The 144,179-nt window shown below is 36.3% G+C and overlaps 1 protein-coding gene, 2 long non-coding RNA genes and 1 pseudogene across 3 annotated transcripts; 2 read left to right on the top strand and 2 right to left on the bottom strand.

Annotated features, from left to right (window-relative positions):
• Positions 1-36,270: 36,270 nt before the first annotated feature.
• LOC119001767 (kynureninase-like) lies at positions 36,271-133,342 on the bottom strand. Its single transcript, XM_037067272.1, is given in 15 exon segments — positions 36,271-36,951; positions 39,638-39,868; positions 49,434-49,519; positions 51,348-51,400; positions 67,907-68,001; positions 68,775-68,873; positions 83,242-83,388; positions 85,940-86,018; positions 87,198-87,240; positions 87,243-87,264; positions 89,399-89,460; positions 99,738-99,820; positions 112,509-112,559; positions 112,561-112,627; positions 133,174-133,342. Coding segments are annotated over 15 exon segments (1,422 nt in total). The 3' UTR covers positions 36,271-36,816.
• LOC119001769 (uncharacterized) lies at positions 106,400-119,540 on the top strand. Its single transcript, XR_005069634.1, has 3 exons — positions 106,400-106,410; positions 111,825-111,829; positions 119,337-119,540. It is a non-coding gene; the product is annotated as an uncharacterized LOC119001769 (long non-coding RNA).
• LOC119001768 (uncharacterized) lies at positions 107,545-108,646 on the top strand. The gene is made up of 2 exons (XR_005069633.1): positions 107,545-107,760; positions 108,272-108,646. It is a non-coding gene; the product is annotated as an uncharacterized LOC119001768 (long non-coding RNA).
• LOC119001766 (putative RNA polymerase II subunit B1 CTD phosphatase RPAP2) lies at positions 127,189-129,433 on the bottom strand (annotated as a pseudogene).
• Positions 133,343-144,179: the final 10,837 nt, after the last annotated feature.

The raw sequence follows: 144,179 nt of genomic DNA, 5'->3' as shown, positions 1-144,179 counted from the left end.
CCAGTGATGTTGAGATCGCCCCAAATTCTCCGGGCTTTCATACATGTTCCACTACTTCTCTTTTAAAGGCTAGAATTATAACCAGGCTTAATGTTGATGCAAACACCTCTGTTTGCCAGTCTATAGTGTCACTTCTGCATTTTTCTTGAAGACTCTAATAGCTAAAGTCAAGTTAGGATAATTTATCTGGGAGGATTCTGGGACTGCTGAAGTGCCAAAATACTGTAGGACCTACTCAGGATTATAGGCAGGACCCTGGAAAACATGTATGGCATTGGATCTGAGGATGCTAGATCAGGGACCACAGACTACAAAGTTATATGAGGGAGAGTTTATTAATATGGACATAGCTCCCCATGACAAAATTTAACAATTTGATGATGTCTTTGGGAGACGATGTCAATGTGCAACTGGGTGGCTTGTGAGAGGTTGGAAAAGGCTTGCCTTCCCTGAATAGAGGAATTCAGGGATATCCTGGAAAACAGTGGGGGAAAGGTAAAATGCTGACAAATGTGGACAGTTAAAGTGAATATAGTGCATAAATCTTTTGCTCCTATGGCAACCCTGAATACAACTCATTAAGCAAGGTGTGTTAATGAGGGGTGCTCCACCATTGTAAATGTCTGTGATAGCTATCCTCTGTAGGCCAGAAATGACTTTAAAGGGTGATGTGATTTGATTGAAAAGGGGGTGATAGAATGTCAAATTAATAGAGGCCAAGTGGCAGAGCTTAATTGTCAGGAAGAAAATGAGTGAAATTACTGAAATATGTGTCAAAGTCAGAGTAGAAGCTGGATACCAGACCAACTATCACTGGTGATTATTAATGAACACAGTGCTTCTGGGCAAAAGCTGCATGATCAGCCAACAACTATTCTGCTTGATATATAAAATAAAACCAAGAGAATCCATGGTGGTTGAGCAGGGAGTCTAGAGAAGCAGCCCTAATAAAAACCCAGTTTTGAGTCGGTTTACAGACCAAGAACCCACAGACCAAATGGGAGACTGGGTTTCTCGCACCCTATAATATCACAGGAAATATGTAAAGCAAGTATTTCCCTTAGTCTTTTCCTTTGCAGAAAAAGTGATTTTTCAACCACTATGCAGCAAAAATCTTTAAAACATGCAGTAGCTGACTATTTATTCAGGGGCACTAACCTCTTTTCCCTTAGATCATTCAATTTTTAAAAAAAATGACAGCAGCCAACACAACAATAGCTGTCTTGTGTGAATGAATAAAAATTATACCTATACTTTTGGTCAGGTCAGAAATATATGTGTATATTTGGCAGGTGATGGAACTTCAGTAATTAGCTTGTGTGTGTGGCATGAGATGAAAAAGGTTGAAAATCACTGCACTAAAGAATCTATGAATATTTCCTCAGTAATCATGCTCTTGGGGAATGTGGCAGTGAGATAATTAAGGGAGATAATGAATAGATAATAAATGGACCTGGCCCAGGTTCATATCACTCTGGTTCCATATCACTCTAGTTTCACAGTTACACCTGTTAGTAATTTCCCAAGTCGCCTAACATGTAACTGAAATACACATTTTTACCTCTTAGTATAATCCTCTCTATGTTCTGGTTACTACTGTATGTAACAATTACCCCAAAGTTTAGTGGCTTAAAATAAACATTTTATTTTTTCTCTTGTTTAGTGAGTCAGGAATTCAGGAAGAGCTTGATTATCTTTAACATTTCTCATGCTGCTACAGGTGTATGTTGGCTAAGGAAACAGTCATCTGAACACTCAGCTGGAGTAGACAGATGCCCAAGATGGTGCTCTCATCTGGATAGCTGCTCATGCTGGCTGTGTGGTAAGAGCTCAGCTGAGGGAGTCACCCACAGCAGTGCATACTGACTCTCTATCATTCTGTTCTTTGGGGATTGGATTCTTCTGCAGCAGATACTTTCTCCCACAGCAATATTCCATAGGGAGGGAGCAGGTAAACAGTGCATGATCTCCTCTGACCTGGCCTGAAAGACAGGATCAGTTTCACTGCATCCTGTTGGTCAAATCACTCATGAACTACCATAATTTAAAAGAGGGAGCACTGAAGGAGTATGAAAGAATTTAAGAGCTCATTAGATCATTAAAATGACCATACTCCCCTATTGATTCATGTGCAGTAAAAGTTATCGTGGGAAGGGCCGAAGGAGGTACCTGGAACAGTCCCTTTGATAACTTGGTCAAGATAGTAAATCAAAATCTAGAATCATGTCCTGGAAAGAATGGCAGAGATAAGTGTCACCCTTGGAGTCTTAAAGGATGCAGGAATGATACTCTCTCTTATATTCCTATTTGATTTATTAGTGTACTCCCTACAAAAGCCAGATGAATCTTAAAGTTTTACCATGGACTATCAGAAATTAACTAAAGTGTAGACTCAGTTGCTCTCTTTGTGGTGAAAGTTGATAGATAACTAGGTATGTGATATATAGTTATAATCTGAAGAAAACACTCGTTTTCATTCTATCAGGATGATGCATCAGAGCCAGTTGACATTCACATGGAATAAATAGTAGTTCATATCTGTGATCCCACTCTAGTGCATACTGTCATACTATACTCAAAGGTACTAGGAACCTATGGATATTATGTACATTACCAAATGATTGGCATCGTGCTATTTGGGCTTGATAAGTGAGAAACAGCATGTTGGCAACTTCAATAAAAATTATGTAGTCAAGAAAGTAGGAATTTAAAACCTATGAAGATTGAGGAGATACCCATATTAGTGAAGTATTTATGACTCCCATGGTCTGGAATATACCAAAATACACCATCCATAGCCAAGGACAAATTATTCCAGCTGTACCTCTCAACACTGAGAAGGAAGCACAGCCTTTATTTGGATTATTGGGGTTATGGAGATGGTGTTATGCTATACTTGGGAATACTGCTGTAACTTATTTAGTTGGTGATACAAAAGCCAGCTTTGCATAAGGAACCATGAAAGGAAGAGCTTGTAGCAGGTCCAAGCTGAAGTGTGTACTGTTCAACAGTGTCCAAGGCATTATGGATGAGATACGAGACAAATTCACACAGACTACCGAGTCCTGTGGTGAAAAAGGGACCCCATGGCTACTCCCTCAAGGGGAGAATGTCCTGGAGTGGCCCGGCCACTCTCTCAAGAGGAGAGCTCCGAGTGCCCTTGCCTAGACAAGCTTTTATTGGATTTAATTTGCACAGGGATACAGATAAAGCTCATTAATCATTGTCAGGCAGTAAGAATCAAACAATAGATAGCATACAGAGAACTACTAGGCCTTATTCTGAGTCAGGGTCCGTTAGTTAAAGGGCTATAAAACTTCGGGAAACAAACTCATTTCTTGCTTGGACCTTTATCATTTAATCAAGAACATTCTTTGCAAAGCAGGTTTCACTGGATTTTATATATTCTTTCTTAGGCCTGATCACCTAGGGAACCCACCCTTTCTAGCACAGGGCTGCACTGCCCTCTGTCATTGTTTCAGGCTTAAGTCAGGCAGGGAAGTAAGGCAGCCAAGAGATTACGAGACTACTTGCAGATAGAAAGAGGACTCAGGCTATGTCAAAGCCAAGGGGTGAGGGTCCATCACCCCCTTTCTCCATAGGCCCCCAAGTCATGCCCTGGGGCCTACATGTGGTCATGCCTGTCTTCAGTCATTTCCCACTTGGGGAATCTTACCTGTGAATGGCTGACCCACCAAGCATTGGGGGCCAGTTACGGATGAAGTAAAAGGAGCAGAAAAGCAGCTCTCCTGCCAGGGGGATAAGCTTTGTCTCCTTAGTGGCTTAAGGTCCAAAGGTCGCCCACTCAGCCTTAGCCATGAGGGGGTTACACCTTCTGAAACCAGGCAGGGAGGTTCCCCACATCAAGGTATCAAAGAATCTACAGGCCAGAGGCTTGCACCATACAACTCAGCAAACTGAAACCATGATCTTCAGGCCAAATCTAGCCAACTCTGTGTTTTTGTCTGTAAAGTTTTGTTGGAACACAGTAGGTCCATATAGGTAGAGGTTGTCTATGACTGCTTTCACACACTGCAGTGGCAGGGTTGAGTAGAGGCAGCTCTTGCTTTGCATGGCTCTGATGTGTACAAATCTGTTACCGCAGTTTAGTTAGGTAACACCAAACATGTGATTCAAGTTTCACTCATCATGGTTTTTATTAATTGCAATTATATAAAGCACAGCATTTGCTGCTAGCACTGCAGTCCCCAAATCACTATGTAAATAACAGATGTATTTTATAATCAGTGACCAATCAGCAAATGATCCCTGAGCACGGACTATTCAGTTCACACACAGATGGAAAAGGATGTTATTGTGCTGCCTCACTGTTTTCTGGTGATAAATTGATGTGACATTTTAAAAAATGAATAATTGAAAGAAGAGTCTTGGCAAAAAAAGATGAAGGTACATCCAAGAAGCAAAATGTAATAATGTTGGAAGTGAAATTTGAGTATAACATATGTAGAGCTAGAGAAGTAATAGCTGACCGTGAAAATGTTAACACTGCTGCTACTAAAAGACTAGATATACAGCCAGAGGAATGTGATGAAGAGGAACTTATCATTGATTGAGTAAAGTGGTTGTGATGAGAAAGATGAATATGTCTCAGAGGAAGTGCCTCTGGCAAAAACTTCACAATAAGGAAAGTGTTGGAGATATTTTATGACACCGAAAGAACAAAGGATAAAATATTGGAAGCTGATACAAACTTACAAAAAAACATGGCAATTCACCAAGGCACAGGAAAGATGCCCACTCCATATATTTTGTTATACATCTAGAAGAAAGCAAGCATTGTTCAAACTAGTCCTAAAATTTGTAATCAATCTTTTTTTCTTTATTGTGAGGTAAGTGTTAATTCACATGCATTGCCACCTCTAGAGAGTGCTGAACTGGCATTCAACTGTAAGGCAAAATTAAGACTGTTAAGGGCTGAATTGCATCTTCCTCAAATTTGAATGTTGAAGTCCTATTCCTACCATGTCAGAATGTAACAGTATTTGAAGATAAGCCCTTTAAAGTAAAATAAGGTCATGTGGTTGAGACATAATCCAACTTGTCTGGTGCCTTTATGAGAAGAGGTGATTAGGACAACAGACACACATGGGGAAATAAATACCTTATGAAAACATGTGGAGAATATGGCCATCTATGAGAGGGTGCCCTCCCCCAAAATGGAATTTATTTATAGAAAATTGTGTGTTTATTCTTGCATATTTAAACTTTAGTCACCTTTAAAGTACTCTCCATTTGATGCAACACACCTACCCAGAGACATTTTTTCTATTGCTCAAAACAGTTGTTGTACTCATTAGTTCTGATGCTTTTTAGTGCTTCTGCCATTTTTTGTTTCACCTCTTCACGTTTTGCATTGGCAAAACATTTCCTTTTGAGAACTTTTTCATCTGGGGAAACAAGTTACTGGAGATGAGATCAGTTGAGTAGGGAGGGTGGGGAAGGAGGGTCATACTATTTTTGGTCAAAAACTGCTGAAAACTCAGCACAGTGTGAGAAGGTACTCTAGCAGATCACCTGTCATGAAATGCAAAAATGCGTTGAACAAGTCTTCAAAAAAATGTCACTGAAGCTGAAGACAGCCTATCGCAACAATACTAGGTGGTACACTAATACAGATGGTTTTCTAGAACACTCATCTAGCAGGGGAATCCTGTACTACAAGGGGCCCACTCTGCAGAATATAATTCCATTTTGGGGGGTCACCTCCTTGTACAAGCCAAGGAGAGAAGCTTCAAATAAAACCGACCCTGCTGACACCTTGATCTTGGACTTTTAGCATCTAGAATTAGAGAAAATAACATTTTTGTTGTTTAAGCCAAAAAAAAGAAATAATGCAAAGAAATCCCATGTGCCCTTTATGCAATTATAGCATCTTCCAAAATTATAGTACACTATCACAACAGGAATGATAAACTTTATACAAAGAAATAAATTATTTTAATTTTCAATGTCTTCAGTGTTTACAATCACACTCTACTAAAAATATTAGTTTTAATCTTTTCTTCATTTTTCTATATATTTGCAACTATTTAATAACTGGACAAAATGTTAAAGTTTATGAAAAAATTTATAATTTTACTCATTAATAAATTTTTTTCATGCTTTTAACTTAAAATTAATAATTTTTTTCATGCTTTTAACTTAAGTTCAAAAGATAATTTTTCTGATCTATATCTGCCTCCTGTGCAAAGTAAGAACTTCTTGAAGTTGTGACAGAGCCTATAAGATGCACAGAACCTAAATTATTTCCTATTGGGCTCCTCACAAGAAGTTTGTCAACCCTTGGTCAATAGTAGGGTTAATAGGTTCCTTATATACTCTGAAATCTTCATATCTACTAGGCTTTATCATTTGACAGGATTCTAAACCTTTTGTAGAAATTCTATAAGAACAGCCCAGAAATCCTCAGCTTGAATAATAAAACAACTACTTCAAGTTAAAGGTATTTGATGTCATAAAACCTCTAGCATTAGAAAACATTATAGCATTTCATTAAAACAGGATAGATTCTATTGAGTGGTTTAATTAATTTCATCTCTTCTTGCCCCACATACCTAATCTAGAATATGTCTGGACATATTCTGTTTTTGCTCTTTCTGTCATGGGGGTTGGGTAAGATTTGAATTGCCTGGTTCTGAGACTTTAGGACAGTTCTCTTAGACTTAGGTTATTGTCAATCTGTCCAGTTTAAGTAAAGCAATTCCATTTTACTTGTATGAATGTTCTGGGATCAAAATATTGAGAGAATCACCATGTGGCTTTAGCAGAGAACTACCGCTCGGCTTTGGCAGAGTGGCAACTCCCTCCTCCCTGCAGCATTGGAGGAGAAAAGAAATCCACACAGTTTGGCCAGTGTGTAGACCTCTGCAGCTCTGGTGGAGAGAAGAAACATGAGATTTTGGCCAGAGTGGGGACCCCTGCATCTTTGGTAGAAGAGGACCACGTGGCTTTGGGGTGCTCCCTTTGGCCACGTGTCCTGGGAAGCAGGAGAGACTTTGCCTGGAAGAAGGGTGAAAGAACATTTGCCAGTGGACCATGAGAAGGTGCCACATGGCTTTGGATTAGAGACCCTGCCTGGACGGTGACACAGCTAATGCTGCCAGCAGCCTGAAACATGACGTGTGCTTCTTTTCCAGAGTTATGATACCCCAAATTAAGGCGGGAGAATAAGGAAGCACTNAGAGAAGAAACATGAGATTTTGGCCAGAGTGGGGACCCCTGCATCTTTGGTAGAAGAGGACCACGTGGCTTTGGGGTGCTCCCTTTGGCCACGTGTCCTGGGAAGCAGGAGAGACTTTGCCTGGAAGAAAGGTGAAAGAACATTTGCCAGTGGACCATGAGAAGGTGCCACATGGCTTTGGATTAGAGATCCTGCCTGGACGGTGACACAGCTAATGCTGCCAGCAGCCTGAAACATGATGTGTGCTTCTTTTCCAGAGTTATGATACCCCAAATTAAGGCAGGAGAATAAGGAAGCACTGTGGGTATCTGTGGGTATCGAAAAAGGACTTTGATATTTTAATGAAAACATTAGGTCACTACTTTAAGTCCATATACCTTTAAATAAATATTTCCTTTCCTTTTTGCAAATCTCTGCATTGAGAGACATCTTTCCTGTCTGGAGGCAGACAGTCAAGCCCAGCAGGGTGTTCTTTTGGTATACCGTGACCCCCCTTGGCCCTGTATGTGTGTGTGTGTGTGTGTGCCTTTGTTCTGTAACACTCCTACATTTTAGATATTAGCCAATTGACACTTTGAAGGTAGCAATGGCCAGTCAAATCTCTGACCTAAAAATTCTGCTACAATGGAGAAAGAGCTTGTATTTGCCAGCCCTGATGATCTGGTTAAAAAAAAAGAAAGGAGAAATTTTTTTTTCTTTCAGGTCCTCCTTTGCTAACATTGCTTGAAATTATACCACCTAGAGAGGGCACTAGTCCCTTGTTTTTCATCTGTGATCACATATTTTCTTACCAACTTCACTTCCCAATCTACAATTTTCCTCTTTTATTCTGGGCCTGACACTTTTTTATTATTAGAATATGCAGGCACCAATTTGATAAAATATGAAAGGTTATTCACTTGGCTATTTCAGAAAGCAGCTTATGCTCAATAGGCAAAGTGACTCCTAACTGCTTACTACATCAATGGCCTCTGAATTATGTATTGCATCATATTATATTTAGCTCTCTTTTCCAAACTGACTGCTGGCTGAACTCAGAGCTCATTCAAAGGATATAATAACTATCAGAGCACTTTTTGCCAAGCTTGTCTTAAGCATTTCATAAGCAATATTTCTTTTTATTCTCAAGATAATGTTTGAGGTAAATACTAACATTCCTCCATTTTACTAATGAAAAAACTGCTGATTAAAGGTGTTAAGTACTTTGCCCAAAGTCACACAACAAGGCGGAAATAAATAAAAGTAAAAGTCTCAGTAGGGCTTTTAGGGGTATGAAAAGTGTTTTGGCAGAATCTCTCCTCTTCATCTTCATCATTTTCTTGCAGGCCATACTCAATATTCATATTGTTCAAGAAGGGTTGCCTAAATAACACTTTCTGATGATTAATTTGTATTCTGTGCTTTTCCCAGCACTGAGATTTTGATAGTGACAATGAATTATCATTCACAGAAGGGAGCACACAGATGATGAGACAAACTCAGTCTCTCCTGTCCTTCTACAACTCTAATTTCCATTTTTAAAACTAGAAAAACTATTTAATACAATGTCCTTATTTGCGATATTCTTTAAAATTCTAAAATCATGTGATGTTGCATAAAATTAACTATCCCTACAAACACAAAAAGAGCTAATAAAAATATCTGCTCTGAGAAGAGAATTGTCTTCTACTTTTAAAATTAGTTCCAGTGCCATATTATGTTAAATGTATAAAATGATGTCTGTGTTAAAGTTATATAGGAAAAAAAACAGGAAAACATAAACAGAGTGGGCCCCCACTCTGTCAGAAGCATGTGTCTCTCCCTGCATCACCATATTTCTGACTCCTCCCACAATTGGCTACACTTGCCAGCACTCCGTAGTGAGTGTGGGCAGGTGTGGCCCATGTCATGGAGCCAATCTTCTCCAAGCTCTCACACAGGACCTGCCCATTAAGTTACATCTTGGGGGGAGTGACTTCCATCCCCCTGGCTCCAAGCATGGCCAAAGCTATTTAACATATCCAAGTGACCCACTAAAGGCTATAGATATGTTTAAATGACCATGCCATGGACTAGCTGCAGAGCTGTGGTTGTACAAAACAGCCCTGCATGTTCCTGCTCCATGTGTCCCTTCCTCCAACTCACACCTGTGGGGGAAGGGGTGAGGACATCTTATATGTCTCTCCAATGTTTCCTAGAAACCTTGAGTTCTGGACCCCATTCCAAATCCCTTTTTGGAGCCTCTCACTTGGCTGCACCCTGTATCAGGAGGTTGAAAAGAATGAATAATTATCAGGTACTGATTTGGACCCTGGCTCGTGGGGTCTGTGATACTGTGGATGGGGGAGAGACATTCACAAGGACTATTGAGTTCTATGGAGGAGAAGGGTGAGCATGGCTTTTCTCTTAAAGGGAACAAAAGCTAAGGCCCTTGCTGTGACCGGCCTTTATTGGGTTTCTCCATGCATTACATGATGGTCCTCATTTACTATGCACAGATTGCTTTAGGTGGTTACCTTTTACAGAAGACAAAGAAGCCACATCACAGAAGAGGGATATTTGCCAAATATGAAAAGGGCAAAGTGATTGAACTGGTTACACTCATCCTTGGAAGGTTTAGCATGGATATCAGGAAGTTTTCTGCAGTGTTTGCCATAAATCCAAGTGGGAGAGTTTTTAGCAAAAGCAAGATTCAAAGCAGCTTAGGCACATTGTAGGTCTGATTCCCTATGGGAGAACCTATCCATGGGTGTGGGTCCTGTGCATCTCCAAGTGGGGGCTGGGCCCATGCCACATAGAATGGTCTCCTACAAGGTACCAGGGTTTAGGATGCATCAATTAGCATGAAACAACATAAAAAAATATGCCCTGGACCAGATGGTTTTACAGGAGAATTTTACAAAGCATTCAAGGAAGAGCTAACCCCTATTCTTCACAAACTATTCCAAAAAATCCAAAAGGAGGGAAAGCTCCCCAACTCTTTTTATGAAGCCAGCATCATCCTAATTCCAAAGCCAGACAGAGACACAACAAAGAAAGAAAACTTCAGGTCAATATCGCTGATGAACATAGATGCTAAAATCCTCAATAAAATATTGGCAAATCGCATCCAACAATACATCAGAAAGATCATATACCATGACCAAGTGGGATTCATCCCAGAGATGCAAGGATGGTTCAATATTCGTAAATCAGTAAATGTAATACATCACATAAACGAAAGCAAAGGCAAAAACTACATGATCATTTCAATACATGCTGAGAAAGTTTTTGATAAGGTACAACACCCATTTATGATAAAAACACTCAGCAAAGTGGGAATAGAGGGGGCATTCCTCAATATAATAAAGACCATATATGAACGACCTACAGCCAACACCATACTCACTGGGCAAAAACTAAAATCTTTTGCACTAAGATCAGGAACAAGACAAGGTTGTCCACTTTCACCACTTCTATTCAATATAGTATTGGAAGTTTTAGCCACAGTTATCAGACAAGAAAAGGATATAAAAGGCAACCAAATTGGAAAGGAGAAAACAAAACTGTCATTGTTCGCAGATGATATGATAGTGTACATGGAAAATACTATAGACACTACCCAAAAACTGCTCAAACTAAAAAATGAATTTGGCAAAACAGCGGGTTACAAAGTCAATATCCAGAAATCAAAGGCATTTTTGTATGCTAACAAATTCTTGTTATTGCAGACATTTATTCTTCTCAGTTAAACATTAGTATCATTTTACATAGTGTCTTTCACTAACACCTTATTCCCAGATATTGTGGAAATTTGAATTGGTCTATAATTTTTATATGTTATATAATTTTCAATTTAAAAAAACGATAAATATTTGTTAAAATTGTGGCACTTGTGAGTTTTAAACACATTTATCTATACAATGTGATTGCAAGTTAGTCTTTAACTCCTTTTTACCTTTTTGCAGTACTAGTGTTACAACAAGTTACCTGGAGAGTATGTACTAGAGTACCTATTTGTGCATTTCCTTAAACCTAATTTCCTACATTCTGTAAGTGATTTCAAAGCATACAAGCATTTTTTCAAATGTTCAAACTATTTATTTAATTATGTATTTTATGAGATAAACTTTTTCCTATTTTGAATCAGTGAATATGCTAGAATGTTTGTCAAGTGTCAACTCCTCAAATGTAGAATCTTTATTAGTTTGCACAACCTCTAAATTAAGCTAAAAACTGCATATTTTTCTCATTGCTTTGATCCTTTTCCCATTCAGGATACTTGAGGTTTTCTGAATCAATATTAGCTAGGTTTCCTCGCAACAAACTCAGTTCTTCTCTGAAAGAGTTGCTTTCAGATACCAGTGAAAGGATGGGACTTTTCTGCAATTAAAAAAATGTATGCACATATATTTATTAAAAAAAATTTAGACTGAGTGAGGTCTGTGACTTATTCATTTATTTGTTTTTGAAAAAAAAGATTTAGGGATAACAGAAATTCTTCAAAGTAAAGGCATAAGTCAGCATAAAATAATATCATAACTACGTATATATTTTCATTTTAAAATATGTAACTGGTAAATTATTATTTTCATTTGGAACTTTGTTACAAGCATTCATCACACCATACACAAGAGATTTAGACAAGTCAATAAATGTAAACAAGTAGTTAGCTTAGCATAGTTAAGACCTCAGACTTTTGGAGTAAAACAGACCTACCTTTTGGATATAATTCTGCCATTTATATGCCTGTAACTTTTAACCACTTACCTTAAACTTGCAATTCATAGTTTTATTATCTTTAAAATGTACTTGAACAAGAATTAAATTAAAAAATTATATTAAAAAAAGAGAGAAAATACGAAATAAATAAATAAATAAATAAATAAAATGTCGTTAACATCATCTACCAAATTAAGTTGTTGGAGTACACAAAACAGAGTTTAAAGTCATTGAACAATGCTTGACAGAGTAAAAGCTCAAAAATAGTAATTAAAAATAAGCTGACATAAAGTTATGTATTTTTTATCATACAGCTGAAGTTTCAACACTCATAAATTTGAGTATTAAGTATTCTATATAAAACTCGATTGACTATAGGATAGTTTAAGTGGAAAATGTCCAGAGAATGCTGCCTTATTCATCAAAAGTAATGCCTTCTACAAGAACAAAAACACCCATACCATTAGTTAAATACCCATTTTTCAATTTAAGTTTTTAATATATTTTATTGATTATGCCATTTCCATTACAGTTGTCCTATTTCCCCCCTTCATTTACTTCCACCCTGAACACCCCTCCCCCCACATTCTCCCACTTTAGTTATTGTGTCATAAGTTCTTTAGCTTTTACATTTCCCACACTACTCTTGCCCTCCCCCTGTTTATTTTCTCCCTAATGTCTATGCTACTTGTTCTCTGTACCTTCTCCTCCCTTCTCTCCTCCCACTCCCCTGTTGCTAACCCTCCATGTGTTCTTCATTTCTATGGTTCCACTACTGATCTAGCTGTCCTCTTAGTTTGCTTTTGTTTTAGGTGTGGTTGTTAATAATTGTGAGTTTGTCATCCTTTCACTGTTCATATTTTTTAATCTTCTTTTTCTTAGATAAGCCCCTTTAACATTTCATATAATAAGGGCTTGGTAATGATGAAATCCTTGAACTTGACCTTATCTGGTAAGCACTTTATCTGCCCTTCCATTCTAAATGAAAGCTTTTCTGGATAGAGCAATCTTGGATGTAGGTCCTTGCATTCATGAGTTGAAATACTTCTTTCCAGCCCCTTCTTGCCTGTAAGGTCTCTTTTGAGAAATCAGCTGACAGTCTGATTGGAACTCCTCTATAGATGACTGTCCCCTTATCTCTTGCTGCTTCTAGAATTCTCTGCTTCATTTTAATCTTGGCTAATGTAATTATGATGTACCTTGGTGTATTCCTCCTTGGGTCCACCTTCTTTGGGACTCTGTGCTTCCTGGACTTCCTAGAAGTCTATTTATTTTGCCAGATTGGGGAAGTTCTCCTTTATTAATTGTTCAAATAAGTTTTCCACTCATGGCTGTTCCTTTTCACTTTCTGGTACCCCTAAAATTTGATGTTGGAATGTTTAATGATGTCTTGGAGGTTCCTAAGTCTCTCATTTTTTTTTTTGAATTCTTGTTTCTTCATTCTTTTCTGCTTGGTTGTTCATTTCTTCCTTCTGGTCCACCCCCTTGATTTGAGTCCCAGTTTTCTTTCCATCCTTATTGGTTCCCTGTGCATTTTCCTTCATTTCACTTAGCGTAGTCTTCATTTTTTCATCTAATTTGTGACCAAAATCAAGCAGTTCTGTGAGCATCCTGATCATTAGTATTTTGAACTGTGCATCTGATAAGTTGGTTCTCTTGGTCACATAAAAGTATTGGCTCTAGGGCTTTGATTTGTTCTTCCGTTTGAGCCATATTTTTTTGTCTGGTTGCACCTGTTATGTTTGAGGAGTGGAGCCTTAGGTGTTCACCAGGGCGGGGCAATCCCATTGCTGAATTGTGATGCTGTATGTGGGGAAGGGGGTGGAGAAGGAATAATGGCACTTGCTCCACTCTGTCTCAGATTTCAGTCCTTTCTCCTTATTCCCACAAGCAAATTGGGCCCTTTTGGTGTTTGTTCCTAGGTGGGTGGGCTTGTGTATGTTCTAGGGACCACTGGGTCTCTCCAATGAACTTTCATGTGAGGCTGGGAGCCTCTTCCAGCACCTCAACCCCCAGAAGTGTTTTCAATTGGTGCTTTTAGGCTTTATCTCCTGGCCCTGGGGCCCTGGGTTGCACGGTCTGTCTTGCTGCCAGTTTTTTCCTGTTTTATCTGTGCTGGAATATGTGTCTGCAATCAGCCAACCACTTTGTGAGCCTCATTGGGTCTGCTAATTTCCCCCTGGGTCTGAGTCTGCCAACCAATGCTTTTTGCTGCCTGGACCCCTCTCCGCTGGCCGCCAACTTTGCCCCTCTTACAGATTAGGATGAATGGTGGTCAGACTTCCATTCAGTTCAGTTTTCTGTCTTTTCTGGTTGTGTTTTTGCTTTTTGTTTTTGTTGTTGTTGTTGTTTTATTTTCTTATTTTTAAATGTATTTAATTATTTTTCAAGTAAAGTTTTCTATTACTCCCATCCCATCCCACCCCCCATGCTCCCCCCTCCCTCCCATTTCCACCCTTCTCAGTTGTTGTCCATGTATCCTTTATACATGTTCCTCTAAATCCCTCCCCTCTCCCCTCTGGTCACTGTCAGCCTCTTCTATATTTCAAGCTCCTACCTTTTGCAACAACATGGATAGAACTAGAAAGCATTCTGCTGAGTGAAATAAGCCAGGTGTTGAAGGACAACTACTGTATGATCTCACCTTTAACAGGAAGCTAAACAACAAAACAAACAAACAAGCAAAATATAACCAAAGACTCTGGTTGTGTTTTTGGTTCTAAATCTTTGTTGTCCTTAAATTGAATTGTGCAAGGAGGCAGAGTGTTTCCACCTACACATCCATCTTAGCTGGAAGAATGCAATTTAAATTTAAATAAACATTTTCGAGGCATACAGTGCATGTTCATTCAACTTAAGGTAAAGATGGTTTTTTTCTCTCTGCCTTAACGTCTAAGAATGCCTGTTGCTGTGCTTTGGAGAGTTGAAGGAGCTTTGAAAGTTAAGGATAGACGCACAAATATTTAAGACAAAAAAATTGCTGATAATTGCAGGCTCTATTAAATCTTTAATTAAAAAGCACTGGGAAAATGAATGAGCACATCTAAGATTTTAATCTAACTAATATTTCAACCAGTTTATTAACTGACTCCAGGGTTAGTCTGCAATGTACACTGTTAAGATGTATGTTTGTGATCTGAAAATCCTATGACTATAGCTCACTATTCTTATCTCAGAAACAAACAAAATGAATTATGCAATTAAAAGTGATCTCCTATTTGAACAGCTACATGCAAAAAAATGAAACTCAACCACAAACTTACACCATACACAAAAACAAACTCTAGATGGATAAAAAACTTAAATATAAGTTGTGATAGTATAAAAGTCCTAGAGGAGAACATAGGTAGAACATATGAGAGAACATAAATTTCAGATATTCTAAGCAGCAATATTTTCACTGATATGTCTCCTAGAACAAAGGATATAAAGGAAAGAATAAACAAATGGGACTATACAAATTAAAAAAGTTTCTGTATAGAAACTTAAGAATGACTATATAGTTCCAGGCTATCCTCCTCATATTACTGGTGTATTTGAGTTGGTTTTGCATGTCATTGGCAATCCAGCATCCTTGGAAATGGGTCATCCCACCCTGATATTATTGTGACCATTCTTTCTCTGCATCCAGTCTGTTGTATCTCCTAGAAGGTCTGTTACTCGGGTTTGTACCCAAGTGAAGCCAATGATTCCTGATGGGATAGTCAAGGGGTGCCAGAATCTTATAAGCTGGGATATGGAAAACAGTGAGGACTGCCTGAGGCTCTGGCAGGTGAACCCAAATGTTTTCCCATGTATAATGACACCATAAGGGCTTATTCCTGATGATCCACACCTTAGCTTCCCAGTCGCCAAGTCATGGGAATAATCTCTTTAGAACAGGTCCACAGTCAATGCAAAGGGTTAACCGCCAGGTCTCTTGAGTGGTCACAAAGCAAACTGCTCTGAGTTCAGGCAGCTATTTTGGTTCATTCCTGTTTCCATCCAGATGGCTGAATAACGACTGTAGTCCATATGGGTGAGTTGCCCCAACTAGATCCAGGCATCAGTGGGAATTATTTTTAGTCCTTTCTCATAGGTCACAGGGAATGTCACAGGAATAGGGGCACAGGCATTTGGAGGATCTACATACCCTACAGAGCTAGTAGGACCTGCATTTCTAGGGACTACTGACAGTCAGGGTGCTCCTCTGCTGCAAATAAGCATGCTTCTTAGCCAGCATGGGGGTTTGGGCCATGGTAGAAGTGGGTCAATGGGACATACTCTTGGCTCACACTTGACAGGTAGGAAAGTTTGTACCAAAATACCCTTTCTTTGTGAGAGCTTCACCTGGAAGAGCATTGCATATATTACCAGGAGCAATGGCTCTTCAGAAGCACATAGGGTTTCTGCCTGCTTCCAGACCTGGGGCAAAAATCCTAATGGCACTCTTTCCTGTTATCTATGCCATAGTGCCTAATCCATACCTTCCGGGGCCACAGACACATCTAATCCAAATGGCAGCCCTGTTTGTGAGAATCTCAGAGCTTTAATATTCTTCACTAGTATTCTTGCTGTTCTGACCCCCAGCCTTACATGTGCTCTTTCTTTACCAGGCAGCCTAAGGGACAGAGACACTGTGCCATGTGGGAATGAGAGTCCCCCCAAATCCCCAAATAACTAGAGAGGCTACTATCTCTTTCATGCTCTTAGGTTTGCATCTTATCAATCACAGCTTCTGAGAAAAGTGTACCTTTTTAAAAAATTTTATGTATTGATTTGAGAGAGAGAGAGAAGAAAACATTAATTTGTTGTTCCACCCATCTATGCATTGATTGGTTGATTCTTGTATGTGCCCTGACCAGGGGTCAAACCCATAATCTTGGACAACACTCCAACTAACTGAGCAACCAAGGCAGGATGACAACTTGTATCTTACCTGCCCCAACAAGTTCCCAAAGCTACAGCAGTGAATTTTCTGTGAGTTAGGCCTGAGTTGTCTCTCACAAATGTTCCAGTAAAATCTACAGGGTATCCTGTAACAGAAGCAAGTCTTTACATGTTAACATTATCTGGTCAAAATAATGGGACCATTTTACTGCTGTGGGGAAGGCAAACATGGACAGATCTTAGGCTAACATCTCATGCTATATTGTGGGGCAGGTGGCCTTGGAGAAGCAAGTGGAAAGTTCATTGTTGCCCATTCCCATGTGAGGGCAATTTTATCTTGTCACTCAGTGGCCAGGGATATACTGAAAAAATTGTTTCCTAAGTCCTAGTACATTCCAAGGTATCTAAAATCATGGCAGCATGGGACACAGATGAGAGGCATTACCTCCCAAGTTGCAGTTACCTGCCATGAGCCACCTGGCTTTTCTACCACCACACCTGGCTGCTGAAAGCACCACAGGGAGGGTATAAAACACCCACCCAGTGCAGTTCTTGGATAGTTTCTCTTATTTTCTTATGCCCTTTCCTCACAGACAATTTATATTGTTGGACAGTTACGGTTCTTCATGCAGGTGGTAGATTTACTGGTCCAGCTGGCATTTCCCCTTAGCACTAGTTTGATGACTCTAACCCAGAGATGGAATTCAGTAATAGAGATTTGCACTTTGGCTTTGTAGGATATTAATGCTCAGTGTATTATCTGATATTGAAGAGAGAAAAGATTGTATTCTTGTGTGGGGGAACACCCAATTTGTAGTGTTATATGACCTTCTCGAACATAACCATTTACCCTCTGTAATCACCTGTGGTGCTGAAAGGGCCAGAAAACTTCTGAGATTTACCATGATTAGAACACATTTGGCTCCAGTGTCAACCAGGACCCTCACCTTTTGTTTGTTTCTAGGGGGGCACTGAAAAGTGAGTAATCATAAAGCGTTCAAGTGTCCCCAGTGATTTGGGGAAGATCTTGGCCAGGGTTTATACCCTGGGGCACAGGAAACACCTATGCCTAATTGAACTGTATCCCTGAGGCCTTTGCTGGGTCAGGCATGGCCTCAGGGATGGTCGGCACAGGTCTGTACTGTTGTTTATGTTTTAAAGCTTTCCAAAGTCTAGAGAGTACAATGTTGGGTTGCTAGTCTACCTTTCTAGGTGGACACCTGGCAGCAAGAATGTCAAACCATATTTGTTTGGGGGCTACTTTTATGAACACCTTAAGGCTGAATGGGATGGTCTTTCTGCTTTCCCAGCTCCCTCTCTGCTATGGGCCTTTCCCACAGTCTGTACCTATTCCTGGGACTTGTTCTTTTCACCCAGATCAGCAATGGATTGCCCAACATCATAGATGCTTTGTTCCAGAGCTGGGGCCAGCATGGATGTCAGTGCCCCATTCCAGGTCCTGGGCTTGGACTGGAATAGTTTGCCTTTAATTTCTGCAACAAACATGGCCATATTAGGGTCTTAAAATCAAGAGCCTAGATTGCTCATCTTATTTCCAACTCCCTAACAAGTTGCCCTTTATATATTTCCAGGGCCCCTTGTGCCCAGGGCAATGCCTCTCATTGGGTCTAGCCTCCCTGCAGGCTAGAAAATCCAATCTCTAAGAGGGTTGAGTACCTTGAATCCCTTAAACACCAAGCAGATGTTGCCAGGAGGCAGGGTGTGGGATGACATTGCTCATTTCTTCTGTTACCTGCCCAGTCAAAGAAAGGCCATGCCCCCCTCTATTTTATAGCAATGATGACCATGCCTGAAAGCTTTCTTTGGCGGTTTGTTAGGACATGGGAAGCTATATCAATAAGCTTAGCAAGACTATATTCTTTCCTCACAAACATTTCCTGAATTGGGTGCTGCCCTGCTTTCTGAGATTATTGCTGCTGTGCTCCTGTTTTCCTATGTATTATACAGGTTCCAACTTCACAGGGCATTTTGTCCACTTTACTGCCAATCACAACATCTTGCCCTTCTTCTCTTCATTTTCCCTGGGACTTCACCCTTAGTGTCCCAGTTTGGCTTTGTCAAAAGTTCTCAAACCTTAAGTTACATCAACTTGTGCCCTCCTAGGTTTCAAAACCATCATGCAAAGGTCTCTAACTTATTATCTTGTTTACCCACCTTGCCTGCAAGTCTCAAAACTAGTAGAGTTAGATAAGCATACATCTTTTTCTAACCTCAACTCTTCTTCCAACTTTCTAACTCAAGTTTTAGCCTCAAGTTGGGCATTAATGGTCAGCCGAAGTGTGTAAAGTAGGGGCCAGCTCACTATGGTGAGGGTTGTTTTTCTGTCTGTCACAGCGTGCTTTTCACAGTTGCTCAAACAAGAGCATTAGCCCAGCTGGCATTTTGAGGCTGTCTCCATATTCAGACAGTACCTGAAATACAGGCCACCCCTTCCCACATAGAAATCAGTGGCCAACTCAGGATTTCCTCTGAGAAGGCCTCTTTCCCAAGGCTCACTTCCTTGGTCTTCTGGCTGGCTTGCCAATTTTTGGTTCACAAACTCAGGGATTTCCCAGTTAAAATCTGAATTAGCTACCACACATAAAGAGCAATCAGAGACCAAGAAATAGGGAGGTCATTGCAGATTAGTAGGTAGCAGATTTCATAAGCAAGGGAACGAGGCTTGTCTTGGGTGAGTGTCAAGGAGTGGATCTTCACACCTACCTACGAGTATCTTAAAAGTTTATGTGGAGGCCTTACCTGGGTTTACTCAGGTAGACCATCCAGATGGTCTCAACAATACTGAAGAAATAAAAAAAGAGTGTCAGAATAAACAGAAATAGGTTATGTTCATAGATAAGAAAACTAACAGTGGAAATGCATCGGTATCCCCAAGTAAATCAATAAATGTGTTCAATAAAATTCCATAATTGCAACTGAACTTTTAAGGAATGCAAAAAGCTGTCTCCAAAATTTGAGTAGAAGAACAAATGTCAAAAAATGCCTAAGTTTATTTTGAAGCAGAAAAGCAAAGCTTGATGACTTGCCCTGGCAAATACTTACATAGTCCAAAACTGCAATATTAAAAAAAATATTTCAGTTCTGGTTCAGGAGCAGCTCAGGGGAAAAAAAGACAACTATTTGGGAACTTGATACATAACCAAGATGACATAATAAGGTAAGCAAAAAAGGAACAGATCGTTTAGTAGATAATGTTACCAAGACAAACTCACTAAACCAAGGAAATAGAGTTGGGCTCCTATATTAAACCACATGCAAAGATAAACCCCACATGGATTAAAACTTACTTTTTGAGTTAAAATCATGATACTGATAAAATAAAATAAAATAGTTTTGCAAAATGAAACTGTTTTAAAATTGATATTTAGATTTTTAATTTTAAATCTTAAAATTACAAATTTTAAAATTAACATTTATTTAAAAACTTCAAAAACATTTATATGTTATTGTGTTAGTTTCAGGTGTATAAGAGAGTGGTTAGATACAAAAACAGAACTTTTAAACAGTATCCATGAGTTAAAAGAAGGGTAAAAATGTATGGGTATACAATAAAGAAGGATTTTTATTATTAATAAAATACTATGGATGAAGCTATAGAACTGTAAAAAAACTAGTAGAAAATACCTTGACTCACAAAAAATGTGTGAGTTAATAAGAAAACAATAAGCAATCCAATTATAAAATAAGTAATTTGAATAAATAACTCACATAAAAGAATGCACTAATATCTGCTCAACAAGTAAAAAGATACACAAACTCCCCAGTAATCACAGTAAAAACAGGTTAAATAAGCTCTTATTGAAATGACAAATATTTGAGTGGTGACCTATAGAGAAAACAACTCTATATATTATTGGTAGAGTCTAAACTGGACTGTTCTGATAAACAATCTGGAAAAATAGCAAAATAAAATGTATGTGAGTACTATTTCTTAGCAACCCAACTCTGGTATGAATATCAGATCCAGGCAAATTTCTCACCAAGAGCTCTTTTCTTCCTTTATCACAAAAATTTGACTGATTTTGGTCTTGGTTCTTGTGGCTCAGGTGATGTCTACATGTACTGTCTTTGTGTTTGTGTATTATCGAGGGGAAAACAAGAAGTTTCTGTGCTTCTGTAGAGATGCTGTGAGTTGGACACTACTGGAGAGTAAGAAATAGCAGAAAAACCTAAGTTAGACTGAGAAAGAGTTAGATTCCTTGTTACTAGGGTGAGAAAGAGATGGTTCCCTCACCAGAGGAGAGCTATGCTCCACTCCCAAGCAGAGGGCCAGCCATGGTGAATACATTAATCTGGAAGCAACATCTATTCATTTATTGAACACTTACTGTATGCCTAGCAATGTAGGAGGCTTTAGGTATGCTGTATATTAACTAGACAGCATAAATAAATAATTAAAATATATAATATATTAGATGAGATCATTGATAAGGAGAATAAAAGAAGGTTGTGACATTGTTACTGGAGAAATTCATTTCTTCTTGCTGATGCAGTAAAGAACTACAGATCAGCAAGTCTATTAGCATGCAAGCAGGGTTTATTAGTGATAGGTCCTCATGGAAGAGAATGGGCCTTTCTGAGGTGGGGGAGAAAGGCATAGGTTCAACACATGGCAAGTTAAGGGCAGCAAGAGACAAGGGCAAGTGTGGTGAGAGTATCAGGTCCTTTATTCTGTAGTCTGACATAGTTGGTGGGATAGGGGTGAAGGTTACACATTGGTTGATGAGTAAAATAGCCCCCCTGAAGGGTTGTAGTACATGTTAACTTTGAGATGCTTATTTGTCAACTCATTGGCCAACATGCAATTAGACATAAATGTTGGGAGGTCAAAGAAGGACCCAGGTTATATATAAATTTGGGAGCCATCAGCATAAAATAGCATTTAATACCATGAGACTACATGTGATAGCCTATATAGTGAGGGTATATAGAAAAAGAAAAGTTTCAAAGACCAATCCCAGTGCTCCATTTAAAGATCAAGAGAGAAATGAATAGGAAAGGAGAATTAAAACGGGCAGCCAAGAAGGAAGAAAGAAAAATTAGGTGAGTTTGATGTCCTAATAACCAAATGAAAACATTTTTTTAAGGAGAGATGTATAAAATGTCAGATGTTGCTAACACATAAAATGAAGATGGCAAAATTACTTTTAGTATAGCAACACAGAGTCACTGCAATCTTAATGAAAGTAGTTTTAATGAAATATGAGTGAGTAAATATTATTTTAATAGATTAAAGACAGCAGGTACAGACATCTATTAGAAGTTTACTCTCTAGGAAAGAACAGAAGTGGAAGAAATAGTGTAGCTTCTTGAGGGAGAGATTGAGGCAGAGAAATTTGGTTCTGTTCTCTGTTATTAAATGAAAGAATAGTGGTCATAATGTCATTATAATATTGAAGGAATGACCTTATAAAAGGAAAACTTAATAGTACTAGATACAAAGGTAAGTGTTGTAGGACATTGTTCTCAAGCGTAGAAGAGGGCATGTACCTTGGGCACAAATATCATCGTTGGCCTTGGCTTTGGCGAGAGCCATGTGCAGCTTATTCATGGTGACAGGCATGAAACTGTAGCACACAATCAGGGTGCAAATATACAAGTAAGTGGCGGTGTTTGAGTCTGCAGAAGCTCTCTTCTGATTACAACAATTTTGTTAGTAAATAAGAATATGGAAATGAGAATTAGAATGAAGAAAATGGTTGAAAAATTAAAGGCTTTAGGAAAGAGAAGATGTGAAACAGTCCAAATCTGTGGGGATTCTGAAGCAGAGGGTGAACAGATCTCCATACACCACATTTTGCCATCTAAATCACATATTTTAAATTATGCCCCTGAACTTGGACAAAAATATTGAGACATTCATAATTGCTGTGGACCTTCCCTGAGGACCAGAGCAGCAACTGTGAATCCTACACAGTTTAAAGGACTGAAAGTTTGATGTAGAATTGAAGGGCAAAGTGTGATGGAAGTTTAATTTCTCATGAAAAAAGTGGTTGAAGACAAGACCAAATTTGTATTATTTGCAAGGCTAGAAATAAAGGATTTGTGACATTTTTGTCACAATGGTATAACTTATACTGTTATAGAAAAAAAAATGTATGCACTTGCTCTCTGTTACTCATTCAGCAAATATATGTGGAACATTTGTTTTATTCTACACACAGCATCAAGTTCCAAAACATTTCTATGAAATGTTTAATGTCATTGCTTGTGGTGAAACAAATAATAAACAAAATAAGATTATAAAGCACAATAATAAATTCGTTCAAGAGCAGTCAGAGCTTAGAGAAAGTAAGGCATGAGCAGCAAATCGTAAGTACATACTACTCTTCCCCCAAATTGTAATATAAAAGGAAGTTAGATATGTATTGGATATGCAGTGCCTTGAGGTGCAAGAGGTGAGTAATGTTTTGGTTTTGTTTTTCAGATGAGAAAATAATAGCTCGATTCTGCACTAATTGGAATGATGTAGTAAAGAAGAAAATGTTGATGTAACACACAAAAAGGGATGCTCACTGAAGCGATGGCCCTGAGTAGGTGAAAGGAGGCCTTGACATCAAGTCATATATAATGATTGGCACAGGATAAAAAGGAGAGTATCCAGATAAAAATAAATAGGTATGGGGTTTTAATAAATATGATGGAAAGAATAAGAGATAAGAGAGGCAGAATGCATCTCCAAGGAATCCCAGAGGAAGGGATAAAGAAAGTTAGGGGAGAGCAAAGAGATAAAGCCTGAGGATTTCCTTGAGTTGATGAGACTTGAAGATGTTATGGGAACAAATAGAATAGAGAATGGTGGATTGTGATGAGAGTTGGTTTAGTTATGATTTCCATGAGTTCATATTTTGTTGATCTGAGTTTTGAAAAAACATGCTGTATTAGGATGCATTTGTATATACATGGAGGAAAATAATGATAGATAGAGCTATGTCACCTATTTTATTAAATACAGTTACTTATAAATACCATATTCACAAAAGAAGACTGTGCTTATTCTCTCTGTGGTGACCTGTTTCACATTATTTCGTTTTATAAATAAATTTTATTTTGCCAACCAGAAACCAAACTGTAGCTTTCCCTTTTTCCAATTACTTATATATTACAAATGAAATGTATAAGTAATTAAATGATGAAGCTATCTAGTGGTATGCTAAAGCAGGCTCAAATCAACTTTCAAGAGCCAAATGTGGACATACCTTCTCAATCCTTTGTTCAATGATGTTGTGTTGGTGACTTAAAATTGGCTGTGATGGGGGTATTTACACCACAGAAATAGGTAAATGCTACAACTTGAAGCTCTAGTTTTCAGGATCAGTTAATAATTTTTATATCTTTATTGCCACTAAAGATATTCTTTCTTGGTGGAATAAAGCAACACCAAATCTCAAAGCAGCAATAAAAGTTTGCCTTACAAAATATTTTTGTAACTAAAAACTCAAAACATTTTACATTACTTACCAGAAATAGAAGTGGGGTTATTATTTTAATATTTTGTATAACAATTAATCACTACTGTGATTCATCCTGAAACATAATAGAAGACTTGTTTGGTTTAAATGCACTGTTACACTCTCTGGAAACAACACAGGAAGGCTGCTGACACACTTTGTTTTTTGTTCATCATCCAAAATGGGAATGGTTAGAACATGGGGAAAATTTAAATAGCAGTTTAAAGCTGCTAGACATGGCAAACTCCACGATGCTATATTTTCCTCTAAAAGAGTGACAAAATAAGAATAAACAAAATAATTAGATTCTTTAAAATCACTTTCAAGACATGTCTAATAAAAGTACTCAAAAATTTCTTCAAAACTACATGTTTATATTAATAAATTCATCATGGGTCATATATTACTGTTTTTTTATAAACTGACCAAGACTTGTGTGGTTGCTTTCTCATGAGTGACCCAGCAGAACAGACTTTTTAAAAGATTATGTGAAAAATGAGTCATGCCATGATCTTTTGGTCTAGTGAAAAGGCCTACTAAGACAGGGCTAGTAAAGTGGTACAATGTTGTTGCGGGAATGCTAGTTGAAGCTGCTGAACTTTCTACAGCCTCTTGGGAGACAATTCTCCAAGGGCCTCTTGCATTTCTTACCATCTGTGAGCCACAGGCATTAATGGTGTTTTTCTGGGGTTGTTTCTCAAGGATTTGCTTTTAGTAACAGTCTTGGAAAGTATAGTGTCTTCTCCAGGAACAGAGGAGAGTTTTGTTCACTGTTCAGAGGAATGAAAATTATGTCTCTCTTTGGGTCAAAGGTTAGTTGACCACATTTGTTCTTGCACATGATCAGAGTTTTCTAATTTCAAGGTTCCTTGACAGTGACGCAAGGAACCCACTGTGTGCAGCTTGTCCACCTGAACCCACCTCCGCCTTGCCTCCACAGGACCTGTGGAGCAAGCTGATTTGGACATGTAGAATATGTTGCCTGCTGTGCTGTGAGTAAAGTCCTTCGTCTCTGTCCCAGGAATCTTCTATCTTCTGCTACCATCTATGAAATTGCATGGCCAATTTGTTAGCTTGTAAACAGTGCAATCTCAGACCTTTGACAGTTCTCGACACATCCAATCCTTCCAGTTTTGACTTTTCTTCCTTGTACTATTTATCACTTAATTCCTGGTCGTTTCATGGTTTTCTCTTTAATGCTAGTCTATATCACCTTATTTTTTGCTATTCTTTATTTACTAAACATGATCTCATTTTCTGTTTATGAACACAGCACCTAGTTCAGAAATTGGCACATAGTATATATTTTTTGAGAATCCAATACATTTAAAATTTTCGATCTCTAAGGAGCATTTCTCCTTTGGCTTAATATTGACAACTTGAATTATATGTACTTAATGTCAGTCAATTCAGTGTTGAGCTTCTAAACACTGCTAGAAGGAAATTACTAATTTCCTTCTAAATTGTAGGATATTAAATTAATTGAAGCAATTTTATGAATTTTATTTTTCAAGAGTTTGCTGCACTATTTTCCTCTGTCTAGGAGACTTTTTCCTCTTTCTCTCTCCCTTTTGATGTATAGGGCCATTTAATTCCTCCGTGCATTTCTGGAAAACTAAAACCCCAAATCTAAGCCTTTTGAACCTCTAGTCACATGAGTATTTGAAAGAACGGTACTTAAGGGAAATAGAAAATGACACTTTTCCCCTCATCTTTTGAAGACAAAACAACCCACTCCACTTCAGTTCTACCAAAAGAGATCCCCAGCTCATTTTCCTTAGCAAAAGCTTTAAAGTGTAAAAAGCTCATCAAACATCTTTTCCTCTGAGACAATGTCATCGGAGTTCAAAGGATGTACACAGCTCTGCAAAACTGCTGTCTTGTTTCAGTGATGAGGGTTTGGCTTTCATTTCATGTTTGACTCCAAGGAAATCAAATATGTTTTTATGTACACTATGCCTATAACTAAGTCAGGAAATTAGGAGAAATGGTCTATTTCTGCAGACAGCTGAGGGAAGTGTGAAGGTAGAAGTTTCCAGTTAAAAAAGTAATCCTGAAATGACTTCTTAACTAGGTTATGTTTTCACTCAAGATATGCTTGTTTATTAAATCAGAAAATATATATTTACCCCTCCACAAAATGCACAAATCCTATACTGTTGTTCTTAGAACTATTGTTGTATTCCCATGGTTAGCTCTTTAGAAAACCTTTACTGGCTGACTAGAAGGATATGGGTAATGCTTGTTTTCTTGCATATTTTTCTCCAAATATGTTCAAAACTTTTGCACCACAATGATTAGCAATTTTTTGTTAAAGAAAATTTTTAGTTTCATCCAAGGACCTGCTAAATTGGAGTTTCTGGACATGAACACAGAAAATCTTCACTGAAAAAATCCTATGACATGCACTTTTATTTCAGAATGGTTAATTCTTTCAATATAGTAATACTCAATACATTATACTTAAGCTATAATACATTAGTTTTCATATGCATTCAAAAACAACCTGCAGATAATATGAAATAAACTATATCTTTGTGATAGAAGATGAAGGACTAATAACCTCCTCACTCAAATTCAGTTATAACCATTTAGCATGGCTATTGGGCAAATTCATTTACTTTTCCAGAATAAAAATGTACTTGTAAATATTTTTTCTCTGTAAGTTCACACACAGTATGCATAAAATAAAAATGTTAAGATAATGTTACCTGTAAGCCCTACAGGTAAAAGTATTCCCCAAAATGACATATTAGGAGTAACTTTGTTTTTATATGAGCTATTTATTCATTTTAACCTCAAATATTATATTATACTAATGTTTAGAAGAATTAACTCTTTATATGTTCTGATCAAACATAAGTACATAGTTTTAGAATGATGAGGGTTGACTCCCTGACCGTTCAATACATTTTATTAAAATTCTTTTAGTATCAGATGAGGTCTGACCAGGCATAAAGCAAAGTGAAGAAAATATCAAAATTTGACTTGATTACTTATGCTAGTCTAATGACTTTCAGTTTAATTTGTAATGTCTAAGTTTTGTGAACACTCTCAAGTAAACTAATATTAACACTATTTTAAAAAGGTAATTTGAGCACCTTGAAGAATGTTATAAGTTTAAGAATCTATCAGTGTGATCGAGGGACTATTCTATTGGTGTCTATTTGCTACATTTTAGTTTATAATAAGGAGAGTATTGTCAGTAAACAATAAATTACAGATTAAAGTCTAAAAAATAAGTTATTCAGAATTTAAATTTTTTGTATAGACCTAATTAGCATTGATTAATTATACTGATAAAATTATTTCACAGTACATATAACATATATTTGTTTTGTTTTTAAGATTTATTTATTTATTTATCTTTAGAGGGGAAGGGAAGGAGAGAAGGAGAGAAGTATTAATGTACTTCTCGTGGTTGCCTCTCGTGAGTCCCCTGCTGGGAACTGGCCTGCAGCCCAGGCATGTGCCCTGACTGGGAATAATAAATATTTGTTTATCAACAAATTTTTTAGCATTATGACAAATAGATACATTTTTCTTTGCGCATTACTTTGTGTCCACTGATCTTCTTCCATGTCCTTGAGTGTGCTGTTATTTCCTTCTAGAGGCCTTTATTCTAGCTGTCTGCTCAGCCTCAGAGACTCTGCATCCACCCTTCACTCAGCTCCCACGATTCCCATAGTTATTCCCAACAGCATTGAGTCTTTCTCTAGTTTCCCAGAATTGCATGCAGCTGCCCTTTACAGTTGTTAGATAATTCTGCTGCCCAAGCTCAATCTTGCTGTTTTGTCTTTTTTGGGGAACTGCTCTGCCTGGTTTCAGGAGTTGTAACTGCCCCCATAGATAAGGCTGAGTGAACAACCTCCCAACTGTGAGCCACTAAGAAGACAAAGGCAGCAGCGCTGTTTCTGCTTCTGCTTCATCCCCTGCTCCCAATGCTTGGTCAGTTAGTCAGAGATGGGTAAGACCCCTCAGAGGCAGGGCAACCTAAGCCGGACACTATCACTTGGGAGGCCTTTAAAAAAGGACTTGGGGCTGTAGCAAAGAGGGAGTGATGAACCCTCACCCCCCAGCTATTCTGACATAGCCTGAGTCCCCATTTCTGTCTGGGAGAAGCACTTCCCGGCTCTAATCCACTTAAGCCTAAAAACCTATGACTGAGAAGATGGTGCAGCTCTTTGCTAGCTAGAGCAGGTTCCAGGTGATCAGGCCTAAGGAAGAATATGTAAAATCCTGTGAAACCTGCTTTGTTTAGAATGTTCTCATTTAAATAGGATCCAAGCAAGAAGTTTGATCCTCAAAGTTTTATGGCTCTTTAGCTATCTGACCCTAACTGAGAATAAGCCTTCATAGTTCTTTGAATACTATCTATTGTTTGATCCTTACCTGTATTCTTGTGCAAAATGAATCCAATAAAAGCCTATTGAGGAAAAAGCTCTTGGTCCTTCTCCTGTGAGAGGTTGGCCACCTTTCCTCCCCAAGAAGATCATGTCTTGGCAGTTTTATTTCTATTCATGGTGGACAGGGCACTTGCGGGCAAAGTTGCCCCCACAGTCTATCTCTTATTATGCAAAACTTGTTTGTTTGCTTTACGGATTGACTGCTGTCTCCATCTCTTTTCCTTCTCATTTTATTTATTTGTAGAGCAAAATCTAAGTCAAGGTAAATGGGATCCAAAGAATAACAAATCATGTGAAAAATAGGCTTGTACTACAGTGAAATTAACGACAGGGGTTATCCTGTCTATCCTGTCATTCACCCAGCTAGAAGTTCTGAAACACTCATCTACCAACTGAATCCAAATCAGTGTTGGTGTCATCTGTGGTTTGGTGCCACCTCATGGCACTTGGTTACTTCAGCTTATAGATGGGTGGCATTATGGGTTTTGTGGCTGCCTAAACTTCCTGTTTAGTAGTGGTAAGTTCAGAAGTCTTGTAGTTACTCTCTAGTTAGTTGGGAGCTGGGTTATTTCCATCAGCCTGATCTAGTAAGAATTGGACAGAAAACTACTGGGAATGTAGAACACACCCTGTCTCCTGACTCAGGGTTGCTTCTGCTTGTCCACTGCCTGATCTCCCCTAAAAAGAAGAAAGAATGTTTACTCTCTAATGAGAGGTTGAATTGTGAAGAACCATAAAATACTATTCTATTTATATCTGATTCTGATTTGTTGCAAGGTTTTACTATACTTAAACTACATTTCTCATTTTCTGCTATACAACTTATTTAAGATTATATTTTAGGTAATTTATTTGGCCCAAAGACTATGAACAAATCCAAAAGGCAAAGAGAATTTTCAAAATATTTAACGAATAGTAAGGCGCACACATTGACAAAGTGATTATTCATAGTAATAGGTATTGCCCGTAAATGGCAAGTACAGCCTTGCCTCCATACTGGCTGAGGGCTAGTCATGCCCCCAAAGCAATGCTGCACACTCAAATTGACAGAACAATGTAAGGCCAACAGCTCACTTCTCAGATTCTCTTCTTGAATCATAGTGTTCCTTGAGTTAAGGAACTCTGGTCTGAATGGTCTCAGGATATTAACAACTATAGTCATGATGAACAGTTATTACTGAAATACTTCAAATGTTATGAAGAATTACAGGAAACTAAAAGACATCTGGGTTTATTTTCTTCCTTTGTTTTATGTTTTACATGTAATTTAATTAACTAGTCTTGCAAGATTAGTGTTTCCTTTTCAATAGTATATCAACTTAGTGTAAACTAAACAGGATTTTGCTGCCCCATCTGACAATGAAATTCCAAGTTTCAATCACATTACAAATTGATCTCTAAAATACAAAGCGGTGACCTCATTTATTTCAGAAGTAGGGGGCCCTATCAACCCTACCGAAAGACTACTATCATTGACCATTCACATATTAGTATGTATGCCCTCAGCTTCCTTGTTCTCTAACATGGAACTGAGACTACAAGAGTCCTTACCTGGAGATGAAGCCCACATATTAGAGGTCCTTGGTATGGTTTTATCCCAGCAGTACTCTTCCTTGAGAGTGACAAGTCCACAGGACCGGGAACATATACCCAACTGAAGTTGTTTCTGTGGCCTCCTAGACATATACAAGCACCGAAGACTTGGGAATTTCCTGCCCAAAGAGCCCTGAGCCTGCTTACAGTTATTATTGAAGCTTCTTCACTACTTCATCTTTCCAAGGGTTGACCACACTGCCAGGTGCATGCATCACTAGACCCTGGGCTTAGCTGAGGAGGAGCTGTTTGGGGGAGAGAGTTAGGTGAGGCTAGAGATGAATGCCATGAGGTTCCTCCAGCTATGGGATGGAAGGGAGAGAGAGCAAGGCTCAAATTGAAGACCAAGGTAAGGGGTTTGGCTCTCCTGCACCCTTATTTCAGAGTGGACTCCAAGGAGTGCAAGAATTCACACTTTGAATTTGGTTTGCAAGGTTATTGTAGAAAAATAGAACTAGGTAGTATTTAATAATTTGTTAACGATTTGTTTTATGACTTGTGAATATTGAGTAACATAATATGTGAAATCTGTTTGTACCTTTGCCATGGATACAGCAAATGGAAGAAGGTTTGGTAAAAGGATCATTATTTTGGTGCCAGAGCTCTGAGGTCAATGTGGTATTTCAGTGGAGGGTTTTGGAGCTATAAAGGCCTGTGCACCATAGTTAAAAGATAGATAAGAAAAGTGTCCAGAACTTATTCATTGGGTTCATTAAACATAATGTGAATATATCATGGGATTGACATTTTCCTAGATCTGTGATACAGATATCATCTTGTTCATTAGGGCACAGACATAGGCAAATGAACTTTGATATATTTCCAAACAGTTCCTCTTTATCTTCTTTCTTGCAATTTTAGACAATACCAACTGCTGTCTACTTCTACTCCTAAGTGCCTGCTCTTTTTTTTAAAAGAAAGAAGCTCAAGAGAGAAGTTGGCAAATGGAGATTTGAGTCACAATAGATTGAGGCACAAAAAATAAATTGAGGCACATAACTAGAATTAATTGATCAATATGATGAAGGTTGACCAAGTCCAATCCAAAGATAAAATGCACAGGAGGTCTCTGCAACTCAGGCAGAAACCTGAAACTATGGAAGAGGAACAGAATGGGAATAGATGAAATGGAACATAAAAAATATTTTCTGAAGTTAAGTAATAGTCAATCAAGTTGTATGCATGTAGATTTCATCATGGTGTGTTTATAAAATACTTTTCCTTGCACTGTAGACTGATTCTCTGATGCAAAAGACCTTGTGATCTCTTTAGCAGTCTGCAACATAAGGAGAGACTTGACTCGCCAATCTGACTGCCTCCCTAGAGCCCAAATGACATACAGCATCTGAGTAATTAAACAACATTAAGATGTAAGCAAGCAAACTTTTAGTGTTTAAACATTTTTTACTAACATTAAAAACATCTAGGCAGTCAAATAAATATTAGATGTTTTGGTGGACTCTGAGGTGTTTTGCGCCTATTATTAAGATATTTTACAGAAGAAATATCTAATGATGTTCTTCCTATTAGACTAGAAACTGTTATTTGTTAGGTTTTCTAATTTCACAAACTTTAGAGTTAGCACAAAGTATAATTTTATGACAAAATTTTATTCCATATAATTGTATTTTTAAAGAATGATATTAGGAAACAAACAAAAATGGCCCAAATGAAAGAACAGTTCAAAGCTCCAGAAAAAAAAATGCAAATAAGCAACGCAGAGATACCCAACCTATCAGATGTACAGTTCAAAACACCGGTTATCTGCCCTGGCTGGCGTAGCTCAGTGGATTGAGCGCGGGCCTGTGAACCAGACGATTGCGGTTCGATTCTCAGTCAGGGAACATGCCTGGGTTGCATGCCGGTTCCTTGCAGGCTAACTACCAGCAGGGGACACACAAAAGGCAACCATACATTGATGTTTCTCTCCCTCTCTCCTTCCCCTCTAAAGATAAATAAATAAATAAAATCTTAAAAAAAAAAAAAAAAAAAACACCGGTTATCAGGATGCTTCAGGAACTCACTGGGTACTTAAACAGCATAAAAAAGACCCAGGCAGCAATAAAGATTGCATTATGTGAAATTTAAAAAAATCTATAGGGAACCAACAGTGATGGGGAGGAAACCAGGGCTTAAATAAATGGTTAGGATGAGAAAGAAGAATTAAACATCCAACCACAGAATGAAGAAACAAGAATTCAGAAAAAATAAAGAGAGACTTAGGAACCTCCAGGACATCTTTAAATGTTCCAACATCCAAATCATAGGGGTCCCAGAAAGAGAAGAGAAAGACCAAGAAATTTAAAACTTGTTTGAAACAATAATGAATGAAAATTTCCCCAATATGGCAAAGGAGATAGACTTTTAGGAATTCCAGGAAGCTCAGAGAGTTCCAAAGAAGTTGGACCCAAGGAAGAACACACCAAGGTGCATCATAATTACATTAGCCAAGATTAAAGATAAGGAGAGAATCTAAAAAGCAGCAAGAGAAAAGGAGAGAGTTACCTATAAAGGACCATGAGACTATGAGTTGATTTCTCAAAAGAAACCTTACAGGCAAGAAAGGGCTGGAAAGAAGTATTCCAAGTCATAAAATGACAAGGCAAGGACCTACATCCAAAATTGCTCTATTAAAAAAAAAGTTTTCATTTAGAATGGAAGGGCAGATAAAGTGCTTCTCAGATAAGGTCAAGTTAAAGTAGTTCATCATCACCAAGCCTTTATTATGTGAAATGTCAAGGGACTTATCTAAGAAAAAGAAAAAGATCAAAACTATGAAGAGTAAAATGATGGCAAACTAAAAACTATCAACAAATGAACCTAAAAAACAAAAGCAAAAACAAACTAAGCAAACAACTATAACAGGAACAGAATCGGAGATATAGAGATCACATGGAGGTTTATCAGTGGGGCAGTGGGAGAGGTAGAGAGGGGGAAAAGTTACAGAGAATAAGTAGCATAAATCATAGGTAGAAAACCGAGAGGGGGAGGTTAAGAATAGTATAGGAAATAAAGAAGCCAAAGAACTTTGATGTTACACTGGAAGAAATATAGTGTCTTAGTGAAAAAATGAAAGTGTTGTATGTATAAATCAGCCACTGCAAAATATATTAGCTACACTTAATGAAAGTTTAAATGCAGGATCTAGTTTTTACTTTTAGTCTTTCGCATATTGTTTGAGTCATTATTTAAAACTGAATACAGAGACAAAGAGAACTTAGAAATGCATACCTCAGAGTATTGGCAAGTACTCAGCTCCTGAGGTAAATGTCAGAGAAAAGAGACAAGATCTGATGAACTCTGTTGGTGAAATACTGAATTGCTGTTGAATGGAATTATAAGTGTTACTGAGATAATGCTTCATCCTGAAGCAAAATAACTGTTATGTCATTTATTTGCTATATAAATTTTGGCTCAGTAGTTTTCAAATATTACTCTCAAAGTAATTTAAGACAGTAGGACCACAATGTGCTGTCCAGTTCGCTCTTCTGCCATAATGTCTCAGGTTAGACATTGCCCAGGAAGTAATATGTTTTACTTCCACTGGGTCCTTATCTCCCCCCGCCCCAGCAAGTTATAGCAACATATGTTTTCACTTTCCTCAGTGTCTTTTCTGCTAATATGATGGCTTGTGAATTTAAAATCCTGTTCTGTTATTGTGACTTCAAAGCCTTAAAACTGCAATTGAATGAAGTAGTTCATCTGTCATTATTCAAATGTGAAGCAATTATGATGAAATAAAGATAAAATTCCATTGAGAAACAGTCCAATCAATTTTCACTTGTATTTAACTAGAAACATAAAATGATGCTTAGAAGAGTAAGTTAGGCAATAAAGCTGAAGAATCAAAAAGCATGAATTACTGATCTATAACCAAGTTATTGTGGAGGTTTGAGGGCGTGGTGATAAAATGTGAAAGTTTGGTGCATGGTAAAAAAAACAAAACAAAACAAAAGCCAGAAAAAAAAACCCATATTATATAAATGATCAAAATAGTACCTAACCCCATGTTGCCTAGCAGAAATTGTAGAATATCTGTTTTTAATAAGTATCCCACCTAGTTTATAAAATTCAATGAATCCATATGACTTTTAGTGATTTTATAAAATATGCTAAATACAGTAAAAAACATGTAGCATAATACCAAATTATTTTTTATATTTTTAATTCTGACTGAGCATTTTGCATTCCTTCATTTGTACCAATTTCACAATTTCATAATGCTCTGCTATCTTTAACTTTAATATTTCATTTTATATGTATAAATTTCAGTATCCCACTTGTTTAGGTCAATTAAATTGACCCAAAAGGCCATCCACTAAAATGCTCAGCTATGTTCTAGAAAGAGGTAGAAACAGAAGAAAAGCAAAACATACAGCATTATATCATATAAGAATTTTTTAAATGTGTTTAACTATTCTTCCATTCACTTGGCATAATTTTATTAAAATATTTCTACATTAATCTTAAGTTCGCATGCTATTAAAACTCATATAAGCATAATGTTCCGCTTTTATTTATCATGATTTATTATTATATTTTGCTCCACATATATAATTTCTAATAAAAGAAGAACCAACTTAAAGTGGTCTCAGTTACCTGAACTTTATTACATTAATCAATAATAAATATTAAGACTAAGTCCAATATTTCAAATAAATGAGCCCTCCATGAATGCCTACTATGTTCTATATCTCTGCCTAATACCGAGGCAAATGTATTAAATGGGGATAAAAATAGAGATGTACACAACTGCAATGAAAACCCAAATAAAGGAGTACTCAAATTTTGCCATACGTATTTAGATATGGTTCTTGTAGCTCTGCTATAGGAGATAAGAATGATGCCCATCAGCTAGGATTGTCTGAACAAGTTCAGACGTAGCTGAGACTTGAAGGACAAGTAGAGTGTAACCAGGGGATGAGGCATGAGAAATGTTATCTAAACAGACAATGGCAAATTCAATAAAAAAAAGAGAAAACATGGTGACTTCTGATTGAAGAGCATTTTGAAGAAGCAGGTTAAAGGTGAAATATGAGGCCTGAGGGGATGCCAGAGCCCAGATAGATTCTGTCCCCAAGTGCCTGGAAATAGGGACAGTTTAAAAAAGGTATCCAACCAGAACCCATCTACCTGTTATGGAAATCCAGCAGGGCTGAGAGCAACTAAAGTTTTCATAGTGGATAAGGAAGGTCCCCAGATTTGGGATAGAGGTTGAGTGAGGGAGCAATCATTTCCTAATTCTAATCTTCAATCCACTTATCATGGGGTAACTTATTTTACTGTTTTAGTGACAGAGTAACATCAAATGTCTTTTATCAGGGAGAGTTCCCATTTAAAAGAAAGAAAATATGATAACTTTATATAAGAGATATCCTTGAAAAATGATTCAGAACCCAAGATTGGGTGGAAAAATTAATTTACTGTGTTCCAAACAACCATTATAGCAATAAGATAAAATATAGTAATAAATATCAGATCTCACCTTTAGCAGGAAGATAAACAACAAAACAAACAAGCAAGCAAATCAAAACAAAAATACTGGTAGAGAACAGGGGGACAGTGACCAGAGGGGAGAGGGGAGGTAATTTCAGGGGAAAAAGGGGAAGGATTTACAGGAACAAATATAAAGGATACATGGACAACAACTGAGAAGGGTGGAAAGGGAGGGAGGTGGGGAGGATGGGGGGTGGGATGGGATGGGAGTAATAGACAGAAAACTGTACTTGAACAATAATTAAATTAAAAAACTAATATATATATATAAAACTAATATATATATGTAAAACTAATATATATATATATATCAGATCACAGGTGAATAATTTATGAAGCTTTTGTTTTTGTTATATATATAATTTTAAATTGGAACTAAGATAATATCTATTCATTATGAGAATTATGCTAATATCAAGGGTGGTAATGGGAAAGGATGGTAATGGGAAAGAATGGCCAATGGCAATTGTGAGAAATAGTTGATTGAAAATGGACTTTTCTTTCACAGATGTTAAAATATTATTAAAAAGTATATACTAAATTAAATAAAATAAGGAATACACACACACCAATACTGATTTCTGTTATTAGATATATTTTTTAGCATGGACTGGGGCCAAAAACATTTGAAGGCCTCTGCCTTAGAAAGAGTATTTCCTGTTCCTTAACTTAAAGGTGATAGAGTATTGCAAAATCATATGTATATCAGACTGTTCAACTGTGGTTCTTATAAAAAAAGTCTTTGGGAAATTAAAACTAAAGTAATATTTATAAAATTGACATAAAATTCATATCTATTATTAAATAGTCAAGTTATAATTTACATCAATAAAAATATTTCACTTACCATGAAATGTACCAGCTAAACAAGATTGTGAACATAATATTTGGACCACTGAGGACCTTCATCCACAAAACACCAGGAAATTAGCCATAAATTTCTCAGGGACATAGACTCATAAAAGTTGTATCAGATTTTTTGTAAAGTATACAATTTATTGCTAGCCATGTGTGGTAAGTTTTTACTTCTAATAATTAAAATGAATAAAAATAATGAAATAATCACAGAAGCTTTCAATATTCATTTGCTTAATTTGCTCTAAACACTGCTATTTTTTTCTTCTGTAGCATCAAGTACAGCATTAAGCAGACTGGTAAATTTATAAACATCATGGAAAGAATTGTAGAGAGGAACTGGGGCCACTCGAATGCCATTTGGTTCCCGCTTGTCACACTGTGGGGGTAAAGTAAAGTCACAACAGTTAGCATTATTCTCATAATGAATATTTGAATTAAAAACAAACTTATATGTAGTAGTTATATTGATTTCACTTTAGTTAAAATATAGTGTTTCTTGTTGTTTGAAACCCTCCTTTTAATTACAACTAAAATATTAATGGGTTATTATAGAATATGCAAAAGTACTTTCTGAAGTTACTCAGCAATCATTTTTTAAATTTATATTTATTTATTTATAGAGAAGGAAAAAGATAGGGATGGAAACATCAATGTGTAGTTGCCTCTCATGTGGTCCCTACTGAGGACTTGGCCTGCAACTCAGGCATGTGTGTGCCCTGACCGGGAATTGAACCTACTACCCTTTGGTTTGCAGGCCCACATTCAATCCACTGAGCTATACAAGCCAGGGGGCAGCAGTCATTTTCTTTATGCATTTAATGGAGCATATAAATGATTTGTCTGTGGGGAGACTCTGGGGAGCCTGGAATCTTTTAAATGAATTTAAATGAATGAGTACTGGACACTATTCTGGAAAGGTTTAGACAATTATCCTTGCAGTGATTTCTCTAATTTTTGATCTTGCAGGAAAGGAGCTGACTGAATTCCTAGCATGGGCCCTGAGAAGAAAATTCATTTGATATAAACATTGAAAAAAATTACCTGCTGAGATGGACTGCCCAAGATGAACAAAGGGCCTGATTTTTAGATAAGAGTCTACTGACCATTAGTGGACTGGGGTTCTTCACACAAAGTACTTGGTACACCAAGAAACACTTCAGATTAAACTCCTGGCTCCCTGAAGTTTATTTATGCTATCTGAATCAACAACTGGGGGGAAAACCCTGGTTTTACCTTTCTACCAACAGAATGAGACCTGGCCAATCCACTTAGAATAGCACAATTTGTATCCTTATTTTAACCTTCACTGACCAATCAGAACTGCACAATTTGAATACTTTATTTACATAAAATGGACATAATTGGAAACCCAGGTGGAAACTTTCACTATAGAAGGCAGCCTCTCCTTTGTCAGGGAATTGGAGAACACAATTTAGATTAATAACTGGACCTGTATTCCCAGGCTATATCTCCTTCTGCTCAAATAAATATTTTTATTATTTATTACACTGTAAAATTAATTTTGGTTTATACTGAGACTGCTGAAATATTATGAAATGGGCCAAGAGAAGTTGGCCGAGCCTGAAGATCATCACAACTATCTTAAGAAATATCCACTACAGGCTAGACAGCATAGTAAATGGTTTATGTGTGTAGGTCCATTTAATTCCCATAACAACTTCTTGAAGAAAGTTTACAAGGTCTGTCCAGAAAAAGCCCAACTATTGTTAGTGTAACCAGAACAGTTTGCACAACATCGATGTAACCTGGCAGCCAAGGAGAGTGGACTGGAATGAGCATGTGTGAACAATGACTACTTCACTGTACTAGTCAGTGGGGGTGGTAGATGCCATTGAGTGAGCATGTGCACTGTGTGGCAGTTACATTCAATATGATTGAGCGAGCACAGCAAGAAATTCTCATCAAAGTTTGTGTTAAGCTTGAACATTCCTCTGTGGAAACTTTGGATGATTCAGAAGGCCACAGTTATGGGTAACTGGTGAGCGGCAGCTTCATCACAACAATGTGCCCACTCATGCATCACATCTTGTGAAAGGGAAGAGATTTTAGACTGTCAATGAGACTCAGAAAAATACAATGGAGCAGTTGATGGTGATTGGGAGAACTGGTGAGGCCCAAGGTACCAAACTTGAAGAGGACCGAGGCATCATTATCCTATGTAAAATGTTTCTTGTATCTACTTATTTTCAGTAAATGTCTCTGTTTCACAGCGTGAAAAAAAGTATCCAGCGTGTGGCTGGATACTTTCTGGACAACCTCAGATTTGCAACCAAAAAACAGATGTTAACTAATGTACCCAAGAGCACATAGCTTGTACACTGGAGGGACCGGTTTGGAATGCTGATATTCTGACTTGTGCTCCCAGAATCTGTGGTGGCCTCTTCTAAAGTTCTGGAGGGCCACAGGAGTGGAACGGTTCCTGGATTACATTATCACTGGAGGTAGATTTGTTATCACCTCTTTTTCCCTGAAATTATTCTGTTAACACTTACTAGCTTCTTTCAAAAGACTAAGAAGGCCATTCATGTCCAATGGTTAAAGAAATTATTTTATACAATGTTAAGACTCCTGAGATATGTCCATGTATATTTTATGACAAGTGACAATGTTGAAAATAAGTCAGTTTAATCAAACAACAAAATAAGACTGACTTCTTTTTCCTTCCATCATATTGAATTGTTCTTTAATTCTGTTTATTCAATAAATATGTATTGGGGCTCTGACTAGTAAAAACGGCTTAAGACCTATCCTAATTATGATGAAACAATATTTGCTGCTCAAGCTATAAAGTGAATAAATTACACAAAGCTGTTCTCTATATGTAAAATTTGTGGTTTCTTCTCTTTTATCTGAGATGACAGATCTTTGTGTCTTTCAAGTAGCAAGTGCTGAATATTTAGTTGGCACTTAATTTATCCTTACTAACTGTCTGATTGATGTGAAATAACAAACAACAATGAATAAACCAAATAATCCAGATTTTGTACCTAATGTGCAATGCATGGAAAAAACCTAGTAGTAGAAGCAAGACATATACTTACAACCACGCCTCTTTTTTCTAGTTCTTGAAATACACGTGTTATTGGAACAGAAAACGATAATGTTAGCTGGCAGCCACGATCCTCGATATTGGACGGCGTAATTATGTTCACAAGAGGTTTCTTGGTTTCTGCTTTATCTTTGCCATAGTAATGCTTAATCATGTATTCCAGATAACCAGTAAGCAAAATAGACTTTCTTCTCAATGCTTTCATAGTTGCTTTGTTAAAGATCTGTAGAACGAGAAACAGTCAGATAAACAATGTCAATCTTTTGATTTACAAAGAAGTAAAACTTAACCGTAAATCATGCATAAAACAAAAAATGACCATTTTTAATATCTCCAAAAATCATCCCATTTTAAATAGTCTTTTGTAAAAACATGTGGTCTTTTAAGTCCTTCCCTACTAAAAACAAAGCTGATAGAATGTTCCTTCAGAGTTATTTTAAATTAGCTTAGTATAATTAGTATAAGCATCCCCTAATAAATAAATTTAAGTATCATAAAATTCAAACAGTTTCTCCAAAAAACATTTGTTACAATCATAACAAAGAAGACTCTTTTTCTATTGTGATAGAAAGTTTGGCCCACAAAATGATACGATAAGAAGTATATGTGCACGCATATGTGGAAGCTGGTGTTACAAATACTATTTAGAACTGTTGGGCCAATTCCTGAATCTCTCCAGTTCAACATTAGGAAAACAAGCAGTTAAATAGTAAAGCTAAGTTTTATCAGACAAGAAAGCAAAAATGTTAGATGATACATTTATTAGTTCCGAAGCAGCAGGCTTTCTTTTTCTCCTTTGTTTTTTTCTGTTTTCCTTCGTTCATCATTCTTTTCCACTGTTAAACTATAGTACTGGTCTGAAAGCACTGCAATTCCCTGCCTGGGGTGTCTTACATTAAGATGAGTGACAAGGGCACACAATAGCTGGTGTTAGATCATTAGAGGTCAGAACAGACATGCTTTTCTAGCTTATTCCTTCAGGTCAAGTACAGTTTAAAGATACATCCTACATGGAAGAGCTGAATGAACTTCACAGAGTGTGATGCACCGGCGTGCCACTTACTGTCCCTTTAGTCTATCATGTCATGCCACAGAGCAAACACAGGATCATTGGTGATAGCTAGACTTTATAAAGTCTGTGAAAACGCTTATATCTGTACACTCCTATATGCACATATGTGTGGGCAGGCATTCTAATAAATCTCAAAAAATTGAGGCATATGTTTTCTTCATTTTTATTGCATGGAGGCTATAGATTTGGCTGAAGGAGAGGGAGTTGCAGTTTTTTTCTAACCTTTTATTTTTCCTACAAACAAAAATTTGAAAAACAAAACAATTTTTACCAACCTGGACTTTCTCATCCAGACTCACATATCCCACTGAAGACATTTGAGTTGGGTACATATATGATAGGCATTTCAATATAAACATGTTCAGAACTGGATTCCTGATATTCCTCCCAAAGTCACTTTTCCCTACAGCCCTCACCACCTCAGATTTTGACAGTTCCCTCCCTATCAGTTGCTCAGGTCCATCACTTTGGTGTCGTCCTTGACTCCTTTATTTTCCAAACAATTCACGCAAGTCCATCTGCAAAACCTGGCAGCTAAATCTTTAAAATAAGACCATTTCTAACTACCGGCTTTACCATGTCTCTGGCCTGAACTACTCATCTCCCAAAGACAGGATAGAACGGCTTCTGTCTCTCCTGCCAATCAGACCTCATGGACAATGTCCACAGCTGGAAGAAATGTCAGCTACAAGTAAAGCTGGTGTCTGTTCCAACAGGTAACAGAGAGCCCAGTGAGAAGGGCACAGTTAATGACCCCATATTCATGGTGTTTTTCCTACCATCAAAGGTCCAAAAATATTACATAAAAATTCCAGAAATAGCCAATTCATACGTTTTAAATCATACACCATTCTAAGCAGCATGATGAAGACCTTTTGCACTTCTCCTCTGGTCCAGAATGTGAGCATCTCTTTGCTCAGAGTTTCAGTGCTGTGTGTCCTGTTCCTTAGCCACCATCTTCCATATCAGACTGACGGTCATGGTATCGCGGTGCTTCTAGTCAAGCAAATTTTTGTTTTACTTAATAATGACCCCAAAATGCAAGAGTAGTGGTTCTGGCAACTCAGAAATGCAAAAGAGTTACAAATTTTATTTTTTAAGTGAATAGGTAAAAGTTCTCTTTTTAACAATGAAAGAAAAAATGGCATGTTGCAGTGCCCAAAATCTATGGTAAAAATTAGTTTGTGAAAATGTAAAAAAGAAAAGATGCTATAAAAAAGGGTGAGCACAGATATTTTGAGACCATGTTTGTATAACTTTATTAAAGTATATGAGGGGGACCCCCAGAATGGAATTCATTTACTAAAAATGGCATATTTATCCTTATATGTTTAAACTTGTCACTTTTGAAATACTCTCCATTGATGCAATATTCCTATCAAGACATTTTTTCCACTGCTCAAAAGTTGTGTACTCATCCATTTTAATGCCTTTATTGCTGCTTCTGCCATTTTCTGTTTCACCTCTTTCACCTGGGAAAGCAATCTCATTTGAGGACTTCTGTTCATCAGGTGAAACAAACAAACAAAAAAAACGTGTCTGGGGGTGAGATTAGGTGAATGGGGAGGGTGGGGCACAGGGGTCATGCTGGTTTTGGTCAAAAACTGCTGAACACTCAGCTCAGTGTGGGCAAATGCACTCATAAATTGCCCATCATGAAATAGACAAATCCATTGAAAGAGTCTTCAAAAAAAGTCACTGAAGCTGAATGCAGCCTCTCACAATGCCAGCTAGCTGATACACTGATACAGATTAGTTCCTGGAGCATTCACCTATTAGAGGAAGCCTGTACTGCATGGGGCCTACCCACCAGAAGGTAATTCTGCTTTTTTCTGGGGGGGAAGGGATGCCCACTTGTAGTTCATTTTTAATGATTTTAAAATATATTTTATTGATTACACTATTACAGTTATCCCATTTTTTCACACCTTTATTTACCTCCATCCAGCACTCTTCCACCCTCTAGCATCCTTCTCCCCAATTTGTTCATGTCCATGGGTCATACATGTAAATTCTTCGGCTTCTTCACTTCCTGTATTATTCTTACCACCCCCNCCTCTAGCATCCTTCTCCCCAATTTGTTCATGTCCATGGGTCATACATGTAAGTTCTTCGGCTTCTTCACTTCCTGTATTATTCTTACCGCCCCCCCCCCGTATATTTTGTACTACCATTTATGCTTCTATTCACTGTACCTTTTCACTCATTTCCTCCCTCCCAATCCCCAATGATAATTCCCCATGTAATCTTTATTTCTGTGATTCTGTTCCTTTTCTAGGTGTTTGCTTAGTTTGTTTTCGGTTTTTTTAGGTTCAGTTGTTGATAGCTGTGAGTTTGTTGTCATTTTACTGTTCATATTTTTTATTATCTAATTTTTTTAGGTAAGTCCCTTTAGCATTTCATATAATAAGGTCTTGGTGATGATGAACTCCTTTAACTTGACCTTATCTGGGGAGCACTTCATCTTTCCTTGCATTCTAAATGATAGCTTTGCTGGGTAGAGTAATCTTGAATGGAGGTTCTTGACTTTCATGACTTCGAATAGTGTTTCACAGCCCCTTCTTGCCTGCGAGTTTTCTTTTTAGAAATCAGCTGATAGTCTTATGGGAACTTCTTTGTAGGTAACTGTCTCCTTTTCTCTTGCTACTTTTAAGATTCTCTCCTTATCTTTAATCTTGGGTAACTTAATGATGATATGCCTTGGTATATTTGTTCCTGGATCAAAAATCTTTGGGATTCTCTGAGCTTCCTGGACTTCCCAGCAGTCTATTTTCTTCACTAGACTGGGGACGTTTTCCTTCATTATTTGTTCAAATAAATTTTCAATTCCTTGCTGCATTGCTTCTTCTTCTTCTTCTTCTTCTTCTTCTTCTTCCTCTTCCTCTTCCTCTTCCTCTTCCTCTTCTTCTCCTCCTCCTCCGTCTCATCGAACCCTCATGATTAGGATATTGTAGTGCTTAGAGTTATCCCAGAGGCTCCTAAGCCTCTCTTTATTTTTTTCTGAATTCTTGTTTCTTCATTCTGTTCTGCTTGAATGTTTATTTCTTCCTTTTGTCCCAAATCATTGACTTGGGTCCTAGTTTCCTTCCCTTCACTGTTGGTTTCCTGTATATTTTCCTTTATTTCACTTCATGTAGCCTTTATTTCTGCCTTCATTTCTTCCTACATTTTCAACCAAGCTCAATTATTTCTGTGAGCATCTTGATTGCCAGTGTTTTGACCTCTGCATTAGAGAAATTTTCTATATTCTCATCTCTTGGTTCTTCATCTGGAATTTTGATCTGTTCATTTGAGCCATATGTCTTTGTCTTGCACCTGTGACGTTGTAAGGGGCACAGTCTTAGTTATTCACCAGTGTAGGGTAATCTTCTTTGCTGTTGTGGTGCTCTCTGTGGGGGAGGGATCAGAGAGGGAACAATGCCACTTGCTTGACTCTCGCCCCACTTTCTGTTACTTCCTTCACTTCCCACAAGTGGATTATGGCCTTTCAGATGCTGATTCTTGGGTGGGTGGTTTTGTGTAGATTCTAGGACCCCGTGGGCCTCTCCAACATACTCTCCTGTGAGACTGGGAGCTTCTCCTGAAGCTGCACCCCCACAGGTTTTTACAGCCAGAGGTTTTTGAATCTTCGGTTTTCGGCACTGAGACCCTGGGTTTCAGGGTCTATCTTACTCCCAGGTACTCCTCCTCGCTTATATATGTGTGAATGTGAGCACAACCAATCCACAAGCCCGCTGCCTTGCCAGGTGTCCTCTCCACCTGTCTGCTTATTTCTGCCCACCCCCCAAACCAGTCTGGATGAATGTTTATCTTCTTGGTTTTCGGAGGTCCATGCACTTTGGTTTTGGGGTGGTTCTGCTTGTTTTCTGCTTTTAAATTGGTTATTATCCTTCTTTTGGTTGTATAAGAAAACGAAACATCTAGGCCTCCATCTTGGCCAGAATTCCCAATCTGTAATTCTTAATGTTTCAGGTAACCCCAGTTACATGGAGTTTGGTAGTAGGTATCTCTTTATCTCCTTGTTTAAGACAAAATCTAACACATTTGGCACAATAAGGACTCAAGGGCATCCTCCAAGTTTTAGAACAAGTGAGCCTGGTTCAAGAAACAGCATTCCTGTAGAGTACAGGAGCATCACCAGGCAAGATGCGGCCCACCAGTGTTTTTGGCCAGCAGGTTGGGATTCAAAAACTTAGAGGATACTTTTGAAGCTTCACTTGGGAGATTAACAATTATTTGAAGAAATTTTAATAAATAATTCTGGAAAATTGTCTGATTCTGATGTGGGCCACAGAAGATGCAGACAGGGGCAATGTGCGAAGTAGTACTTTTAATATGCATTTGTGCTCATAGGTTAGCAAGACTTTGGGGAATATTATTTAAATTCATACTTTTTATAAGAAGTTTTCCTCTTGAAGATTTATCTTGATAATTGGAAACCATTTTTATAACAAATATTTCCATTTTCACTTGCTGCTATTCTTTGTTAACAACAAAACAGCTTAAATCTAAAACTATTTTCCCCTTTATAACTAGAAGGGTAGCTGCGTTCTTAGGTTCTCTGAAAGTCTTCTCACTGAGTACAAAAGTCTCTTCTGAAACATCACATAAAACTATCGAGGTGGGCTAATAGGAGGAGTTAACAGAAAATAAAGGAAGAAATAAAGATCCTCTTTTGTTCTTTGCTTCTTGCTATTTCTGTGCTTTCAGTACTGAAATAATATTTTTAAAAACTAAAAAGTAGCTTGGAAATACTCAGTTTATAGCAAAATTATGGGCAGAGTTTCCTCTACTTGGGTTTTTCTCTCTCTCTTTTTCTTTTTTTCTTGTGTGAAACAAATACAAAACTAGAAAAATTAGATAAATTTAAACAGAAAAAATAAGCATAGCATGATGATTTCAATTGTTATATTTTTTCTATTAAAGTCTTAATAGTGGCTCCCTAATAACTTTCTGTGGCAATGCATAGAAAATTTCTTCTGACTTCCCATGTATTTTTTTGAATAGTCTAATTTTTATTTTGAAGCTATTTATTTCATTTTAAATTTATGTCCTGGAAGGATCTAAAAGTTGTGTATACAAGTATATTTCTACATACAAATTTGATCTCTCAAAGTACAATATAGATATCATTTAATTTCAAGTTAGCAATTAGAAGATGGAGGAGACCTCTGAAGTGCTGTGGTCTAAACATCTTCATTTTGAAATCTGAGGCAAAACTATTAACAAACAGTTGTCATTTTTATAAGCAGCACTTAGTGTCCCCATGAAGGGTGAGTATTTGCCAATTGGATACTATACTCTTGTGCTCTTTTACTTGACCTACTATACTTTTAAAGGTGCTGCATAAATGACTTAGAGGAACAATATAAAGAAAAAGACAGTTTGATACTGATTGTAAGGTGTTACTTTGGAAATATCGATCAAATGCATATAATGGTAAACAAAGCCATCTTAATATTTGTTTGAAAATCATACTGTAAATCTGAGATCATGGTCATGAACACTGACTCTTATGCGTAGAATCTCTCCTGCAGTTGACAGTTGGCAGTGTACAATGTATTTTGAAGAGAAGTGGGGACAACAAAGAAAAGTGGTTTTATTCACATATTCATTTCATTTACTCAAGCCTCAATTATATGCATTTTATATGCAATAACTTTTAAACAAAGTAAGTATCAGCACAGGTAATTTACTCATGCATACTCACATGGCAAAGTTAAAACCATCTAGAAAGCAGAATAGTTTACCACTAGGAAGAGAATGGGAAGCAGTGAGATGTATGAGTTTGTAACTTCAAAATTTTGCAATTTATGATGTGGAGGAAAATTTTTTTAAAAGCTTTCTTCAACATAAGATTTGATTAATTAAGTATAATTTTGGTTAGAACATAGCCTCAATAGTGAATGACTTCAGTAAGTATTTCTATGAGGCTTCAAAGAAATACTTAGGTGAGCTCTAGCTGGTGTGACTCAGTGGATTGAGTGTCAGTCTAAGAACTAAAGAGTTATCAATTTGATTCCCAGTCAGTACACATGTCTGGGTTGCAGGCCAGGTCCTCAGTAGTGTGTGAGTGAGAGGCACTGACATATTGATGTTTCTCTCCCTGTGTTTCTCCTTCCCTTCCCCTCTCTCTAAAAATAAATAAATAAAATCTTTTTTTAAAAAGAGAGCAATACTTAGGTGATAAGAAGCTCTAGGGAAGTGTATAACCTTCTTCTGGTAGCTCTTAAGTCCTTTTGCTAGGTTTAAGTTAAAATTAAAGAAAAAGAGAAATCAGTCTTCCTATTTCAGCTGATAATACAAACCTTGTCTAGGTAACTAAACTCACTCTGATAGAAAGCTAGTGGAAGAAGATATAAGAATCCGACTCTTCCCATTGCAGAGGGGCTGAATCCTTCCTGGAAGAGCCTGCCCACTGCAGAGGAAATATCCAGTTGGAATGTCTAAAAGAAAATGTCTTAATATGGACGAGTACTTACAAAGATAAGAAAAATAAGAGGAAAAAAAGAGGGAATGACTTTAACTACTAGGTTTTTCCTAATATGCCTTTGTGTCTTGAAGTTTCAAATAATGTAACTCATTCTCCCTAATATAAACTGGCAAAGTAAGCAAAACTTTATTTTAAAATATTTAACATATTTTCTAGATGCATATTATAAAGACAATTCAAATATTAGTATCTAATTTGCTAAGCATATTCTCCCCCAAAATATNTCCTATTTCAGCTGATAATACAAACCTTGTCTAGGTAACTAAACTCACTCTGATAGAAAGCTAGTGGAAGAAGATATAAGAATCCGACTCTTCCCATTGCAGAGGGGCTGAATCCTTCCTGGAAGAGCCTGCCCACTGCAGAGGAAATATCCAGTTGGAATGTCTAAAAGAAAATGTCTTAATATGGACGAGTACTTACAAAGATAAGAAAAATAAGAGGAAAAAAAGAGGGAATGACTTTAACTACTAGGTTTTTCCTAATATGCCTTTGCGTCTTGAAGTTTCAAATAATGTAACTCATTCTCCCTAATATAAACTGGCAAAGTAAGCAAAACTTTATTTTAAAATATTTAACGTATTTTCTAGATGCATATTATAAAGACAATTCAAATATTATTATCTAATTTGCTAAGCATATTCTCCCCCAAAATATATCACTGAAAAAATCTTGTTCCTAGTTCTATTTTAACTTAAAAAAAAAAAAGCTAAAAAGTTTGAACAGCACAAGTTCCATCTAGTGGTCAAACTGAGTACTTGCTTTTTAAAAATAGGAATGGAATGAAATGAGTGGCTTATCAAAACCTAGTGGTAGTTGTTTAAAAACAGAGGAACTTGGTACTGCCGCCCAGTGAGCAAAATGAGAAACTACTATAAATGTTGACATTGCTAGAGTTTTAGGTTTAGAAGAAATTTTGTAAATCTTTACCCAGTCACTCCATAAAGAGTTTCCTAAAATATCATAAACTAGATTATTTTAGGAGGTTCTACATTTTTTAAAAGATTTTATTTATTTATTTTTAGAAGGGAAGGAAAGGAGAGAGGGAGAGAAACATCAATGTATGGTTGCCTCTCGTGGGTCCCCTGCTGGGAACTGGCCGGCAACCCAGGCTTGTACCTGGACTGGGAATCGAACCACGATCGTCCGGTTTGCAGGCCTGTGCTTAATCCACTGAGCTACACGGGCCAGGGTGAGGTTCTACATTTTTAAGTAAAAATTTTATTTAAATAGTTATATATTTGAAATCTCTACTGAATATATGCACACTTATATTTTACTGAAGTATGTGTGTAAAATATACATTTTAACATACCTATTAATATTATTATAATATATTATGCAATTATTAAAATACATTTATTTAAATAAATTTAGTCTCACTCTGAAATCAATTAATATCCAAAATTACCTGGAATATATAGATGAAGATACCTATAAACATCTACATATATAGAAATAGGCAGATATTTATGCATATCTAGGAAAATAAATTAATTCCTTGGAAATTATTATTTAGGGTAAGAGGAACTTTATTGAAGTAAATAAATATGAATGAATTTAAATAAAAATATTCAGCCAGTAAAAGCAGAAATTATATATGGATATAATGGCACAGAAGCCCCAATTTAAAAACAATTACTGGACCTCATGAAACAATATTGCCCAATCTTGGTTTTACTCTGACTTTTCATACATGTTTTTTTTTTATTTTCCCTCCTTAAAGATGGCCCTCCTATAGTTTCTTCACACGGTGCTTTGTCAGTTTGTTGGTTCACAGAACTAGAAGATGCAGGCTCCCTAGGCATCACAGCATCGTCTGTCACACAGTGCTTTCTTAATGAATGAATATTGAAAGATTGCATTAATTGAGAATCAACTATTGAATTTATTTTGTACATAGAGACCAATAGAAGATTAAATAGCTCATTCAAGTTCACACAAAAGTGAAATTAAAAATATCTCTCCCCTGGTTTGTTCTATTTAACATTTATTAAGTGCCCGGCATTCTGCTAGGGACTGGATATCTACACAAAAGGTAACAATTCACACACAGTCACTGTCCCAAAGGAAGAAACCACCCTTGGCACAGAGTTTGTGTACAGTGTTTGTGCACAGTGCACACTTATAATCTTGCTGATTATCGGTGAAAGTACTACAACATGCCACAGTCAGGTAACAAAAAGGTAAAGATGCGGGAAGATGGAAGTGAAAATCACTTACCTCTAAACTCGCCTGTAAGGGACAGATCAGCAATATAGGAGGATTTGAAATTCTGAATCCATGGGCCCCAGGGATTAACTGCAACTCTGAAAAATTAATATCATGTCATTTTTATAGAATTTACCTTTAAAATGTTCATCATTTTCTTCAATAACAGTAAAGTGATAGAGAGAAAAATAATAAGATTAAAATGTTTTTATCCCTATGACTTCTGTGATATTTAAGAGAAAACCCATGGACCTAAAAACTGGCACATTTCCCCATTCACTGGCAATGATTGTCTTCCCCGCCCTCACGTTTTTGCCAACCTGTCAAAAACTAGGGTCCTTAGACATAAGATAAAAGTGGCCTCTTTTAGAAGGTTCTCTGGACCCTGACCTCTGCTATTCCTAAAGCCATATTCCTTGTCCTATTCCATGCTTTGCTTTCTGTATGAAACCATGTCAATGAGAGAAAAATATCAGGATTCAAATGGCTTGTAATTGTAATGTTGCCCAAAGGCAGACATATGAATGAAATGACCTCTGAAGTTGACTGTCTGCTCTAGGTCAAATGGCTTCTCTTAGGAAAAAAAATAAAAGAGGTCTAAAAAACAATCTGTCCAAGTGCGATATAGTAAAAAGGTAAATGTCAGATAGTATACTAATTAGAATGAATTAGATTGAATAGTAGAAAGTTAAAGCCGATAGAGTTAAGATTGCTGACTAGAGTCCCAATTAAAACTAAAACTGCCTGAAAGAAATTTAAAATATTCTGTATCTTTAGAGATTCACGTAATCCAGATTAGGCAAAGTATGTCCTGTGGGCCAAATGTGACCCTCCATTTGTTTCTATAAATAAAGTTTTATTGGAATAGAGCCACACTCACTCATTTACATATGACTATGATGACATTAGCACTACAATGGCAGAGCTGAGTATTTGCCACAGCGACAGTTAGGCCCAAAAAGCTTAAAATATTTCCTCTCCAGCCCTTCACAGAAAAACTGTCCAGTTCCCTCATTTACAGATAAGAAACCAAGCACAAAGAATTTAAGTAGCTGGAATAACAACATAGCTAATTATTTCAGGAGGCAAGATAAAAAAGACATCTCCTGATTTGACTAGAAGAGCCCATATTGATCCTTTGCATCTAGATTTCTGCAAATGTGAGTTGGGTTAAAATACTATCTCAGGGTTGAAAGCAATTGGAACAACCAAGTTTGTTTAAGTTAAACTCTCACAACATTTGCGAAGATTTTGTATCCTGCACGATTGAAAACAGTTACTGAAGAGAAAAAGCAGGGCCATTTGGGAGCCCACTGTGCCTGGTACACCTTCATTTCTACCTACTGAGGTTTAACTGCTACTGTTCAGCAAGTAGCAAAAGTTACAAAAGGAGGAAAAAATGGGAGGAGAGGAGATAAAAAGGAACATTTCTTCAACAAAACTGCCGTTTGCTGTTCCAAATGTCCTTACTCTCCAACCAGATCCTGAAAGAGATGATATTCACATGTAACATGTAAGAAGAATAAGAAGAAAAAAACAGGATGATGTAACTTGTGTAGCACCACAGAAGTATTAAGCAGCGAAGTGGGATTGACACCCAGTCTCTCTGGGCCTGACTTCAAGCCCAAAATTCCTTCTTGTCCTCACTGCCTCATGCTTTAGATACTCCATATTGATGAGACCTGAGCCCTTTATGTTAGATTTTATTTCCTCTGATCTCCCTACAAAGGGATAGACTCAAAATCATGTTAAAAGCTACAAACACTTAGCCTTACACTGGAAATGTCATTTCTTATTTTAAAAATTCTCAGTGGCATTTTAGAAGTGCCCTCTCCGAGTGGCATGTATATTACATATCACACAAAGGCAGATGAAAATTAAGATAAAGTTAAAATAAAATTACAAAGTAAAATGGAGTACACTTACTGTTATCCATTTTAAATCTAGTGCTGAGTTCATGGCCAAACCATCCCACTAACCTAAAATATAAATAGCATCACTAGATATTTTGACCTACAAAAATAAGCACAGTTAGCACAATAATCCAGGACCTGCATATTAAAACAACTTGTGATATGAGTCATCAAATACTTAAGTATATAAATTCTATATGACATCCTAAAACAATGAATGCTTATAACCTTATCAAGAATAAGGATAAAATCAATTTATTCCTATTAATATTTACATTGTTTTTGCAAAGAGCTATTAGATAGTGACCTTTTTATTTAAAATAAAATGAAAAACAAACATGGTGAGTTTTTTCTACTTTAAAAAAAAGATAAAGCTCAAAAAGGAAAAGCAATTAAAACAATATTTTTTACAATAAAAACCCTAAAGAGAAATGGTGTAAAAAACTTCTATGTAATAGTTGAAAAATTTTAATAATATTCTAAAGAAATTGATTGCCTCCATATTTTAAATAAAAATGTTAATTGGCCAGACATAAAATACAAGATACATAGGAAAATCATATACATGTATGTGTGTGCATGCATTTTAGATGAAAAATTATAAAATAGACTAAAACACAAAATTAAAGAAACAGTAATAGAATAAATCTGATAATCAAGTTCACCTAAATATTTTTTACTTTTAAAAGACTATAAGCCAAGTGAATAAATAAACAAAACAATAGAAACTTAATAAAATCATACTTTATAAGACAGAAAATTAATAAGTAGAATTGCAGGAATAAGACTGATATAGCTTGACAATAGGAGAGTTAAAAATAAGTCTACAGATATCAGAAAATAATTAAAAAACAAAAATAAAACACAAAAAAGAGAGAAGAATTTGGAAAGAATGCAAAGCAGTCAGGAAACTACCTGGAAAACATCAAAGAAGATAGAGTAAAGAAAAAGAAATAAACAAAAAGGAAAATAACAGGGAAAGATTTAAAATAGTTTAGGGAGAACATTATAAACAGAATTATCAGACAAGAAAGTTCTATAATAAATGAGCTCTCAAAGATAAAAAGCAAAAGAAAAACTTTTGAAAAAGTTGTAATTCAGGACAATTTTGGTTAAATAAAAACTGATTTGAATCAACATATTGAAAAAATGCAATGTTGTCTCGGAAAGATTTGGGAGAATTAACCCAGTGTCATTAATTGTATTTATAGCTGATTAGAGTTATTGGATTTTACAAATGAAGAAAAAATTGTAGTTCCAAGCAAAAAAAAAGTGATAACAGAACCAAGGAAAAACATCAGGTTGGCTTCAAATTTATCTAATACAACCATAATGACAGAGGATACTGTAGAAACACTTCTTATAGTATCCAAAGAAAGAGAAGGAAAACATAATTATAAATATTATGTTTGGGTAAGCCAAACTGTATACAGGTTACTGGTGTTAATCAAACAAGAGTTCAGCTAGTATTTTTCCCATGACCTCTTCTTGAAAATCTACTTGAGGGTTAACTTAAGTCAGCCAAGAGAAAAATGGGAAATCATGACAAAAAGATATGTGGTGACTAATGAATGCATTTAATTATTAAACTAGGATTAAACAAATGTGAGGACAGAACATAAAAAAAGGAAATGTTATATGACAATGTAAAACTAGGCAACTAGTAAAGTAGAGGGATGTGAAGTATTTCATTGGCAATCTATAATTCACTGGTAAAGGAATAGAAATACACTCAGATCAAGAAATACAAAGTAAACTCTAAGAAAGTAAAAAATTGATGAAATATAGATTAATGAGAGAATAGATAGGAGAAAGAGAAAACCTGCTAAATCTATTATTGTTTATGGAATGAAACTAATAGAAAAAAATAAAAGTTTAAATTGAAAAGGACATATTTTACAAATACAGAAAAATAGTCTCAGCAATTTTGAGAAAGAAAAACAAAATAGGAGGGATCACAATACCTGATATCAAACTGTATTACAAGGCCACTGTAATCAAAACAGCCTGGTACTGGCATAAGAACAGACACATAGACCAATGGAACAGAATAGAGAGCCCAGAAAGAGACCCATCTCTCTATGGTAAATTATTGTTTGACAAAGCAGGCAGGGGCATAAAATGAAGTAAAAATAGAGTCTTTGATATATGATGTTGGGAAATCTGGACAGCAACATGCAATAAAATAAATAAATAAAACTGGACCACCAATTTACACCAAACACAAGAATAAACTCAAAATGAATAAAAGACTTAAATATAAGTTGTGACAACTTAAAAGTCCTGGAGAAGAACATAGGCAGAACAATTTCAGATATTCCACACAGCAATATTTTCACCAATGTGTCCCCTAGAGTAAGGGACATAAAGGAAGGGATAAACTGATGGAACTACACCAAATACAAACAACAACAACAACAAAAAGAAGTCAACGATGCCAAGGAAAATATCAGCAAAAGGAAAAGGCAACCAACCATATGGAAAAATGTATTTGCCAATGATATCTTAGACAAGGGTGTGATGTCCAAAATTATAAAGAACTCACACAACTCCACTCCAGGAAGACAAACAACCCAGTTAAAAAATAGGCAAAGAACTGAACAGACACTTCTCCAAGGAGGACATACAGAGGGCCTAGAGACATACAAAAGGATGCTCAGCATCAGTAGCCATCAGAGAGATGCAAATCAAAATCACAATGAGATATCACTTCACAGCAGTCAGAAAGACCATCATAAATCAAGAAACAACAAGAACTGGCAAGGTTGTGCAAAAAAAAAGGAACCCTAGTACATTGTTGGTGGGGATGAAGACTGGTGCAGCCACTGTGGAAAACAGTGTGGAATTTCCTCAAAAACCTAAAAATGAAGCTGCCCTTTGATCTGGCAATTCCACTGCTAGGATTATACCCTAAGAATCCTGAAACGCTAATTCAAAAGAACCTCTGTCCACCAATATTCATAGCAGCACTACTTATAACAGCCAAGTGCTGGAAACAGCCTGAGCCCATCAGTAAGTGAGTGGTCAAAAAACTGTGGTATATTTATGCAATGGAATAATACTCAGTGGTCAAAAAACTGTGGTATGTTTACACAATGGAATACTACTCAGCAGAATACTACTACTATTCTTAATGTTTGGAAAACATTAAGAATTAATTTAAAAGATAGTTATAACAAAATACCTGAAATTTTCTGGTAGTGATTTATAACATACACTCAAAAAATTCTGAATTTATATTGTATAGAAAAAAAGAACTTAATTATTGTATTAAAATAGCCTAATTTTTTCTAAAATACTTATTTTCATGTTGAAGGATGTATCTATTAAAAACAATTTGAATTATGGTTACATACATTCCAGTCAAAACAATCATTAACCATGAAGTTTACATAATAGTAATTAACTTACTACTTTACCTATAAAGATGTCACTTTTCATTTTCAAAACCTTGGGGCAAGCTTTATTTAAAAATTAACTTGCCAAAATTTTAACAGAGTAAACTCTGAGTGCAAAGTATATTCTAGAATTATTTGATGTTTGAACCAAGAGCTAAATGATGTAATTTGAATTGTCTGTGGGAAAAAGTAGGGGAGATAGGATATCTCAAAATGGAGAAAATAGAAAAGGCATTTCCTCAGTTCTGGCAAAAACATTTATTTGGAATTACTTGAAATTCTACACAGGCCACTGGGTTTATGTCAAAGACCTCAACAACGAATTTCACATTGTTTGAGGTTGACATTCTACCTAAACCATGCTATTTGTTACTAGGTAAAATGTAAATTGCCAATTCTATATGATGTATTCCTGTTCATCCAAAAAGTCTTGCTTTAAAGGGAATTGTTTTGGATGGTTTTATTTATATGCTCCAAAATCAATTATTATTATATTTCAATAATCCTGCATGTCACCAACCTTCTTCCCCATAAACAATTAAAAAATAACAAAGCAGAAAGAGAAAAAATCTACCTAGGAAATAAGAAGGAATATTGTTCATACAAGTAAATAAACAAATATCTCAGCTTACATTTAGCATATATATATATTTGTGCCTCCAAGAGAGGCAGTTACTGTTTGCTCTTTCTTCGGTCACTAGCATTTGAACACTGATCAGATTTTCAGCTGTATACACGGACACTGTGAATGACCACCAAATGCCAATTCATTGTTTGGCTCACTGAGCAGTTTGCATGATGTGCCTCCCTGGTCTGCCTTACATTTCCAACACATATAGACTATGAGGGCTAATCCCCCCTTACCTCCCTTTCCCACTCTTATTTTTCTTTTTGTGCTATATTGTTTTATCCTAAATGGGTTCTGCTAATTTTTAGAGTTAAGTTCACTAAATTTCTAGATGTGTGCTTAATATTCAACTTTAGAATTGTTGTTAAATAATTTTTACAGAATAAAGTATTAAACCTGATTAGAAAATGGATGGTCTAGTTTAGATTGTGCTCCTGTTACTATGCTATTTTGGTCACACATTAATTCCCAGTATTCCCTCACCTGAAAAATTTAGGGACATTTATTTAGGGACAACTATTAATATAGGGACAACTATTAATATAATATTGCTTGGGAAAATATTTGGGATAGTAAAATCTTTGAAGGTATTAATTAAGAATTTTTTTCATCATTTACAGATGGTTTCCTACCACTCCTTCTCCAGAGGGAACCAATAAATTTCATTGTTTCAGGGTCATTTGTTAAGTGGAGAGCACTGCAGACAGTACCAAAACACCTTTTAGCTTTGAGTTCTAAATTGGGCTTTTAAAATTTAGAGCAGAGACAGTCATCTTTAAAAGTCAAAGTTTCTGGTTTGCAATAGACAAATGTTTTGGAATTCTAACTGTCTCAGGTCTCATATGGCTCAGCATAGATTTTATGTTGTAAACAGCAAAAAAGAAAAGAGAATAGAAGAGACAATGAATATAGCCCATGAATAAACTCAGGTTTTCTAATGCTAAGGAAAGAATAGCTTTAAAATTGGAAGAGAAAGATTGTATTCACCTTATTACTACTGAGCCAAGCTGCACACCTTCCCCCAGGTAAGTTCTCAGAAATGGGAAGTGAGAGGTTGAGGGGTTGGTAAGAAATTCGGATATCTTGAGGAGGACCTAATGATAAAAATTGCTTGAGTCATATTCCCTCGCCATCTGAGGCATTCCAAAGGGTTTGTATATAATCTCTTTATGCTAATCTGGTGCCATATGGTGCCATATGAAATGCAAAAATGTTAGAAGAATAGACCTGAGATAGTACCTCCATTTACAACCTAGACTCATACTTTCTCAAGAGACCTGAGAGAGTATCTGAGATTCCTGTGCCCTCAGATAAGGGAGTAGAAGTGACTGAAAAACTCATCATCTTCATTGGAGCTGGAGGGCTGGCATGAAGGGCAAGGGGTCATGGTAATTCCACAAATGTCTTGGACCATGCAGCAGTAGAGAGAAGATGACCGCAAACATGCCAGATACATTGTAATGGATTCCAGGAGGTGGCTATATGAGCCAGAGGCCTCTCCCTTATCTATGTCTGCATGCTCTGTATATCATCCATCCCTACCACCTTAGATGTCTTCCTAAGGGCAAAGGACAAGAAGCAAGCTCTCCACTGACAGAGCTTAGACTATGAATTGACTGAGAAAAATCAGAAACATTACTCAACTTACCTAGAAGTTACAAGATGGTATTCCCTGTATCAAATAAGTTGATAAATAACTATGAAGAAAATAAAAGTATTTGCCCACCTAAGTTTATGATCTGATTACATATACATACATAGAGCTTAAAAATTATCAAATTTTTGACAAAAAGGCAACATTTTTTCATTTTTTAATGGAATCACTTTAAAAATTGAGAGGCTATTTCAATGCCTTTTTATTTAGCAACTTTCTTTTTCATTTTTGTGTATTTACTAATGCACTGGAATCAATAATAAAATTCAAAGTATATTTGCCAAAGTTCTGAAATAAGATATTTTTGTATTAAATATCAGAATCTGGCTTACTTAATTTGAACACGTAAGTGAGCTACATCGATGAGTTAAATTGAATGGGAAAAGAAAACCACCATACCAAATATTAGTTTATTTGAGGTTTATTATGATGTGTATTAATTCAAAGCCCATTCTTTCAGAAGGCAGGGAACTGTGCTGGGTACTAAGGAAAACTCAGTCTCACCCTTTCTATTGGGGCTCAGATTGTGTTTGCATGAAAAGGAGAAAGTAGGAAAGGGGTTCCACCCTGAATGAACGTGATCCATTTACCATCATTTGAAACAGAGAAATTGATTATACTTTCATTTTACGTCTTTTGAAAGAGAAGGAAAAAAACCCTAAAGTTTGTTAAAGAGAATTATGTATTTTTGTATTTACATATAAAAAGGGTCCCTGCCCACAAGGTGTGGCTGGGGGTAAGAATTAATTAAACAGATATCAACCCAACAAAAGGGTGGGCAGATACCCCTCCCAATCCCTGCTTCCTAGTGTTCATGCCTTTGAGTGACCCTTTTCCTCTTAATTATAGTGGGACCTATGACTCTTTAACAAGAAGCAAAGATTCAGGGCACATAGTGAAATGGAAAGAATCCAGAGGGAAAATGGACTCAGACCTACGTGTCTGATATTAAGCAGAGCTGAGGAAGACAGAGTTGCTGACAAGTCCTATCAGAAGTGAGACACTGAATGGATTTAAATCCTGAAAGAAATGAAAACAAAGACTCGGGAAGATAAGTGTCAGTTTCATCATCAGGAATATTGAATTTATTCAAAAAAGGAAAGTAGGGTAAGAGAAACAGAAGAAAATAAAAAAAAACATGTCTATAAAAAAACAGATTTTATAGACATGTTTTAGACCATAATTCCCTAACAACTAGTAGTAAATGGGGTCAAATTACTCCAGAGCAGGAGAATAATACAATTTCCTATTTAACATACCATAGAAGTCTAGCATCTAGATGTGACAGTGATGTCCAGTGATTAAACAATTACTTGAAGACAATATTCATCAAAATAACTAAACAAATGATAAATACAAACTGTCTTATAGTTTTCTGCCAAGAAGCCATTTAAAAAATGGGGAAATATCTCCTGTGTACTTCACAGTCAGTACTGGTTAATTATTTCAGACTGTCACTGATTTTTTATATGATGCTTTCTTCCTTTTTGCATCTATATTCTGATACTAAGTATTAATAATTACCATGTTCTTTTAATCACTAGTACTATCTGTCTTCAATCTAAACAAAATTCTAAATGTCATTCCTCTGGATATAACTGTATCTTTTAAAAATAAATTGTTCTACACTTTGACTTGATAAAAAGAAATTTAAACATTTAATTGGGCATTATAACAAATGAATGATATTTTTATCTAATTTATTTTATCTATAATCCTTTTGAAGTAAAAATTTTCTTTAGATCACTTCTTTAATATCTAACATCTTTCAGGTTATTTGAATATTTTCATGAAAAACAATATCAACTATATATTTTAATACAAAAACCCATCATAATATAACTCTTTGCATATCTAGATTAAAATTTTGGAGAATATTGTTCATTTAAATAAAGTAAGAATATAAAAATCTATTTACTGAAAGAATACATTAGATAATTCTTTCTGCCTTATTGTCTTTCAAATAATAGAAAGTGAATGCAAGCCCAGGAGATTTGACTCTTCAGTTACCAAAGGTCTTGTAAAAATGGTCAAACAAGTTTAACATAGGGAAGTGTATGTTTTTTCTCATCAAGTTCTTGTAGTTGTTTCAATAATTCTGAGAGCAACAAAAACAAGTGTTAATTGAATTTTGTTATAAGTCAGACACTGTTCTAAGCAGTCACTTAATCTTGAAATACTCCTATAAAGTAGATACTATTATTACCCTCATTATACAGATAGGAAAATTGAGGTTTCGAGATGCTTGACAAATAGCTAAAGATAGCATAATTATTAGTAGATCAAGCCCAAAGGTAGAATGCTGAAGTATATTCATGATCAAAACCAAAATCACCAGTGGTAGAATATTTAAAAACAAATCTAAAATTCTATACAGCAATATTCTCCAAATTAGTTAAACGTAGCACTTAGGCTTCTGAACTGGCAGCATGCCAAGCTGGATGACAGCCATGTGCTTTATATAGGCAATGCTTTTTTTTCCACCTTAACATTGATTCTTTTGACTTTCTCTGTTCTCTTATAATTTCTATAGTCAGTTTCTCTTCTTCAAAATGCACTAAACTAGGCTCTAATTTAGGGAACTTAGGTAAGCACATCACTCATATTTATTATATGAGGTCTTTAATGATGGATTGAGAGCTGCTTAAAGTCAAATAAGGAAATGATTATTTCAGAAATTATTCATTCACACTCAAAATACATCAAAAAGAACCTAGGGAAAAGTTAAATTTATTTTAAGATTTCCACCACTTGGAACACAGGACAGGTTAAAATCAAAATATAATAGAAATATAGTCTAAATGAAATCTTGGCATGAATCTTAAGAAACAAATATTCTGAAGTTAATACAGCAAAATTAAAAACCATTAAATTAGTTTATAAGTAGCTATTATCACAAGTTAATAAGTCATTCCTACGAAGTGAATATGAACAATAACAATTAAGATGCAACCTTATAGTACATAAACTAGAAATTTGAATCCTTTGACATCAAAAATTAAGAATCAAGCAGGGAGTTAGATTACTTAGAATGAAAATATTAACATAATTTGGAGAAAAGATCTTGGAAGAAATTCAATAAATAATAAAAAGGAAAAATTTTAATATGCTTAGTGTTCTTTGAACATTATACATTTCCTAAAAGAAATTTCAAATAAATATTATCCAATGGAAAGCATCACTTATTATAATAGCATCTTCAGGCATGATATTCAGATTCAGTAAGAGAAAATCACCAGGGACCCACTGAATGTGATTTTGCAAGCTAAGAATTATGAAATGAGTTATCCAAACTCTCCTCGATCTCTTTAATAAGCCTTTAGTGGCAGCATCTTCAGTATAAATCCCTAAATATTTCATGCACTGAATTAATTTAACTTATTCTGCAAACCCCTTACCTCTTCTCACTCTGTACTTCAGCAAAACAAAACAAAATAACTTATCCCAGTTTTCTTAGCCTGTGTTAAATATGCAAGTAATCACTGGAGCAAAATCAACAAACAAAAAAATGAGATCACAGTTTTTTCTAAGAAGGTACAATTGCATTAAAGGCTGCTTTTATAATGTCTCTTAATTTAACAATTTATCATTTAACATTTAATAACTTAAGTCTATGCTTAGAGATGTGAACCTGACTGAGATGGTTTTATTTTCCCTTTTCTTTTCCTCTTCTTTGTTCTTTTCACTTCTCCTCCCTTCCCCCCTCTCTCTCTTTCTCTTTCTTTCTCTGAAGGCCACAACTTAACAATAAATGCGACTTAGTTTTACTGTGTTCACGGTTTCAAAAAGTGTGTTCAATCAGACAAACTATTACAACACTGCAAAAACATGGGATGTTTGGGATACCACATAGTTTATTCATAAGCAGAATCTGCAATAGCAACTGTGGATAAGTTGGAATCTCTCATCTTCCACCCAATGTCCACTATAACCTAACCTCAAGTAAAAGTGTATTACCTAAAACCTTCTTCAAATAGTCACATTTCACAAGATCAAAAGTAACACAAAGGTTGTTTTATTCAGAAAGTAATGAGGCATTTATTCATTCATGTAGCTTTGATATATTCTTAATTTTCATAACAAAATTTTGTTATAAATGACAAATTTGTCTGCACTCACTGTGCTTTATTGCATCCACCTCTCGAATAAAGGGGAAGGGAAAGAGGGTCACCAAAGCCGCTGAATAGTCAATGACACACAGGTTTAGATCAAATTGGTTTTAGGTTCTGAACTATCCCTACCATCAATGCTTCTTATTCCAGTGTTTCATTTTCATCATTTGAGAAACAGAGAGTTTAAAGTCTAGGAGGGAAGTTTAGAGATCACTCAGGCCTAACCATTTATTTTTTCCTATGGTGAGGCAAAAAGACCTATATTTGTAATCTTGTTCCACTGGAACAGTCAATGGTTCATCTTTATCTTTAAGATAAAAATGGAAATCCTTCCCTGGGATGCAAAGACTTCAATGCCCTGGCCCCAGACGTGGCTGCATGTAAAACCACTCTGCCTGGAACAGCCCATCACTCCCTATCCTCCCTCAGTCTGACACAGAGTCAGGAGGACTTCTCCAGTCAGCTCTAATGCTACTTCTTCAGCAAACACTTCTTTAACCTCTCTCTCTCTTTCACTCTTTATACTGAATACTAAATTGTAGGACCTAGGGTTTCATTAATGCCTGTGTCCCCTGTTGGGAACTGCTCTACCTGGTTTCAGGAATTGCAACCATTTAAGGCTGAGTGTGTGACCTCCGGAATGCGAGCCACCGAGGAGACAAGGCTTGTCTCTGGCAGCAGATGCTGCCCCTGCTTCAACTCCCTGCCCCCAAACCATGATCAGAAGTCAGTGATGGGTAAGACCCCCTGGGGGGTCAACCTAAGCCAGACTCAGTCACCTGGGAGGCCATCGTGGCAGGACTGGGGAGGGCTATGACAAGGAGGGAGTCATAGGCCCTCACCGCCCTCCCCCAGGTACTCTAACATAGCACAGTCCCCATGTCCTCTGGGAGAAGTGCTTCCTGGCTCTAATCCACTTAAGCCTGAAGACCTGTGACAGGAAAACGGTGTAACATTTTACCAGCTAGCACAGGGCCTGGGGTAATCTGGCAAGATAAAGAATTCTTAACAAACCAGTGAGATCTGCTCTGCTAAGAATGCTTTTAGTTAAATGTTTTTATTTTTCCATAGTTTCATAGCCTTTTAGTTGATAGACCTTGACTTAAGGACAAGCCCTAATGACTTTTTGTATGCTATCTGCTGCTTACTGTCTATCAATGATTAATAAGCTTGTACCTGAATGCTTGCACGCAAAAAAAAAAACAAAACCAAAACAAAACAAAAGAATAAAAGCCTGTCTAGGCGAAAGGTACGCGGCACTCTCTCCTAGAGTGAGTGTCCTGCCCTTTTTCTCCGCAGGATTCGATGGTCCGTGTGAATTTGTCTTGATCATCCATAACAATGCGGGCACTGCTGGTCAGCGCCTGTGTCAGTCTCCCGTGCTTTGCATACTGCTTGGCTTAGAGTAGATGCTCAAAAATATTTTAAGTTAATAAAAAAAATAACTGTATGACATTTGATTGATGATTTAGCATCTTTTCTCCCAAACATCAAATGAATATTTGATTATCATATCATTCTTGCCCACTTATCCACACTTTTATCTCCGTGCTCTCAATTTCCTCAGAACCCTGTTCTGCTTTCTTCCTCTCATTTGCATTGCCATATTTTAGATAATGAGCAGCTCACTTCTATATGATTGCAAACATCCCTTAACTGGCATTCCTGTTTCTATTCTCATTTAGAGTTCTACAACCAACCCTTTAGAGTAGATCCAAAGTTCTACAACCTCTTGACAGCTCTCTGCTGCTCCCCTGCCTTGAGTTGTGGTCACTTCTTGCCTGCTTCCTGTGATAGTTCCCCAGCAGGTCTTCCAAAGCCCACCTTTATCTTCATACAGACTATTCCCAACAATGCCACCAAAAAGATCATTTTAAAAGCTGCTATATCATATCACTTTTATGGCAAAATGGGCAATGGGTCCCCAGTCTCTATATTGCCTTATAAGAGCCTACACTTCTGGGGCCCTTTCTTTCTTTAATTTCATCTACTAATCCCCAGCTTGCTCAATCTATTTAGCCATGGGGACCTTAATGATGCTCCTGAAACATTCAAAACACACTCCTGCCCTTGGACCCTTGGATAAAATATTTCCTCTTGCCTGAGCACTCTTCCAAAATAACGTCTGGGTTACCTACATCTCCATAATTTCAAGCAGTTATTTATATTAATATGAATTGTTTCTCTTACATATTCTATTACATCTATATTCTACGAATATAGAAGAGTAATCACCTACTTTGGAACAGGAGCAAGAGAAAATGGTACACTGGAAGCTTAGAGCCGTGGAAGGTAACATTAATGACATAGGAGGTGGGCAAGAATATCTGATACAGCTGAGAGGTCAAGAATTCATGGCTAAGAAGTCATCCATGTTAATAACTAAACAAATAACTCCAGTAATCTGCTAAATAGCTAGAACAGATTTCCTGAGAAGTCTAGGTCATATTTCAACCAGAGATTCTGTGAAAACTGTCACTTCAGAATCTCCTGATATTGGCCTATCCCAATGGAAAGAACCTGGAGTCTTGGGAATTCACACACCTTGCTAATGCCACCTATACGTCTGTGTTCTTTCTGTCCTTGTCAAGATGACCTCATGCAGGTACTGGGCAAGGATGTAATGTTTAGTAAACCAGAAAGGATTACGGGGATACCAAACATAGTTTAAATTACAGATGAGTTGTGGATTATGGCATTCTCCAGTATTGTCTGGAGGAGGATGTGGAGTCAAATATACCAAGTGAGCATTGTCCAGAACAAAGGTGCTGTAGATGTTCTCATCATGTAACCTTAATTGTGAAGTTGAGCCAGGCATGGCATATGCTTATCATTTTAATATATTTTTGCTAAAATTTTGATGTTTACCTTTATCTTTTCTTAGGCTTTTATAAATATTGTTTAATGTGCCTTTTTTCAAATTGCCAAATGGTAATAATAAAAAAAAATTACATTTCTGAGTTCTAAAATTTGCCCTAGCCACACACTGAAGTTAGCCAGCCTCTTTGGCTGGTGCTTTTTAACCTGCAAATTACTTACTATAATAAAGAAGATGACTCAAGCTCTTAATAAAGTTTTAAAAATGCCACCCACTTAAAGCCTTCAATGAAACACCTCTAGATGTTATGCAAAAGTGTTGGCATGATTTGAAATTCTAGCATTGTCATCAAAATTATCATTAGGCATCATTGTTGGTCACTCAGAATGTGGGATTCTTATGGGATTAAAAAACCCCAGGAGAAAAGGGCATCTCAGCAGATTGAATACATGGGAGCATTGGGAAGTATGTTGCACCATCACAGGAAGTGAGGAAGAGCAGCCTAGTGGAACGCATGATGTCACTGGACAGGCATAAAATGGTAGGATGAACCTTAACAGATCATATGATCCACTCCTGCATTCATGGCAGAGTTTCTCTGAACATTGTGGGGAGGGGATGGTGGGATCCTGGATTGCAGTCTATGGGTACTTAGAGAAGATGTTCCATGGGCTTGACTTATTTTTGAAGTCACTAAAATGAAAAGGTTAAGTAGTGATCAAAAGTGCACTAGAAAAATAACATTTATACAGTTAAAAATAAAAATGTAAAGGTATTTAAGTACTTATTTTAGTGATATATACCTGACTGTCAAATTATTATAATTGAAAATATTTACCTTCACATCCCAGAGCAATAATTACTAACTTTATAGACAATTACAGTCAGCCCTCAAGGAAAAATGTACAACATAGTATTTATTTAAGATCAGTGCTAATTTAATATAATTTGTAGCTACATTAGATACTTAGCATATGACACTGGAATGAGATAAAGTATGATAAACTAGGAAAAGGTCAAATTCTAGTTGAGAATAGCAGTTTGAGTTATGATGCTTAATGCAGTGGATTGACTCTGACCTTTACTCATTCCCTTTATTGGCAAAATGTTCTTGGAAAAAGTCTTAGGGCATCAGTATTGAACCATGGCCAAATGCCTAATTTAAACAAATAAACAAAAAAGGAAGTGAAATATCTTGGTAGAGATCTAATTTACCAGTTGCTAATGAAAATATCATATCAAAGATATTTCAAAATTATTTACCAAATAGTACACTTTTAGAGTGCACATTTTCATATCCTGGGCCCCTCTCTATACCAGATGGGCCGTAATGCTCTTTCCCCATTTTGATGAACACAGGTGTGGTCTGTCTAACCTTGTACCTAGAATCCCTTTCACTTCAATATCTGCTTTCATCTTGCTCTACCTCTTTGCCAGAAGCTTTGATGACAAAATTATTGCACTATAAATATGTAGTCAAATTACACAGAAGAACAAATAATTTAAATGTATATACTTTAAAAATACTTGATAAGGGATGAAAAACTCCAGGAAATGTTATTTGGATATTACTTATCTGAAATAACATAGTTAGCCACTAGATGTCACCCGTCTTTAAGCAACAAAATTTGTAACATCAATATCAGTTACTTTCCCTAGAGGGTATTAGCTGGGGTCATTGAAATTAGCCATACTATCATCACATAAAAGAAGCTTTAACAAACTAACAAACAACAATAAACTAACAAACAACAACCACGTTTTCCTGGAAAGAGGGTTTTGTGAGTCAAGCCTGATTTGAGTCTTGTCAGTCTCCAAGGCCAAATAGTTAAAATTGAACAATAGTTAATAAAGTATAATTTTTTTAAAAAGTTAAAAATATGGCTCTGATACAAATAAAAAAATGAACATGCATAAAGATCTTGTTCAACTTATTAATTAGTAAGGTAAACCAGTAAGATGAAAGGCAGGTAAAAGAGAGAATCAAGGAATGGAAACTTACATAGTCAGTCTCTCAAAGGCCTATGGAAATGAACTTAGTGATAGATACAAAATTGAATAGTGTTCTTTTTTTTTAAATATTTTTTTAATTTAATTCTTGTTCAAGTACAGCTTTCTGTCTTATATTCCCAACCCTGCCCACCCCCTGCCCCATGCTCCCCTCCTCCCTCACATTTCCATCCCTCACCCTTAGTTATTGTCCATGTGGCCTTTATACTTGTTCATGTGAGTCCATCCCCTTTTCCCCTATGATTCTCTCCCCTCTCCCCTCTGGACCGTGCCAGCCTGTTCCCTATTTCAGTGTCTTTGGTCATATTTTGCCTGCTTGTTTGTTTTGTTTAGATCCCTGTTAACGGTGATATCATATGGTATTTGTCTTTCACCGCCTGGCTTGAATAGTGTTCTAATGGTCAGAACTATAACATAGTGTTGGGGTTATATTCTCTCCTCGAGAGAAATGAGCTCTACTAGGCAAAAGTCTGTAAATCAAAAATGTCACTTCACAGAGAGGAGACAAAGTTCTTAGCTTACATTTGTGGATCACATATAATACTCATGGGATGTGCTTAGTGCTTTACATGTATCGCACCATTTTAGTCTCACACAATTGACAGTGAGGCAGATGCTGATACTCTCTTTGCTTAGAGGCTAGAACAGAACACGGAGATACCAAGAAACACTCTTCAAATCATGGACCAGCAAGCAGTCGAGCTGTCCTGTGAATCTGGTCTGCCCAGATGGTCTTTCTCCTACATGCGTGGCAGTCTTACAACAAATGCTTTGCATTCTTTTCAGAGAACTGGGGGCACAGGGAAAAATCTACTGACAATCAGTAGAGGAAAGCATCTACCTGACAAAATACCTGTCTAGAGACAATGATCTATCTAATTTTATTTTGTATTTTTTAATTTATTTCATTATTTTTCAAGTACAGTTTTCTGTCTATTACTCCCAACCCATCCCAACCCCCATGCTCTCCCCTCCCTCCCATCTCCACCCTTCTCAGTTGTTATCCATGTATCCTTTATATTTGTTACTCTAAATCTAAAACTCAGAATCTTTAGGAAATTGTAGAAATGAGTAAATGAACTATAGAAAAATCATCTTAGATTTTTAGGGTTTATGTACACAGAATCCCAGAAATGTGTGGTATGCCAAGCTTTATTACTAATTCAGCTTCAATTCTTATAAAGATTTTACCACTCAGCCAAGGGCTGAGAAGATTCAGAAAATTAATTGAACTTTATTATATTACCTAGTAAGAGTTTAGTCAGTCTCCTTATGACACATACTGGGATACAACTATGAAAGGTTTTTTTTCCAGAATATGATTTCTTTATCCTCATACCAGACAACAGGAAAAGGTACACTGTGAGTTCCCCAGTCATACAAAAATGTGTAAATTTTTTGGTGTATCACATTTGCATTTACACTTGCCCTAAAAAATGAAGTTATATAACTTCATTTTATTAGTTGTTTAGTGTTCAGCTTTTTCGGTTTTCATAGATTATAAAATCTTTCAGGGCATAAGATATTCTCTACAAGACCATCATATTATGTTTCTAGCTTCAGTGGTAGATGTGACTTAAATAACAACACACTACATTTAAGGTTCTATTAGGCACATCTCTGGTTGCCTTTGATTTATTCATCAATGTGAGAAATCAGAACTTTTCTGAAGTCTAATTTTAAAAAAAAGGAATCTCTTTGCATTAAGCCATCTTCTCTATGTGACTACAATAACTCATTTTTGGCATTGGAGTATCCCTTTTGTGATTTATTTTATTCAACCAATTGAATTTATTTCTGATAAGCACATCATTGTTAATACAGTAGTAAAATAATTATAACCAATGCAGATTCATAATAGATAGCATTTAAAGAAGTCACATAAATTTAGCATTTTAATTATTGCAGATTAATTTATTCATCACCAAAGGAGAATTTAAAATGGTACTCACGCTGGTTTAACTGTATGGGTGTGTTTTTCATGGACAAAGGCACCAGCAATACCTCCTGCTCCTGAATTTAAATAGTGGATTGAAAATAAATTAAGCTACATGGGTTCATCTGAATATATGTCAAAGATAAACAATGTAACCAGACTTTTTTTTTGGTATGAAACCAACTATTAACCAGTTCAAAATGTGTGATTATTTAAGCATTCATAATGAAACAGAATTTTGGTTCACTTTAGTCAAAGAAAAGCAAATGAAATATAGAGTTACTAATTGATAGTAAATAGCTATCATATTTTCGCCAAATTTTGCCCTGACTAGTAGATAATAGTTCCACTGAAGTCAATCTAATTTCAAAATTAATTAACTTTATTTATTTTGTCACAAAATATTTAAATAATAATAAAACTATCATGTTTTAAAATTGCCTAAGTTAAAATAAATTGGTTTTATTCCTATGCTCCCTGTTAATTAAATTGTCTTCAAATGTCACTATCAACTCAGTTCTGTGATAATTATCTTATACATGTAGAGATTTCACAACATACCAAAAAAAAATCCTAACTAAAAAACTTAATTAACTTAAGATAACTTTTAAGTGTAGAGGTGCTGTTTTTTTCATAACCTCCTGACTTTTTATAGCAGCCAGAGAACTGAAGGAATAAGTACCCAGTAGTGGATGGAAACACCAAATTTAACTATTATACTATTCTGTTGTGTGACTATAATTAACTAAAATCAGGAAATACACTAATAAAAGAAATGAGCAAATGTAATTCCAGTAGTTAAAATTGGTCACCTCTATGGTTTTTAAATTTAGGTTAATGTTAATGTGGAATAAAAGGATATACAGATGTTAACTACTTTGTACCTTATAGGAGCACCAGCAGGCAAAATCGACTCCCCAGTCATGTAAGTGGAGTTCAACATTTCCAACTGCATGTGCTAGATCAAAGCCAACAAAACAACCCTGGGGGGAAACATAATAACATGTTTTAAAATTGCTTAATGATTAGAAATAATAAGTACAAATATCTTTAAAAGAATCTTCAACAAACTGCCATAATATTCAATAAAAATGCGGATCACCCTTTGGTTCTGTGGTTTACTAAGTGAGAACCACAAAACTCTGGGCATTCCCAAAGTTCTTGTAGGTCAAAACAGTTTTCATAATACCAAAACGTTATTTCCCCCTTTCACTGTGTTGATATTTGCAGTGATTAAGCAAAAGCGGTGATGGGCAAAACTGCTCATCCACTGGCGGCTTAGTACCAATCCAGCCAGTGGCACCAAACTCTGTGAGTGGTCACTGCATGCTAAAGCCATTCAACTGCGGGGGGAAAAAGATAATTTTACTTAAAAGGCTCCTCGATAAATCTGCAAAGATGATGACCTTGTAGATTCATCATTTGAATCATTTTTATTCAAATGAAAAAATTACAAAATCTAACTTCATATTTTTAAGGTTTAATAATGTGGGAAGTATGCATAAAGTATTCGACCGCATTCTGAAGATGGCTGTCTCAAAGTAATGCACTTAATGTTATAATTTAAGTTGCAGGTCAACAAGCTACTTTCACTTGATGAAGAACCTTTTTTTCATGTAACAGGAACTGAAAAGTAATAGTATGAATCATATGATTCGATCGATTTGAGGAAAATAATTTATAGTATTTGTTTCCAATTAAAAAAAAAGTTTCCAAGAGATGTTAGAACTTTGGGAAACTTGTATTCACTTCTGTGAATATTACCTTTTCCCAGTATCTAAAGATGTTTCTGATTACCTTAGTAGTGATATATAATTTAAAAATAATACACAATGAAATATGTAAATATTTGGAAAAGCTTCATTGCTCAGAAAACCAAATGACCAATGCTTAATGTAATGCATCATGAATTACAGGTCTATTCAAAATGCAAAATCAGCCAATAAATTTTTAAGAAGCAAAGTAGAGAAAGTTCAGTCATTTTGTTTCACATTCCACACTACTACTCCAAAAAGTCCTCACTTGTCAAATTCTGGTGCATTACCAAAAAATATCTTCAATTGAACTGCTTCTGCTTTTTCTGACTCTATATCTGCATGAGGAGCAATATTCTTCATATTCTTCACAAAGATTAAAGAAAGCAAAAGATTGAATGCAGAAGTAGATATAAAAATAGCTATCTTTTATTAAACCAAGAATAAAAAGATTTGTCAAATATAAAACATTATTTTTTAACTATTTTATTTATTTATCTCTAGAGGGGAAGGGAAGGACAGAGGAAGAGAAACATTAATGTATGGTTGCTTCTCGTGCATTCCCTGCTGGGAACCAGCCCCTTCCGGGAACTGGCCTGCAACCCATGCATGTGCCCTGACTGGGAATCGAACCCCGATAGTCTGGTTTGCAGGCCTGTGCTCAATCCACTGAGCTACACCAGCCAGAGCTTAAAACATTATTTTTCACTTGTTTCAGAAAAGTTTGTTTTTCTAACAATATATAATTTATGTTAAAATGTAATAGGTTTTTTAAAATATATTTTATTAATTACACCATTACAGTTGTTCTATTCCCCCCCTTCATTCCCCTCCACTCTGCACACCCCCATCCTCCCCCCTTTAGTTTATGACCATGTGTCTCAAGTTCTTTAGATTCTATATTTCCCCTACTATTCTTGCCCTCCCCCCTGTCTATTTTCTACCTACTGTCTATGCTATTTTCTGTACCTTCTCCCCCCTTCTCCTCCTCCCACTCCCCTGTTGCTAACCCTCCATGTGATCTTCATTTCAATGGTTCTGCTCCTGATCTAGCTGTCCTCTTAGTTTGCTTTTGTTTTGGGTGTGGTTGTTAATAACTGTGAGTTTGCTGTCCTTTTACTGTTCATATTTTTTATCTTCTTTTTCTTAGATAAGTCCCTTTAACATTTCATATAATAAGGGCTTGGTGATGATGAGTTTTTAATTTGATATTCTGAAATAAATAAAAAGCTATACATTTTTAAAAGTTTTTTTAATTGTAATTCCATTGAATAGAAGTAGATATAAATATAACATGAAACCCTTTTCAGTCCTCTATGATTTTTGAAGTTACAAAAGCTTTGTGTTACTGAAACATTCGAGAACCATTGCTGTAGTGTATCCTACTAAAGTGAAGGAATTAATGGAAGTTTTTAGTTTATCACTTAATCTCACATCAAGCCACATTTAATTTAATTGACTCAAGTGTATACCTGCTGTGACAAATTTCCTTAACAGTTGCGATTCTTTGTCCCTTCTTATATTCATGTTGATATAAGTTATCTCCACAGATAACTTCAGTCCCTCCCACTGTGGACAGGGTTCAATTCTGTACCACTGGGATGAGAGAGATAAGTTGTTTGGGTCAAAGGAATGTTAGCACACCTATTACAAGCAGAATCTCAAAAGCACTTGAGTGGATAGGCATGCTCTCTCCTGTCCTTTGCCATCTCTGTGAGAAGGGATAGCATGAGCCAACCCTGCTGCCCAGATGGAAGATGAAAGAAATGTATTTAGATCAGAATCATCCTTAGTGAGCTCAGCCTGGATCTGCTTGTCTGACCACCCTCCTCTAGTTAGCTGGAGGTACCTAAATGAGCTCTGCTGAGACTAGGAGGACTCCTGAGACCAAGTCCTGCTTCAGTCAGCTGACATAAAGATAACTGTGGGCACTGAGAACGAGTCACACCAAGATGCGCCTCAGAGGTGCCCTGGCTCCTGTGGGTCAGTGAAACGAGCACCAGCCTATAAACCAGAACGTGGCCAGTTCCATTCCCAGGCAGGGTTCCTGCCTGGGTTGTAGGCCTGATCCTGGGTTGGGGACATGCACAAGAAGCAACCGATCAATGTTTCCCTCCCTCTCTTTCTTCCTCCCTTCCCCCCTCTCTGAAAATAAATAAATAAAATCTTTTAAAAAAGATTTTATTTATTTATCTTTAGAGGGAAAGGGAAGGAGAGAAGGAGAGAAATATCAATGTATGGTTGCCTCTCATGTGTCCCCTGCTGGGAACTGGCCTGCAACCCAGTCATCTGCCCTGACTGGGAATCAAACTGCAATCCTTTGGTTCACAGGCCTGCACTCAATCCACTGAGCTACACCAGCCAGGTAAAATCTTTTTAAGAAACACTTTAAAGTACTTAGACTTGGATGGAAAATAAATAAATAAATACAAAGATGTGCCTCAGTAGTATGTAGATTACTTAGAGCCAATGTCAACTTCAGCAGCAGACTGAAGAGGAATTCCTGCACCACCCCCCCCCCATTAACTACCTAAAAAATTAAATTTGGGGTTTTCCCAGTACTAAGGTATCATCAGATGTAACTTCTGTTTAATAAACATCTTCTATTATGATCTTCCACTGACTCTTTGAAGCCTCCCAGGCACATTACCTCATTCCTGGCTCTGCGTGTCCTATGTGCCCACATGCCCTTGTATCTCTGAACCATTTCTGCGTGTGGGGCCTCTGACTCTATCACACATGCAGGATTCCCATACATACATTACATATGTATGAAACTTAGTTATTTTCTCTTGCTAATCTGTCTTATGTCTGTTTGATTATTAATCAGCCAGAAGAACCTTGATGATAGAGAAAAGTTTGTTCCTCCCACACACAACTCATAAAAAATATTTTTGACTCTACGCTGTGTTCTCTATATGCATTGACTTGAATCCTTAACAGCTTCATGTTGTCTGACTTTATTCTCTCATTGCTTCCTTATATGGCTTCAAGTGTTTTGTATGTCTGCCTAGTAGAATTCAGTGTTTCAGAAACAAATTCTTCCAGAAGGACAATCTGGATTAGTGAATTTGTATTATCCAAACTGTACCCAAGTAGTAATTTTCTAAATTAATAGAAAACCATCAAAACCATTTAGCTTTCTGCATATCATAATATGTCAAGTTTTACTTAGAGAATATAGTGATTCATTTCACATTAAGGCAACTTTGTGCCCTGACCGGTGTTGCTCAGTTGGTTGGGTATCGTTCTGCAAAGCAAAAGGTCACTGGTTTGATGGCACACACCTGGGTTGTGGGTTTGATCCCTGGTCTCGGTGGTGTGAGAGGCAACTGATCAATGCTTCTCTCTCACATTGATATTTCCCCTCCCTCTCTTTCTTCCTCCCTTCCCCTTTCTCTATAAATAAGTAAATAAAATCTTTTAAAAGGACAACTTTTTACATAAGTGTAAAACAAAACAAAAACCAACTAGTCATTAAATAGAGGTGATAGTTCACCTTGCAAAAATGTTTTACCTCTGAGTTCTGTATTGTTAGTTTGCTAATAGCATATATGTTACATTCTCAAAACTTTAGATTTTCTGCAACTTTGAAGAAACATCTACCAATTGATATTTTGAAGGAAATAATTACAGAGGGACCAATTTTAGACTGTTCTAACATCACTTAAGAATAACCCCAAACCACTGTTATAAGAATTTCACCTAGAAGAGAGGGTAGAAACTATGACCTGTTTTAAACAAATAAAGTTCTATTTGAGCGCAAGGTTCTCATTTGCTTGAATACTATCTGTTGATGCTTTTGCAAGTGAATTGAGTAGCTGCAACAGAGACCATATGGCTGACAAAGTATAAATCTTTTACTATCCCACCTGTCGCAGAAAAGAATTTCTGATCCTTACCATAAAGCACAGTTTCTATTTTACAAACATCAATATATTGAAGAATTAGTTAATTAGGAGTCTTGCTCATTATATGTGGACATAAGTAGCATCTCAGAGAAGTTTTTACTGGTAAAAAATAACTAATTTTTTGAGGGATATAGATTTGGGCTTTGTTTCTCACAAAAAAATAAGCAATGTATAGCATAAAAATACAACAGATTCTCCATTCTAATATAAGGTTTAGGAATGATAGGAAAGAAATGCAATTAACTTTTATTAAGATTAAAAGGGGATGAATTCACATGAATAAGAATAAAGGACACATGGACAATAAGTAAGGTGCGGGGCAGAAATGGGAGGGAGGTGGGGAGCACTTGGGGGGCAGGGCTGGGAATATAAGACAGAAAACTGTACTTGAACAAGAGTTAAATAAAATGAAAAAAATGAAAAAAAAGAGTTAGAGGTTATCAAACCTGCTTTTGCAGACTAATGAGTTTTCATCTTAACTAAAATTTTAGACTAACTCAATTAGACTAATTTTTATAGCTATGATTTAGCAAATCATACTTCTTTTAGAAAACTCAAGGAAGAGAAAAGGCAGCACTTTTATTTTATTATCAGTTTATTATGAAGAATGGCACAATGAGGAACTATGGAAGTTCACACGTAACTCGTTACTAAAAGCCCTGTGGTCACATCTGTGACACCACCTTAAAAAAAAACACTTGTGGCCCCTACAGTATGTTCTAACGCTTGTATAATTCTTTCCTAATCAATGGCATCAAATATAATTGATTAAAAGACCAGAAGATACAAACTTCATTATCACGGAGTGATTTCACCAAAGGTTCACTAGATGGCAGCATCGTAAAAATAAAGAACTCACAGTTCCCACAAACCTCCCTAGTTAAAATTTTTTTCAATCTGTTTCTTTTCTTTTTAAAAAAAATATATCTTATTATGTCATTACAGTTGTCCTATTCCCCCCTTCATTCCCCTCCACCCTGCACACCCCTCCCTCACTACTCACCCCGTTTCGTTTATGTCCATTTATCACAAGTTCTTTAGATTCTGTATTTCTCATACAATTCTTGCCCTCCCCCTACTCTGTTTTCTACCTACCATCTATGCTACTTATTCTCTGTACCTTCTCTCCCCTTCTCCTCCTCCCACTCCCCTGTTGCTAACCCTCCATGTGATCTCCATTTTTATGGTTCTGCTCCTGATCTAGCTGTCCTCTTAGATTGCTTTTGTTTTAGGTGTGGTTGTTAACAACTTTGAGTTTGCTGTCCTTTCACTGTTCATATTTTTATCTTCTTTTTCTTAGATAAGTCCCTTTAACATTTCATAGAATAAAGGCTTGGTGATGATGAACTCCTTGAATTTGACCTTATCTGAGAAGCACTTTATCTGCCCTTCCATTCTAAATTATAGCATTGCTGGATAGGGTAATCTTGGATGTAGGTCCTTGCCTTTCATGACTTCAAATACTTCTTTCTAGCCCCTTCTTGCCTGCAAGATATTTTTTGAGAAATCAGCTGATAGTCTAATGAGTACTCCTTTGTAGATAACTGTTTCATCTCTCCTTGCTTCTTTTAGGATTTTCTTTTTATATTTATGTTTAATCTTTGCTAATGTAATTCTAATGTGCCTTGGTGTGTTCCTTCTTGGGTCCAACTTCTTTGGGACTCTCTGAGCTTCCTGGATTTCCAGGAAGTCTATTTCCTTTGCCAGATTGGGGAAGTTCTCCTTTATTATTTGTTCAAATAAGTTATCCACTTGTTGCTGTTTCTCTTCCCCTTCTGGTACCCCTATAATTCAGATGTTGGAATAGTTAAAGATGTCCTGGAGGTTCCTAAGCCTCTCCTCATTTTTTTAAATTCTTGTTTCTTCATTCCTTTCTGTTTGGTCATTTCTTTCTTCCTTCTGGACCACTCTCTTGATTTGAGTCCCAGTTCCTTTTCCATCACTATTGGTTTCCTGTGCATTTCCCTTCATTTCAAGTAGTTTAGCCTTTATTTGTTCTTCTAATTTGTGACTAAAATCAACCAGTTCTGTGAGCATCCTGATCACCAGTATTTGTGCATTGGATAGGCTGGCTATCTCTTGGTGGCTTAGAATTATTGGCTCTGGGGCTTTGAGCTGTTCTTGAGCCATAATGTTTTGGTCTGTTCACGCCTGTTATGTATGAGGGGATGAAGCCTTAGGTGTTCACCAGGGTGGGGCAACCCAGTGGCTGGGTTGGGACACTGTATGTGGGGGCAGGGTCAGAGAGGGGCAATGGTGTTTGTTCTGCTCTCTCTCAAATTTCAGTCCCCTCTGCTGCTTCCTGCAAGCAAACCTGGACCCCCTGGTGCCGATTCCCAGGTGTGTGGGCTTGTGCACCCTCCCGGCCCTGTGGGTCTCTCCAACAAACTCTCTGTAAGCCTGGGAACCTCTCTTGGAACCTCGACCCTGAAAGTCTTTCCAATTGGTGCTTTCAGGCTCTCATTCCCATCCCTGGGGCCCTAGCCTGCGTGGTCTGTCTCACTGCTTGCTCCTTTGCTTGGTTTATCTGCACACGAATGTGTGACTGTGGTGAGCCAGGTGCCTTGTGCCCTCACTGGGTCTGCCCGTTGCCATCCCACACACGCCTGGGATCTGCCAACCACCTCCTTAGCTCCTGGGTCAGTCTGTCTGATCTTTCTTGCCCAACCCCCTCAGCCCGCTGACTCCGCCACTGACTCCGCCCCTCTTACTGGTCTGGCTGAATGGTTCTTTGTTGTAGGACTTCCCTACAGTTCAATTTTCTGTGTTTTGGCTGCATTTTTGTTACTAAAACTTTGTTGTCTTTAAACTTGGTTGTGGGAGGAGGCACAGTGTTTCCACCTATGCCTCCATCTTGGCTGGAAGTCTAAATTTTTTATTTTACTTTTAAGAGTAAATTTTACACTTACTTAAATTTAAATTTACTTAAAAGAGTAAGTAAAAAAATACAAATGAGATGAAATGTAAACCCCATACTTGAGTACCTACTTCATGCAAATTTTCAAATAAACAAATATTTCTTAACAGATTTTAATAAAATTACCCACAGGGCTCATACTCTGAGGTTGATAAAAGCCACTGAGAACCTTGCTTTATAACCGCTCCCTGGAGCATTGCAGTGGTCTTCTAATCATTCTGAGTAATGCCGGCATGCCTTCCTCCAATACACTTCCTACATTACCCATTTGATTGTATGATTCCCTGCGCCTCTTCAGAGAACCACCCACTAACTTCAGAATGTAACTCATTTTATTTGGTATGGCTTTTCACTGCATTGAATCTGGCCCTTTCCAGCTTCCCCTCTGGGGTACCCCAACATATCACCCTCTATCTGTGTAAATCCTTCTCTCTCTCCAGGGTACTTTATCCTTCTTCACTGGCCTGAGGAACTCAGATTTTGATCACAGTGCAACATCTATGGAAACATTCCTTTGCCAAAGCCTCTCTCTTCTCTCTCATTTCACAGCCCTGTTTGCACACATATCTTGTAGCAATTTTACTTCTACTTTTACACAGTATAAACCCAAATCATTGTTGAATAAATAAGGGAATACATAAATAATAGAATCATAAAATTGTCAAATGTTATTTACACTGATGTTAAACTTTAAAAGAATATTACTTGAGGTTCTTTCTTTCTGTAGTAATTTTATTGCATAATCTATTCAGAAAGAATCCTTTAAAATGAAATTTTTTTGCCTGGCTGGTGTAGCTCAGTGGATTGATTGTGAGCCTGTGAATCACACGATCGCGGTTCGATTCCCAGTCAGGGCACATGCCTTGGTTGCAGGCCAGTTCCCAGCAGGGGACTCACAAGAGGCAACCATTCATTGATATTTCTCTCCTCTCCTTCCCTTCCTCTCTAAAGACAAATAAATAAAATCTTTTTTAAAAAGCTCTGCCAGTTTGATTCCCAATCAGGGCACAAGTCTGGGTTGCAGACCAGGTTCCCAGTTGGGGGTGTGCAAGAGCTAACTATACATTACTGTTTCTCTCTCTCTCTTTCTCCCTTCCTTCCTCTCTCTAAAAATAAATAAAGTCCTTAAAAAATAAAATAAAATGAAAATAATAGTTTTTAAATGGTCAAAATCTATCTCAATAATACAAATAATCTCATGTGCTTTTTTCTTGCCATCTTTAACAAAATGCTAAATATAGTTTTAACCAGTAAAATATTATACGCAGGGCTTGTGTATAATATTTGCACAGAGTGCTAATGTAGAAGCTAGATTAATCCTTTTAGGACAGGCTATTTTAAAGGAGATATTGAGGAGACAGGCAAATCTAGAGATGAGAAATACGAGGTGGGGAGCATGGTAGGATTTTGATAATGAAATGTAAGGGGAATGTGTTAGTTAAGAAGTTATGAGACAGCTAATAGCTATGTGGTGAAAAATTATAAAGGATTTGGGAAATAGAAAAAAGAAAAAGATCTCAAGACCCAGAAGGGCTAAGTAATTTGTAGATGAAAACATCTTACAAACTAAGTGTGTGCTTCCAAAAACAAATGCCAGCATTTGTTTTTAAACTGGAAGAACAGTGATTGTCTTCTCTGTTTATTATCAACATAAGTACAAAACTGAAGGTGACAATAAAACGGATTGTCTTCTTGAGTCTCTCTGCAGCTTGTAAGGACCTCACACAAAATACAGTTTGTTTAATTTATTTCAGATACTGAAGATAGGAAAAATAGCTCAAGGTAATATTTTAAGCTTAATTTAGTTCATTTAATATTTACCGACTTAATGAAGCACTGTGCATGTTCTAAGTGAGCCAACACAAAAAAATGAAATTTGAAAGATAACTCAAAATTTACAAAAATGTATTCTAATTTTTAGAGTAATTAATCATATAAGTCATTCTTCAGAAGTTTCTTAGCCTATTTAAATGGGAACAGAGTTGCAATTTTTATGCAATATGTGATCCATAAAAGTCTGATCTACTCTTCCTAATGCACATTCACTTATTCTTCCACTGACCAAACAGGTGTGCATTTAAATGCAAATGACAATATGCAAAGCACAAGCATGAATCTCTGAGTTTTGTAGGGTCAACCCTCAATCAATCATTAAACACTTTGTTGACATAATCTTCTTAAATTGGATAGTTAAGATAGGCATAGAAATATTTGCCAGATAGTGCAATAATACATCATGTTATAAAAATACAATGGGAAGAGATACTTAGCTTGACAGAAGAGCACAGAAATTTTGTTTATGGTCACTAATGGAAGACTCATGTTTCTATAGGAGTTAGGCAAGTAATATATGAATTTGATCTATAAAAATACTTTGCTTAACCCTTTATTGTAAGAATACTGCACCATGAACATAAGTACTTATGCCAGCTGGCACTGTCCTTCAGTGCGGGGGTCAATAGTGCAGGTGGAAGCTGTGTTGAACTCCAGGTATGCAAAAACCATAAAAGGCTAAAGCTATTTGAACTTTTGTTTTATAAGTGGTAGAAGAAGAATGCAAGCCAAGAACTGAAAGCAACATAGATGCTCCTCAGTAGATGAATGGATAAAGATGTGCTATTATTGAGTCATAAAAAAGAATGGGATCTTGCTATTTGCAGCAATGCGATGGACCTAGATGTCATTATGCTGAGTGAATTAAATCAGAGAAAGACAAATACCATATAATCTCACTCACATGTGCAATCTAAAAATAAATGACTAAACAAAACAGAAATAGAACCTGAGATATAGAGAACAAGTTGATGGTTGACAAAGGGGGGAGGGTGATGGAGTGAAATATAAATAAATAAATGAATGAAATCTTCCTCCCCCCTCAAAAATATTGTGCAGTAAAACCCACAGGCATATGGGGAAAGTGCTTTTTGGGGACAGCAGTTAAAAACTTGGTGACACAAAAAAATGGAGAGGCACCTGATAAAGATGAAAACACAATTTTACATGTTAAATGGTTAAGAAACATCTAATAAATGTACAGAAGCCTTGAATAATCTTTTTTTTTTCAGAATAGACAGACAGATGGCCAACAGGCATGTGAAAACACTCTTAGTGTCACTAACCATCAGGGAAATGCTAAAATGAGATATCACCTGTCAGAACATCGATTATCAAAAACTTTTAGAAAAGTGTTGGTGAGGATGTGGAGAAATGTGATTCTCTATACTCTGCTGGTAGGGATGTAAATGGTGCAGCTGCTGAAAAACAGGAGAGAAGTTCTTCATAAAATTAAAAATACTGTTACCATATGATCCATCAATTCATCTTGTGGGTATTTATTCAAAAAATCTGAAACAGTAATTCGAAGAGCCACACATACCCCTGTGTTCATTGAAGCATTATTTAAAATGGCCAAGGTAGGTAAACAACCTAAGTGTCCATCAATAGATTAATGGGCAAACATGATGTGGTACATTTATACAATGGAATATAACTCAGGCATAAAAAGAATGAAGTCTTTCCACTTGTGACAGTGGACATACCTGGGTAGTATGCTAAGTGAAATAAGTCAGAGAAAGACAAATACTGTATGATTTCACTAATATATGGAATCTAAAAATCAAAACAAATGGACAAACAAAACAAAATCTAAACAGACTTACAGGGCCAGGAAACAAAGTAAGCAGAAAGGGGAGTGTTTGCAGGGTGGTAAAATGAGTGAAGGGGTTTAAAAGGTGTAAACATTCTGTTTTAAGATAATGTTACGGGTGTGTAATACAAAGGATAGGGGATATAGCAATAATATTGTAATAACTTTGTATGGTGACAGAGGGTAACTAGGCTTATTATAAAGTTTATTTTGTAATGTATATAAATACAAAAACACTATGATGTACTCCCCAAACTAATAAGATAATATATATGTTGATTATACATCAAGAAAAAACCTACAATGTAGCTACTATTATAAAGTAATCAGATCTGCTTTTGAGAACAATAGAAACTCTTATTCGAGCTGGTAATAGTATATGCCAAATTGATACTTTGGAAAGTTGGCATTATTGATTAAAAATCATCATACACATACCTAAGAATTCCACTTCTAACTGCATATTTAGCAGACCTGTGTATGAATGCTTACGCAAAGAATATGAATGCTTCCTGTAAATGTTCAAAGTAGCATTTATTTTTAAAGCCCTGGAGTGAAAGTAAAACCTAAATATCTATCCTGATTGAAATGGATAAAAATAAATTGCGATCTATTTCATACACTGTAATAATACACTGAAATAAAAAAAACACTGCTACATGCAACATGGATAAATCTTACAAATGCAATAGTGATCAAGTAAGCCAGACACAAAATAAATATATTAATCCATTTATATAAAGTTCAAGATGGACAGGACTAATCTATAGAGTTAGAAGTCAGAAGAGTGTGGTACATTTGGAAAAGAGCTAATAGGCAGTATTAGAAGGCACAACTGAGGATCCTGAGCAATATAAATGTTCTAAAAGTTTCTTGATGTAGGTGTGATGGTTTTAAGGATTCAAAATAACTTATCAAGCTATTTATGATTGTTGTTCTTTTTCACATGCATGCATTTCTTCATGAATATGTAATTCAAAATTTCTATCTTCAATTTCCTTTTACATAATTTGAAGCCATACATCAAAATCTATTCTTGTTGACTTTCATTGCTCCATACCAACATGATTTTTGTTTCCATACTTTGTTTCTGAAAGCTTTCCTCTTTTTTTTATCTCACCGAGCCATTCCTAATGATCTTTTGTAGAATTTCCTATCTCTTTCTTGATTGACACCTTTAATATTCTCTCTGCCTCTTATTCAGGTTTATCTTTATATACCACCTAAGAGAGCTATGTATGTCTACATTTTAAAGAACTTTTCTCCATCTCCAAAAAGAGGGGGGAGGGAATTGTATAACAAGACTATACATGTTTGTTAAAATAAGTTATATATATATAAATATATAAAATATATATAACATATGTAATATATAAATATATATTTATATATAATATATATAAATATATATAAATATATAAATATATATTTATATATATATATATCTTCTATATCACCATTCCACTCCCATAGTGCATCATACCCTTGTGGTTTTGTTTAGCTGGAACTACTCACTCTTATCTTTACTGGATTGAAAGGTCTTAGAGAATTTCATTTGGCAGGCACTTACTACATTTTTTAACTGAAAGAAAGCATGCAAAATACTGAGATAATGATTTTAGAAACCCGAGTAGTTAAGAGTAAGAATAGCATATAACACCTAAGTAAACAAGTGCATTCTGCTTTCAAGTGGGAAATAAAAGAAAACGTACATCTGAGCACTTTCCCTAACTGTATTTGCTGAGGACAGGGAAGTGGGAAGGTGGCTATCACTTAACAACAACTGAATAGATATTCTACACTCTTCTGCATCTACACAGAATGTATGAGCTGTCTCTCGGCATCTCAAAATAACACTTTTGAAAACAGAGGCTCAGAAAAGTCAAGTAATTTGACTGAGACTGTATAACAAATGATGTAGCCAAGATTTGAACCTCAGACTGTGTGGTTGACTCCTAAACCCATGGTCTTTCTTCTGTATCTTAGTGCTCATTTCTGTGAAAGTTAATGAGATGTGCATGTATACTGAGGGACTGCTGATTTCTTATATAACATTTTAAAACATGATGTTTTACTGGCCTCCCTTTATTTTGGTGCTTAACATTTAATATCTAAATTGGTGCTTAACATTTAATATCTAAATTAAGAAGACATTATCTTTATATCTTTTGTAATGCACCACTTTCACCGTTATCCATCAAATCAGTTGGAAGTCGTGGTTGGAAATTCCTAGAGATTTCTGATAATGGTGCTAAATTTCTCTTCATTAGTTCCATTCATTAGCTTCAATAACTGAATATATTAACTAGACCTCACACGTATATTACTCCCATAACTTACTAATGTTCAGAACAAAATTAGATTGTCACCTTTTTGAATACATGACTTGATTGCCAAATCAAATAAAACTTATTTAGGGATTTTTAAATCCAAATTTTAAATGTTGAGTATTGGTCCTCTCTGATTTCTTTTTTTAAGCAAACAAATTTTAAATTAACATTTTTATAAACACATATATAAAGAGACAAAATTTCAAAATGCTAAACAATTTAATGTGATTAGTAATACTTAAGGAATTGTGATAGGTGGAATTATTTCTTAACATTTTAGGGAGGTGTCTCCCTAAACTCCCTAAACTCCCTAAACTCCCTAAACTGTGCAAAACTCAATCTACTGATAAATATTTCTTCTTCATTTCTTTTTCTTCAGATACCAAGGATTAATAGAGAGTGAATTATATTTGAAATGGGTCACAGTAGGACAAACAGTCCTAGAATGTAGTTACTAACCTAAATATTCCATTTGCTTCTGTTGACTAAGCAGCTCATTCCCATCAATACTACCTGTAGGAAGCTCGCCTGTTCCCTTGATTAGAGGTAAAGGTCGAGACAGGAGATGCTAGTAAAAAGGTGAGACCAGAGAAATGACAAAAAAAGATTTGTTTGTATAGAGACGCCTAAAGCAAAACAGACTATAGGTTTTTTAAATGCAACGCTTTTTCTTTTTTTAACTCTTTAAACACTTTTACACAGACAGAAAGGTGCTCTACTCGAAGTGTGGTTAGCATACTTCTCAGTAGAGTGATGCTTGGGTGTGATGGGAAGGAGCAGATGAGCCACACACCTTTGCTTGCCCTGCTTTTGTGATGGCGGGTATATCAAAGAACTGTCCAGTATAAAAATGCAGGCCGCTGAACAGGATCACTGCCATGGAGTCTCTTTCCTTCTCAGTTACTTCAAGGATATCTTCTGTTCTCAAGGTCTCTTCCCCCTAAAGCCGAGTGAAGCCTAGGTTACATCATATCCACAATAATAAGTTTCTCACTTCATATTTCCCCACCTAAAATTCTCTATGAGCTCTTTCCCACCATAAATAAAGTCAAAGGTAAGTTCTTTTCAGGTTATTGATTTTCCAAAATTTGGTAAGAAAGCAGCAATTGAGCATGTTTTGTCTTATTATTAAGTAATAATAATAGAAGAGTAAAAAAAATTTCTACAAAGTGTATGTTTTTACAGAACCCTAATTGATTTATTTTTCAGTTTTTCAATGAACTGTTATTATATGCTGACCCATCAATTGTTTCCTTCCTATTCCTATTCAATACAACACAGGAAGTAAAAGTTCATGAAATACTCAATAGTGAGATAACTTTTTAGAAATAAATATTTCAATGTAATATGTTATTTTCAGCTCAAATAAAAACACATGCATATGTTATAAATAAAGTATATGTGCCTTTCCTCTGAATATACCCTAACCAAGATCTTCTATTAACTTAAGCACTAAATCTTCTCCATAGCAATCTAAAGATCAAAACTCAAACATGAAGAAAAATATCAATAAAACTCAATTATTAAGGCTATTTTTCTTTACATCTCCCTAGCTAGAATTCATGATTGATTGCTCAGTGAAAATTGTGAATGAATTTAGATTTGGTCTTACAAACAACATGAACAAAAAGAAATCAGCTACATAAGAAGTATCAACTTGTATCATAATAATTTTGATCTATTTATGAAGTGTTAAGAACTCTTCTCCAGTGCTGAATCTCACATTATTGTGTGGTCAAAGCATCATTGACTGTACTAATATCTGAGGAAAATTTGTTATTGTATTTATAAGTTTTCCTTCAGTTATGTTTAATTTTTGGTCATTCTTGCTGCTTGCTAATTACTGCATCCCATGTCAGACATAGTTATGCACATCACAAATGTAATACACACCCTAACTTCTACTAAAACCTTAGAACTTGTTCACAAAACAGAATTTATAAAAACAATATTGATATTGAAATCTCTAAGTTGTTAAATGGTGCATACTTTACAGAAAGGAGTAATTTCAGTAATTCTGACAAAATCTAAGTAAAAGTAATAATTCAGTAATATAGAACTCCTTTTCTTAAAAGACTCTAATATGTTATGTCCACCATAATTTCAAAAAGAGTAGGGAAAGTACTCAATGTAATAATATGTGTTATTTATTTTAAGACAATATTAAGTAAACAAATATATTTATTAAACGTAGAATATGGCAGCAATTTTCAACTGTTGTGCTGAAAAAAATTTCAAAACACACAATACTCAACTATTTAGCCATAAATACTGACCTTTTTTCCTTTAGGTTGTTAAATTAAAAAAATGATAATAGTCAACACAATAGCCACCCAATGAGAAAGAATCAACATTATCCCTATTTTTGTCAGATTGGCAAAAATATAACATATTTTAGTGTGCCACAGACTTTTAGTAATCAGTTTATCTGTGCCATGGGAGGAAAGAGATTGAAAATTCCTGGGGTATGGTCCTCTTTTGTGTTGACTTGCTGTAATCTAGCAATGCCCAAAAGTGCCCCCAAGATTATGACTACCTAATGAGGCCTCACAACACTTGTCATCTTTAAAACTAAGACATGACATATTGGTGGCTATATTCACTTTTGTTTGACATAAGCTATTCATATATGACCTATGAAAACATATCCTCTCACAGGTATGGGAACTTTTTGTTTCATTGATTTATTGCATATTAACAGATAAAAGTGAATGAAGTAGATTTTAATTCCTCCAAGTATTCTAGATTGAGAGAAACAATTGCTCAAACATTGGTTTAGCAGCCTGATAGCATCATTTGTGGAAACTAAAATTTATTCTGTGTAAATCTCTTAGTGTGAAATTTCACAAGCTGCAGGGTTTGTATGTTAAAGTTTCTACAGTTTAGACATGACTCTATTAATGTAAAGTGAGCAATATTTTAGATCTTGAGCCCATGCTCAAATCTTTTAGGTATTTCCTCTGTTACCTGTTTAAACATGAAGGAATCCCAGAGAGATAAAGTAACTTTCCTAAAGCCCCTTACCCAGTAAGTTGGTGGGTATGAAATTTCTCAGGGGTACATTAGTCACTTATAAAGCCCAAGCCTTTTCTGCTATATGAATCCCTTCCTGCACCTTAGTCTGAGCTCAAAAGAAAACATGTGATCCTTAGATTAAGAAGAGATAAAAGACTGGCATCATTCAGCAGTTCTAAAACATTATCACTAGTTTTTAATGTTATTTTAATCTGTAGACAATGACATTTGAAATTAAAAATTTGCAGGTAAATTTTTAATAAAACAACATGCTTGCAATATGACTAGCCTTTGAAAAATAAAAATAGATATATATCTGAGATACTTCTCTGTTTTTAGCAAAATGATCTGTTATAGGAATATAGGTCCTTTTACTTCCTTGAAAGTTCCATTAAAATAATGAAGACAATAAAAGAAAAATTTAAAGATCAATATTAAATACAGGCATAATGAATATTTATTTGTTTCTCATATACCTCTCTTGGCTTTATCATCCACATGCTTTTCTCAATGCTGAGTCCATGAAGTAGCAGCTGGGATTCAATAGCATACTGGAAAACAAGGATAATGTATTGAATCAAGTCCAATATATACAAGTACTTTGAAATAAACTCTGAAAATACATAATAAGACAACAGTAAAAGTGTATTGCTTTATTAAATCCAAGGTCAAGGTTAAAATGATAAACATAACACATTAGAGAAGAACTGCTTAATTAATTGACACTTTCAGGAATCTGCACATTCCTCAGACACTAAAGGGTAGAGACACATGAAAACACAGGAGTGATCTAGGCTTCACAGGGACATAAGAAATTTTTAGAATAGGATATTAAATCACTTATGAAAGTCAAAACCAGAATTTACAAAATAACCAAAGTGAGTAGTGTCAACTTACTAGTCTAGAAGAGAGCATATAGAAATGGCTTACCCTGGAAAGGGCAAGCTAATAAAAGGAAAGAACACCAAAGTTTCTCTCCCTTGAGAGTATAAGATGTGAATGGGTTGCAATCACAGTGACCTTGAATTTTTTTAAGATATTAATTGAGGGTTTGTTTTTTCTTTACTATAGTAGTGACTATTAACATGGACACAATTAATAGACTTAAAATTACAAGATGTGGGCTAGAATAGTTAACGGTGAAAATATAAAGACAAAAGTTTCCTTGACATTAAAATAGAAATGTGCAATACACTCTTATCTGTGTCTGTGTCTGGAATGATTAGATTTTTAATTGAATAGCTGATAAAGTGGCATGATTTTTTAGTGAACTACATGAGATAGTTTTAATATCTAATAAGTAATTTTTCAATATTTATTACTAGTATGCTGTAAAATGGACAGATAAGAGTTTATATGACTATTTGTACCTAAAGCATTAAACTCTGGGTTATGTATCAGTTTGATTTTATATAAAATAAAAAACTAATATGAATGAACAAAATGTTTCTAACTGCACTAGACTTAGACCAGCAGTTTGTTCAATGTTGTCAGAAAACACTAACAAGTCAATGTTCTGTTCAATTCTTACCTTCCTTAGCACATGCTTTACTTGAACAAAAGAAATAAAGATATAGTCTATTTTTAAATGCCTAAACTAGAACATTTGGCAGATCTTTTATTCTAAGGTTACTTGGAAAAAACTAGAGAATAAACATCCAAGTCAGGCAAGTGATACACTCTTCTAGAAAGAATAGGTAGAATGTAAATATAATTTGAAGAATCCTTATATCATCTGAAGGGAAGGCTTTGGTTTCTAGAAGAAATTTATACTGTTTGGTGTAGGTTTAAAAAATGATAACTGCAATACAATGGATTTATTGAGAAAAGTATTAATGCACAATTATACATTTATTTATTTTATAACTATACACCGTTTTATAATCTCCAGCATTTTAAAGGCATTAATTATACATCTAGGTGTCTGTCAAGCATACCTTTTCCAATTAGCCTCATTTCCAATGAATTATAAAAAGAAAAAAATACTGGCTCGTTATATTTATTGCTGCAGAAGCAAATTCAGGAGAAAATGTGAATCACAAAATACAAACCCTTAAAGTTATTTAAATTTCAATTAAAAATTATCTTCCCAATGCATTCGATGGTAATTTCTCTATTGTGAGACTGAAATCCCATGGCTTATACATGTCTTATTTATGCTGATTTATCTTCCACTGCAGATTTGGTTTCTAGTACAGAATATTTTCACTGGTTTATTATGTATGGGACTTTACTTTAGATCCAACTAAAAAGTACCTAAGCCCTAATATGAAACACTGCACATTTCTAGAGGCACCAGGGAGAAGTGGCTCATTTATGCAGTGGGGCCCTTTTATTTCTCCCCTCAGCTCCCAGCGGAGAATGACAGTAACAGCAATGAAGATGATCACTGCCGGTAATTCGGCGTCGATCACTGGTGTGAGTGCTAGAGCAATTTTCACATGGCATTACATTTCACACTTGTGCATCCCTACAAGGGAGGTATTATTTTCCTCATATTCACAAAGAATAATATTAAGATTTAAAAATGCCGAAAAAACTTGCCCAAATTCAGTCAGGCAGTAAGTAACTTAGGTGGGAGTCAAACCCAAAGGTGTCTGAACTTAAAACTGTGCTTTTTATATTGATATTTAACACATTTCATAAGTATGTTTCTTCAGTCATCTTAGCAATAATTTCTCCATTTTACTAAAATAAAATACCAATATCTTCATTGTGGTCATGTGTCAATATCTTCTATCTTGGTCACGTAGACATGTTAATAAAAACTTAAAAAGAAATTTCAAAACATCAAGCAATTACCGTAGATGTTATATTTCAAATCCAGAATATACTGAATTGGCCAAAAAGTCTGTCTGTTTTGTTTCATGAAATACAAGACACCTTTTTCATTTTCACCAATAACTGTATTGATTTGGATAGTTTGAGTGTGTCTGCTATCTCCTGCAGGGTATAGTGTTGATTGTTCTCAATTAATGTCTCAATTTGGTTGGTGTCAATTTCAATTGGTCTACCCAACCATGGAGCATTGTCCAGTAAGAAATCTCCAGCACGAAACCTCGCAAACCACTTTTGACACCTTGTCTCTTGCAGCACCTTTTCCACGTCTTTTGTTGCATTTCAGTTGTGTTTTTCCCTTCCTTCAAATAATAAAGCATAATATGGCAAAATATTGTGTATTTTCTTCCATCTTCAGTATTAAAATGGCTATATGAAAGGTCAGCGCATCTTCACAAGTTTTTCTTTAATGCACACTGATATGAGAACTGTCATAATGTCACAATAAAATCTAACAAAATTATTTTGAATGAAGTCAAGGAAAACTAAGTGCTATTAAAACCATCTTTGAGAAAAAAAACTTACAAAATTTGTAATGAATCCAATATTTGACACTTATTAAATACTTATAGTATAAGAAGCACCTTACGCATGGCAACTCATTTTGGGTAGTAGGTCCCTTTCTACAATTTAATCTTATTTTCAAATCTATTTCAAATCTATTTTTAATCTATTTCTTTTTTAATCTATTTCAAAAAACGAATCTACTGACCCATACTGATCTATTAATCCTCCCCTGCTAAATTCCAGGGTATTGAAAAACTACCTCTCTATAAAGTTCAGTGTTTGCTAGCATTTGTACATCATTAGTTTGTGTGCCTGCAAGCAGTTTTTCTTTTTACCGACCGTGACTCTTATTCCTTACATTCTGAGATAAGAGTAGTTCATTATTCTAAAGCTCTTCACAAGAGTCAACTCTCCCATGAGTATGAAGAAGCCATTTTATCATGGTCCATCATTTCCTGTTAAAAATGAAAAAAAAAACTCACGACTTATTTTTAAGAAAGTAAACCACCAGATGCTCATGAATTAAAGATAGAAATATGTCAGATTATGTAATGAATGTATACTAAACATTGGTGGGAAAGGAAACTTACCAGTAGAAGATGTAAATTAACAGTCAAACCATTCGTTAGGACTATTTCTTTTTCATTGGCTCCTGCAAAGTAAATATGTCATAATTAAATGTTTCTATTAGAGCTAAAGATAGTTGAAAAAGCAAAGTAGGAAGGTTTCACTCTTTCCTCCTTAATGTTTTTAGGGATAGGAGCACATTTGATGTGTCATCACAAAGACATGGAAGTTTTCCCACTTGGCTCATTTTATGAAACAATATCTGGACTTAATGCACATAGCCAGCTAAAAAATGTTTTATTTTTATATAGTAAATAATAACATAAAAAATAATAAAGCATTTGCTTTTTCCTGTAAACTAGAAATGATTTACTTCATTATCAGCTAGTTGGTCAAATTCCCACAGAGCACATTTCTGTGTAAATGTACGTCCAAAAGAAATTGTAAATGAAATGAAGGCAAATCACATTTTTTAAGCTGATTGTTTCTAATGTCAAATTAAAACATAACTTTCATAAAAGAAGGCTGCTACACCAAACATAATTCACTTTTATTCCAGTGAGCTATGTGATAGTTTATAAGACCAAAGAGCTAGCAAGTAAAAACACAAATATCTAAAGAGCCCTGGGGCTTATTTATACACACCGATATAAGATAATTTACATAAATAAGTATTGTCTGATGAAAAAAACATGCAAAAGTAACATATCCACTACACAATCATATCTGACCCAATTTCTATTACTGAGAGTTTTGATGGTAGAAACAGATCCAGAGCACATACTGGAGCACATACTGGACAATAGACTTAGAGAATGTTAACAACAATGATAATACTTTTCCTATTTTTAGTTCTCATGTTGTCTTTTAGAGCCAATTAGACCTGTGCAATTGGAATAATGCCTCTTTACCATCATTGGGAAAAATAGGCTATGAGCTTTAATATTTGTAAAGCTGAACTAAGTAATAGAAAAAACATATAATACAAGTCCTCTATTCTGCATGCAAAGAAATGCTTCTACTAGAGTCATTGTAATAGAAAAGACAGTAATTGGAATAATTATTCTAAATAATACATAAATTACAGGATTAGTTTACTTGAGGGGAAGCCACTAGAAATAATTGTACAACTTATGCATTTACATTTCAACATAGCCATTTAGGAAGGAACCTGTGTCTTCATAGAGAAACAACAAACACAGAGCCAAAAAAAACACAAAAAACCAACCACTTCTTGTTGCACTTGTCAAATGGATGTCCCCATTCGATATGCAGGGTGTGATATGCAAGGTGGGTGTATGCCTGGTCATTGTGAGACGTACAATGTCTGAAGTCAAGGGACAATAGAAACAATCTGATTCTACATTCCAAGGACTAAGTTAAATTTATCTTAAACATACTACATAGATATGGATATGATGTGCTTATGATTTGTACATGACATGTATCTCCTATCATATGACAATCTTTTTGAAATCTGGTAAAAGAAATAACGCCAATCTATTACATTTCTTTCTCTGCATGACGGTATACATTTTTGCTATTATTTGTACACAAAACATTATCTAAGATCTGTAATCTGATATTATCCTTAACTCTCTGTTAGTTATTTACATAGTTATTTACAATGGTTTCTGAAAACCATTTATTTCAATAAAATGGCAGGGAGAGTAGAAGAAAGAAAGAAAGGAAGAAAAAGTAGAGACAATGAATTAATAGAAAAGGAAGCATTGAAAGAGTAAGGAGAAGAAAACACACACCAAAAAATCACAAAATGAAACTAAAGAAATAGAAGAGTCAGGAGGGGAGAATTTCTATAGAAGCTCAGACATTCCATTTTTGCTTAATTCCAATTTTGATTACTTTCTGATTAAAATGATTATAGATTCCTGGAAAATTTTAGTCCTCCATACAATGTAGCACTCATCTGAGGTCACCTATATATTTTTTTCTTACATTGGAATGTGATGAACCTGATGCATTGAGTTGAATTAATCTAGACACACACTTGGCACTGTGCTTTCCTCCCCTCAGAAGCTAACACTGAATCAATTCTTTATAAAGAATCCCTCACTGACTAGAATAATTTGTCTGCCCCAACACATGAAAATTATTCGGCCTTGGGGCATTTAAATTAAAAATTCAACCAGGTGCTTCTCAAAATGTGGTCCCCATGTGGTACTGAAATTTGTCAAGAACAGTGTCAGCCTGGCATTCATACACACACACGTGTACATCTGAGCATGGTGTTATGACTCCAGCTTCAGAACAGTAACAGAAATGTCCATTCCAAATATAAGCTAAAGGCACTTTAAGAATAAAATGTTCTTGACATCAAATGGCCAAAAATAATTTTAGTGTGTTTTAAATAGAAAAGTGACCCAATGGACATATCTTTTCCAGTTCAAATTGTATTTCTGAAACCATCATTGTTTTTCTAACATATTTAAGTATTGTCAGCCTTCCTTAAGAAAATAAACCTTTAAAATAAAACCTGAAACTCTTTTAAGTTGCTTTTCTTTGTTTCTCTTCATTTTTAAAGAGCTTAAAAAATTAATGTTGCATCATCAACAAGTATTGAGGAAAATTCTTTTTAAAAGCTTCCCCAAAGCTCATCAGGCCCTGAAAGAGTCTTCACTTTGAAGATCATTCTATACTCACTGCACTACGTGTTAAAGTTTGAATCACTTCATCTGAGATGAGTGTGAACCACATCTCTCATTGGGAAATGAATTCCTGCTTGTTTATTTATTGAACATATATATGCAAGCAATACTTTTTTATCTCTGCCTGGCAAGCTAAAGTTTTTTGAGCCTTTACTAGGAGCCAAAACTTTAAATATGTGACATATATTATCTCATATAGTCTTCATAGTAAACTGATGAGGTTATCTACTTAGATTTTTCATATTTTATCAATGAATAAAAGGATTCCAAAGAGATAAACTAACTTTCCCAAAGTGTCACAGGAAGTAGAAGACAGATAATTAGCCTCTCATAGAAAAAAAATGTAATTAGGTGGGACTTGGTTAAGATGGCGACAGAGTAGCATGGAGGGAATGTCGCTCCCGTGCACCTGGTGGAAAATCCAGGCGGATCTACCAAAGAACAGCATAATCAACCAACAGTTCGCCAACATTTATGAAAATAGGAGACCAGAGAGTGTGACAGAGGAACCAAACAGCGGCGGGTTGGCAAGGACCCCAGAAGGCGAGTGAGGACAAAAGCGGCCGCACCCCCTCGGCCTCTCAGGCTGCGGGCTGCGCCCGGCCTGGCCGTGCCCAGGGCAGGCGAACTCTGGCGGAGCGTGAGTACTGACGAGAATTGGCGCCCAATGGGGGCTGGCACCATCAGGGGGAAACAGGATCCCCGTCTGAATCCAGGGCTGGGGCACCGGTGACGGAGTGAACGCTGGAGAATCAGCATCCGGTGGGCTGGCAACACACTCTGTGGGAGAGAACAGACTCCCCCCTCCCGGTGTAGGCAGGCAGGTTAATACGGGGCGGAGACCTGTGGGCTTAAGTTAATGTAAAGGGTGGCAACTGCGGACGCTGCGGTAGCCAGCCCACCAGCCCGAGGGATTTAAGAAGGACACTATAATTGCTGGTCTTTTGGGATTGGGCTGGGCTGAGAGACAGGCTTTGTGGAGAAGTCTCTATTGGGAACGCCACGTCCTGCACAGGACGGAGAAGGATGGTGCTGGATACCACGGGACACAGGCAGCCTCAAGGGGCTGTGCGCGACCACAGACCAATCAGAAGTCTGCTAGCACCAGCCTGCAAACCTGCCCTCCAGACGCGGCAACCAGAAAAACCGGTTTGGACAATTTGAAACCAACAAAGGAAGGGTGCTTCCTTTTTTTTTTTTCCTCCTTCTCTAGTGTGTGTGTCTGTGTTTGTGTTTTCCCTTCCCCCCCTTTTCTCTCTCTCTCTTTTTTTTCTTTTTCTCTCTCAACCTCTTTTGTAACTAATCTTGTATCTTGTAAACTGTATTGTTGCTCTATCTTTCAATATTCTGTCCTTCATTTCTTTTCCTTTTTGTCTGGTTTTAGTCCTTCTGTTCTTCCCAAATTTTCTGCTTATTCCCCTTTTCTCCTGACTTTTGCGCACGTGCGCGCGCGCTCACGTGTGTGTTGGATTGTTTGTTTGTGCGTTGCTTAGTTTTCTTTTGAGGTATATTACTATTTTTTGCATTATTCTTACTCCTTTTTTCACTTCAAGAATATCTTTGTATCCCACCTCTTTCTGTACAGGTTTTTTAGTCCTGGCTGGGTATACTGTACTACATGACAGGTTCCCACTGCTCTTTCCTCCAGTGTTTTGCTGATTTTCTATACTTCATGTGCTTTCCTTTGCTATAAAGTACCCAAGTTCTATAACCCCCATTTAGACAGATCACATAGAATCTATCACTTGAGTGTTCCTCTAATATTAGTGTACATAAGGGCTGTTCTGTACAACAGTAATACTTCATAACACATCTCTCGGACCTTAGACCACCTTACAGGTGCCTGAATTCTATTACTCTATTTACTGACATGCAACACCCAGTTACTAACCTGTACTGTCACCTTACCTCAAATCTGACCACCCGCAACCACACTGCTTTCTAGATACAACTCACAAGCCCCCCCTTCTTAACAAGACACTTAACTTATGCCCACCCTTTCCTAAAAGTGGTAAGCTGGGTCAAAGAGCACAGTTAACTCTATACATAGCCTAGAGATTGTCTATTTCTTCTCTGCCCACTGTGTCTGTAAATAACATAAAATAACCCTCTGCTATCATAAACCATTTTGCCTCCCCCACGACTGATCACACACGCACAATAAAGAAAGGAGTAGGTGGAAGCGGAGAACACTAAGATACCTGCAGAAGACTGCACCGGTGACTTTCACAGGTATCCTACCACAGAAGGTCAGACCATAAACCCAGCGAACCAGAACAGATCATTTTAAGAAGCGGAGGATAACAAGAAGAGTATCACAAACAATGGGAAGACAAAGAAACAATCCCCAAATGAAAGAAAAGGAGGATGCCTCAGAAAGAATATTAGAAGAAATAGAGGCAAGTCAACTATCAGATGTGGAATTCAAAGCACTGGTTATCAGGAAATTCAAAGAGTTTACAACGAGCTACCAGAAACTACAAGGGAGCTACAATGAACTCTCTGCAAACTATACTAACATGAAAAAGGAAATAGAAACCATCAGTAAAGGCCAAGAGGAAATGAAGAATACAATTTCTGAACTGAAGAACACAGTAGAAGATACGAAGAATAGAATCGGTATGGCGGAAGATCGCATAAGTGAGATTGAAGACAGGTTAGAAAAAATCTCCCAGACGGAACAAGTAAGGGAAAAGAGAATCAGAAAAAATGAAGAGAATTTAAGAGAAATGCAAAACAACATGAAATGTAATATCCGAATAAAATGTAATATCCGAATGGAAAAATTTCTAGGAAAATATAATCTTCCAAAACTCAATGCAAAAGAAGCAGAAAACCTGAACAGGCCAATAACAGCAGATGAAATTGAAGAAGTAATCAAAAAACTCCCATCGCACAAAAGCCCTGGACCAGATGGTTTCACAGGAGAATTCTACAAAGCTTTTAAGGAAGAGCTAACCCCGATTCTTCACAGACTATTTCAAAAAATCCAAAAGGAGGGAAAACTTCCCAACTCTTTTTATGAAGCCAGCATCATCCTAATTCCAAAACCAGATAGAGACACAACAAAGAAAGAAAACTTCAGGCGAATATCGCTGATGAATATAGACGCTAAAATCCTCAATAAATTATTGGCAAATCGAATCCAACAATACGTCAAAAAGATCATACACCAGGACCAAGAGGCATTCATCCCAGGGATGCAAGGATGGTTCAATATTCGTAAATCAGTAAATGTAATACACCACATAAACAAAAAGCAAACATCAAAACCACATCGTCATATCAATAGATGCGGTAAAAGCTTTTGATAAGGTACAACACCCATTTATGATAAAGTTATTCAGCAAAGTGGGAATAGAGGGAGCATTCCTCAATATAATAAAGGCCATATATGAAAGACCTACAGCCAACATCATACTCAATGGCCAAAAGCTAAAAGCTTTTCCACTAAGATCAGGAACAAGACAAGTTTGTCCACTTTTACCACTTCTATTCAATATAGTATTGGAAGTTCTAGTCACAGCAATCAGACAAGAAAAGGAAATAAAAGGCATCCAAATTGGAAAGGACGAAACAAAACTGTCATTGTTTGCAGATGACATGATAGTGTACATGGAAAATCCTATAGACTCTACCAAAAACCTGCTTGAACTAATAAATGAATTTGGCAAAACAGCGGGTTACAAAGTCAATATCCAGAAATCAAAGGCATTTTTGTATACAAACAATGAATCAGCAGAAGCAGAAATCAAGAAAAAAATCCCATTCGATATAGCAAAAAGAAAAAATATCTGGGAATAAACCTAACCAGGGAGGTTAAAGACTTGTATGCAGAAAACTACACAACACTGAAGAAAGAAATCAAGGAAGACACAAACAAATGGAAACATATACCGTGTTCATGGATTGGAAGAATTAACATCATCAAAATGTCCATACTACCCAAAGCAGTTTACAGATTTAATGCAATGCCTATTAAAGTGCCAATGGCATATTTCACAGACATAGAACAAACACTTCAAAAATTTATATGGAACCACAGAAGACCACGCATAGCAGCTGCAATTTTGAGAAAGGAGAACAAAGTAGGAGGGATTACAATACCTGATATCAAACTATATTACAAGGTCACTGTAATCAAAACAGCCTGGTACTGGCATAAACACAGGCACATAGACCAATGGAATAGAACAGAGAGCCCAGAAATAAACCCAAATCTCTACAGTCAATTAATATTCGACAAAGTCGGCAGTAACATAAAATGGAGTAAAGATAGCCTCTTCAACAAATGGTGTTGGGAGAACTGGACAGCCACATGCAAAAAAATGAAACTCGAGCACCAATTTACACCATACACCAAAATAAATTCAAGGTGGATAAAAGACTTAAATATAAGCCGGGAAACCATTAAAGTCCTAGAGGAGAGCATTGACAGGAAAATCTCAGATATTCCACACAGCAATATTTTTACTGATACATCCCCTAGAACAAGGAACATAACGGAAAGAATAAATGGGTGGGATCTCATCAAACTTAAAAGCTTCTGCATGGCCAAGGAAAACAGTATCAGGATAAAAAGAGAAGCAACCGTTTGGGAAAATATATTTGCCAATGACACCTCAGACAAAGGTTTAATCTCCAAAATATACAAAGAACTCACACGACTCTACTCAAAGACGAGCAACCCAATTAAAAAATGGGCAAAGGACTTGAACAGACACTTTGCCAAGGAGGACATACTGAGGATCCAGAGACACATGAAAAGATGCTCAATATCACTAGCTATCAGAGAGATGCAGATCAAAACCACAATGAGATACCACTTAACACAAGTGAGAATGGCTACCATGAACAAAGAAACAAACAACAAGTGTTGGAGAGGTTGTGGGGAAAAGGGGACCCTAGTTCACTGTTGGTGGGATTGCAGACTGGTACAACCACTATGGAAAGCAGTATGGAATTTTCTAAGAAAACTAAAAATGGACGTGCCTTTTGACCCAGCAATCCCACTGCTAGGAGTATATCCTAAGAACCCTGAAACACCAATCCAAACGAACCTATGCACCCCAATATTCATAGCAGCACAATTTACAATAGCCAAGAATTGGAAGCAACCTAAATGTCCATCGGTCAATGACTGGATCAAAAAGCTATGGTACATTTATACAATGGAATTCTATGCTGCAGAAAGGAAGAAGGAGCTCTTACCCTTTGCAACATCATGGATGGAACTGGAAAGCATTATGCTGAGCGAAATAAGCCAGTCAGTGAAAGACAAATACCATATGATATCACCTTTAACAGGAATCTAAACAACAAAACAAACAAGCAAGCAAAATGTAACCAAAGACAGTGAAATACAGAATGTGCTGACAGGGTCCAGAGGGTAGAGGGGAGAGAATCACAGGGGAAAACGGGATGGACTCACAAGAATAAGTATGAAGGACACATGGACAATAACTAAGGTGGGGGGCAGAGATGGGAGGGAGGTGGGGAGCACTGGGGGGGCAGGGCTGGGAATACAAGAAAGAAAACTGTACTTGAACAAAAGTTAAATAAAAAAAGAAAAAATGTAATTAAAGTCTTTGTTCACAATTACACAAAAACTGTCTATTCCCTGTACATCAAATATAGGAAGCCATGTAATTCACAGACTTTCTCCTGCATCTTTCTAACTGTAATTTATTTTCATATGTTTTACAAAGTGAATATGACAGGGTGCCTGGCTGCTTAACACTTGGTAACAGGGTTCATGATGGGTCTTGCAACTTCCATATCCTTTTCTGTTTATTTTATTAAGCAGATGCAAATATTATTGTGGATGTAAAGTTTGTGGCTGGGAGAAGTTTGAGAACTCTCCACTTTATCTTTCAAGCAGCAAATTCCTTTAGCTTCTCAAGGTGGCAAATGCATAGCTGAGCATTCAGACTCCTTGGAGAGAGCCTTCAGGGATTACTGCTTCTCTGAAGGTCAATTCCAAATTTCATAAAGCAAATTTATTTTCACACTATAACAATATTATACACTGAGATGCATGTATCTAGACCTTGTGATTGTTATGTACCTAGGGAAAAGTAGGCTTAGTAATAGTACTAATAATATTCTTCAGCAATTCTATTTATAATATCTTGATAATATAATATTAATAATAAGAGGACATTATTACATGTTTTGAAGAATCATTGGCTCTATATAAAATGTTTTCTTAATAGATATTCTTCTCATCTGAAATTGGTAGTCTTTTCTATGAATAAATACTGTTTGTTCATTGTCTCTTCTTCCTTTCTACCCACTCTATCAATTTGTACAGCATAATATTTTTTTATTATTCTCCTGTTAATTCTCTTTGAGGTATTTTATGATGAAATAAAGACTGTGGTTTTAAGATCCTGGAGGAGTCAATCATAGACCAAAACACACAACTCGTCCATTTGCCTAGCAGGCAGCAAAAGCAAATTTGGTTTCTGCTGCTCTTTACTGTACTAACCACACCATCATTTTAAGTATGTTGTGGTTGTTACCAATTCTGCTTTCAAAGAAGATTCCAGGGTTCTAGTATTACAATGTGGAAAAATGATAAAAGTAGATATAGAGTATATACTATACTCTAAAACTAAAAACAAAGGAGCAGCTATTAAATGTTTTTGCTATTTTAAATTTGACCAAATTTTTTCAGAAGTTTCTAGTAACTGAGGCAGAAAAAGAACTTGCATGGGATTTGCAACAAATAAGATAAATACATGCAAACACCTTCTAAAGGATGTGTTTCTACTAAAGCAAACAAAGTGAAATCATTCATTTTTTCTCCTTGACTTAAGAACCATTTCTGTGACTAGTACATACCATTTTAAGAGTAAAGGAATTTGGGCCTAGTAGCTACTCAAATTAAAAGAAAATACCAACCTTTAAAATATTGCTCACAATATACTTTTGCAAATGCTGTCAATTGGTATACTTCTGATCAAAAACAAAACAACTCCAAACAATAAAATAGTAATTAAAATAAAGATTATGTTCATTCACTGACAATATTTCAAAGGAAATATGACAGAAACACAGATAATTAAGAGGAGTTTGTTCCATACACGTTATAACTTTGTATGGTATTTCTAAGACTAGCAGAATGTCCTAAGGCCAGAGTTCATAAATATTCTTTAAAAAATTAAATAACTTCAGTCTCTTTATCCTTCTGAACAAATCTGAATTTTCTTTCATTTTCCTTAGAAATGATAATGATATGGGTGATTGGTTTAAATTTTCAAGGATTATTGTGACATATATTTATTTACTAGGGAACAAAACACATGCATATTTACTAAGCAGCAAAAGAGCTATATATTTTTAAATGGTCAAAGGAGATGTTCTTGCGGGGTTCTTGCACTTAAGTTAATTTTTATGAATTTTGTTTAATTATAATTAATGGAATGTATATATTTTTCACTGAAGAGGAAATATTAGTTTTAAAATAGACAAGGAAAGCCATAACATGTTTTATTTTTGTACCAAATAACCTAGTTATGTTCTTGGTGTATAGCAATCAAGTCCCAATTCAAAGTATGCTTGCTCTTTTCTATTATGGATTAAAATGGAAAATCAGGATGATTTTCAATAAGGTTTTGACTTCATAATCTATGTCTATAATTAAATAATAAGGTTTTTATAATTATTTTGGGATAAATTGTTTTGTACTTACTGACAATGTCCGTCATAAGGCCTATAATACCCTCATCTCCTGTAATCCAAGGACGTTTCCCTGTGTCGTGACCATAGATTCCCCTGAAAGGGACAAAGGGCATAAACATTCTTTTCTTGCTTGTGTGTGTGTGTTTGTGATATTTTCAAATATCATCATTAACTGGACAACTGGACAATTCTACATGACTTTTGTAATGTTATAATAATCACATGAAAGCATGCTTCTAAAACTAAAAGCAATACTTGAGAACTCTGTTTTTTAACATGTCATTTAAAATTTTCTTTGATTTGCTTTCTCTGAAGGGTGTAGGGGAAATTATGCATATACTATCCATTACTTTTATTTAGAATCTAAGATATTTTTTTAAATTATTTTCAAAATGTTAACACTATTTGTGTTACTACTTGTATATCTGTAGCTTATGTAGTATCTATAATAAAACACACCTTTTCTGAGGCTAAACATTCCAATGATTACAAATTCAATGATAAAATATGGTTACAATCTCTAAAAAGTGTATACAATATAATTATACTTATGATAACACTTTAGGTAGATAAATAAACTTGGCAATAATGCCCATACTACATATTGACCTATTTCTAGCAATTTCATCTATCATATTTCAGATTAATTTCATTATTCTAGTGAGTATCCCAGTAGGCATAATAAAAGAATAAAAAAATATACAAGAGAACTTCAACTCCCAGGCTTCATCAAATGAAGAAGGCAAATAAATACATGAAAATATAAAAGATTTTAAACAAAGGGCCAAGCCAGGAGGTGGGGGTAGAGATGGGAGGATGGTTGCTGTTACAGACTTCTATTTTAGGAAGCTCCTAATTAATTGTACCTAATTTTTAGGGATTAAAAACCTATGTAAACTTGGAAGAAAGAACAATCATGTGTTTTTGCTGTTGTTTCATTTTTGTTTTTGTTTTTTTATTTTTGCATAGAGCCAACTGGGAATGAAATTCAGTAAGCTGGTGGTAGTGAGCTGTTAAACCTGTTCTCAGAGTTGAAGGGTAGCAGAATATGCCAGCCTCAAAATATCACACAGTGCATTATTTTGAGCTGTAGACAGTTGAAAATCATCAAATGCAGGGGAGGCTGCCTTCTCTCCATCTAAAAACAGATACCCCAAAGAAACTAGATTCTATAAATACCCTCTGTAGGAATTTCATCAACTAGGGAAGATTGACTCACTGCAGAAGAGATTAGAAGTCAAAACCACATTCAGATAAACTTTGTCACAAACTTCTTATTTCCGGTCTATGATTCATGAATCTATTCATCTTTTCTAAAAATCATTTACCCTCTCTTGCCCCTCTCCACATTAAGACAGGATTTAAGCCTGAATTCTAAGCCACCTTGGGGAATTATTCATTTTCCCCTGGCTATCCCATATGTATGCATGAGGGATACCTGTTAATAAACATGTTAGTTTTTCTCTTGTTAATTTATCTTTTACTATAGATGTAACAACGCAAGGTTGGAGGCTGAGGCGAAGGTAGAGGGCATGGATTTCTTCTCCTTTCCTAGAGAGCAGTGGAAAAATTGGAGAAGGGGCACCCTGTTTTTCAACCTTGCTGATTTTCATGGCGTGAGTTCCCCCACTGTGGCTGCCTTCAGGGTATCAACAAAAATCCTGAATACTTAACAGTTGCTTTTCATCACCTAGTCTGAGCCACTTCTGTGTCACTGATGGTTATGAGACTATCTTTATAGAAGCTTATCAGGCCTAATCTTCCAGCTCTTTAAAAGTAAATGGGTGACAATATGCACTTGAAAGGATTGCCACAAAAATGAAATAAAATGACATGTAAAAGAAGACTGCTATGTACGAGGCCTTTTCTGAGTCTTCTTAACTAATATGAATCTGATGTTAAAATTCCTTTCTTTCATGGGTGTGTGCTGTACAGCACAATGTGAAGACTAATATTTCAATTACCATGTAAACTAAGATGAAGGAAGAGGACTGTCTGCGAATGAACATAAACTGTAAGATCTAAGGAGGAAGAGAAGGGCATTTGTTACTTATTATTATTCATATTATTATTAGATAGCCTGCAGCTTGGCTTGTTCTTGACTTCAAATATAAATGCTAAAGACAAAAATTATTATCATTAAATGGTACTTAAAGGCAGATACTTGGATCCTTTTTTATTTTAATCACACAGAGTTCCATGGCCTTCCCTGAGAGCACAATACATCTTATTACATTTAGGTAGTAAAATTCTATGTTCTGCCTCAGAGAATTTATATCTCAGAATATTATGCCACCTACATTTCACTCTAGTAGGCACTGTGGTAGTGGTAATAATCTTTAAGAATATGTTTCTTCCTGCAACGCTTTTGGCATCTCTGTCCCTTTAAAATATCTTACACAGAATGTGCTTCTTCATTTTGTCAGGCCACTGGCCTGGGGTAATAAAATGTACTTAAAAAATGTTACCCAAATAAACTCAAAGTAAAGTGACCTGTCAATTGAAAGAATTGATGTAGATTAGAGTGCAGTTATAAGCATTTTTATTAGAGTTAAGAAAAAATTATATCACTCACATTCAAAACTGCTTAAAACAAGTTGCAACATAGTTGCAATCTTCATTTACAAGTACTAGAAAGAGAGGATAGGAGAGAGTTAACTCACCCCAAGTTAGTAGACAGACAGACACACGTGAGCAGAATAGAAAAGATAAGCTAGGTATTCAAGGTCATGAGGGCAGAAATCCGTGGGTAGCTAGCAAGGGGCGAAAATGGGCTGGCATGTCACACCCAGGGTGACCTATCTTATCTAACCTAGCAGATCCCTGGTCAGGTGGTTTAGATCCCCCGACCTTTCATAGCGCTGGTCATGAGGCTTTGACCCTTGTCTGACCTTTCCTTCCCTGGCATGTCACTAGCCATTAGGCCAGAAAGTGATCTCACACGACCTCCATACAAACCCTTGCACTACTTCTCCCTTAAGCACTAACTGCTGGAAGATAACATCTAAGCCTCAGTTGTGTTTCAGCTCAAGGTACAGAAAACCATCGAGGCCAGGTAGGGCAATGCCATGCTGACATCAGGACCAGCTACAGTGACTAATGCCTCCACCCTTCCTTGGCACCAGCCAATCGGTAGAGACTACACCCTGAAAGCACACTTGGAAAGCTGATGAATATTTGGTTGAGATCATCCCCAGGGACCTCCTCTAAAATCCTCACCCTTAAAAGTCCTTAAGAAGAAGAACCCAGCATGGCTTTTTCTTTCTGTGGAGCTCTGCAAAGCCTTTCCCCCTCTCCTCTCCCAAGATGAATATATCCTTGCCTTCTTTTTCCTAATGTCCAAGGACCCTTCTTTTGCCTCTATAACTTGTTTTCTGAGCCCACGCAGCCCAGCTGGCTCATTCCTTCCATGGCTCATTTCTATCTCTGTGACTTTCTAAATAAATGTTTGCTTGTATTTGAGTCTTAGCGTGGAGTTCTTTCTTAGCTGGAACTCAGATACCAAGGTTGCTGAACTGAGATCCAATCACCAGTAACACTCGGGTGTCATTTTACCACTGACACCAGGGCATACCTGGCCATGAGTGGGGTGTTCTCTGAGAAGTCCAGGAAGCAGTATTTGCTCATGAAATTCAATTTCAGAATATAAAATCTAATCATGCATAGATCCTCTTTCAAATAGGACTATGGTTTAACCATCCTACCAAATGAAAAGTGGCCCTGCTTTGAAAAACTCTGCCCCCCAATAAGTAAATAAATGACTTTAGAGTTTTCCTTCATCACATCACAGCTCTTGTGTGTATGCATATGTGTGTGATTTAACTGATGATCAGAAATGGAGATATCAGGAAAATCTTTGTAACATGTCATGTTGTGTACTCTCTTATTCATACTGAAGGGTGGCAGATTATGCCACACTAAAATTTTCTTCTTTGGCATAGGATTATTTTGAGCTGAAGAAACTTGAAAAATAGTAAATGCATACAGAGATGTTCTTTGAACTCCCCTTAACCTGCCTGAAAGCAGATCTTCCAAAAAGAAGTAAATTGTCATAAATCCTCTCCCCAAGAAGTTTCATCAACCAGGGAAGATTGACTCGTCACAGGAGAGGAGACTAGAAGTTGACACAACACTCAGACAAACTGTCACAAACTATACCGCAGGTCTATCCTTCAAAGGGCCCATTTGTCTTTCCTAAAAATCATTAACTCCATCCTAAGTGGCCTGTTCCTCCCCACTTTTTCCTACTGAGGTAACACATAAGTTCTCAAACTGCATTGCTTTTGGGGGGTTGTGTACAAAAAAGAGCCACCTAGTGAACCTGACAAGCTCAGAGGAGGCCTGCAGGGTGGGTCTTACAAACTCAGAGACCTGAAGTAATCATAGGGGTGGTCTGAAATTAAAAGTTCCTAAGTAAAAATGAGTCAGAGTAGAAAGTCATGTCCTAGGCTGTCGTCTTCCTTGACAAAAGTCAGTCTTTACTTTATCTGAGCCTGTCTATCGTCTTCTGGCATCTATGATAACACACCCATTGAACTTTGAAGTAATCCTATTTTTCCCAGATGCCTCAAGGCACGATCTCCCAACAGAGCAGCAGATCACGGAACTCCTCAGTATTTGTCTTGTTCTCTGCAGAGCAGCTCTACCTGCCATAAATGTCAAATGTTAACCATCCTATGCCCACCTACACAAAAGAAGTGAGTGGCTATCTACTTTACTTTTTACCTAATTGCAGATTTCCCCACTTTCCCTCCCTAATCTACTACCAACAAACTTCACCTTAACTTCCTATGCCTCCTGCTTTGATGGTAATGCGCAAAATTAGGTGCAAACCTGCCATTCTCCAGAGCATTTTTCTCAATCCATTGATATTTTGCTTTCCAATGATTGTTGTCAGTTTGGGCCAAATAAAGTCATAAACGTTCTCTACAGGTTTGGATGTTTCTTACATTTACAGGGTATTACTTTTGTTGTTGGTGGTGGTACCTTCATATATGTAACTTTAAAAATTACTGAATTTTTATGTCATTTCTCTTGCTAATCTGCCTGTTGCCATTGGATTTCACAAACCCAGCTATCAGACTTAGGAAGATAGAATAATCTTCTTTTTCTACAAGAGAGAAACACTGACATTCAAGGAGGCTGCAGTATCTGCAGGAGCACACCTCTCCTGTGGGTCTCACCAGTGCCTCTGCTGTACACACTGCCATGTGAAACAAGTCATTGTCTGCAAAGCAATGTGTTTGTTCCCAATATGTAATTCAGTGGGCTATTTTCTTCTTTAGTAATCCTATGTAAAATGTTACCCTTTTAAATGGATTCCTATAAAGACACAACTATGGCAAATTTTTCACTTCTCTGAAAAAGAAAGAAAACCATTTATCTAGCAGATATGTCAACACAAAAGACCTAAAATATTGTGGTTAAAACTTAGGGTCTTAATATACATCATGCAAGTTGCAATTTTGCTCTTTATGATTGCTGTATATCTTTCCCTTCTAACCGATACAGTGTGCAGCCAAGAGAGGGACCCGAAATTGGGATTTAGAATGGGGTCCAGAACTCAAGGTGTTCAGGAAATATTAGAAAGGTGTATAGGATGTCCTCACCCCTTCCCCCCCTTCACAGGTATGAGTTGGGGGAAGGGACACATGGAGCAGGAACATGTAAAGCTATTTTCTACAGCAACAGCTTTGCAGCTAACCTCTGGCATGGTCATTTAACACATCTATAACCTTTAACCAGTTTCATGGATATGTTAAATAGCTGTGGCCATGCTTTGAGCCAGGGGGATGGAAGTGATTTCCACCCAAGATGTAACTGGGGGGCAGCTCCCCCTGGTTACAGTGTCTATGTGAGATCTTGGAGATGATTGGCTCCGTGCTATGGGGCCACAACTGCCAAGACTCATGATGGCAGCCCAGGAAGCCTGGAATAATACAGGAGTGCTGGTAGGTGTAACTGATTGTAGGAGGAATTGGAAATGGGGGTGGAGAAGAAGGTTGTCATGGGATTTAAACCCAGACTCAGCAGCCATGTGAAAAGAGAACCACATGATTTTGCCAGGGTGGGGAAACCCACAGCTTTGGTGGAGAGAACCATGTGGCTTTGGCAGAGTGGGGACCCCATGGATTTGGGGCAATCCCTTTGGCCACATGGCTTAGGAAGCAGGAGAGACTTTGCCTGGAAGAAAAGGCATGAAAGGAGTCTTGCTAGTGAGCCATGAGAAGGTGCCACGTGATTTTGGATTAACTTGAGATCCTGGTAACGACACAGCTGATGCTGGCAGGAGCCCAAATCATGGACTTCTTCTTTTCCTGAGATGCAGTACCGCGGATTAAGGCAGAGGGAGAAGGAAGGACTGTGTATATCTGTGGGTATCCTAAAGGACTTTGATATTTTAATGAAGCCTTTTGGTCACTAATTGAAGTTCATATGACTTTAAATAAACATTTCCTTTTCACAAATCTCTGATATTGAGAGACATCTTTCCTCTGGCAGCAGACAATGTGAACCTAGTGGCGGGGGGGTCCTTTCAGTAATAGTACATCATCCCCCTCCTTGGCCCTGTTTTGTAACATAGCTTCACTTTACCACTATGATTATTAACCTATGTTATTCTCCTTGACATAACCTAGACCACTAGTAAATATTTAGTATAAAATGTTCTAAAAATTTTTTAAGTTCATTGCCTGCTTATTCTAGTGTATCCACAGGGTCCAAGCATATGTGTAAAAGGTGCAAAGCAGGGGTCTCCAGAATATAGGAGAAGTTCATCACAGCCCATGGTTGGGAGAAGGGAGAGCAGATGATATAGCAGTTAAAGTACTTTTCACAACAGTGGAAAGTTGATAGCCACATCCTTCCTGAAGGGAAGCAGACTGCTGCTCAGGACAAAAGGACTACATGACTTTCAGAGTGTATAGTGACTCAGGATGTAGCTTGGGGAGTTTATACAGGGACCCAGTGACTCCTTGCATCGTGAAGAACTGATGCCCTGACTAAAGATGGCAGCCAAAAGAAGGTAAAAGATACAGTATCTCAGGAAGAAGTAGCACATTGTAGGGGAAACCAGATGTGAGGTCCTGTAGGAAGTCCCAGGCCAAGCATTTAAAATAAAGGTGGGCTGAAAGAGAAGGGAATTCTGCTGTGAGTGCCAAAGAATAGAGAAGCAACCATGGAGGCTGAAGGGGGATTCTGTCCTGAGGCCTGAGAGCAGTGAGCAGTTATGCAATTTACAGTGAAGTGGTCCACGATGAGGGCTGGTGTGTAAGGTAGATGCCATGCTGGCTGGGAGTCAGGATTCCACCATGAGGCCTGGGGTAGTGAGGAAGGCAGCCATGTGGGCTGAGGAAAGGGTGTAATGAGAGAGCGATAGAGCTGTGCACAGACCTGCCTATCCAAGCAGATTCGTGGGTGGTGCTTTGGAACCTAACTGTGACCAGGAATGCAGACTTCTGCTTCTCTGAGGGATGTACAGAAAAGCCACTCTCTTGGGACGTGTGTCTCCCTGGACTCTACCATGATCCAGTGTGACAAGGCACATGTTTCCTAGACACTTACCCTGATCCTAAAGGAGAGAGCTGCTGGGAGAGGAGGTGACTCCGAAACCCACAAGTGTACCTTCCAGAGGGGATGGAGACCTGTTTGCACAGCTGGCTTAAGAACAGATAAGAATATGGGGGCCTTTGGGGCATGCTTTTGGCTTACAGCCTGATGGAGACAAAAGGAAGTGCTGAGTCTCATGGGAGAACAGGGCTCTGAACAGAAGTGCTTCTATACCTGCTGCCCCAAGATTAGAAACCTATAAGTAAAAACCTGCTTCCTTCAACACTAATTGTTGGGTCATGTGTCAAGGTGCCACGGGGATGGGCCCCAGTTTGCTTATATATTAATCTTGTTGCTTCTTTTTGTTATGAGACCATTTTGCTGATAATTATTATATATCAAATGGGTCAAATCACCCTAAACATTTTCTATTTCAGAATATTATGTAAATATTTTCATCTCACAACACAAATACATTCTCTAAAGTAAATGTTTTAATCTAATTTAGAAAAATGACAGAATTGAAAGTGATATTGGGCACTGACAATAATAATAAACATTTAAAAAACCTGGAGGTAAGTGCTGCATTTTTAGTTTTGCCTTGAATAACTTGAACTTTTAGAAGAAATCACTTGGATTTTGAAATATCTCAAACATTCTCAAATCTTGACCTTCTTTATTATAACAGTCAAAGATTGTACCATATGAATTATAAGATCAAGCTACATTTTGATGAGTTATTGTTTTTTATAAATAGGTTGCAGATAAACAGGTAGTATGTCTGCAACAGACCATAAAAGATGGAGACATGGAAAATGACAACTATGAACCAAGTGTCATTTCCTATCTTACAGGTCATGGATGGCCAATCAGAGACTTGACACTATTATCCCAGAGCAAAATCTCACTTACTTAAAGCACTCTCATTTTTAGGACTACTTAGACTATAAATTGTTAACATTATTTTTTCTGTTAAACCATTTCAATGTACAAGAGCCCACAAGATTGGTGTGAATACTTTACACTGAATCACGTGAACAAACAGTAGCCAAAGACAGAGCATCTAAACTTAAGCAGAATCTTTTTGAAATACAGCTGCCATTGACTTCCCCTAGAGGGTGGGTGACGCAGCACTGGGAGGTGTGAATTCAGTTGCCATCAGCCTCCCTGTGTTGGAGCTTCCAGCCAGGAAGGAAACCGCACCTGATCATCATGGTGAAAAGCCCTAATGGAACCTTCCGTGCTTTGCTACAAAAGCCCTAAAACTAGCCCCTTTTGTTAGTTTGGTACATGAGACTGTACTCCTGGCAGGCCAGGGAATTACTTCCTGTAGAGTGCTTCTGCATGCGAAATAAACTTTTTTCTTGTTAATTTGGTAGTTGTTAACTAATGCAGAGACCTCCAACCAAAAGAGCTAGTATTGGTGGAATACAAGTATTCTTCCCAAAAGAACCTTAGCTGGAAAAGGTCAGAATGGGATTTTAAACTAAATATTCAGACGCAAAGAAATAAAAAAACGCTTTTGAGGCCAAAGGTAGGAGATGGGGTGGGAGGTCGTGGGATTGCAGTCATGCATGTCACATGCCACTGACATCCGTGGGCAAGCATCTGTGTTGACTTGCCCCGTCCCACTTAAAGCAAAACAGCTAAATAAAACAACGACAAAGCAAAGCAAACTAGCTACCTATCCTTTGGCTCAAGAGAAATTATCTTTTTTAAAATTTAGTTTGTGTTGCTTGAAGCATTAAAATGTACTTTCTTTCTGACTAATCTGTCTAATAAAACTTAGGAAAGATGTTTTAAGATTATGCAATATTCTACTGTCACAAGGCAAAGTGTAAAGTTAAAAGGTAATTATAGCGGGGTAAGTGTTATGACAGAGAGACACTATTCTGAAATATAACTTCAGTCTTGAAAATAATCAACTATTCCCTGAGTAAAGTAGGATAATCATAAGGATATGAACAGGATAGCAAGGCAGCATATTTTAAAGTACCTAGAGGCTAAAAATGCACAGCATAGCTGAGTGAATATCCAAGAGTTAAGGACATTCTCTGAAGTTCAAATTCGTTCAACTTAATTCTCTGCTGTTTTTTACATTAGGGCCAAAAATGAATACTAACTGTTTTTATTAACTCTGACCTTCATTTTTAAAATATAAAACCTGCTAGGACAAACTGCTTCCAAATGTAGTGATATTTATTTTCCAATGCATGCATAAAAGCTATGCGGATAAAGTTATAACAGGCTTCATGAATTATATAAACCTCTATATTTTTGTGGTAAGTTGTGAACATATATTTTAACCACTGAAATTGAGAGCTTTGCTGTGTTATTTAATAGCTGCAAACTAACTTTAAAGATAAGATACTATTCCAAGTATAAAAGGCCAGTGACATAATAAATAAAGAGAGATGGAACAGACATTCTGGGTTTCTATGGGAGCCCAAAGTCTTGCCCTTTGAATTTTCACATGGTTTGATTTCATTCTCCTCAATTTTTTTGTTTCTGACCTTCAAGTTTGGCTCCTTCTTCATAACTACTTTTTAGAATAAAAATATTTTTATTTATTTTTAATATTTTAAAATATTTTAACACTATAAATAACTACAAATATTTTTAAAGTATTTCTAGTTTTAGCTCTTTATCAGAGGTTAACTGAGGAACTATAATAAATACATAAGATTAGGTGTTTCTAATGTAGCTAAGGATATGGAACTAATGAAAATAGACATCTTTAAACTGCCTATTAAAACAATGGATATTCAGGAGAGATAATCAGGGTGTTGGAAAAGTTTTGGATTAAAGATAGGACGCATTCCAGTAAACCAATTGTGGGAAAGTTTTCTCAGACAGACAATTAAAAGTAGAAGGAAAGGGATGGAGAAAAGAATGGACCCCGATATAAGATCCCTGAGTGGTTGGAAGGAAGCTGCTTAGCTAAGCCCCAATGAAGCATCTTCTTAATAATCCTGCTCAGTTTGGGAAGAAAATGCCTTCAGTCTCACTCAACTTCTCACACCTCCCTCAATAATTTAATTTCCTTATTTATAAAAATTACTATGATGGAGTTTAGCCAAGAATTAATCATAAAAATACTAAACTAAATCCTAAATGTTAACTCCTTTGTTAGTCATTACAGAAGTAAAACAAAATAATTATATGTGTTTTTACTGTGACAACTCTGGAAAGAGACTTAATATTTTTAATGTTTTAAAAGTTTCACTCTTGGACTTCCACCAAGATAGAGGCATAGGTGGAAACACTGTGCCTTCTTCCACAACCAAGTTTGAATACAACAAAGGTTTGGAGAACAAAGACACAGCCAAAGAACAGAAAATTGAATTATATGGAAGTCCGAAAACAACTAACCATTCAACCGGGATGGTAAGAGGGGCGGAGCCAGCAGCAGAGTAGGATTGGACACGAAAGATCCCCAGACCTAGGCGTGCAAGTAGCCTGGACCCAGTCAGGGTGTGGGGCAGATTGACCTCGGTCACACATTCGTGCACAGTGAGAAGGACCACGCAGGCCCCAGGGGGAGAACCCAGCGGTGGAGGGCTGACGGCCGTGGTGCACTCCTGTGCAGTGGAATGAAACTCGGGCCCTGGTGGCAGCTGTGGCACCTGTGGGGGCCGCGGTGGGAGGTGGCAGACTGGACGCCAACGCTCCTCTTTGACCCTACCACACACATACAGCGTCACAACCCAGCGACTGAGTTGCCCTGCTCTGGTGAACACCTAGGGCTCCAATCCTGCTACATAACAGGCACCAACAGCCCAAAAGATGGCACAAGAAGAACTCAAAGTCCCAGAGCTGATAACTCTAAGAAACCGAGAGATTTCCAGCCTCTCAGAAGCACAGTTCAAGACACTGTTTATCAAGATGCTCACAGAACTGGTTGATTATAGTCACAAATTAGAGGAACATATGAAGGCTAAACTAATTGAAATGAAGGGAGATGCACAGGAAACCAATAGTGATGGAAAGGAAACTGGGACTCAAATCAATGGAATGGACCAGAAGGAAGAACAAAACATCCCACCAGAAAGGAATGAAGAAATGAGAATTCAAAAAAATGAGGAGAGGCTTAGGAACCTCCAGGACATCTTTAAACGTTCCAACATCCGGATTATAGGGGTACCAGAAGGGGGAAAGAAACAGCCACGAGTGGAAAACGTATTTGAACAAATAATAAAGGAGAACTTCCCCAGTCTGGCAAAGGAAATAGACTTCCAGGAAATCCAGGAAGCTCAGAGAGTGCCAAAGAAGTTGGACCCAAGAAGGAACACACCAAGGCACATCATAATTACATTAGCCAAGACCAAAATGAAGGAGAGAATCCTAGAAGCAGCAAGGGATAAGGGGACAGTCACCTACAAAGGAGTACCCATCAGACTGTCAGCGGATTTCTCAAAAGAGACCTTACAGGCAAGAAGGGGCTGGAAAGAAGTATTCCAAGTCATGAAATCCAAAGACCTACAGCCAAGATTGCTTTATCCAGCAAAACTTTCATTTAGAATGGAAGGACAGATAAAGTGCTTCTCAGATAAGGTCAAGTTCAAGGAGTTCATCATCACCAAGCCCTTATTATATGAAATGCTAAAGGGACTTACCTAATAAAAAGAAGATGAAAAATATGAACAGTGAAAGGACAGCAAACTCACAGTTATTAACAACCACACCTAAAACAAAAGCAAACCAGGAGGACAGCTAGATCAGGAGTGGAACCATAGAAATGAAGAACATATGGAGGGTTAGCAACAGGGGAGTGGATGGAGGAGAAGGGGGAAGAAGGTACAGAAAATAGCATAGACGGTGGGTAGAAAATAGGTAGGGGGGAGGTTAAGGATAGTGGGGGAAATATAGAATCTAAAGAACTTGAGACACGTGGTTATAAACTAAGGGGGGGAGAATGGTGGGTGAGGGAGTGTGTGGGTGGAGGGGAATGAAGGGGGGAATAGAACAATTGTAATGGTATAATCAATAAAATATATTTTAAAAAATAAATAAAAGTTTTACTCTTGATTCTGACAGTAACTTACCACATAGTCTTATGTACTGATCCTCATTTATTTCACCAGTAAAATGAAAGTGTTCAGCGACGTGATCACTAAAATTTCTTTCTGCCCTAAAATTCTATTATACATCTTTTCAAATATTAGACAATCTAGTGTGATTTTTAAAATTCTAACATGAGATGGTGAGTGATAGCTTTTGAAATCATACCCACATTTTGGCCCACTTTTGTAGTTCTTCCTCCGGATATGTTTTAACTATTTCGTTGAAGGCCAAGAGAATTTCCTAAGAAATAGGTGGCATTTTCATGCTTATTCACTAATGATAAATCAACTGAAATAGAAGAAAATGTACAAAATGCTTATTCAATTACTTCACATTCTTCCATTTGGCATTGTTAATCCAATGCAAACAGGTAATTAACTTCACAAAGGATACTACACAACTTCAATTTCTCGCAAGGATAACATTAGGTTCTGTGTAAAAGGATTCATCTTTTCCATTTCTGTTTTAAAATATAGCTTATACCTATAGAAGCTTTTGCTGAGATCTTTCAAATTTAATGTTTTCCATGAAAAAATTTAAATTATTAATTACTCCCAATTTTAAATTCTCAAAGAAATTTAAAAGTTTTAAAAGAAGTAATTTTCCAGAAGTATATCAGACTCCTCATTCACAGTGAAAAGTTACCAGAATTTAAGCAAGTACTAAACTCCTGAATAATGGATGTTGTAGATATGCCAAATTAAAAAAAAAGTCTAAATGATTATATACATGTCTCGACTAGATAAATTTGCTTGTTACTTTTTTCATTCTATATATCTATACACATGTAATGTCAATACATTAGGCAAAGATTGTTCTCTTCATCTACTTCTTCTTCGAATAAATAAGAACTTTAGTGACTTGGTTGTATTACAACTCTCCTGACAGTACAAAATGCAGTTTCATTAGCAATTAATCCATGTGCTTAAACTATAGCCCAGATATACACATGTTTATAACTGTGTTCTACTAAGATTTCTCTTAAGTATAAGGAAAATAAAAGTAACTCCTGGCTTGTATATCCTTCAAATCATTTGGTAATATAATTGTCTTTACTTTAGACTACCTCATTGAACCTTTGCAGACGTTTTACAGACATACACTCTATCTCAACCTGATTGCTTGTATAGGTGCAGGGCCTCTTTTTCACTGAGACCATTTAAGCCTGACCCAATAAAAGAGGAGAAATATTGTTCTTAGACTTAAATTGGATTCATTAACTATTGTTTTGTTGGACTAGAAAACAAATATTGAAAGATTTTATTTAGAATTCAGGGCTTTACATTGGTGTATTATGTGTCAATTTTCAGCTAAGCACCACATAAATACACATGGAAGATGAGACATGTCCTCTGTGTCAGCCCCATCGATGATCACGGATGAGGAGGCAACCACTCAGGCAGGCCTCTGTCCCCATTATATTAATTGTGTTATTTCACTGTGGATGCTTTTATAGACAAATAGGTGGGGAACTTCTTTTATTTAGAAAGTCAGTTTTAAAATGTGCTTATGTGAGAGAAAAGCACAATTGTAAACTAAGTTATCTAGTTTCATGCTGGCCCAAAGTATGACTTATTATGAATTAGCATTAATTTTTCTCATACCTCTGCTCTTCAAACAAATTTTGCTTAAAACTCATTCATACACCTGAGTGTTATCTCCTGTAAGGCCCACACTTGTAGATCATACAGATTCACTTTTTTCTCTCCTCATCCTAGATCTCATTTGCCCTCTTCCCCCAACCTCCCATAGCACTGCCAGAATGACTTGTTTTCTTATGGAAAAATGAGTGTAAAATAGGAAATATGAGAAGAATAGTTGGCACCGGAGGTTGGGAAGAATGATCTCTCACCTTTATACATACCGACTGTACAATCACCACCTCCCCACTCCCCCCATCTGCAACTATGAGAAACAATAGCTAGAGGAGTTTGCTAAGGGAGGAGATATAGAACTCAGGTGACAGCAGTAAATAACCCTTGAGGGTATTGAGACAGCTGCTGTACAAATAATACATCATGCACATAAATATTATGCTTATAATTATATGGATCAAAGTTCTCTCCCTTTTCCTTTTCTCTCCCTTTATTTAATCCTTCATAGCAACCCAGGAACTCTTTCCATATTCTATATAGAAGGAAAGAGAAATAAGCTGAACATTCTCAAATTGTGATCAGCTTCTGGATCTTCTTCAGTTATAGGATTCTTTATATGTTCCAGGAGTGTCTGGGGGTTATTTGGCATTTATGCCAAGATAAGGACCTTTATTAGGATACCAATTATCTGCTAGACATTGGAGTTAGCTATGAGTCTTTGACTCCCATCCTCAAGATTATCATGATAATTGTTATTGCCTGTCACATCAATCATTACTGATAATCATGTGCTGCTCTTTTATAGCTAGAGTCCAAATTTAGAGTCTTCTGGAAAATATCTAGAAGGTTAGGGCTCTAGATGAGAGCATGTTCTCTTTTGTTTTTCTTTAAATTTAGAATTAGCCAACTACACTCAGTTTAGATGCTCCCAATTTTCTTTGGAACATCCAAAGCATCACAGTCCTGAGCCAGCTGAACATAGGCTTTCTTCCCTCCATCAGGCCTGATCGGGGTATTGACCTTGGCTGCATCAATGTCACAGAGCTTCTAAATGGCCTCTTTGACCTGGTGCTTGTTGGCCTTGACATCCGTAATGAAGACAAGTATATTGCTGTCTTCTGTCTTTTTCACACAGGGGAAACTTGATGATAGCATAGGATTAAGCTTGCTTCTCCAGGGGGCACTCTTCTGAGAATACTTAGGATGCCTGCAGAGCTACAGTGTCTTTGGCCATTGAAGGTTGGATGACGTGTAGATCTTTTTGCTGTGTGGCTGTGGATGCCTTTTGTCATTGCCTTCTTTGCTTTCAAAGCTTTTGCTTTGGGAGTGGGGTGGGAGCTTCCTTCTTTGCTTTTGGTGTCATCTTAATGAAAAGCATGAACACACTTCTTCCTGTTTCAGTGCCAGTGGCTTGTCTGTTGCATAGCTCAACATCTTGTAGGCCTTGTAGGGTGATTTTTAAAATATGTCTGCATGGTCTTGGGAGAGTCTTGTTTATAAAAACATGTATTGCATTTATTATTTTCTTCCAAAGTCATGTCTGGATTAACATAAACCAGTCATTTTTGTTCTTCAGGACATTTTCTTTCTGTTGATAAACTTTTAGCATATTGAGGATTTGGTGTTCTCCCAAATGTGTGCAGTCATACCTCAGTGCTCACTGGCTTCCAAACTTGTCAAACCCTGCAATCATTGTATTTTGACAAGAAAAAGTGTTTCAGCAGTTGGCACTTGCTCTGGATTCGTTCCACTTGCTAGAATTTGTATGAGTCAGTACACCATCCTGCAAAAGAAAGTGCTTTATCGTTCACTCCTCATTGGTTTTGGCACTGATCATGAATTCTGGAATAAGTGACAAATATCAATATACCAGTATATCGATAGTATCTTAGAAATGATGACATTTATATTTCTTTTTTTTAAGTAGGAGTTGCCACTTTGGGCATGGGCTTTTGTAGTTTCTCAAAAATCATTTTTTGGTTTTCTCCTGGACTTCAATGACCTTTTCACAAAGAACATGGAGCTTACTGCCATCTCTCCCTTTAAAAAAGCACTTTCTGCTTAATTAACATATGTAATTTTGATGGATCCCAAAATCTTGGTTAAGCCTTAAGACTGTGAATAACTGTTTCTTTCACAGCTCTTGCTTTCAGTGTCTTTATTGATTTTACTTGGAAGTTCTTTCTCCTGTGGATTTGTCTCCAGTTCATAATTGGGACAAAGAAGTAAACGAAGGGTTTTATTTCCTTCTTCTTCATCTATTTTAATCCTGTTGAGATCTACTGTAAAAAGTCACAATCTGGGGGTCCTGTGACATCGTGCAATAGAAGGACCCAGTAGGTAGGATGCCTGGGCAGTGATCTTGTCTTGGGCAAGACCAGGAAAACCCATTCTGTCAGGGTCCAGAGAGCAAATATTTTAGGCTTTGTGAAACATATTCTCTCTGCTGCAAGGACTCGTTCTGTCACTATAACATAAAAAGAGACATAGGACAATATGTAAATAAATACATCCCTGTTCTCATAAACTTTTATTATAACAAATGTTTGCTGTCCCTTGTCCTAAGGTTTATCTCCAAATTCTAGCACAGATTGGGCACACTGAAAGAGTTCATGAATTTTCTCTGTCAGTCAAGTCTGTCTTCTATAAATCCTCCTTGGTCTGGGAATACTGTTTTCTGTTAGAGACCATCTGTGTTGGTTCCCTAGGGGTTTCATATCAGAACTCTACAAACTGAGTGCTTAAATAGTGGAAATGTTTAAGCACTATCCGGAGGCTGGAAGTCCAAAATCAAGGTGTTGGGTTTGTTCTTTCTGAGGGCTGTGAGGGGAGGATCTGCCCTAGGCTTCTCTGCTTGACCTGTAAGCGGCTGTCTTCACGATCACAGAAGTTCTTCCTGCATGTACCCCTGTCTGTCTCCAAAAATCCCCTCTTCATAAGTCACATTGGACTAGAGCCCACCCCAATGACCTTATTTTAACTCTATTAAGGTCACATTCTGTGGTAGTAGTGGTTAGGACTTCAGCACATGATTTTTTAGGGAACACAATTCAACCTATAACAGCCTCCTTAAAGGTTCTTTTGACGCATATGGTCTAAGGACTCTAAGAACTCAGGAGTGTCTGCTTTCTACAAACAAGCTTCACCTCAGTTAGGCCTTGAGTGGGAAGTCTTAGAATCATTTGGCTGAAAGTCTCGCCTCTTGAAAAAAGTTACAATATGATTGCTATGAAGCTCAAGAGTATGGAAATTCACTTGATTGCTTCTGAGTAACATTTTTAATGCATTAAAATGTCCATCACTCTAAACTTTACTTGTTTTCCCATTCAGTTTATTTATATGTCTCAATTTTAACCCAGAAAGCAGCTTCATTTATGCAGATTAATAGAAGAGCTACAAAGTAACTCAAAAGTATTTTTTTTTACAAATTAAAGAGAAAAATCTAGAAGTATGTGAATGGTTTGATGAAAAACAAAGTAAATTCTAAAAGTATTTAAACTGACTTATCTATACAAAGAATATTTTTAGAATAAAATTGTCATTAAAAGTAATTCAAATATTAATAATCTCATCTATCAGGTGCCAATGTGTAACTTTATATGTATGCCATGGGGTTAATGTACATATATAAGCCAACATTAAATAGGGTTCTCAGTATGTGAAATGAGTATAAATATTTCTTATCAGAATTGCAGACATTTAATTCATTCCACATGATTAATGTTTATTGTTGGAATATTATTAGTTATATATTTTTATTAAACTAAAAGTTTAGTTTGATCGATTTTTTACAGTAAATGTTTCTTTTCTTAAAATATCATTTAATTTGAATTAAGTTTTTTTACTGTTGAACATAGAGATTTTACTTTCCACCTGTTACACACTTCAAAAGTCTAAGATATAACTTGACATAAAGAAGCAAGATGCTAGGAACTGCTCTGCCTGGTTTTAGGAATTGTAAGCATCTCCCATGGCTAAGGTTGAGTGAGCAACTTCCAAAATGAGAGTCAGGAGGAGGCAAAGCCTGTCTCTGGCAGCAAATGCTGCCTCTGCTTACTTCCCTGCCCCCAATGCACGGTCAATTGTTGATGACGAGTAAGACCCCTCAGAGGGCAAGGCAACCTAAGCCAGACATGATTACTTAGGAGGCCATCATGGAAGGACTCGGGGGGCTGCAACAAAGAGGGAGTGATGGACCCTCACTCACTGGCTGTTCTGACATAGCCCAGTCCCCATGTCCTCTGGGAAAAGTGCTTCCTGGCTCTAATCCACTTAAGCCTGAAAACCTGTGACAGGAAAGGTGGTGCAGCCTTACCAGCTAGAGCAGGGTCTGGGGTGATCTGGCAAAAGAAAAAAAAATCCTAACAATCCTGTGAAGCCTGCTTTGCTGAGATTGTTTTTACTTAAATGATAAAAGGCCCGGGCAGAAAATGAGTTTGTTTTCCCAAAGTTCTGAAGCCTTTTAGCTGATAGACCCTGACTTAGAAGAAGCCCTAATGGTTCTTTGTACACTATTTACTATTTACTGCCTGACAATGATTAATAAGTTGTACCTAAACTCCTGTGCAAAAAACAAAACAAAACAAAAAAAAACAACAATAAAAGCCTGTCTAGGCAAGGATCAGCTCACTCTCCCCTTGAGAGAGTTGTAGGCCACTCAGAGGCACTCCTCCCTTGAGGGAGTAGCCATGCCATCCCTTTTCCTCCCACAGGACTTGGTAGTCCATGTGACTTTGTCTCATGTCTCATCCATGATGCAGAGGGCACTGGGAGCCAGTGCATGTGCCAGAAAAACTGACTCAAAACTTAGGATTATGATTGCTCAAAAGTTACTGTGTTAAGCATTTTTCTGTGATTGGTTGCTGAGACTGCTAAATTTTAATGCTGCTTTATGATTGAAAATGTAGAGAATAAAAAGAAAGTGTCTCTGTAGAAGTTAACCACTGCAAGAAATATACTTGCTTATTTGTGTTGAAAGAGTTGATATTTGAGGCATCTTTTCTTCCATATGTTTATGAAAAGAAGAAACCTCTTTAAAAAGCCATGTGATGTGTGGATGTAGGTGCATTATCACAGTGCTCTTCTGATTAGAAATTCTGGGATAAAATTCCAACACATTATGACTGCTCTTTTGAGAAATCTAACATAATTTTTTAAACTAAGGCTTCTGTTCTCAAATTTAATAAGAAAAAGAAAAGAGCAAGAAAGAAAAAGAAAATCCCTCCTTAATGATACACAATATTTCGGTAGATCGGTGAACATGATGTTGTTGCTAATTACTTTACAATTTGTGATGTAAAGCAGAAAGATTCCAGCTTGTTTGTTTCATTTATGTTTTGTGTATTTGGACCTTTGATACTATCAAGAAGATTATAAGCAGCGAACATGAATTTGTTGGGCAGAATGATCTAGTTATAAAATTGTTATAATCTATATATTTGTGATATTAATGTGATTAGGTTTTGGTTGTTCTTGTTGTTGGCAATATTGATTTGAATTTAGCAATTTGGAATACTCGCTAAATGGGATTAATGTTGGTGTCCATTAATTTCTGATACCATAGTTTTTTATAAAACTAGGTCAACATTTTATGACTATACAAATAATGTCCAAAGGAAATCAATGAGCTCAGAAGTTATTGCTTCATTATATACACAAAGAACACTGTATCTCAAATTTCCTAAGGACCAATTCTGAAAAACTAGTTTAATAACATTCCTTTAAAATATTTGGAACTGGAAAGCATTATGCTGAGCTAAATAAGCCAGGCGGTGAAAGACAAATACCATATGATATCACCATTAACAGGAATCTAAACAACAAAACAAGCAAGCAAAATATGACCAATGACACTCAAATACAGAACAGGCTGGCAGGGTCCAGAGGAGAAAGGGGAGAGAATCACAGGGGAAAAGGGGATGAACTCACATGAACAAGTATAAAGGACACATGGACAATAACTAAGGTTGGGGGCGAAATGGGAGGGAGGTGGGGAGCACTGGGGGGGGAGCAGGGCTGGGAATATGACAGAAAACTGTACTTGAACAGGAATTAAATAAAAAATTAAATGGGAAAAATAAAAATAAAATAAAAAATAATTAGATATGTTATTTTTTTAGCNCCAGAGGAGAAAGGGGAGAGAATCACAGGGGAAAAGGGGATGAACTCACATGAACAAGTATAAAGGACACATGGACAATAACTAAGGTTGGGGGCGAAATGGGAGGGAGGTGGGGAACACTGGGGGGGAGCAGGGCTGGGAATATGACAGAAAACTGTACTTGAACAGGAATTAAATAAAAAAATAAATGGGAAAAATAAAAATAAAATAAAAAATAATTAGATATGTTATTTTTTTAGCCACAAAAACCCTATTTTTGTATTTGGTATTTTGGAGAAGTCGAAAACACAACTTAGCATGGAGAAGCAAACCTCACCCTGACACAGTAAATGTAACTGCAGTGCACTGAGTAGCACTTTACAACCTGAGAAGTCTGAGAAATAAATGTCAACAGGTTTGTAGAGGAAGAAAACCACTAAAGAATTTGAAATATCACCAAACGACACTGAGTTTTTAATTTGGTTTCCACCTGCAAGAAATCTCTCCTATCTTGTTTTCGAAGGCAGCCAGAAACCCCCAAATATGTGGGGCCTGGGCTGGAGTGCTCTAAAAGGAGCTTCATATTCCATCCCTGGCTCTTCGAGAACTACTAAGGAGAAGATAAAGAGCAGGTAGGGGAGTGCTCTAGGCTTTTTTTCTTATCTGTATGTGTGTGTGTGATCTTCCATGGTGATCACCAGTCAACTTTGTCACAGGGGGCACAGTTACAACAGCAGCAGCTGCACATGCACCTAAATCACTGAGTAAGAAACCACTTCTCTCTAGCCAGATAATCGAATGGTTCTAAGAATATGGTATGACTCTGGTTGCTTTTGTTTTCTAATGTCTTGCGTCATCAGAAGCAAGCATAGTTCCACAAAGTGCATAACAAAAATGTAAATTATAATTTCTGTTTTCTGGCCAAAGGAAAATGAAAGTAGGCCTCTGGGAGCAGGAAAGTTTTAAGCTTATTGCAAAGAGGCAGCTTAAGAAAATGATCATATGAAGTTGTACACAGAATCCTGAGCTCACCTCTGAACTTTGTCTGAGTTTATCTAACCCTAAAAAGTGTAAGAGAACTGTTAGAACTGATCCTAGATCTCAAATTGATGACTAAGTGGCAGGTGTGCAGGACAGATCCTTGTAAACTAAATTTATCCAGGTAGACTATGTGCTAAGATAAACCAAAGGAATCAACATTTGCCATAGGATTTTAAAAAGATACAAAGTCACATAAGATAAAATCCAAAATTATTCAAGATAAGAATTAAAACCAACTCAATGTCTCTCACAAGAAAACAGTCAATAAATATCAACCCTAAAAGGACATGGCTATTGGAATGAGCAGACAAAGATTTTTAGGAGAGCTATTATCACCCTAATGTATTACATAAAGGAAATTATTATTGAAATAAATGAAAAGGTAGAAAGTTTCAGCAGCAGAGAAGTAAAATATTTTAACAAGAAGTAAATTGAAACTTTATGGCTAAAACACAATAAATACCAATTGCAGTGGTTTCAGGAAGGACTGGAGAATAGAGTAGAAATGGCAGAGAAAAGAGTCTGTGAACTTACACACGCATCAACAGAAATGGTACGATCTTTGCATCAGAGAAAAAGCAGATTATGAGAGAATGAATATGACACATAGGCTAACGTCAAAAGGTGTAATATTTATATCACTGGAATACCAGAAGGGAAGAAGAAAGAGTAGGCTGCAATAGGATTTTAAGAAATAATGGTTGAAAATTCCTCAAAAGAGTTAAACATACACATTCAAAAATCTCAGTGAACTCCAAGTAGGATACATTCAAATACGTGATGCAAGACATGTGGTAATCAAACAGCTGAAAACTAAAGACAAGAATAATAATTTCTTAAAGCAACCAGAGAAAAATAGTAATGGCCAACAAGGGGCCAACAATTGTAACAACTACATGATTTTTATCAAATTTTATGGAGGCTAGAAAAGAAAGAAATAAAAATTTTAAATGTCTGAAAAAAGTAATTGTCAGTACAGAATTCTATATCCAGCAAAAATGTACATGAGGAATGAAGGCATAATGTAAACATCCTCAGAGGAAGGAAAACTAGGAAGTTATAGCCACTAGATCCATCTAAAAGAAACACTGAAGGAGAGTCTTGAGGATGAAAAGACGTAACACTGAAGAGGAATTTGAACTTCAGAGCGGAAGGGAGAACAACAGAAATAGCAGATATCTAGCTAAGTGTGACAGTCTATCTTCTCTTCTTTAATATTTTAAAATATGTACAGTACACAGTTTTAAATTTAGAAAGAAAAATAGACATTATCTGATTGGGTATCAGTGTGTGTAGCTGTAATGTGTATGATGACTACAACACAGAGAAAGGTATAAAGAACCGACTGTGTGACTGCTAATAGCAAGGTATTATAACTTATTTAAAGTGGTATGATAATACTTTTAAGATGATTAAAATGTTTGTTTATATTTAATATATACTAATNGCTAGAAAAGAAAGAAATAAAAATTTTAAGTGTCTGAAAAAAGTAATTGTCAGTACAGAATTCTATATCCAGCAAAAATGTACGTGAGGAATGAAGGCATAATGTAAACATCCTCAGAGGAAGGAAAACTAGGAAGTTCTAGCCACTAGATCCATCTAAAAGAAACACTGAAGGAGAGTCTTGAGGATGAAAAGACGTAATACTGAAGAGGAATTTGAACTTCAGAGAGGAAGGGAGAACAACAGAAATAGCAGATATCTAGCTAAGTGTGACAGTCTATCTTCTCTTCTTTAATATTTTAAAATATGTACAGTACACAGTTTTAAATTTGGAAAGAAAAAATAGACATTATCTGATTGGGTATCAGTGTGTGTAGCTGTAATGTGTATGATGACTACAACACAGAGAAAGGTATAAAGAACCGACTGTGTGACTGCTAATAGCAAGGTATTATAACTTATTTAAAGTGGTATGATAATACTTTTAAGATGATTAAAATGTTTGTTTATATTTAATATATACTAATGATTATTAATTAATATATTGTACACTATGTAGATTATGTATTATGTAGATGATAATTTCTAGAGCAACCACTAAAACAAAAAACTGCACAAAATGATATAATTCAAAACTCTATACATAACTTAATATTATAAAAACAAAACAAAACATGATGGAAGAAAAGGCAAAAAAAAAGGCGGGGGGAAGAAAAATTTTAAAAAACCCTGAAGGACAGAAGACAAATAATAAAGTGGTAGACCTAAGTAAAAACACATTAATGTTCACATTAAATTTAAATGTTTTAAATACAACGATTAAAAGACACTGATTGCCAGGACAAATTAAAAGTGACTGGACTAACTTCCATCTCTACACACACCATCTGCACTTTAATTGTAATGATAGAGGTGGGAACAAAATAGAAGGTGGAAAAGGACTTGCCATGGAAACACTGACCAAAATGAAACTTGATCTATAGCCCAATGTCAGAACAAGTGGACTGTACAGAAAGCAAATCACTGGGGATGAAGTAGGACATTACATGATAAAGAATGTATCAATTGAACAAAAAGATAACGATCCCAAATACGACTACATCTAATGACAGTGTCCTGACACATGCAAAGCAAAACCAAGAGGACTCCTAGGAGAAATAGAAAAACCTACACAGCTATTATTAAAGCATTCAATGCCTTTCTCACAATAATTAAGATAATAAGTAAATAGAAAATCAGTAAGAATATAGAGCTGAAAAATACCATTAAGCAAGTGAATGTAATTGGTATTTATTGAACCCTCCAACAAACAACAGAGTAAACATTCTTTTAAATGCAAACAAAGAGTTCAACAAGATAAAGCATCATACTAATTCAAAAACAAAAAATAAGAAAATTAAAAAAACTGAAACTGTACAGTGAATGTTCTGTGACCACAATAGAATTAAACTAGAGATCAGAAATAAAAAGAAAATTGAAATATATCCAAACACTTGAAAATAAAACAGCGCACTTCTAAATAAAACAGAGGTCAAAGAAGCCTTTGGCACTTAAGTTTGGGTGAAAAGTTCTCTGGCATGACACAAAAAGCACAATCTATAAAGGAAAAAAGTCAATACACTAGCCATTCTCAAACTTAAAAATCTTTGTTCTGTGAAAGATACTTTGACAACCATAGAAAGATGAGCTACAGACTTGGAGAAAATATTTTCATATCACTTAATCGACAAATAATTTGTGTGCTGACTATAAAAAGAAGTCTTAAAAATCAACAAGAGGAAAAGCAGCACAACTTAAAAATGGCTAAATAAAAACCAAACTGACAGTAAGCAGAGAGGAGTTGGGGGCAATTGGGGAACGAAGGGGAAGGGTCATCAAGGGACATGTGAGAAGGACCCATGGACAAAGCCAAAGCGGGGAGGATTGAAGGTGGCGCGTAAGGGTGGGTGGGGTGGGAAACAGAGGTGGGGGAGCATGGAGACGACTGCACTTGAACAACAATAAAAAAGGTGTTTAAAAGATTTGAGCAGACATTTTTTTAAAAATTTTATTTATTTATCTTTAGAGGGGAAGGAGAGAGGGAGAGAAACATCAATGTATGGCTGCCTTTTCTGCGCCCCCTGCTGGGAGTTGGCCTGCAGGGAACCGGCCTGCAACCCAGGCATGTGCCCCGACTGGGAATCAAACCACGATCGAGTGGTTCGCAAGCCTGTGCTCAATCCACAGAGCTATACCAGCCAGGGCTCAGCAGGCATTTTTAAAGGAAATATATAGATAGTTCACAAGCTCATAAAATAATTAATTCTTAAGTACATTAACCACTAGGGCAATACATATAAATACCAAAATTACTACACACATTAGAAGGACTAAAATAAGAACAACAAAACATGGCAATACCAACTGTTAGTAATAACAGGAAACAACAGATACTCACGCATTGCTGAGAGCAATGCAAAATGGTACAGCTATTCTGGAAAACAGGCAGTTCCTTATGAAGTTAAAAATACATGTTCAGTGGGATCCCACAATCAACTTATAGCATGCTAAAACAAGGATGGACAAATTATGGTTTGTGTGCCAATTCTTGCCCATGTATTATTTCTGTATAGCCTGCAAGCTAATAATTATCTTTTCTCTTCTTTTTTTATTTTTTCAGTTTTAAGTGGAAGACAAAGGGAGGGAAAAAGATGGGAAAGTGAATATGTAGCATACCATAAGTCAAATATTTACTATCTTACCTTTCACACACACAAAATATGTTTGGTAAAAACATATTCACACAAATCCTGTATATGGTTGCTTGTGTAGCAATTATCGAGAGTTACCACAGCTGGACAGAACTCAAATGTCCTTTTAAACAATCAAATCAAGCCTAAATCAAACTTGGTGATTTCTGAGCAGACCAAACCAGTTCAGTCATTTTTTAAAAATATTTTTATTTATTTATTTTCAGGCAGAGAGGAAGGGAAGGAGAGAGGGAGAGAAATATCAATGTGTGGTTGCCTCTCATGTGTCCCCTACTGGGAACTGGCCTGCAACCCAGCATGTGTCCTGACTAGGAATCGAACCGCGATCATGTGGTTCGCAGGCCCGCACTCAATCCACTGAGCTCCACCAGCCAGGGCAGTTCAGTCATTTTTATTTAGCTTTTTATCAATTATTGTGAAGAATAAACAGTCACTGCCTTTATAAACTGCTTTGGAACAATATACCTCTGATCCTCATTAAAGGTTTGGTTTGAATATTACTGGTTTGTAAACTGTCTTTTTAGTGTGTGAGCTCTGCTCACGCTGCATTCTGAGCTCTTCAACTTTATTGTGCACACTTAATTTCTATTTCTGTTTGTACTGTTCTGTTTCTGTCTCTTTGTTAAAACTTCATGGTAAGTCATCCATCCTGTTTTTTTTTTAAAAGGAGAACATAATTCTTGGTATTTTGAAACAGCTGTTTGGAACATATTTAAGATGTTTTAGAGAATCCAAAGGCAAGATAGGTTCCATGCAGTCCTTGTCCAGGATCTTATTCTTTTCTGAAAAAAAAAATAGGGGCTCTTTTGGATAATTTGGAATCATAATGGTCATTCTGGGATACTTTTTTTAGATAAGTCCATGTTAAGTGGCTTCCTTAAAAAGAAACACTCCCATACCTCTTGGAAAAAAACGTGATGCACACTTTGCCTGAGGTGGGGGGAGAGGGGAGGGAGGGAGAAAGAGAGAGAGAGAGAGAGAGAGAGAGAGAGAGAACACTGTAAGAGAAAAACATGGATTAGTTGCCTCTCATAGGGTTGGTCTTTAATCAGAGGTTGAACTGGCAACCCAAGTATGTGTCCCAACCAGGAATCAAACTGGCAACTGTTCGATTATTGGATGATACTCCAACCAACCAAGCCATATCAGCCAGGGCTGTTCTTGGGAGATTTTAGAAAGAGAGGAAGTATTCGTGACATATTCGTGTGTTGATTAAAAATAAAAACAAAAGGAAAGTTCAACACTGACTCTCCCTGAGTCTGATGTTCTTGTGCAGTATAAACTTGAATAGTCACTGGGCTCATCTTCCCCTCTGCATGAGGCTCCCTCTGCTCAGATGCCATCTCTGCAGTGTTTCCTTCCCAGACAACCCCGAGGAGTATATTTCCACTTCTCCTCCCCTCCCAGCTGTCCTCATAACACTCAGAGCACTACCTGAGAATAGTGTATTTTACTCACTGTTTTTTTTGTTTATTATGTTTCCACATATCGCAGTAAAAGTTCATGTATGTGACAACCTTGTTCTTTAGTTCACTGATAATTAAACTATTCTAAAAATAGTTTCCTGAACAGAGTAGTGCCTAAAAAATGGGTTGAAAGAATGAGCCCTCAGAGAATAATAAACACCTAGAGTGAGAATAAGAAGTTATTGATCCAACTCTATGACACCATCCCAAGTCATCCAGTGCTGACTCTCCAAAGAGTCTCCAACTCAGTAATTCAGGAGTGAGACTCAAGAACGAACAATGCTAGTGAACTACCTGGTAATCCTCATGTAGCTGGTTAGGAGACCATTTTGACAATGCTTGATTAATAAGAACTTCGGGGCTGAGGAAGTACATTTTTTTCATTCAAAACTGTACTTTTTAAATAACAAATAAATTGTTAAATTTTTTGTAAGTATTCACTTAAGTTTTAATTTAAGACTTTAACTTTTATTTTCAAATAAACAATAATGCTTTTATAGCCAGGGGTGCAAGGACTTGGTTATCTTTGTTGGGAAAAGTGTTGGTTCTCCTCTGTCTGGGGAAGTCACTGTACAGTTAAGGCCTGGGAGGTACTCTAAGAAAGCGAAGGTTCTTCTCAGAATAAAGGTAGTTATCAGTCACCTCTAGACTGTTACTATGGCTAGAATTCCAGAAATGGTATATAGAAGTTCATTTTCTCTTCATTCTTTGTGGATTATACCACTGTGATTAATAGCTACTTCTAAATATGATGGTTAAAACTTCAAGGTCTTCATTCTTTAAACTTAATTATTCAAGCAGTGTGGCCATAAAGTGTGAAAACACCATATTTTCCCTGAGAATACATCTGAATGCCAAGAATTGAAGTGAGCAATGGCAGCAACACCACAGCAATTAAGGCTCATTCTGCAGTTTGTGTATGATATCTCTATTTGCTAATCTAAAAATTCGGACAGAATTTTTAACTTGTGTGTGAGTATCTCCTAATGCAATCCGAAGAGGCCCCAATGTCCAGGTCCTTTACTCAGTTTTTCAAGTATGTGTTTTCTAATTTGATTCTAAGAACTTGAATCTATTGGTGGAAAGGTCATATGCTCCTGAGTCTTGTGATTGGGTAGTTTCTTCATTTAAAACACATCATCCTCTATAAAACTTTCTGATCCTTAGTTTTAACGTTTCAGATTCTTTTCTTTTTTTTAGATTTCATTTATTTATTTTTAGAGAGAAGGGAAGGGAAGGAGAAAGAGAAGGAGAGGAACATTAATGTGTGATTGCCTCTCATTTGCCTTCTACTGGGGACCCGGCACACCCCAGGCATGTGCCCTAGACTGGGAATCAAAGTGGCTACCCTTTGGTTCACAGGCCTATGCTCAGTTTCTTTTGTTTTTTTTTCAAGTTCTGGTAACTTAGCAGTGGTTAAATGACTGTATCTGGGCACCAAGAGGCAAAGACTCATCCAAGCTCTCCAGAGATTCCTGCTTTGCAGAAATGACTATCTGGGTCAGACTTTATGCTCTCTTCATCAAGTTCTTCTTTAACCAGAGGGGCTGCAAAGGGTTTCAGACACACCAAAGCATAATTCTGTCTCTATAAAACCTTCAAAGGTTCTTTTATCTTCCACTCAAAGTCTCCTTCAGAACTGAAAGTGTGTTTGCCTTTGCAACTTCAGGACACATGTTCACTGAACTAGAAGCTTCTCTAGAAACTTGTTTTGATTTGGTAAACTTCCTCCTAAAATGTTTGGCACTTTTCTTATTTGTGCCTACTAGAGTTATTTTTGAGGTTTCTATTTTTTTTCTCTCAAAGGACTATTTGAAGTAATTTGAGTATTTTTTGTGAAGAAGTTCTTAAGTAGCAGCTTCCCCGACTATCTAATCTGTAATTGCCTAACTACATAGTAACATCTATTACTGTTCTTTGTCTACTTGCTTGAAGTGAGCATTTTGATCAGCTTTCTTATTCATGATTTTATTTCACAGCTGTGGACTTACACATGTTGCGTTAGGTCTTTTGCCTGGAAAAATGGAGGGTAAAAAAACTCTTGCTCATTACACTGCTCATCACTATGAGTGCTAGAAGAACTAGATTCATACCACTTCTCAAAGCGGCCAGGGTTATCGGTATCGGATATTTGAATGGCCTTACTGTATAACTGTACTTCTCCAGAATGGCCACTTTGGAGTGTACTTTGTACTTCCCCTTTGTACTTGGCCAATTTGTACTTCCCGTGACAGCCTTTCTTCTCTTCCAACCCACACTGGAGTTTTAGGAATTTGGGCTTCAAAAAATAGATATTTTATAACAAAATTGCTGAAAAACACCTTCTCTCACTAACAGCATAGGTTTTACTGGTTTTAGAGGAAATTTTACATTTCTGTTTGGTACAATGCCTAGCTTCTTGTGACAGAGCTGGATAATAGATCATTCATCCATGGCATTGCTGTAGTGAGCAAGTGTGATAATTTCCCACACTCCCTTAAGAATTCTTCTGTAATATTTTCTTCTGAAAGCTGTTCAACAATATGTAGAGCTTTCCTCTCAAATTCAATTTTTTTTTCTCACAGTCTCTTCTCTTTCTTCTTTCCTCTTACAAGCACCTTCTCATTTCAAGGTAGTACCTGCAGTGTTTTGGGAAGGCCCCAGGAGGGTGAGGGCAGGGCAGGGCTTAGGGAAGATTCCCACAGGAAGCATCAGGGTCTGAAATCCCAGATGTCTTTATGGGAGGTTCCGCCTCCCCTAGCATTGGTTATAGGGGTCAGGGAAGCAAGGACAGGACCTGGAGACATTAAACTCTTCATTGAATCAATTCACCTTCCTTCCCTTTATATTCTTTAAGAAAACAACCCCATAACTTATCCAAGATTGTAATTTTCTTAGTCAATTTCTATTGGATATCTGATTAAAACAAATGTAATACCTAACATCAGGATACTAGAGTCAAGTATTTCATATAATGGAATATTTAAATGTGCAATCCTACCTTTACCTGGGTTGTTATGATTTTTCTCAAGATTAGTAGAAGAGCCCTGCATTGATCTGGTATTAACAATTCCTGTTAAAGCTAAAAGTCTGAGATAAAAGGCCAGACAAACATTCTGGCCCTTTTTAACTCTCATTTTCGTGCTCTATAAGACCTTAAACATTTTTCAACAGCTTTTGCCTTTTCCATGTGAAGAAACGGTGTTTCTGAAAGGCTACTCACTTCTCAAAATTTACCCAACTAGAGAGTTAGAGCCAAAAATTCACAGCAATCTCAGACCACCGTGGCTCCCAGGAAAACATTATGACTTGTTATGTTAGTTCTTTATGCTGTGAATTCATTGAGCTAGGAGTAGGAGACATGGATTAGAAAGCAGTTTCAAAGCATGAGGAGAAATATAAAAATATAGCTAATAAATGTTTGTTGAATGAAAGTGACTCAACATGAGAATTAAAATTATGTTAGTTGTTGAGTATTAGGTTTAGCAACAGAAAAAGCAACAAATTCAAGATGCCATTTTAATTTTGTATGTAGCCCTTTATTTCTACAGCCTTTTGTTTCTAGAAATTCAGGATTGGGTTCTGTCACAAGCCCTGAATATTATCATGTACAAGTGTTTTTAAAAAGAAAGTCAAAGACACCAACTCCCTAATGCGTCACTGCTAGTGTCCAGGAAGTAGTCATTGCTCGTAAATGTGTGTCCGGGCGTGGCAGTTATTTAGCATCATCCCCAAGACAACACAGCCCAAAGCACAGGGGACCNACCTTCCTTCTCTTTATATTATTTAAGAAAACAACCCCATAACTTATCCAAGATTGTAATTTTCTTAGTCAATTTCTATTGGATATCTGATTAAAACAAATGTAATACCTAACATCAGAATACTAGAGTCAAGTATTTCATATAATGAAATATTTAAATGTGCAATCCTACCTTTACCTGGGTTGTTATGATTTTTTCTGAAGATGAGTAGAAGAGCCCTGCATTGATCTGGTATTAACAATTCCTGTTAAAGCTAAAAGTCTGCGATAAAAGGCCAGACAAACATTCTGGCCCTTTTTAACTCTCATTTTCGTGCTCTATAAGACCTTAAACATTTTTCAACAGCTTTTGCCTTTTCCATGTGAAGAAACAGTGTTTCTGAAAGGCTACTCGCTTCTCAAAATTTACCCAACTAGAGAGTTAGAGCCAAAAATTCACAGCAATCTCAGACCACCGTGGCTCCCAGGAAAACATTATGACTTGTTATGTTAGCTCTTTCTGCTGTGAATTCATTGAGCTAGGAGTAGGAGACATGGATTAGAAAGCAGTTTCAAAGCATGAGGAGAAATATAAAAATATAGCTAATAAATGTGTGTTGAATGAAAGTGACTCAACATGAGAATTAAAATTATGTTAGTTGTTGAGTATTAGGTTTAGTAACAGAAAAAGCAACAAATTCAAGATGCCATTTTAATTTTGTATGTAGCCCTTTATTTCTACAGCCTTTTGTCTCTAGAAATTCAGGATTGGGTTCTGTCACAAGCCCTGAATATTATCATGTACAAGTGTTTTTAAAAAGAAAGTCAAAGACACCAACTCCCTAATGTGTCACTGCTAGTGTCCAGGAAGTAGTCATTGCTCGTAAATGTGTGTCCGGGTGTGGCAGTTATTTAGCATCATCCCCAAGACAACACAGCCCAAAGCACAGGGGACCACTGGCCCATTTCTCTCCTCAGTGCTTCTGCTACATTCTTCCTTCTCCCTGTAATACCACCATCTGCCCTTACTGGAAAGGTTCTGTTGCTGTTTTTGTTTGATTACTTTTTGTGTCTGTTTTTCTTATCACTCATGAAAATCAATAAAACAAATTTTATTAAATGGTGAAGAAATTACAACTTTCATCAAATGTCATGAAGGGCTAGAGCACTGATTCCTGACTATAGATCTTGTTGCATGCCGAGAAGGCAACCTAAAGCTCTGTGGCACTGCAGAGTTCTGCTCTCATACCGCAAACAGGAGCTCAACTGACCTCTCAGGCAGCTCGCAGTGCATTGGGGCTCACTTGTCTCTGTTGGGTCATGGTTATTTCTGAGGACCTCCACATTGTGTGCTGCATGTCCCTCCCATCACTGAAAGAATGTTGTTAGACTTTCATTATTCTTTCATTTCATGCTTTTGTTATTCTACAAGGCGTCGTACTGTTTGACATCCTAATATAGAAGCCAGACAGTTAAAACAGTTATGTGAGTCAATCTCACCCTAAAACCACATTAGCTAATTTTCCTGTATTATGAATATTCAAAATTACACCTGTCTCACTTAATCTGAAGAAAAAATGAACAAAGACTCTATTGTAAACTGTAATGTGAAACCCATTTTGGTAGGTGAATTTTATTCAACCTGGTAGCTTTTTTCATGGAAGTAAATTGAAGCAGAGCTAAATATGAAAAGTTATTTTGTATTCCTGAGTTATCTAGTTTTTAAAAATAGCATGTCTCCCTAAACAGGAACAGAGTCAGGTTACTTACTCTATTATTGTTTTTTAAATGCATTATTCATTTCTTAGTCATTGATTGTTTTATTTATTTTCTGTAAGTCTTGTTCATGCCATCTTTCCTCACAGCACAAAATAATGGTTGTTCACATAAAATCTCTCCTAATATACTAAGTCCCCAAATTATATTTTCTCAAAAGCAAATATCATGCTATCATAAACTTATGTGCCACAAAAATCAGAGATATTCTAATACGAATATATTAAAAAGGAATTATTTTTAGTTCAAATTGCTTAAAGAAAAAGTAAATTATTCTGTCTATATATAGAGCCGGGCAAAAATAATGTCCCCTTTTATTAAAAATCATAAGCATGTAATTCTATAACATAAGAATATCATACTCAGGCACACAATATGACATTTTAGGTGAAATGTTCAAATTAAAACTAGAAATTATTTCACCTATATTATTGTTCTACCAACCACACTCAAGCAGACCTTACATCTGCTGGACACTGTATATATTTTATTGACTAATTTTGAGAGAAAGAGAGAGAGACAGAAACATTGATTTGTTGTTCTACTTATTTATACATTCTTTGGTTGACTCTTTTATGTGCTCTGACTGGGATCTAACTTGAAACCTTGGCATATGAGGGTGATGCACTAACCAATTGAGCTACCCAGGAAGGGGATATAATTTTTCATCAGTCACTCTATTGTTCAGGGACGTTGATGATTCTATTAGCACCCTTTAAGTATTTTATTCAGAAGGAGAGAGAGCACAGGAATAACCTGAAGCTAAGGGGAGCTGACAGTTGACTTGGTAGCACCAGGAGTCTGCTCTTTTTCAGACAATTTCAATGACCCTACTTGTAATGGAATGATGATTTTCAAAGATTTATGGAAAACATGCCCAGTAACAAAAATAAATTAATAAATTGATTAAAAAGTAAAACCCATTTCTAGTATTCTTACTCGGAGGCAGATCCTGCATTTTGGGAATATAAAAATACTCCCTGAAATGCCTCAGCTTATCTTCCTCATCAAGACGGAGAGTGACCTTCTCATCTGTGGGGTGACATCTAAGTTCCGACGCCACTTGTTGCACTGTGTCAGCTGGCATTTCAAAAGGTAAAGGCTCCATTGCAAGGTGAACTCTAAAAATGAATAACAATAATAATGATGCCACCATTATTTTCTTTTCTGCAGAAAATTAGCCCTTTAGGTAAAACAGCTTTTGATTTAACCAAGATTCCCATCTTCCCAACCACAGAAATACTACAGTTACCCAAACAGCACTAAACTCTATGCCTGGGTTTTTCTTGTGTATAAAACAAAGAGAATAAGGGTCACTTAGGGATGCTGAAAGGATTCAGTTAAGTGATAGTGCTATCAATAAATGCCAGTTTTATTTTCTGGAAAATGAACCAAATTAGTTACTGTCAAACATATATCAGTTCAACTTTTCCTCTAAATGCCTTATGAGAAGGTAACAGTTAAAGATACTTTTGTGAAAGTGTAGAACAGTGTCCCACCTAGCTTGTCCTTCTCCCTATCTTGCCTCCACTAACTCAATTCCAGTGATTCGTAGGTGTATACACACACACACACACACACACACACATATATATATATACACACACACATATATATATACACATTAAATAATTGTTAAGGTTCTATTACATATATTATATATATGTATATATATATACTATATACATATATTATGTATTATATATATACTGTATATATTTGTTAAGGTTCTATTATATATATATAATATGTAATAGAACCTTAACAAATTCTTTAATGTGAACAAAAATGATGTTGATTAAAAAAAGGTAACTTTAGCCCTGGCTGGTGTAGATCAGGGGATTGCGCACAGACTGCGGACCAAAGCATCGCCAGTTCAATTCCCAGTCTAGGGCACATGCCTGGGTTGTGGGCCATGTCCCCAGTGGGGACCATGTGAGAGGCAACCACATTTCTCTTCTTTTCTTTCCCCCTCCCTTCCTCTCTTTCTCTAAAAAAATGATTAATTAATTAACTTTAAAAAGGTAACTTTAAATAATAGGAGTATTTTTTGGCATATGAAGAGCATAGAGAGGTCCTTCGTGATAACAATGAGAAACTTGTCTTTCACTACAGTATCTTAGATCAAAGCAGGTGTTTTGTGGTGTTTTTTGAAACCACATTCTATTCCATCTAATTATCATTGAATATTCCCCACCTTCTTAGGAAAAAAACATTTTCTTTCTGAAAGGGATGAATAACAATAGAGATTTAAATACATGTTTTAAACTTTACCCAAGTTTTATACATTTTTTTACATTTCTCAAAGTTTTAGTTTTTGAAATTGAATAAGAACGGTATTAGAATAAAAAAGTTGTTTTTCGAAGGCTAGCTTGATTTACATATGTATACTTTTGCTTGCTTCATTTCCTCATTTTTCTATTCATTTTCTTTTTCAATAAGTATTTATTGAGAACCTACCACATGACACCATGCACTGGGGGGGATCAGCAGTGTATAAGATAGTGTATAAGTAGTGAATCTTGTAGAATTTACTTTATAAGAGAATGAAAAATAATTAAAGTATACAATTTCACGTGGTTTCAAGATCTGTGATTAAGCAGAGCAGAGTACTGGGATAGAAAGTCACAGAGCTATCGAATAAATACTATGGGAGATCAAGCACACCTCTATGGGCCGGGGATATATTGTCATTCCTGAATTCTGATGTGGGTGAGAGCTGGACCTGGAGGAAGACAACAGGTTCTAAGACAACAGGAAGATGAAAGGTTCTAAGGTGGAGATGGACTTGACCCATTTGACTAATGCACTAAGAGAGGCAGGGGAGTAGGAGACTATGGTGGAGGAGAGGCAGAAGTACAGGTCAGCCATGAAGAACTCCGAAGCCCAGGGTGAGTTTGTATATTTTCTGCATTTAATGGGAAATTATTGGACTATCTTAAGTAAAAAAATGATATGAAATACTTTTTTTATTAAAGAAAAATCACCTTTTCTGTTCTCTGTTGATTTATTAGTTTAAAACAGGGGTAAATTAAGGCTATTTTAACAGTTAAAAGGAAAACAATGATAGATTTAATGTGGTGAGGGGAAAGGAACAGGGCAATATCTGAATTTATAATGTGTTTTGGAGAAGAACTTTAGATAATCTCTGGTAAAGGCAAGTGAGGGGGTAACTTTTAGCTTTGGGAGAAATGCCTAAAGAAATGCCTGGGGAAGAAACATTTTAAGAAGGAGAACCAGAATTCTACGTAGAATGTGCTAAGTTTGAGTAATACTGAACATTCAGGTAGAAATATCAAGCTGGCTCTTGAATATTTATGTCTGTAGCTCAGGAGAAAAATGGATCACAAGTTATACGTTTGATAGTTTCCACTCATAGAATGTACTTAAGATCTAGAACGCCTAGGGAATTGCTTATCTCCTTTTTGTTTCGCTCTGAACACTGATTGTTTACATGAAGAATTGAAATTAACAAAATAATATATTTTTTCTGTATTTAAACTGAGCTACATAGAGTTTTCAAAATAATTCTGAAATAAGCAAATGCTTTTAACATTGCTGGCTTCAATGGGTCATCACACCTGAATATACAAAACTTTGCTTAATTAGTAAATTATCATTAAGGATTATAAAACTTTCCATGTAGAGTAAGAGTTTGTTCTCAAATAAACCATTGTATAGTCATAGTTGTTGTTTTTACTGTTTATTTAACAATACAGATTTTGTCAAAGTAATGCTATTATTGCTATCCTCATCCTGTTGGTAACTAGAGTCCCCCTGAAGCTTCTGTAAAACAAGAAACATGAATACTGAGTCATTTGGACATTATTGACATTGTGATGACTTGCAAAACGTGAACAAACAATGCAAAATTTCCACTGAAAGGCAATGCTTTTATACACTAGGAATTCTTTCACAGTGCAAAGTACAACACAGGTGCTCTATTTTTACCATAGCAACTCACATCTCAGTAAAACATTTTAAAAACAATTTGTAAATATAAAAAATTACTATCAAGACAGGCAGCAAAGGGTATTTCTTTGGAGGTAATTCTTCAAATTCTTCTTGTGGCATCTGACTTTCTTCCTATGACTGAGTGGTAAAGAAGTTTCTACTACCACTAACAAATGCTGTAAAATTTCCTATTGCTCATGTGTACAGCATCTGGACACCAATTTTGCCAGTTAATATTCATTTACGACCTCTACAGCTATAGTGCCTACCCACCAAAATACAGCAAATTCCAAAATTTTCTTAATTGCACACTGCAGAGAAGATTTTATTAGTCTAGAATCCAAAAAATAGTAAAGTAACAAAGAGAGAGAAGAAAATGTTTCTAAGTGTTCTTCATTTAGATAAGAAAGGTACATATTAGAGAAGAGTAAAAGCTTATAACAAGTAGGAAAGGACAGCCATACTTGAAAGTTTTACTTGTATTTATATATAAGAATCAAATCTTATTCTATAAAGTTATTTTCTATAATCTGGAGAAGAAACAGATCATTTTTAGTAAAATAGACATTTTAAAAATTGACCAAATTAGGGGAACACTTAAAAACATAATTCTTTCAGAGGAGATTGAAAATGTGTTTTGAAGATTAGCCTAAAGATGGCTTTATTGTGTTTGAATTGTTTTCACAGTGAAGGTCAAGTTCTAGCCTTTCTTTCTTCCTGCCTTCCTTCCTTCCTTCCTTCTTTCCTTTTCTCCTTCCTTCCTTTACCATAATCCTTTTAATCATGTAGATATTAAGTACATCTTATTTTAAAAGTCACATTTTATTATAAAATAAATATCCATCAAAATTTACTAATTATTTTTAGTGATGCTGGTGACTCTCACTAGCACATTTTTTAAATTTTTTACTAAATTTTATTGGGGTGACATTGTTTAATAAGTTATATAAATTTAAGTGTGTATTTCTATGATACAAGATCTGTATATTGTATTTAGTACCTACCATCCAAAGTCAATTCATCTTCATTGACACCGTATATTTGGTAGCTACTGTGGAAAACAATATGGTGATTCCTCAAAGCAATAAGAATAGAGTCACCATATGACCCAAAACCCCTCTCTTGGGTATCTCCTCCAAAATATTGAAAATATTTATTTTTAAAGATATAGGTACCATTATGTTAAATGCAACCTTATTCACTGTGGCCAAGACATGAAAACAACCAAAATGTCCTATAGATGATTGGATAGAGATGTGGTACAAATATACAGTAAAATACAACTCAGCCATCAGAAAAGATGAGATACTGCCATTTGCTACAATATGGATGGATTTTGAGAATATCACGATAAGCAAAATAAGTCAGAGAAAGTTAAGAATATGATTTTGCTCATATGTGGGATATAAAACTGAAAGTAACAAGTGTACAAACAAGAACTCATAGCTCCACTTTTTAAAGAATAAGGGATTCCGATGTTATTCAAACTATCTCAGACCGTAGAAAAAAAGACTTCCTGTTGATATTCTGACATTATCTAATCTCAATTCCAAAACTTGATAGGGGTAGAAGTCTAAGCTACAGAAGTCTGTTCCAGATTTTTTTAAGTTGATAAGGAATCATATTATATATTTATTTTCATCAAAATTATTTATTTTTATTCAGGATACACTAGGTGGGCAAAAGTAGGTTTATAGAATACAAACAGTACAAGTAAATAATGCAATAATTAATAAATAATAATGCAAAAATAAACTGTTTTAGATACTTGCAACTATAAACTTACTTTTATATTAATGTAAAAATATTAATGTATTAGTTCTGTTTAAAATAAGTTATAGCTATTTCTTGTTACATTGTTTTAGCATATTTTGTTTTGTTTTACATGGTTTTGAGGGTTTTTTTGCTTTTTAAAATTCATTTATTTTTAATTGTTTTATCTTGTTGTCTAGACTTTATTGTTTAGAACAATATGTTCATAGCTTATAAGATCTGTACATTACAAACAATTGGATTAAGTTCTACTTGGTTCTTACCTTAAATTTCTCTAAAACTTGGATAAAAAGAAAGGATTCCTTATCTTTTCTTTAAATGAAGTACCAGAAAATTTTTATTAATTTTATTGATAAACAAAATTAAAAAAAAATAAATTTTATTGATAAACACATTTTATTGATAAATTTTATTCTGTAACAATAAATTTAAAATATCCCTTTATATTACAAAAAATGGACAAAAGTCCCACACAACAACTGAAGACAAAGACAGACTGGAAAATATACTTAGGATATGTATATTATACATGTGAATTAATATTCTGAATATAAGAACACTATTAACAGTCATATTCATATGAGTGTTACTCAAAAAGTATTTACTTTTATCATTTAAGACTTTTTACCATGAATTTGATTTTTATGTGACTATAGGCAAATCTCCTTTTCTGTTGATATTTTCATGTCCTCTTTTTCAACTTTTTAGTGTCATTTATCTTGTGTATCATCTAAAAGGCATGTAACTAATCATGTATCTATACACTACTTTATGTTTCTTTATCTATCTATACAACAAGGGCAAAGAATATCTCCTTTTCAAGAGACATTATCAATCTTACATTTAGCTAAATAGTCATGTATTTGGAAGATAAATTTCAGGATCAGCATATCTTGGGGTGATGGTATGTGGAAGACCACATAGCAGCCTCACATCACCTAGACGGTTTATCAGGGAGATGTAGAAGTCACAAGACGTCTGTGAGTGTAGGGGCCAAGGTGATTAATGACTATCACCCTCAGGTTCCTGAAGAGACATCCTGAAAGCATATCAGCACCTTCTCTTTGTGGACTGTATTTGGAACCCTAAGGTATTGTTTTCTATTAAACCTGCTTTTTGGGTATTGGCACAAGATTTATCTGACTCAAACATTCTCTACTGATTTCATATGTAGTAGTTCCTAAAAACAGGCTGATCACTGAATGAGAAGACAAATTTGTCTTCAGTGTTTGCCACCGTATGAACTCAAAGCCCGAGCATCTTTCCTTTACTACCTCTCTCTATGTAAACACGCACATATTCACATGCCTTCAAACACAATAAAAAGACTGCACAGTACCTTATTCTTTAAACATGGCATTAGCTACTAGTTTATTAATTTTCAGTGTAGTATCATTTTTATTTGAAAAACACTGGAAACTACCTAAATGTCCAAGCATAAAAGACTGATCCAAAAAATCCATCACAATGGAATACTATGCTGTTAAACAAAAAAATCATGATCTTTTTATATTAACTTGGAATGACTTCCAATATTCTATCTTTCACCTCAACCTTACTATCATTACCCTCTTGGTGAGGCAAAAAAACAACAACAATAACAACAACAATTGTATTTAGTGACTCAGAAATGACTTAATATTTTCAAAAGTTTAAGGCAAGTTTTTGCCCTCTCAATTCTTTGAGTACTAAGGAAAAAGGTCAAACCAACACCAAGAGTTTTCTCTAAAGCATCTCATTCTGTAGAGTGAATATAACTAAGAGTGAGAGAAAAAGAAAGTGACATTTCTCTGCCATTTTGTTTACTCATTTATGTATTTATTTAATTTATTGGGGTGACACTGGTTAATAGGATCATATAGGTTTCAAGTGTACATTTTTACGATAAAAAATCTGTATATCGCACTGTGCGCTCACCACCCAAAGTCAATCCATCTTCTCTGGCATTTGAAACTGGAAACGGTGTTAAGATTCCTGCAGGTGGAAGGTGACCTGCCAGGAAAGAAAAGAAGAGACAGATAAAGAAGCTTGATGATTATTCATGATATTGTCCTGCAATATGAGCTTTATTGCATCTAAAATGCCAACCACAAGTCTAGTGTCGATGTTATATTTGGTGGGAATAAAAGAATGGAGCTGTTGGTCAGCACAGTGTGATTTGATGGGAAGAAGAAAGAATCTACAGTGGAATGAGATTCTCTATAAAATGAAATAAATTTGTGGAAGTAAGAACATAGGAAAGAAGTGATGTTAAGTGTATTCTTCCCCAACTAAACACACATATTCCTGGAGCAAGGAACGGCATTCTATGAATGAATATTCTCAGACATCATGGGCAATTAAAGGAACATGGTAAAATCAGTTGAATTCTCAGTGCCTTGGTTGTTTGATTTACATCAGACTGTATCCTTGAACCCAATTTCTTTTGTTTCTTAATGAACTATCTCTTCTAGAACTCCAAGTTGTCTTTCTGTTTTCAAGAAAACTGCCAGGAATAAAAGGAGCAGAAGCGTGAATTTCACTTTATGTGTATTCTACCTGAAAACATCATTCTACTTTCAGAAACTGTAAGAGAAATGTCATTCAGATTTTAGTATTTGGAAACTGCATGGAATTGTGTTACGTTTTGTTCTGATCGCTAGAATTAAAATGAAGTTTCACTCTATGTTTAGCGCCCTTGTGGGAACTCTACATAAAGTGCGAAACCCTCACTTTGTCCAAGTACAACTGCCTATTCATTCCCTCCATCCCACGTCCACTGTCACTGCCTGTCCCAGTCTAACCTGTCATCATCTTGTGACCTCTTTTGGGCAGTCTCCTAACATTTTTCTCTGTCTTTGTATTTTTCCCTATAATCTAAACTCCAAGTCACCCACAGATTAATATTTCCAATCATGCCTTGAAATGCTCATAAAAGGCCTTTTAAAACAGTATTCAGAAAGTATGAAGCTCTTGACATCTTATACAGGCTCTTTGTGTTCTGGCCTCTACTTACCTCTGGAGTCTCCTTTCAGTCCCTTCTTCCCCAGGGGTGCTGTAGTCCAGCCACATCAAACCCAGCGTGAGAATTTGTCCCAACTCTCACAACTCTTGTGTTTTCCTGCATGCAGTTCACCCCCTCTGGTTTAAATATTCTTTTCTCTCTTGATTGCCTCTTCCAAATTCAACTTAAATTTTTATCTAAAATATGAAGCCTTTTTAATGGTCTAGTCAGATATTATTGTCTGTTTTATACTGCTTCCCATGATATTTCATTTAACTAATTATGTGTTGAGAGTGTTAAAGTCTTCTATAACTCAGAAGCATGACTGAAGTGTTTGGGAGGTATGAGCGGGATTGATCTACCCAATATGGCTTAATTCTTTTTTTCTTGTTGTTAATGAGATAAACCAGCATGTCTTAGAGCTTAGGTCCAGGTGACACAGGTTTTTGTGTTGTGGCATAACTTAGCTAACTCTTATTATTGTATATATAGCAAATTGCTGCACTGTTTCCTGCACTGCCATATTGATTGCAGTTTCTTATGATAATGGATGATCTCTGTACTTCCTTCTCCAGTCTTATGTCTCTTTCTAATACTCAGTGTGGAATGGGGTTTAGAGATTGCTCCCCAGCCTATCCAATTTTCCAGAATTACTGCTCTGGATGAGGTATTTGTCACTGCATCCCATTGGACCATGTCACCTACCTTGAGAGAACTCCAGGACCCACATGAAATATGAGTATACTACCTGCACCCAGACTTGTTAGTTCTGAAATTTTATTGTGTTCAGCAGCTATTCTTCATAACTTGGGCTTTGGAATTATAGCTACTACTATATTAATAAAGAGAGTTTTCTTTTTGCTTTATAAGTTTTCTTCTTAGTCTTCTCTTGGCCTCAGAAAGTAGAGCAGAGTAGAGATGCCATTAATGTGCTCTTTTAATGTCTAGCACCTTTTAAATCTTATTTCTGCTTTCTCTGTATAACTGAACTTCCTCTCTGGTAAACCTCTGAGATTTCCTAACTGGCAAATCCAAACAGTCTTCTCTGCTTACAGCCCCTATATTAAAAGCAATTGTTCCTGTCATTTATTTTAAAGTGAGAATCTCAGGTTAATCTCCTTTCTCATTCACCCTTGTCTCTTCTCTTCCAATCGTATTCCTCAGTATTTTCCTTTGTTACTAAAAAACATGAGTCCCTTTGTTTTTGAACTTGTAGCACTTTTTGTGCTGCTCTTTATAGCCCTTAGCACAGGCTGAGTTCTCAATTTATCATATGCATGACTACTTTCCACTAGGTTATTTGTTAGTTGAGCATGAGGTTTTATCTCTTTATACTGCCTTTACTAGAGTAGATATTCAAACATTATTAATTAAGTTAATTAATTAGATTACCTCTGCATTGCCTCCATTTACCTGGATACATTAACCAGATAAATTCATAAATTAAATATATTAAAATATCACTACTGTATTCAAAAGCAAAAGAAGCATTATGTTAATGAAATAGAAAATTAAAAACAAACAAACAAAAATAAAACAAAACTCTGAACCATGAACCTGGGATTCTGTTTACAGTCTTGACCCGACATTATTGGAAATGAACATGGGACCTTAGGAAAGTAGGCACATAAGAAGTGGACAAGAATAAAGTTACTTCACACACATAATATGTTCGATTTTATAATCTTGAGTTTAGAGATCCTTTAATTTCAATGATTTTGACTATATCTTATTCTATAATTTTACTCTTACAAAATTATGTAAGTAAAGCATTACAGAGTTATACAATATTAATAAAGCAAAAGAAAATTCCACCAATAATTCCAACAGTTTGCTTTTTTATTAATAAATACATCCACCCACTATTAAACTCTAGCTGTAGAGGCACTAGGAAAGGGAATATGCTTTATCAGAGCCTCTTCCTTCATGATCACACCCTCACAGCCGACTCTCAAAAATAATGCTGCCTCTGTTATGAGCCATCATAGGTGTTTTGGGGAAAATATACACACGTAGTAAGAAGTAATTCTTTCCAGTGTATGCCCACAAAAATATTGTGCTTATATTTGCTGCTAAAGAAATGTTATGAAAAGCTTATTCTTTGCAATTCTGCCTCTTTGTCTAAGAGTTGACCCAGAGTATTTGCTTATTAAATGAATCTCATGATATATGAGATATAACTAATGTCAATTACTATTGCTTCTTGTCTCTATCTGAATTACAGTACAATTACAGAACAACACGATAAAAGGAGCACTTTTGTTTGTGAGACTTGAGCCTATTGACATATTGTTTACAGAACAGTGTGCTGTCTAATAAGTCTCTGTTAATAATCCAAAGAAAACAGCAGAAGTCACCTATTGCTCACTGAACCACATAAGAGGGTTAACTTCATTTGAAAAGGCCTAGCACATGCCCAGTTTCTAAATCTACAATACCTGGTAATCCACTTGATTAGTTAATTGAATTTATTGGTTAATATAGTAAAGGTCCTTAGCTTATCTGAAAGTTTCCCCCACAAAAGCAGTCCTTTCATATTTATATTTAATCTATTAGGTTTTCAGAGAACATGATTAAAATTAATGGTTCCAAATATTCTGAAAGTGTGTTCCAATGGAAACAGGGAAGTGTAATGATGATCCCATGTGAGGGAAGTCAGAGAGGGTTCTAGAGAAGAGTCTATGCACTCACAAAGCTGCTCCTTTTCCCTTCGCCTGTGCCAGTCTTAGCCAGGGGAGCTCACACAGCCCTCTGCTCCTCTGTGCCTTCATGTGCTCTTTGGTCTTATCAGAGTTCTTCAGGAGTAAACTTTAACAGATGGTATTTTTTGCCAGCCTAGACTGAGCACACACAGCCAAGGACAATGTGCACTGTAGGCTAATCTGATATAGGTACACAAGTACAAAATATTCCCCAGAACTACTTGCTAGTAAAGAATATGGCCAAGAACAGAGGTATTGATTGAAAGAGCCAAAAAAGGACACTGGGGTGGGAATATATCAAAAACTAGCAGTTTACTTTAATGATTATTTCCTGAGAACTTCTGAAACATTTTCAATGTTTACAGAATTTACTTAGTAATAACTGAAAGGAAAAGTTTCTGCTAAGAGAAAACTCTATGAACTTATAATAACATTTCACTTTTTTCATTTTTCATATCTATTTCTATTTGCCAATATCTCTAATATAAATTTTTCAAACATCTTGCCTCACGAAGTTATGAATCTATGATTCT

This window comes from Sturnira hondurensis, unplaced genomic scaffold, assembly GCF_014824575.4.
Source record: "Sturnira hondurensis isolate 20B ecotype Veracruz unplaced genomic scaffold, ASM1482457v3 Scaffold0017172, whole genome shotgun sequence".
Taxonomy (NCBI): Eukaryota; Metazoa; Chordata; class Mammalia; order Chiroptera; family Phyllostomidae; genus Sturnira; species Sturnira hondurensis.
The sequence above is the reverse complement of the archived record's forward strand: the minus strand, read 5'-3'. Positions and strand labels throughout refer to the sequence as shown.